The 144,179-nt window shown below is 39.1% G+C and overlaps 2 protein-coding genes and 1 pseudogene across 4 annotated transcripts; all 3 read right to left on the reverse strand.

Annotated features, from left to right (window-relative positions):
- Positions 1 to 1,922: 1,922 nt before the first annotated feature.
- Positions 1,923 to 38,986, reverse strand: PDCL2 (phosducin like 2). The gene is made up of 6 exons (XM_027544534.1): positions 38,848 to 38,986; positions 26,090 to 26,210; positions 25,421 to 25,511; positions 17,875 to 18,018; positions 10,030 to 10,238; positions 1,923 to 2,400 (listed from the first exon to the last, which is right to left on the reverse strand). The coding sequence occupies exons 1-6, from the start codon at positions 38,851 to 38,853 to the stop codon at positions 2,243 to 2,245; spliced, it is 729 nt and encodes a 242-aa protein (XP_027400335.1). The 5' UTR covers positions 38,854 to 38,986; the 3' UTR covers positions 1,923 to 2,242.
- On the reverse strand, positions 19,317 to 20,298 carry LOC113894302 (annotated as a pseudogene). Its single transcript, XR_003511531.1, has one exon. The product of XR_003511531.1 is annotated as a eukaryotic translation initiation factor 4E type 2 pseudogene (transcript).
- Positions 38,987 to 42,744: 3,758 nt separating the features above from the next.
- NMU (neuromedin U) lies at positions 42,745 to 76,243 on the reverse strand. Of its 2 annotated transcripts, XM_027544536.1 has the most exons (10): positions 76,038 to 76,243; positions 67,304 to 67,362; positions 59,479 to 59,526; positions 55,580 to 55,639; positions 54,190 to 54,219; positions 54,049 to 54,099; positions 51,602 to 51,676; positions 48,472 to 48,525; positions 47,684 to 47,723; positions 42,745 to 42,933 (listed from the first exon to the last, which is right to left on the reverse strand). In XM_027544536.1, exons 1-9 carry the CDS (start codon positions 76,144 to 76,146, stop codon positions 47,688 to 47,690), a joined length of 522 nt encoding a protein of 173 aa, XP_027400337.1. In that variant the 5' UTR covers positions 76,147 to 76,243; the 3' UTR covers positions 42,745 to 42,933; positions 47,684 to 47,687. The 2 variants fall into 2 exon arrangements, with proteins under 2 accessions (XP_027400337.1, XP_027400338.1); XM_027544537.1 differs by lacking the exon at positions 51,602 to 51,676.
- Positions 76,244 to 144,179: the final 67,936 nt, after the last annotated feature.

A 144,179-nucleotide genomic window follows, 5' to 3' on the forward strand; every position in this document is an offset into this window, starting at 1 on the left:
ATTCTTTACCACCTGAGCCACCAGGGAAGTCAGGGAAATAATGTCTATACTTATATGCATTAGATGGCATTAAAGTTACATTTTAACTTTATGATTAATATGGTTTTTCCTTTAATTTCCACAGCTGTTTTATTGTCAATAGGAATCTTTCCATCCATTTTGTTAAAGACTCTTAGAAGTTGGACCTTATAGGTAATTATTTCTCTGATATGTGTGCTAACGCTATAATAAAGACCATTGTGTGCAACTCCCAACTTTGCTTCTCAACGTTTCCTCCCTTCATCCAAATGTGTATATTTTCAAAAGCCTTTCTTTGCTATCTCAGAAGAGGGTCTTCCTAATTCTTTACAAAGTTAGATCATTTGATTTTACCTTATCTGATAAAATAAATTATTACCACCTAACTCAGTGTGCTTGCCTTGAGAATCCCAGGGACAGGGGAACCTGGTGGGCTGCTGTCTATGGGGTCGCACAGAGTTGGACACGACTGAAGTGACTTAGCAGCAGCAGCAGCAACTCAGTGTGTGCTGAAAAGCAGAGTAAGCTGACAAGATTCGTATAGTCAAGGCTACGGTCTTCCCAGCAATCACGTTCAGCTGTGAGAGCTGGACCGTGAAGAAGGCAGAACACTAATGAATCGATGCCTTCGAACAGTGGTGCTAGAGAAGACTCCTGAAAGTCCCTTGGACAGCAAGGAGATCAAACCAGTCAATCTTAAGGGAAATCAACCCTGAATACTCATTGGAAGGAGGACTGATGCTGAAGCTGAAGCTCCAGTATTTTGGTCACCTGATGCAAACAGTTGATCTACTGGAAAAGTCCCTGATGCCAGGAAAGACTGAGGGCAGGAGAAGAAGAGGGTGCCAGAGGATGAGATGGCCAGATGGCATCACTGATGCAATGGACATGAACTTGGGCAAACTTTAGGAGATGGTGAGGGACAAGGAGGCCTGGTGTGCTGCAGTCCATGAGATCGTAAACAACTGGGCGACTGAACAACAACAACTCAATCTGTATTTAACTTTCCCTCCACTTCATCATTCTCTGCTGCCTCTATGATCCCTATCTACCCCTAAGAACACCAAATACCCTTTTCTGACTTCATGTTAAATTGCCTCGTGCATGCTAAGTCGCTTCAGTCACGTCCGACTCTGTGCAACCCTATGGGCTGTACCCACCAGGCTCCTCTGTCCATGGAATTCTCCAGGCAAGAATACTGGAGTGGGTTGCCATTCCCTTCTCCAGGGGATTTTCCTAACCCAGGGATTGTCTCTCATGTCTCCTGCACTCTTTACCACTAGCACCACCTGGGAAGTCCTAAATTGCCTCAGTTTTCACCAATTTATTTTTGTAATCTAATCACTTAAACTTAGTCTGGATTCTCTCAAACACATCAGTGAATACCCAAAATCACAATGATGGGTCACCAGTACAAACAAACTAGAAGACTAGAATGTGTTGTTAAACAATTACATGCTGTATTTAACACCATTTTCTCTAAAAGTGGTGTCAGTTATTAATCCAAGATTAAAACATGCTGCAGGTTCTGTAGTGTTATTTTCTCATGATGAATTCTTCTGAGATTACTATCAAAAGATATGTAAGCCTCACAATATACTTTTCTCACTTCTCATGATTTAGAAACTTACATGTTATACAGGTCTAATGATTCAATCACCTGTCTACTTAGTAAGCTAATACTTTCTAAAAATAATAGAACTATTAAAAATTATAACGAGTAGAGATGTTTCCTAGTACTTTTTAGAATCTTTAAATTGCATTTTTCCATTGAGTGCTTAATTTTTTTAATAGGTAAGAGACTTCATAGAAAAAGCATATGGTCATAAATTTAAGTATTTTCACTCAAAGCCTCTAAATAATAGACTTTAATATTTATTAAAGTAAATTAAATTCCATCATTCTTTTTCATCATTTTTATTCACATGCCTTTTTGGAAGTGATTATGTAACACAGAGGACTTGTAATATATTTGTTATTGTCCAAAAAGGAGCAGAAAAAGGATAAAGTACAGAAAAATATTAAGGGTTCATGACAAATTCTAGTTTTGTTGGAGGCAATAAATATTCTGAAATATCTGGAAGTTTTTGTAATTACATATAAGCTATAATTCTAATATGAAAATGAAAATAAATTTATTTATAAATATTCTGATCTCTGATTATAAAGGCAATGACAAAAACACTCCATATATAAACACTTTAAAGCTGTTTATTAAATATTTCTATTTGGTATCTTCACTGTCACTGTTTGAGCTATCAGAGTCACCATAAATAGAAGTGTTTCTAATTGAAGATACCATCACATCTACAATGGCTTTTTTGGGGTTTTCTTCCAAATCAGTCTGTATTGCTCCAACTTCTGCTAGCTTCCATTCAAGTTCTGCAAAAAATAACCCATCAATAAATCAGATAAAATCTTGGAACATCTATATGAAACAGAAGTTGACTCCAATAAAATTAATGTGGAAACAATGATATATTTAGAACTAAATTACAATGAAGTACTATGTCAAAAAACATTGGATATAGCAGAGTTATACGTAAAGAGAGAAATTATGGCTAACATTTATTTTTAAATGACTGAAAATAGTGCTTTGAAAGTACAAATCAAAGAGCTAGAAAAAAAATTAATGTAAATCAAAGGAAAGCAGAAAGAGGGATATAATGAAGAAGAGACTTTAGCAAAGGCTGAAAAGCAAAAGCAAGAGAGGTGACTAACAAAATCACAAGTTGGTTCTTTGAAGAGACTAATAGACACACCTTAGGCAAAAAAGATCACAAGAACAAGAAACAAACTAAACAACATAAAGAATTATATGGGGGCAAAACCAAGATAAAGGTTTTAAAGCCATGAGACTACTATGAGAAAAAAGTATGCCAATACATTTGAAAATTTTAGTGGGAAAACCGCAACAAAAAAGTGTGAATTATGTGAACATATTTAAGAGCAAAACTGAAAAAACTGAACTGATAACAAAAACCTCCCAATCCTGCAAACTGCTTATTTTGTTAAAATTTATTCCTAAGCACTGTGTAAATGAACAGAACATTTGTGAGGAAAATTACAAAATAAACTTAAGAGGAAAATTACAAAATATAATACAATTGGCCCTTGAACAGTTCAAACAGGTTTGAACTGCAGAGGTTTGCAGGTATGTGGATTTTTTCAATAAATTCATATTATAGGTCTACACAATCCATAGTTGTTTGAATCCACAGATGCAGAATTGCAAGTACAGAGAGCCAACTCTAAAATTATGTGTGGATTTTTCACTTCGTGGGGGTCAATACTCATAACTCTTGCGCTGTTCAAGGGCCAATGGTAAATACATTATATTTATGAAGAAAGTTACCAAAAAAAAGAAGATCAAAATTAATGACAAACTATATCTTATTCATGGACAGGAATATTCACTATTATTAGGATATCAAGTCTTCAACAATTAATCTTTAAATGTGATTCTAATAAATAACCAACAGGATTTTTCAGACTAATTCCAACATTTATATTACATTTTGAAAAGACTTGCCCTACTAGAGACAGCTAAATTGTTAGGAAGGTAGAGTCATTAACATAGTACTATACTGATTCAGGGATAGACAGAACAGACCACTGGAACATAGTAGAAACTTCAGAAACAGATTGAAGCATCTTTTTTTTAATCCTGAAAATGACATAGGAGATATCAAAAGTCAGTGGGGGGAAGACACCTCACATACATTAAGATACATTTTTTTCTTAAATAGTAATTACTATTTAAGAAAAAAAGGGAACGAACAGGTGTTGCTAAGGATGTAGAAAAATTAGAACTTCTCTGCATTGTTGGTGGGAGTGCTAGATGTGCAGCCCCTGGGGAAACAGTATGCTGTTGCTCAAAAATTAAAGTAGAACTGTTATCAGATCAGATCAGATCAGTCGCTCAGTCGTGTCCGACTCTTTGCGACCCCATGAATCGCAGCACGCCAGGCCTCCCTCTCCATCACCAACTCCCGGAGTTCACTCAGACTCACGTCCATCGAGTCAGTGATGCCATCCAGCCATCTCATCCTCTGTCATCCCCTTCTCCTGCCCACAATCCCTCCCAGCATCAGAGTCTTTTCCAATGAGTCAACTCTTCGCATGAGGTGGCCAAAGTACTGGAGTTTCAGCTTTAGCATCATTCCTTCCAAAGAAATCCCAGGGCTGATCTCCTTCAGAATGGACTGGTTGGATCTCCTTGCAGTCCAAGGGACTCTCAAGAGGCTTCTCCAACACCACAGTTCAAAAGCATCAATTCTTCGTCGCTCAGCCTTCTTCACAGTCCAACTCTCATATCCATACATGACCACAGGAAAAACCATAGCCTTGACTAGACGGACCTTTGTTGGCAAAGTAATGTCTCTGCTTTTGAATATGCTATCTAGGTTGGTCATAACTTTCCTTCCAAGGAGTAAACGTCTTTGAATTTCATGGCTGCAATCACTGTCTGCAGTGATTTTAGAGCCCAGAAAAATAAAGTCTGACACTGTTTCCACTGTTTCCCCATCTATTTCCCATGAAGTGATGGGACCTGGATGCCATGATCTTCGTTTTCTGAATGTTGAGCTTTAAGCCAACTTTTTCACTCTCCACTTTGACTTTCATCAAGAGGCTTTTGAGTTCCTCTTCACTTTCTGCCATAAGGGTGGTGTCATCTGCATATCTGAGGTTATTCATATTTCTCCCGGCAATCTTGATTCCAGCTTGTGTTTCTTCCAGTCCAGTGTTTCTCATAATGTACTCTGCATATAAGTTAAATAAACAGGGTGACAATATACAGCCTTGACGTACTCCTTTTCCTATTTGGAACCAGTCTGTTGTTCCATGTCCAGTTCTAACTGGTGCTTCCTGACCTGCATACAGGTTTCTCAAGAGGCAGATCAGGTGGTCTGGTATTCCCATCTCTTTCAGAATTGTCCACAGTTTATTGTGATCCACACAGTCAAAGGCTTCGGCATAGTCAATATAGCAGAAATAGATGTTTTCCTGGAACTCTCTTGCTTTTTTGATGATCCAGCGGATGTTGGCAATTTGATCTCTGGTTCCTCTGCCTTTTCTAAAACCAGCTTGAATATCAGGAAGTTCACGGTTCAGGTATTGCTGAAGCCTGGCTTGGAGAATTTTGAGCATTACTTTACTAGCGTGTGAGATGAGTGCAATTGTGCGGTAGTTTGAGCATTCTTTGGCATTGCCTTTCTTTGGGATTGGAATGAAAACTGACCTTTTCCAGTCCTGTGGCCACTGCTGAGTTTTCCAAATTTGCTGGCATATTGAGTGCAGCACTTTCACAGCAACATCTTTCAGGATTTGGAATAACTCAACTGGAATTCTATCACCTCCACTAGCTTTGTTCGTAGTGATGCTTTCTAAGGCCCACTTGACTTCACATTCCAGGATGTCTGGCTCTAGGTCAGTGTTACACCATCATGATTATCTAGGTCGTGAAGATCTTTTTTGTACAGTTCTTCTGTGAACTGTTATATGATCCAGCAATTCTACTTCTGACTATACACTCAAAGGCACTAAAAAGGGGGACCAGAATAGATTATGCATATCCATGTTCTCAGCAGCATTATTGACCATAGCCACAAGGTAGAAGCAACAAATATGTCCATCAACAGATTAATGGGTCTGCCCTGTAGCTCAAAGGGTAAAGAATCTGCCTGCAACGCAGAAGACCCAGGTTCGATCCCTGGGTTGGGAAGATCCTCTGGAGAAGGGAATGGCAACCCACTCCAGTATTCTTGCCTGGAGAATCCCATGGACAGAGGAGCCTAGCAAGTTACAGTTCATGGGATTGCAAAGAGTCAGAATGACTGAGTGACTAGCACTACACTAAATGTACTATAAAAAATACAATGGAATATTATTCAGACTTAAAGTTTTAAAAAGGAAGCAAATGCTGACACGTACTACAATACAGATTAATCTTGAGGATGTTGTGCCAAGTAAAATAAGCCAGTCACAAAAGGACAAAACTGCCTAATTCATTTATATGATGTACTTTGAGAGTAGTCAAATTCAGAATTAGAAAGTAAAATGGTGGTTGCCAGGGGCTAGAGAGAGCAGAGAATAAAGAGTTACTTTTTAAGGATATAGAGTTCCAACTCTTTGCAAAATGCAAAGAGTTCTTGAGATGGATAATGGTGATGATGGCACAACAGTGAAAATATACTTAATATCACTTAACCATATACTTTGGGCTTCCCTGATAGCTCAGTTGATAAAGAATCCACCTGCAATGCAGGAGACCCTGGTTCAATTCCTGGGTCAGGAAGATCCACTGGAGAAGAGATAGGCTACCCACTCCAGTATTCTTGGGCTTCCCTGGTGGCTCAGCTGGTAAGGAATCCGCCTACAATGTGTGAGACCTGGGTTCGATCTCTGGGTAGGGAAGATCCCCTGAAGAAGGGAAAGGCTACCCATTCCAGTATTCTGGCCTGGAGAATTCCATGGACTGTATATGGGGTTGCAAAGAGTTGGACACAACTGAGAGCCTTTCACTAACCATGTACTTTAAAATGATTAAATAATATAACTTATTTATTCATAATTAAGTTCTGGATATATAATTTATTGCAGGGTAACAATAACTAATAATACTGTATTCTAAGTTTTTAATCATTCAAATGATGAATTTCATGTTATGTGTATTTTTAAATAATTTAAATTTTTTTTCAGGTATTACAATTTTAAAAAGTAGAGTCCGGATAACACACTACTCATGATAGTGACTGCTTAGTGAGGCAGGGAGGGGAATAGAACTAGGAATGGAAATATAGGCAACTTCAACATCTGTACTGATTATTTCAATAATAAACAAATAGCTGAAGGAAACATGAACAAATGTTCACATTTGTTATTTTGGGTAATGATTACGTGAATATTTTCTATATTATTGTTTGTATACTTATATATTTTTTAAATTAAGAGGATAAGGCACAACAGATGGCCAACAAATATATGCATAGATGCTCAACAATGCTCATTATAAGAAAAATGCAAATCAAAACCACAATGAGTTATCACCTCACACCAGTCATAATGGCCATCATTAAAAAAATCTACAAACAATAAATGCTGAAGAGGATGTATTGAAAAGGGAACCCTCTTGCACTGTTGGTGGAAATGAAATTGATTCAACCACCATGGAACAACAGACTGGTCCCAAATAGGAAAAGGAGTACGTCAAAGGCTGCATATTGTCACCCTGCTTATTTAACTTATATGCAGAGTACATTATGAGAAACGCTGGGCTGGAAGAAACACAAACTGGAATCAAGATTGCCGGGAGAAATATCAATAACCTCAGATATGCAGATGACACCACCCTTTTGGCAGAAAGTGAAGAGGAACTCAAAAGCCTTTTGATGAAAGTGAAAGTGGAGAGTGAAAAAGTTGGCTTAAAGCTCAACATTCAGAAAACTAAGATCATGGCATCCAGTCCCATCACTTCATGGGAAATAGATGTGGAAACAGTGGAAACAGTGTCAGACTTTATTTTTTGGGGCTCCAATATCACTGCAGATGGTGACTGCAGCCATGAAATTAAAAGACGCTTACTCCTTGGAAGGAAAGTTATGCCAACCTAGATAGTATATTCAAAAGCAGAGACATTACTTTGTCAACAAAGGTCCGTCTAGTCAAAGCTATGGTTTTTCCAGTGGTCATGTATGGACGTGAGAGTTGGACTGTGAAGAAGGCTGAGCACCGAAGAATTGATGCTTTTGAACTGTGGTGTTGGAGAAGACTCTTAAGAGTCCCTTGGACTGCAAGGAGATCAGCTCTGGGATTTCTTTGGAAGAAACGATGCTAAAGCTGAAACTCCAGTACTTTGGCCACCTCATGCGAAGAGCTGACTCATTGGAAAAGACTCTGATGCTAGGAGGGATTGGGGGCAGGAGGAGAAGGGGACGACAGAGGATGAGATGGCTGGATGGCATCACTAACAGATGGTGAGTCTGAGTGAACTCCGGGAGTTGGCGATGGACAGGGTGGCCTGGCGTGCTGCGATTCATGGGATCGCAAAGAGTTGGATACAACTGAGTGACTGAACTGACTGACTGAACTGAACTGATGGAGAACAGTATGGAGAAACCTTAAAAAACTAGGAACAGAAACAGAACTACCATATGACCCGGAAATCCCACTGCTGGGTATATATCTTGTGAAAACCATAACTGAGACAGACACATGTACACCAATGTTTGCTGCAACACTTTTTACAATAGCTAGGACATGGAAGCAGCCTAGATGTCCATTGACAGATGAATGGATACAGAAATTGTGGTACATATATACAATGGAATGTTACTCAGCTTTAAAAAAGAATGCATTTGAGTCAGTCCTAATGAGGTGGATGAACCTAGAGCCTACTGTACAGAGTGAAGCAAGTCAGGAAGAGAGACACAAAGCCTGTATATTCATGCGTGTGTATGGAATGTAGTGAGATGGTACTGATGAACCTGTTTGCAGGGCAGCAGTGGAGACACAGATAGAACAGACATGTGGACACTGTGTGTGTGTGGGAGGTGACTTCAGAGAGAGGCATGGAAACATGCACATTATGATATGACGCAGGGAGCTCAACCCAGTGCTCTGTGAAAGCTGAGAGGGGTGGGATGGGGTGGGAGATGGGAGGAAGGTTCAAGAGGGAGGAGACATATGTGTACCTGTGACTGATTCATGTTGATGAGTGGCAGAAACCAGTACAATATTATAAAGCGAATATCTTGCAATAAAAATTTAGAAAAATATACTAAATAAATTTAAGCCCTTAACAAAAAAAAAGAGGATAAGGCACAGGCTGAAAAGTAAGATGGTAAAATAGAGAGGGAAGGAAAACTCTGAAACAATTATAATTCTGGAAGTCTTACTAAGGCCAAAAACAGTTTTAGGGGAATGATAGAGTGAAAGAAAGACTGTTAAAAATAGCCATTCACAGTGGCTTTAATACAATGGTAGGAGAAAAGATTTTAATCATACAGAATTATATCAACTCCAAGAAATGACTAACTGAAGAGTTGGGTCTTAGAACTAAGTTTGGAAGTAAACATTACTGTGACCCCATGGTTTGTAGCCAACCAGGCTCCTCAGTCCATGGAATTTTCCAGGTAAGAGTGCTGGAGTGGGTTGCCATTTCCTTCTCCAGGGGATCTTCCCAACCCAGGGATCGAACCCAGGTCTCCGTTACTACAGGCAGACGCTTTACCGTCTGAGCCACCAGGGAAGCATCTAAACATGTTGGAGAACGTAAAACTATAAAGCCCTTTGCTATGTACTATGAAAAAGAAAACAGTAGAAGGCATAGTCCTTGCACCTGTTAGGGAGACAAAACTCAAAGGGAATGGGTTAACCAACAAAATCTGAGAATATGTAGATAAATGGAAAATAAGTTGTGTATAGAATATATGCTATAGAAATTCAGTAGAGAACATGAAAACAGATTATTAATTGGTCCAGCATCACATAATGGATCAAATGGAAACCTAAGAAGGAATAGGGTTTGGAACGAAGACTAAAGCAGGGTAGGGTATTTAGGGTACAGAGACAGAGTATGAAACAAGGTATTGGGTTGGCCAAAAAGTTCGTCCAGATTTTTGTAATATTTTATGGAAAAACCCAAACAAATTTTTTGGCCAACCCAATATAAAGGCACAAATGAGTTAAGTGTGTTTGAGATAGTGGTTGAATACCAGCTTGGTTGCAGCAGAAACTGCAGAAAACATTGAGGAATACAACTGGATAGATGGGCTGAAATTTTTAAGCATATGATTCTGAATTTTTAATGTGTTTGAAACAAAGAATCATTAAGGATTTAAGCAAGTGGGTGTTATGATAGTATTATTGTAGGAAAATTAATCTGAAGGCATATAAGAAGAAACTAGAAACAAGGGAAAAGCCTAATGTTTTATGAAAATAAATTTTCATGATATTTGTTAAGTTAGGTAAATTTTCTTAACAGGCAAATTTTAAAAGTAATATCATTACCTTCGAGCTTGAGATTTATCCCTCCACATTCTATAATTCCAATGAACTTGCCTTCTATCTGACCATTTTTATAAACAAAAATGGTTGGTAAACAATTGTCATGGTAGTGTTCAATACAGCTATTCGCGATGGCTTTAACAAATTTAGTTTCAGGAAACTTTCTTGCTAGGAGACTAAGATGCTGGTTAACCAACAAACACAATGGGATGCTAAAAAGAGAAACAATACACACAACATCTTTAAAAAAACAGGCTACTTATTTCAATCGAATAAAATAAGTAAAACATTTCCATGACAAAATATATCTTTAGATTTTCTTTCAATATAAGATTGCATCAATTGTAATCCTCTATTTTTACCTTTAGTAGTGATAAACTATAGAGTCTCTGATTTTCATTACAAAAACTGTTATAGCCTGGGAATGAAGCTTGCTACCATGGGAATTTGCAGCCTAACTAAGGCTAACCACATTTGACTTGGCAGCAGTGTAATCAAGTACAATGTAATTGAGGAACCAGTAAGTTCCTAGTTTATAGGACACTGAGGGGGAGGGGAGGAGAAAGAAAGGAAAAAAAAAAAAAAACAGGACATTTCTAGGGGATCTTTAGCAGTTCTAAATTTAAACAAGGGGACCCAACTCTTGGTCATAGGTTATTTCCACACCAGAAGCTATCTCAAACTTCCTTGAATTCCTTTTACTCAAACTTCATCCACCCTTTTCTTTGACATGCTATATCATATTCCCCAACACCCAGAACTGTTCATTGGAAATTTAAAATTGATCAGAAATGTAACCAAAATCGCAAATTCTTCCAGCTCTATCCCTTAACTCTCATTACACTCATGTTTTAATTAGTCACTTTTCTCTATCACTCAATCACAGCTTTATTAAATTATTTCAAAGCTAATTCTCAGCTTTATCCCACACTCCTTCCATTTCCTATGGGACCATTCTTTATTTGTTATCCTATTTTCTTAAGCTATCCTTCTCTACTCTACATAAACATATTCAAAATACTAAAATTTTTTTAAAAAGTCCTTTCTCATTCTCTCTCCCTCTAATAACTACTCTTTCCTGGTCACAGCCCAGATGAAAAAAGATTTTAAAAATCTCTATGTCGTTCACTTCCCTTCTTAAATGGCTCTCCTTTTTTGATTGCTGTGATAATTTTTTCTATGAATTTCCTTTTTACTCCTTTGACTTACTCCTTATACCAATACCTCAAATGTAGATATTCCTTGTAACTATATCCTAGACCCTTTTCTCATTCTAGACACATTCACTGGGCATTCTTTAAAAAAAAACAAATGCTAAATTTGATACAAGTGTATTTCTCCTTCATCTTTGTATACATTTTCTCATCATTCATATGGAGCATATTTGAAACAATACAGTAGAGGAAAAATATTACTGTGAACCATGTTAATCAGAGAAAAGGTCTTTGTCTAACAGACAAAATTAGTACATTCTTCTCTTGAGATCTTCCCTGGTGGCTTAGATGGTAAAGCATCCGCCCGTAATGCGGGAGACCTGGGTTCGATCTCTGGGTTGGGAAGATCCCCTGGAGAAGGAAATGGCAACCCACTCCAGTATTCTTGCCTGGAGAATCCCATGGACGGAGGACCCTCATAGGCTATAGTCCATGGGGTCACAAAGAGTCAGACACGACTGAGCGACTTCACTTTCACTTCACTTTCTCTTGTATTACACCTTACATGTCCTTTCAATACATACATCCATATATATAGATAGATATACACATGAAATGTTTAGTTCGTCTCTTGTACTATATCATAAAAGCATCTTACTCCCATTCGTATTCTCAACTCCTGCAAACCATCACAGGTATAGTTGAAGTTGAAGCTCTCTTAAGTGAGTGGCTCATACCAGGACATACTGCATGCTGGACTTTATCCACTTTCCTCCTCTATGTTTGTTTATGCACACTGCGTATTTTATTATACTTAACAAATAAATAAAAGTGTGACAGCAAAAGTCACTGCAGTTCTGAAGAATATCAAATGCATGCTTTGGAGAAACATGATGAACGTGAATCACTTAGAAAAAAATTGTTGTGTAGCTCATTGTAAGCCAGAAAAATATAAATGTCAGAGGAATAATAAAGATTTCTGCACTCAAATTGCTTCATATGTACTTGTGAGTTCTTGCTCCATTTTAAACAAACTCTGAAAATGAAACCAATGGCAATATACTAGGTCTTATCAATATTGGGGGAAGACTTTGTATATTTTTTAATTTGTCTTCTCTTTGCCAGTTTCTGGCTTTTATCATCAATTTTTTTTTGCTAACCTTGTTTCACAAATTAGAAAAACTCAACAAAGTGAGTATAGAGGGAACAAATCTCAACATAATAAAGGCCTGATATGACACTGCTACTGCTAAGTCACTTCAGTCGTGTCCAACTCTGTGCGACCCCACAGACGGCAGCCCAACAGGTTCCCCCATCCCTGGGATTCTCCAGGCAAGAACACTGGAGTGGGTTGCCATTTCCTTCTCCAACGCATGAAAGTGAAAAGTGAAAGTGAAGTCGCTCAGTAGTGTCCGACTCTTAGCGACCTCATGGACTGCAGCCCACCAGGCTCCTCCGTCCATGGGATTTTCCAGGCAAGAGTTCTGGAGTGGGGTGCCATTGCCTTAGGACCACAGCTAATTTCATATTCAACAATGAAAAGCTGAAAGTCTTTCCTCAAGATGAGGACCAAGGCAAGGATGCCCACTCTCACCAAACTTTAATTCAACATAATATTGGAAGTCCTAGCCAGAGCAAGAAAAAATAAATAAATAAAAGGCATCTAAATAGGAAAGAAAGAAGTAAAGCATGTCACTATGACATGGTATTATATTTAGAGAACCCTAAAGACTCTATCCAAAAAATGGTTAGAACTAATAAAAGAATTCATTAAAGTTGTAAGCTAAAAAATCAATACACAAAAGTCAGTTATGTTTCTATAACTAAGAATGAACTAAGTTTTGTTTCTATACACTATGAATCAGAAAGAGAAACAAAGAAAACAATCCCATTTGTAATTGCATCAGAAAGAATAAACTACCCAGGGGTAAAAAACATTTGAAAACTATAAGACATTAATGAAAAAAAGTGAAAAAGAAACAAACAAATGGAAAGATACTCTGTGCTCATGGATTGGAAATATTCATATTACCCCCAATCAATCTACAGATTCAATACAATCCTCATCAAAATTCCAATGGAATTTTTCACAGAAATAGAACAAATAATCCTAAAACTTGTAAGGAATCACAAAGAAATCCAAGTAGTCAAAGCAATCTTGAGAAAGAAGAACAAAATTGGAGGCCACATGTTTCCTGATATTAAACTGTATTATAAGGCTATAGTCATTAAAACATTGTGTAACCGATAGGAACACAAACACAAAGGAAAAAAAAACACAGAGATCAATGGAAAGCATGGACAGACCAAAAATAAACCCATACTTACATGGTCACTTAATCTATGACAAAGGAGGCAAAGAACACACAATGGGAATGAACAGTGTTGGGCAAACTGGACAGCAACACACATAAAAATGAGATTTGACCACTATCTTACATCATACACAAAAATAACTCAAAAAAGATTAGAGATATAAATATAAGACCTGAAACCACAGAACTCCTAAAAGAGAACATGGGCAATGACATAGATCTTGGTGATAATTTTTCGATTCTGACACCAAGAGCAAAAGCAATGAAAGCAAAAATAAGTGAAACTACATTATACTAAAAATCTTATGCACAGCAAAAGAAAACCATCAACAAAATGAAAGGCAACCTACTGAATGGGAGAAAATATTTGTAAAACATATACCTGATAAGGAGTTGATATCTAAAACATATAAAAGAACTCATAAAATTCAATAGCAAAACCCAAAATAATCTGATTTAAAAATGGGCATAAGATCTGAATAGACATTTTTCTAAAGAAGATATACAGATGGCCAACAGGTACATAAAAATATACTCAACATCATTAATCACCAGGGAAATGCAAATGAAAACCACAGTGAGATATCACTTCACACCTGTTAGAATGGCTATTATTAAAAAGACAGGAAATAACAATGCAGCAAGGATGTGGAAAAAAGAGAATTCTTGTGCACTATTTGATGGGAATGTAAACTGGTTCAGCCACTATGGAAAACAGTATAGAAGTTCCTCAAAAAATTACAAATAGAAGTACCATATGGTCTAGCAATTCCATCTCTGGCTATTTAGTTGGTGAAAAAACACTAACCTGAGAAGATATATGTACCCCCATATTCATTGTAGCATTATTTACAATAGTCAAAATACATAAACAATCCAAGTGTCTATCAGTGGATGAATGGACAAAGAAATTGCAGTATATATACAACTGAATATTATTCAGCCGTTAAAAAGAATGAAATTTTCTCATTTGGGACAACATGGATATACCTATAGGGTATTATGATAAGTGAAATAACTTAGAGAAAGACAAATGCCATATGATCTCTCTTACATGTGGAATCTAGAAGGCTGCCAGAGGGTGGGAGAAGCGGATAAAGGGGGACCAAAAGTAAAAAAGCCGAAGCAGAGAATCACACAAAAATATCTTTTTTAATTTAAATATTTTCTTTTCATCTGACATATATAAACATACATTAATTTAGTAATCTTTGATATTGGCTCGGGAGCTTCTCATCTACAGCTTTTCTCATCTAAACTATACAATAATGCATTGTCTTCCATATCTTCTTAGTGCATGCAGGTCTCATAGGTATATGCATGGATGATTCATTTTGCCGTGAATAGAAGCTAATACTACATCGTAAAGCAAGTATGTTGTTCAGTTTCTACATCACATCCGACTCTTTGTAACCCAATGGACAGCAGCATATCTGGCTTCCCTGTCCTTCACTATCTCCTGGAGTTTGCCCAGACTCATGTCCATTGAGTTGGTGATGCTATCAAACCATCTCATCCTCTGTCCTATTCTTCTCCTCCTGCCCTGTAATTCTAGTAAAAATTAATTTAGAAAAAGAAATCATCTTAACACTAAGTGATGTTATATATCAATTTATGTAACAAAAAGCTAAGAAAAACAAAGTGCATACAGTTTAATTTATATTTCAGAATATATATATATAGACAGATAAGTACAACTTGTTACAAATCTAGATACTACTTTATTTTACTGGATGGCATACTTAAAGTAATATTAGAAATATGTACTACCTAACTCAAATCAGTTTTCCACATAAAACCATGACATTAATACTTTATAAGCTTTATTTTCCCTCAAATTGGTGAAGCCAATCCACAAATATCTAATTAGAAGAATTTGATGATTACTGTAAGAATAAGAGCTGAGTCAGCGGTATGACTCCACTTATGGGGCAGTGGTCTTAATGCAGGAGGCAGGTGGGAATTGGTGGTAGCAGTGAAAAGTATGAAATTAGGAGACTCTGGCACTATAGATTGTGGTGCAGGGAGAAAATGGTTGTTTGAAAGTTCAAACTTAGTGTTGGGGTTTGAGGGCCAGAATTTAACCGCAGAAGAACTTTTAAAAAATAAGCAAGACCTTTGATATCAGAAAACAACTTATGGGCCTAGCCATGAAATTTGAGGTACAAAATAGGCAATGGGGTATACAAACAAAGCTAGTGAAGGTGATGGAATTCCAGCTGAACTATTTCAAATCCTAAAAGATGATGCTGTTAAGGTGCTGCACTCAGTATGCCAGCAAATCTAGAAAACTCAGCAGTGGCCACTGGACTAGAAAAGGTCAGTTTTCATTCCAATACCAAAGAAAGACAATGCCAAAGAATGTTCAAATTACTGTATGACTGCACTCATTTCACATGTTAGCAAAGTAATGCTCAAATTTCTCCAAGCTAGGCTTCAGCAGTACATGAATCGAGAACTTTCAGATGTACAAGCTGGATTTAGAAAAAGCAAAGGAACCAAAGATCAAATTTCCAACATCTGCTCGATCATAGATGGAGAAGGCAATGGCAACCCTCTCCAGTACTCTTGCCTGGAAAATCCCATGGATGGAGGAGCCTGGTAGACTGCAGTCCGTGGGGTCGCGAAGAGTAGGACACGACTGAGTGACTTCACTTTCACTTTTCATGCACTGGAGAAGGAAACAGCAACCCACTCCAGTGTTCTTGCCTGGAGAATCCCAGGGACAGGGGAGCCTGGTGGGCTACCGTTAATGGGGTCACACAGAGTCGGACACGACTGAAGCGACTTAGCAGCAGCTGGATCATAGAAAGAGCAAGGAAATCCCCAAAAAACATCTACTGGTTTATTGACTACACTAAAGCCTTTTACTGTGTGTATCACAACAAACTGTGGAAAATTCTTAAAGAGATGGGAATACCAGACCACCTTACCCATCTCCTGAGAAACCTGTACGCAGGTCAAGAAGTGACAGTTAGAAGCAGACATGGAACAACGGATTGGTTCCAAATTGGGAAAGGAATACGTCAAGGTTGTATATTGTCACCCTGCTTATTTAACTGATATGCAGAGTACATTATGCTAAATGTCAGGCTGGATGAAGCACAAGCTGGAATCAAGATTGCTGGAAGAAATACCAACAACCTCAGATATGCAGATGATACCACTTTAATGGTAGAAAGAGAAGAGGAACAACAACAACAAAAAGAACCTCTTAGGTGAAAGAGGAGAGTGAAAAAGCTGGCTTAAAACTCAACATTCAAAAACTAACATCACGGCATCTGGTCCCATCACTTCATGGTGACTAGATGGGGAAATAGTGGAAACAATGATAGATTTTATTTTATTCAACTCCAAAATCACTGTGGATTGTGACTGCAACCATGAAACTAAAAGACACTTGCTCCTTGGAAGAAAAGCTATGACAAACCTAGGCAGTGTATTAAAAAGCAGAGACATCACTTTACTGACAAAGGTATGTACAATCAAAGCTATGGTTTTTCCAGTAGTCATGTATGGATGTGAGAGTTGGACCATAAAGAAGGCTTGAGCACTAAATAATTGATGCTTTTGGCATGTGGCAAGTCAAAAAAAAATAAGCATAAGAGACTTGATACATCCAAATGCACTGCATGATCTCTGATTAGGGATCAAAATATATATATATATTATAGAAATATTATTATGATTATTCAAAAATATATGTATTTATGAAAGAGATTCTGAAGTTAGTTGGAGAGATTTGAGTTAAGGACTGGCTGGGTATTAGATGGGGCTTCTCTGATAGCTCAGATGGTAAAGAATCTGCCTGCAATGCTGGAGACACAGGTTCGGTCCCTATTAGGAATTATGGTTAATTTTGTTTGGTGAGAAAATGATATTATGGTTATATAGAAAAAAGCCCTTAGGATTTTGAAGATGCACGCTGAGATACTTAAGAGTAAAGCATCATGTAATTCATTTTGAAATGGTTCTACAAATACACACATATAAATATACAAACAAAACGATACAAATACGGCAACATGTTCATTGCTGAAATCTACCTAGCTGGTATGTAGGGTGCTCATTTTATCATTCTTCCTACTTTTTTCTATGTTTGAAATTTTCTATAAGCTTTTCAAATTAACTGACAAAGTACTTGTTTTTCTATTAAGTATGAGAAGTTCTTTAAGTTACACCTGAAAATATATTAAAATAATTTAGTCCCTGAAGCCAATGACTCTACACATATATTTTTCTTTTTTAATTGAAGTATAGCTGATTTACTTTGTTTTCTTGATTAGTCTTTGTTATATGCTTTATCCAACATTAAAACAAAAAATATGTATCTTAAAACATTAGAATATTAGATTTTTACAAAAAGCTACAGTAATTACCTTGATCTGTATAGATGAATTATAACCCACACATCTTTTTCTGCATTTGTGACTTCATTCACATACTGATTTCCAGAAATTTCTCTTAATTCCCCAAATTTTTGTTTTTTCTTGAGAGCTTTCCATTCCTGTAACCGCTTTTCTCTAGTTAAAAAAAATGAAATTACATAAAAATATTGTTATATTCTTAAGACTATTCCCATATACAGTAATAATCTAGGGATGTGAATGGAATGCTAGTACATATGAACCTCTTTAAAGAATAATAATTATTAATCATTTTACAATGGCAGCTACTCTTTTTACATGGTTATTTGCTTTATCATGGGATTATAAAATATAAGAAATTAGCTATTGATTTAAATTTATTTTTCTCTAAGACTAAGTCAATTATAGTTATTGAGAGCTTATTTAGACATTGGACCAATAAATTCTCGTATACAGATTAGATAAAGGAAGAGCATGCAGAACAATAATAACTAACATTTACTGACAGTTTACTATGTTTCCAGGCACTGTTTTCAGCATGTTTATTAATTTAACCTTGCAAAAGCTTAATAAAGTTAACACTATTATTATTGCCAATTATAAGCTCTTAGCTTTCACGCTAAACTTTCAGTTCAAAGTCTTTAGTGAACATGTATAATTACTTGTTATAGACATATTGCAGGTAGACAGATGATAAAGAACAGTGATTATGAGTATGAACTCTGTTGCTGCTGCTGCTAAGTCACTTCAGTCATGTCTGACTCTGTGTGACCCCATAGACGGGAGCCCACCAGGCTCCCCCAATCCCTGGGATTCTCCAGGCAAGAACACTGGAGTAGGTAGTATGAACTCTAAGGTCAGACTAAACTGGGTTTTAGAGTCAGCCCCCACTTACTAGTAGCATGGACATGGGCAAATTATTTAATCTTTCCAAGTTTCAGTTTAACTCCAATGTGAAAAAAACTAAAATCTGCTTGCCTGGGACTGTTCAAGATTAAATGTAAGCATATAGATTTCTTGGGGTGGTACCTAGCATCATCCCATGAGTGTTCAATAAACGTTGCCTAACTATTCATTTACTGTTGTTTAGTCATTAAGTCATGTCTGACTCTTTGTGACCCTCAAGGACTGTAGCCTGCCAGGCTCCTCTGTCCACAGGATTTCCCAGGCAAGAACGCTAGAGTGGGTTGCCATTTCCTTCTCCAAAGGATCTTCCTGACCCAGGAATCCAACCCACATCTCCTGCATTGGCAGGCAGATTCTTTACCACTAACCTACCAGGGAAGCCCTATTCATCTTATAGAGAACCTTAAAATGTTGTTAAACAACTCTCTCCTAATGTGCACACTTTGATTTAGTTGTTAAATACTTGAATTCATGAAGCGATTCCAAACGGTTCTGACATACCTACAAGTATCTTAAAAATTACTGACTCTTTTTTTTTTTTTTTTTTAGTTTAGCACCATTTATTAAGTGATCTCAGCTGTTGTTGTAGCTGCTGCGTGTCAGCCTGTTCTTAAAACATAAAATGCTCTTCCAATTCCTCTTGTCCGGGACGGAAGGATCTTCCAGGTAGCACACCAACAGAACAAGAGACTCCGATGACGCCGGCTTCAATGACGGTGCCATCCAGAGAGGGAGAGGGTCATGGCACATTCAACCGCGGCTTCCAGAGGTCTTGAAAAAGGAGCCTTTGGGAGCCCAGCCTGCCTGGCATTTTGATGCTGTCGGTGTGGGTTTTGTATTCCATAATGGTGTTGGGAGGTAGGTTAAGCACTCGCCGAAGCGTATCCCGTATGCGGGCCGTGGTGGCTTGATCGCTGGCAGTCTTATTCCATATGGAAATAATGTCCTCCTGAAAGCGGACAGAGACCACAGCCCCGCAGATCTCCTCCCCAACCATGAACTGTTCCCCCAGCATAGCCAAGATGAGATTCTCCCAGCAGCGGGATGCCAAGCCCTTCCGCAGTCGAATTATCCACTTTCCGCCATTTTTATTTGCATCATCCTCCCACATGGGTTTAATTCCTTCTTTGAAGAGATGGAAGTCGCTGTGGCCTGTCAAGTCCCCGGGACGCACCATGTGGCTGTAAAACCTCCAGAACTGCTCCACAGAGGCAAAGGTGCCAATCTGTTTGATATTCTGTTCATAGCTCTGTGAGCTGGTGGGACGGCCGGGGGTTCTCCTGGAGTACCAAAAAGTGTAGTTATACTGCAGGGGGTGCTCGGCCGGCCCAGGGACGACAGCCTTCCTCTTGCTGCTGCTCTGACTCTTGTCTCATTCCGTTTTTTCCTTCTCACCATCTTTCTGTGTGCTGTTTTCTTCATTCTGATCATGGTCCCCACTGTCATCATCTTTCAATGCGTCGAACTTGTTGTTCATCCTCTCGCCGCCACCGTCGCCACTGCCTCACGAAGTGACTTCCGCTCCCCCAGGTCCCTACTGACTCTTATATATAAGAGTCTAAGGTATCTGAGAGTACTTACTCCCTTGCTTTTTCTCTCATTCACTGCTGGTAAGAATGCAAAGTGGTACAGCCACTTTGGAAGACAGTTTGGCAGTTTCTTTACAAAACTATACACATTCTTACCATATGGTCCAGTTATTAAGCACCTTGGTATTCACTTAGAGGAGTTGAATACATGTCCACACAAAAACCTTCACAGAGATGTTTACGGCAGCTTTACTCATAACTGCCAAAAGTTTAAGCAACCAAAATGTCCTTTAGGAGGTGAATGGATAAATAAACTCTGATATATCCAGATAATAGAGTATTATTCAGTGCTAAAAAGAAAGAAGTTAATAAGCCATGGAAAGACATGGAGAAACTTTAAATGCATATTATTAAGTGAAAGATGCCAATCTGAGGAGGTTATACACTGTACAACAGTCTGAAGAAGGCAAAACTGTAGAGACAATAAAAAGATCGGGGGTTGCCAGCAGTTGGCAGGGGAGAGGGATGAACAGGTTGACTACAGAAGATATTTAGGGCAGTGAAAATAATCTGAATGGTACCATGCTGCTGCTGCTGCTGCTAAGTTGCTTCAGTCGTGTCCAACTCTGTGCAACCCCATAGACGGCAGCCCACCAGGCTCCCCCGTCCCTGGGATTCTCCAGGCAAGAACACTGGAGTGGGTTGCCATTTCCTTCTCCAATGCAGGAAAGTGAAAAGTGAAAGGGAAGTCACTCAGTCGTGTCTGACTCTTAGCGACCCCATGGACTGCAGCCCACCAGGCTCCTCCGTCCATGGGATTTTCCAGGCAAGAGTACTGGAGTGGGGTGCCATTGTCTTTTCTGGGAAAGGAGTATATCAAGGCTGTATATTGTCACCCTGCTTATTTAACTTATAGGCAGAGTGCATCATGCGAAATCCTGGGCTAGATGAAGCACAAGCCAGAATCAAGACTGCCAGGAGAAATATCAATAACCTCAGATATGCAGATGACATCACCCTTAAGGCAGAAAGAGAAGAGGAACTGAAGAGCCTCTTGATGAAGGTGAAAGAGAAGAGTGAAAAAGCTAGCTTAAAACTCAAACATTCAAAAAACTAAGATCATAGCAGCCGGTCCCATCACTTCATGGCAAACAGATGGAACAATGCAAACAGTGACAGACTATTTTTGGGGGCTACAAAATCACTACAAATGGTGCCTGCAGACATGAAATAAAAACACACTTGCTCCTTGGAAGAAAAGCTATGACCAACCTAGACAGCATATTAAAGAGCAGAGACATTACTCTGCTGACAAAGGTCTGTCTAGTCAAGGCTTTGGTTTTTCCAGTAGTCATGTACGGATGTGAGAGCTGGACCATAAAGAAGGCTGAGCACTGAAGAATTGATGCTTTTGAACTGTGGTGTTGGAGAAGATTGTTCAGAGTCCCTTGCACTGCAAGAAGACCAAACTAATCAATCCTAAAGGAAATTAGTCCTGAATATTCATTGGAGGGACTAATGCTGAAACTGAAACGCCATTACTTTGGCCACCTTATGCGAAGAACTGACTCACTGGAAAAGACCCTGATGCTGGGAAAGACTGAAGGCAGGAGGAGAAGAGAACGACAGAGGATGAGTTGGTTGGATGGCATCACCAACTTGATGGACATGACTTTGAGCAAGCTCCAGAAGTTGGTGATGGACAGCAAGGCCTGGTGTGCTGCAGTCTATGGGGTTGCAAAGAGTCGGACAAAATTGAGTGACTGAACTGAAATGTTGTTATATACTATATGTTCATTAACATTGATTTATAATTATTGTTTTATAAACCGTATAGAAAAAAAGGAGTTAAAAGCCAAAAGTATAGTAATATTGGCTTTTATATTTACCTATATAACTACCTTTACCTACGTTTGTTTATTCTTCCTATGGTTTTAAGTTACTGTCTGCTGCTGCTGCTGCTAAGTCGCTTCAGTCGTGTCCGACTCTGTGTGACCCCATGGACTGCAGCCTACCAGGCTTCTCTGTCCATGGGGTTCTCCAGGCAAGAACACTGGAGTGGGTTGCCATTTCCTTCTCCAATGCATGAAAGTGGAAAGTGAAGTCGCTCAGTCGTGTCCGACTCTGTGTGACCCCATGGACTGCAGCCTACCAGGCTCCTCCGTCCATTGGGTTTTCCAGGCAACAGTACTGGAGTGGGTGCCATTGCCTTCTCCAAAGTTACTGTCTAGTGCCCTTTAATTTCGTCCCAAAGGACTCCTTTAGCTAATTTTTAGGGCACTTCTACTAGTAACAAGCTCATTTATATTTCACCTAGAAATGTTCTTAATTTCTCCTTCATCCCTGTAGCTTAGTTTAGCCAAATATAGAGTTCTTGGTTGATGAGGTTTTTTTTTTCTTGCTTCCTCTAAGATTTCTGATGAGAAACTGGCTGATTGATAGTCTTTCTAAGAGATGTGTCTTTGTGTGGGCCTTTGAGTTTATCCTAATTGGAGTCTTCTGAGCACCATAAATCTGTAGATTTAAGCCTTTTCTCAAACTTGAGACGTTTCCAGCTAGTATTTCTACAGATATGCCTTCTGCTCCATGTATGACAAATGTATTGCTTGGATTCCCATACTATACATGCTAGTTTACCTAACAGTGTACCACAAACAAAGCCAATTAGGCTCATTTGCTTTTCTATATTCTTTTTTCTTCCTGTTCCTCAAACTTCCAATTGTCCCATTGTCAAATTTTCTCTGTATTATGCTTGTTCAAATATGCTTTTGAAGCACTTTAGTGTATATTTCAATATTGTACTTTTTTTATTGTACTTTTATTTTCAAAATGTCTTTTGGTTTCTTTTTATAATTTCTCCTTATTGCTATTCTCATTTTGTTCATATGATATTTTCCTGTTTGCACCCATGTCTTTCTTTAGCTCTTTGAACATCTTTAACTAAAGTGTCTTAAAAATCTTTGTCTAGTTAAGTCTGACACTTTGGCATCTTCAGATATATTTTGCATTGATTTATTTTGTTCTTTTGAAAGGACCATACTTTCCTGTTTCTTTTTATGCCTTGTGATTGTTTTTTGAAAACTGAATGTTTCGTTTAGTTGATAGCCCTAGAAATCAGATTCTTCTTCTAACTCATGTTTTTTGCTTGTTTTCACATTGGGTGTGTCTATGACAGGATTTAGCCTGAGGTGAAAGCATACTTCTCAGGTCTTTCCTAAGACTTCCACTTTCCCAAGGCTTTCTAAATTCCCCCATATATATGGTTGCTTTTTGATGTTTAAAAAAAAAAACCCTCAAAACCAAAAAAACAGATGTGGCTCCTTAAAATACCATGGAAGCCACTTGAGCCCGGAGGGTTGACACAATGGCTGCCAATCTCTGTGTCTGTACCTCTGCTTTCAGAAGCAGCAATCTGCAATCAGAACACAGAACCCTGATATTTGAGGACAAAGTCCTTAATGCCTACCTTGGCTCCAGCAAGCTGTGCCAGAAGCACAGGTTGCTGTTGAAACAGCTGTCTCCCATGGGGCTGTGGAAATGAGGGATGGATAGCTGTTACTACACTGAGGACTGAAATCAACCAATACTAATGGTAATTTACTAGCCAAGCTTTATGCTGGAAATTTCAAGTATTCAAAATAGACTTCAGAGTTCCAAAGTCTTCACTTCAGTTTCTGCCAATACAATCGTTGCCTGGGTAGAGAGATGGATTTCTGGAGCTTTTTACTCTGCCATCTTTCCTGGCATCAAACTGACCAGTTGTTTTTGAAAAGTCTCTCAAATTTGGGTTTCTCTGACATATTCTTATGATTAGATTGATGCAATGCATTATTGAGAATACCACTGATTTTGTGTCTGTGGTAGAGCTGATGTGTCCTCCTTAGCACATCATATTATTGTGTATTATTGGTGATGTTAATCCTGGTCACGTTGCTAAGATGGGGTCTGCCAATATTCTACACTGTAAACTTAACTATTTCCTCCTTTATAACTATTAAATATTTGGGGCAATACTTTGAGATTATGCAGAAATCCTGTTTGTATTTAAACTTTCACCCACTCATTTTAGCAACTATCAGTAGATTACTATGATGTTCTGATGGTAACTTTTGCATTTTCCTCATTTCATCTACACTTATTCACTGGAATTCTTCAGTGACGAAATATTACTTTGTTGAATTTGTTCATGTATGCACTTACTTATCTGTATTACTATACACTTAAGGATAGTCATTTTATTACTTATTTTATAATTCAATATTATAATAATTTAGTTTTTCAACTTGTTTCAACTCTGGGCATTATAAAATCTTTTAGTTTGGCTCTTGTGCCTTAAAATTTTCAGCGCTTCCTTAACTTTCTGATAATGCCCCAGACTCATGCTATTCTTTCTCAACTCACACTGCTGACTAAAGCAGTTCTCTAAGAAACACTGATTCCTTTTATTGAAGAATAGTATTAGGAATCAAGAGCTCAAGTCTAGGTGTGTTCATTGCTACCACAGTATTGCTGCTTCCAACCCAATGCACTGATTTTTTTGTGTGTATTAAAACAAGCTTGGATTCCTGGGATCAATCCCATTTGATCAGAATGCATTATTCTTCTTTTAAATTATTGGACTTAATTTGCTAATATTTTGATAAAATTTTTCATACCTACATTCATAGAGATGTTTTTCTGTAGCATTCTGTTTTTGCAATTTCTCTGTCTGGTTTTGGTATCAGGATAAGTTAGGAAATCTATGCACTTGTTCTAACTTCTGAAAGAATTTATGACTAGCAATTAGTGATTTATTAAATGATAGAAACCCTTAACAGACATCATACTATAAGGAAAATCATGGTCCTCTTTTTATTAGCCTTCTAGTGACATTTTCCACTTTACTCATATGTAACTTGACGAAGTTCTGTTGGGTATTATTGAACAGTTTTTTATTTAAACAAAGGTAAAAAAGATCAGGGGAAAAATCCATCTTATAGAAAGTGAGTTAGTTTTTAAATTTTACTTAAAAATTAGTTTTGTTCTTTTTAAAATATAGTCTCTACACAAAAATAGGAATTTTTCCTTAGTTTTATCAATACTTCATTCAAAAGCTCATAAATCATCCAAATGAATCACTGTACCTATATATTTCAATAGCTTTCATATCTTCATCATCAAATTCATCTTCTGCTTCCTTCAATTCTGCAAGAGTCATCTTTTCATATGGTTTAACTGAAACACAATAAGAAGTTGTAGATAAATAAGTTATTTAAAAAACAATTTTACTTTATAATTACATGTCTAGAAAAACAATAGATAAATGGAGATCAAGAATATCTTTAATGTTGATATTAAAGTTTATTCATCATACAAAGCTATATTGTGGTTGACTGAAGTTTGTTTGGAATATTATTACTCCCTCAGAGTTCACAGAACTATCAAGTTGTATTTAAAAATAGATGTGAAAATCAACTAGATCTCATAAATGTAGAGTTCCCCAAGTACCTGGAAATACTGGCAAGTAATACATGTATACAGAATGATGAAAATAGAAGGTAATCACAAGGCAAAGAAATGTAATAGAAAAAAATCTCAGGTTAAATACTAGGGCATTTCAGTTCTAATATTAGGATGTAACTTTCAATACATGAATTAGGAATTTTAGGCGTCAGCATCCTAATTTCAAAAGTATGTGTGGGATTTCTATTAAATTATTTCTAACATCCTATCTCCCTCTAACTTCACAAAATACATGATCACTATCATAACTGTATTATTCCTTTTACCGACCACCAAATGCACAACTATACCCATTGCTTCTTTCTGTAAACGTAAAACCATTTCTTCAATTTCATCTTTTGGCTCTTCTTTAGGAGGAAGAATGCCAAAATCTCTTAAAATTTCATTCCATTCTGTATCTTCATTTGGATCCTATATAAAAAAATTTTTTAAACCTATTAGCATAGTCATACATTTCAATATTTGTAAAACTGATATGCAGCATTTCCAACCATGTAATTATTCATGAACTCTACAGATAAACTAGACAATTAGTTTTAAAGAGTAGAACAAAATGGACTACTTTTTCCCCATTTCCCAGTACTACTGCAACTACATACACTGATAAAAAAGAATACATCCTGTACCCTCAATGTTATACTGAGATGTTTAATAAAAAAATAAATCTAATATATATATATGGGCTTCCCTGGTGGCTCAGAGGTTAAAGCATATATATATACACACATATACACACACACACACTATTAATGAAGAAACTTGTAAGTCATGGAAAATAATTTGAAGACTATAATAGGCTAAACCAACTCACATCAGGGTTTCAGTCACCATCTGCAGTGATTTTGGAGCCCAAGAAAATAAAGTCTGTCACTGTTTGCATTTTTTTCCCCATCTATTTGCCATGAAGTGATGGGACCAGATGTCATGATCTTAATTTTTGAATGTTGAGTTTTAAGTGAATTTAATCACTCTCCTCTTTCACCTTCATCAAGAGGCTCTTTAGTTCCACTTTACTTTCTGCCATTAGAGTGGTATCATCTGCATATCTGAGGCTGTTGACACTTCTCCCAGCAATCTTGATTCCAGCTTATGATTCATCCAGACCAGCATGTCTCATAATGTACTTTGCATATAAGTTAAATAAGCAGGGTGACCATATACAGCCTTGACATACTCCTTTCCCAACTTGGAACCAGTCAGTTGTTCCATGTCTAGTTCTAACTGCTACTTCTTGACCCAAATACAGGTTTCTTAGGAGATAGGTATAACCATATTGCTACTACAATCCTTTAAAAGATTTTCCATAGTTTGTTGTGATCCATATATACAAAGGCTTCAGCGTAGTCAATGAAGCAGAAGCAGATGCTTTTCTGAAATTCTTTTGCTTTCTTCAAGATCCAATTAATGCTGACAATTTGATCATTGGTTCCTCTGTCTTTTCTAAATCCAGCTTATACATCTGGAAGCTCCTGGTTCATGTACTACTAAAACCTAGTTCAAAGGATTTTGAGCATAAGCTTACTAGCATGTAAACCAGTGCAATTTTACAGTAGTTGGAACACTCTTTAGCACTGCCCTTCTTTGGGATTGGAATGAAAACCGGTCTTTTCTAATCCCGTAGCCATTGCTGAATTTTCCAAATTTGCTGACATATTGAGTCCAGCACTTTGACAGCATCATCTTTTAGGAGTTTAAATAGCTCAGGTGGAATTCCATCACCTCCACTAGCTTTGTTTGTAGTAATGCCTCCTAAGGCCCACTTGACTTCACCCTCCAGGATGTCCAGCTCTAGGTGAGTGATCAAACCATTGTGGATATCTATGTTATTGAGACCTTTCTTGTATAGTTCTTCTGTATATTCCTGTCACCTCTTTTTAGTCTCTTCTGTTTCTGTTAGGTCCTCACCTTTTCTGTCCTTTATCATGCCCATCCTTGCATGAAATGTTACCTTGATATCTCCAATTTTCTTGAAGAGATATCTAGCCTTTCCCTTTCTACTGTTTTACTCTATTTCTTTGCATTATTTAAGAAGGGCTTCTTATCTCTCCTTATTAGTCTCTGGAACTGTGCATTTAGTTGGTTATATCTTTCCCTTTCTCCCTTGCCTTTCACTTCTCTTTATTCCTCAGCTATTGGTTAGGCCTCCTCAGGCAACAACTTTGCCTTCTTGCATTTCTTTTTCTTTGGGATGGTTTTGGTCACTGTCTTCTGTACAATATTACAAACCTTCATCCATAGTTTTTCAGACACTCTGTCTACCAGGTCAAATCCTTTGAATCTATTTGTAGATTAGATTACACTCCATTGTATGATAATAAGGAATTTGATTTGGGCTCCAAAATGACTGCAGATAGTGACTGCAGCCATGGAATTAAAAGACGCTTACTCCTTGGAAGAAAAGTTATGACCAACCTAGACAGTATATTCAAAAGCAGAGACATTACTTTGCCAACAAAGGTCCATCTAGTCAAGGGTATGGTTTTCCCAGTAGTCATGTACGGATGTGAGAGTTAGACTACAAAGAAAGCTGAGCACCAAAGAATTGATGCTTTTGAACTGTGGTGTTGGAGAATACTGTTCAGAGTCCCTTGAACAGCAGGCAGATACATCCAGTCCATCCTAAATGAAATCAGTCCTGAATATTCATTGGAAGAATGGATGTTGAAGCTGAAACACCAATACTTTGGCCACATGATGCAAAGAGCTGACTCACTTGAAAAGACCCTGATGCTGGGAAAGATTGAAGGCAGGAGGAAAAGTGGGAGACAGAGGATGAGATGGTTGGATGATATCACTGACTCAATGGACATGAGTTTGAGTAAATTCTGGGAGTTGGTGATGGACAGGGAAGCCTGGCGTGCTGCAGTCCATGGGGTCACAAAGAGTTAGACACAACTGAGTGACTGAACTGAACTGAATTGAAATTGCCTAGTGGTTTTCCCTACTTTCTTCAATTTAAGACTGAATTTTGTGATAAAGAGCTCATGACCTGAACCACAGTCAGCTCAAGGTCTTATTTTTGCTGACTGTACAGAGCTTCTCCATCTTTGGCTGCAAAGAACATAATTAGTCTGATTTCAGCAATGACCATCTGGTGATATCCAGATGGCCAATACTGAGTCATTTCTTGGGTTGTTGGAAAATGGTGTTTGCTATGACCAGTGTGTTCTTTTGTTTGCCCTGATTCATTTTGGACTCCAAGTCCAAACTTGCCTGTTAATCTGGGTGTCTCTCGACTTCCTGGTTTTGCATTCCAATCCCCTATGATGAAAAGGACATCTTTTTTGGTGTTAGTTCTACAAGGTCTTATAAGTCTTCATGGAACCGGTCAACTTCAGCTTCTTCAGTATCAGTGGTTGGGACATAGACTTGGATTACTGTAATGCTGTATGGTTTGCCTTGGAAATGAACTGAGATCATTCTGTCATTTTTGAGGTTGCACCCAAGTACTGCATTTCAGACTCTTTTGTTGATTATAAGGGCTACTCCATTTCTTCTAAGGATTCTCACCCACAGTAGTAGATACAGCAGTCATCTGAATTAAATTCATCCATTTCCATCCATTTTAGTTCATCTTGCTACCTCCTGCTTGATCACATTCACTTTACCTTGATTCATGGAACTAACATTCCAGATTCTTATGCAATACTGTTCTTTACAGCATCAGACTTTACCTTCACTACCAGGCACATCCACGACAAATTCTTTATCTACATCCTACAAAATTTTATATGCTGTATTTTTATTGGTATTCAGTTAAAATATTTCCAACCTTATGATTTTTTCCCCTTACATTTTAATTTGGAAGGATGCTACTTAATTTTCAAATACTTTGGACTTTTCTAAGTATTTAATTAATAATTTATAATTTAATTCTGCTTGGTCAGGAAACATTCTTTGTTAAGATTTCAATTTTCTGAAATGCATTTATTTGTTTCATGACTCAGCATATGGTATTAATATATCTTAGTGAATGTTGTACCTAGTGTGAAAGGAATGTATATTCTCCCACAGATCAGGGTTTATTTCTCTACAAATCAACAGGTGGTCAACAGATTTGTTCAGAAATTCTGTTTTGTTAGAGATTTTTTCTTTAGTTGTTCTGTCAATTATTAGGGGGAGGGATGTTAACGGAGAAGGCAATGGCAACCCACTCCAGTACTCTTGCCTGGAAAATCCCATGGACAGAGGAGCCTGGTAGGCTGCAGTCCATGGGGTCGAGAAGTGTCAGACATGACTGAGCGACTTCACTTTCACTTTCTTGCATTGGAGAAGGAAATGGCAACCCACTCCAGTCTTCTTGCCTGGAGAATCCCAGGGATGGCGGAGCCTGGTGGGCTGCCTTCAATGGGGTCGCACAGAGTCAGACACAACTGAAGTGACTTAGCAGGGATGTTAAAAATCTCTGATTATGAATGTGCATTTGTCTTTCTCTCCCTCTATCAGTTTTTGCTTCATATGTTTGATGTTTGATTATTATGCAAATACACAGTTGTATTTAAGACATTTTCCTAGTGAATTTTTCTTATCATTATAAAATTTTCCTTTTTATTTCTAGTAGCAATCCTAAAAGATGATGCTGTTAAAGTGCTGCACTCAATATACCAGCTAAATTGGAAAACTCAGTAATGGCCACATTACTGAAAAAGGTCAGTTTTCATTCCAATCCCAAAGAAGGGCAATGCCAGAGAATGTTCAAACTACATACAATTGAACTCATTTCACATGTTAGCAGGTAATGCTCAAAATCCTTCAAGTTAGGCTTCAACAGTATTTAAACCAAGAATTTCCAGATGTCCAGGCTGGATTTAGAAAAAGCAAAGGAACCAGAGATCAAATTGCCAACATCTACTGGATCACAGAAAAAACAAGAGAATTACAGAAAAACATCTACTTCTGCTTTATTGATTAAGCTACAGCTTTTGACTGAGTGGATCACAACAAAATGGAAAATTCTTCAAGAGATGGGAATACCAGACCACCTTACCTGCCTCCTGTCAACAAGGAACACAATGGGACATGGAACAACGGAATGGTTCTGAAATGGGAAAGGATTACGTCAAGGCTGTATATTGTCACCCTGCTTATTTAACTTCCATGCAGAGTACATCATGCAAAATGTTGGGCTGGATGAAGCAAGAGCTGGAATCAAGATTGCCAGGAGAAATATCAATAACCTCAGATATGCAGATGACACCACCCTTATGGCAGAAAATGAAGAAGAACTAAACAGCCTCTTGATAAAAGTGAAAGAGGAGAGTAAAAAAGTTGGCTTAAAGCTCAACATTCAGAAAAGGAAGATCATGGCATCTGGTCCCATCACTTCATGGGAAAGAGATGGGGAAACACTGGAAACAGTGGCTGATTTTATTTTGGGGGGCTCCAAAATCACTGCAGATGGTGACTGCAGCCATGAAATTAAAAGACGCTTATTCCTTGGAAGAAAAGTTATGACCAACCTAGATAGCATATTCAAAAGCAGAGACATTACTTTGCCAACAAAGGTCCGTCTAGTCAAGGCTATGGTTTTTCCAGTGGTCATGTATGGATGTGAGAGTTGGACAATAAAGAAAGCTGAGTGCCGAAGAACTGATGCTTTTGAACCGTGGTGCTGGAGAAGACTCTTAAGAGTCCTTTGGACTGCAAAGAGATCCAACCAGTCCACTCTAAAGGAAATCAGTCCTGAATATTCATCAGAAGGACTGATGCTTAAGCTGAAACTCCAATATTTTGGCCACATGATGCAAAGAGCTGAATCTGTTGAAAAGACCCTGATGCTGGAAAAGATTGAAGGTGGGAGGAAAAGGGGACGACAGAGGATGAGATGGTTGGATGACATCACCAACTCAATGGACATGAGTTTTGAATAAACTCTGGGAGTTGGTGATGGACAGGAAGACCTGGCATGCTGCATGCAGTCCATGGGGTCACAAAGAGTTGGACATGACTAAGCGACTAAACTGAACTGAATTGTATGGACACGAGAGCTGGACCATAAAGAATGCTGAGTGCCAAAAATCGAAGCTTTCAAACTGTGGCACTGGAGAAGACTTTTGAGAGTCCCTTGAACTGCAAGATCAAATCAGTCAATCCTAAAGGAAATCAACTCTGAATATTCATTAGAAGGGCTGATACTGAAGCTGAAGCTCCAATATTTTGGCCACCTGATGAAAAGAGCTAACTTGGAAAAATACCCTGATGCAAAGATTGAGGGCAGGAGAAGAAGGGGACAGCAGAGAATGAGATGCTTGGATGGCATCATCCATTCAATGGACATGAGTTCTAAGCAAGCTCTGGGGGATAGTGATGGACAGGGAAATGTAACTTGCTGCAGTCCACGGGGTCGCAAAGAGTCAGGAGTGAGCAACTGAACAACAACAATAATCATCTTGATGTCTACTTTGTTTGTTACTAACATAGTTTATATAGCTTAAGACTAAGTACTGTTTAAACATGTTTTTAAAAATTTTTTTATTTCAATCCATCTGTTTCTTTGTATTCAAAGTGTGTCTCTCTTAGCAGTATATCATTATATATTGCTTTTTCAACTATTTTGATAATCTCTACTTTTTAATTGAAATGTTTCCTTCATTTAATATAAGAAATGTTAATGTTAGATGTAGGGCCACTGTTTTCCTGTTTTCAATTAGTATTGTTTGCTTTTTGTTCCTCTGTTCCCTTCCTGCCTTCTTTAGGTTAAATATTTTTTAGAATTTAATTTTTTGCAAGTAGCTTTTTAGGTATACATCTTTTTATTATTGTTTTAATATAATTGTTCTAGACATTGTAATCCTATCTTTAACTTATTAAAGTTAATATTGGACTATTTTATATAAAATATGGGAATCTTGCTTAGTATAGTTCCATTTTCCACTATCCTATCCTTCGCTTTATTACTGTTATATATATTAACATCTACAACATGTTTGAATCACTTTAATATAATGTTACAATTTCTGCCTTAAACAATTATGTCTCTTAAGAAAATTAAGAAAAAATATATTCAGTTTTTAGTATTTATCTAAATATAAAATTATATTCGGTTTTTAGTATTTATCTAAATAAATACTTTATTTATACATCTAGGGTACTTTTCACTCCCTTTTAGATACAGTTTTTCACCTGATGTAATTTCCTTTCAGTCTAAAGAAACTTCCTATAGTATTCATTACAGTGTAGGTCTGCTGGAAATGAATACTCTCAGTTTTCATATTTCTGAAAATGTTTATTTTTTCCCTGTGTTTTGATAGATAGTTTAGCTGGATGTAGAATTTAGCTTGAAAGCTTTCCCTCCAGCATTTAAAGCATCTGAAAGGCTTTCTGGCCTCTGATGTTTCTGATGAGAAGTCAGCTAATAATGATATTACTGCTCTCCTATACATACATAATATACACTGTTGGGGGCCAGAGTGAGGTACTCCGCCCGTGACAAAGGTCATGAGGAAGGAGGCTCGACATACGCAAAGGCGGGATCGAGCCTCAGGAGTCCCCCTGGAACTCCTCGAGCATCTACCCCCATAACCAGAGCCTGCCTACTTTACTACTTTGTGCTCACCTACACCTCTGACTTTACGGGGGGCTGTCCCCCACCACCTCTTTTGGAGAAGGAGTTAACTTAGAGCTCCAGTTTATAATAATTCCTGGGCGTGATAAGAGTGTTTTAACCTACAAACTCCTCTGAAGGTTCTCTAGCCTGCCTGACAGGCTCGTCCGGCCACATGTGATTGCTCACAGCCTCCCAACCGTGAGAGGCACAAGATGCTTTAAACCCTCTAAAAACGGGTTCTTTAGAGAAGTTAGAAAACTATTAGTATAAGTATAACGGGCTGATTAGAAATTGTATTGGTGAAGGGTTTTTCATTTGTTGAGCCAATGTTTGTTGCTAAGTCTCCACATCCCCTGCCCTTACACACATTAATGAATATATAGAAGAAATAAGTATTAACCTTTGATATTAATCACGTTAGACCTTAGGCTAAGTAAATTCTTTCCTTAGCTAAAACCCACTACACCCTCACCCTGTAGGAATGTAACTTTACTTGGGTGGCGTCTGTTTTGAGAATAATCAGCCCTGGAGAAATAAGTGTCCTGATTGACTGACCGCTGTCACAAGGAGAGGGTCGTAAATTGTCAGCAGGCCCCCCTGGCCAGAAGATGATGTAACACCCCTAAGACCTCTGTATACATTTGTATGAAGCACCTGACTTTGATAAAAGTCAGGACTGCTGACCCCACGTGACTTTTGCATAACATCTCAGTGTATAAAAGTAGACCATGGAAAATAAAGAATTGGGATCAGTTTCTCGAAATACTGGTCTCCCCATGTCGCTCTCTCTCTCACTCTGGTTGAGTCTCCATCTGGAGCGCGGAACCCACCATGCTTACTAATTATGCCTGGGCTTCTAAGATCCGACCGGGGAGGCCTCAGTGTCTCCTCTCCTTCGGGAGAACGGAAGGACGCCTGCGGCCTACGTAAGTGGTGCAAACTTCTTGTCTTGAAGTTTTATTGGTCTCCCGCGTAAACCAAGCTACTCAGCCTCTTTTCTCCACTGAATTTTCCTACTGAGCTATCCTTATTCTATTACTCTTTATATCTTTAATTAATACCTAATTGAAGCTATCGTATCCTGATCCTCGCCTATGCCGTCTCTCCTTCAAATACCCTGGATCAGCCGGGGCTGGTCCCCGGCAATACACATTTTAATATTATGTCTTTTCTCTAGATGTTTTCAAGATTTTATCTTTCGATTTCAGAAAGGTGTCTATGTGTGCTTGGTGCAGTTTTATTTTTATTTATCTTGTTTGGAGTTCCCTGAATTCTTAGATTTTTAGTTTATGCCTTCCCTCAAATTTTGGACAGTTTTATCCATTATTTCCTTAATTTTTTCCCTACCCCTCCACCCCATCTTCCTCTGCCTTACGATTCCTTACAGTATGCTACACATATATACATGTTACCTATGTATTCTAGTTCAGTTCAGTTCAGTTCAGTTGCTCAGTCATGTCCAACTCTTTGCGACCCCATGAACTGCAGCACGCCAGGCCTCCCTGACCATCACCAACTCCAGGAGTTCAGTCAGACTCACGTCCATTGAGTCAGTGATACCATCCAGCCATCTCATCCTCTGTCGTCCCCTTCTCCTCCTGCCCCCAATCCCTCCCAGCATCAGAATCTTTTCTAATGAGTCAACTCTTCCCATGAGGTGGCCAAAGTACTGGAGTTTCAGCTTTAGCATCATTCCTTCCAAAGAAATTCCAGGGCTGATCTCCTTCAGAATGGACTGGTTGGATCTCCTTGCAGTCCAAGGGACTCTCAAGAGTCTTCTCCAACACTGTTAATCCATTTAACAATATCCCTTTAGTTCACTGAATCTTTATTCACTTTTATTATTTTTCTGTTCTTAAAACTGGACACTTTATATTGATAAATCCAAGTTCCCTGGGTCTTCTGCCACCTCCAGTTTGCCATTAAGCCCATTCAGTTATTTTTTATTTCAAGTCGTTGATCTTTTCAGTTCAAGAATTTCCATTTGATTGTTTTATTATTGTTTCTATTTCTCTGTTAAGATTCTCCATCTGTTAATTAAATTTCCTTTACATCCTTGAATATATTTATAATAGCTGCTTTAAATTCTTTGTTTGCTAATATTAACCTCTGGATAGTCTAAGGATCTGCTTCCATTGGTTGCTTTAATTTTGAATATGGCTTTTCATTTTTTTCTTTTTTTCTGGTCTAATTTTTATTGTATACTAGATATTGAGGATGATACATCATAGAAATTCATGATTTTTTATGTTCCTCTGAAGTATGTTGATTTTCATACTTGCAGGCAGTTAACTTGGCTGGACTGAAACATCAACCTCTTTCAACTGAAGTGGGCAGCACCCAAAACCTTAGATCAGCTCAGTTCTTTCATCTTCTAATGGCTGCTTTCTGCCAGGCAACTTGTGGTCTCTTACCTATATATGGAGTTTAGCTGACAGTTAAGGATTTGTGTGAATCTTACACATAGAATTTAAAGATTATCCCTCTGTGCTACTTTTCTTTCTGAGACTTCCACATAATTCTCCCACCACTCTACCAACCCAGAACTTTGCTTTCCAAAACCCCTATTAACATGGTTGTTTTCTGTCATCCCATGCCATATGACTATAAAATGCCCTCATCTGTATCTAATCTTTTTAATCTATTGTGGTTTTAAAGTATGTTCACAAATTCTTTCAGACTCCTTTTTTTGAGAAGTGAAACTTAATGCCACTTCCATTGAGTATAGGCTGAACCTGTGGTCTTATTTCTAATAAACTGAAAATATGATGGAAGCAATACTATTTGAATTCTGAGACTAAGTCACAAAAGGCACTGCTGCTACTTTTTCCTTAGTCTCTCTCATCACTTACTCTGGGGGAAATCATGATTTTTCACAAAAGCAGCCTGTGTTGGTCTGTGTGGGAAGCCATAACATATCACAGATCAGGTGATTTAAATAGACATTTATTTTCTCACAGTTCTGGAGGTTGGAAGTCTAAAATCAAGGTGCCAGCAGGGTTGGTACTTCTGAGAACTCTTCTGGCTTGCAGGATGCTGCCTTCTTATTGTGTACTCACACAACCTTCCTGCTGTGTGTTAGAGAGAGAGAACGTGCTCTAGTGTCTCTTCCACGTCTTAGAAGGACACCAATCCTATCAGCAATGTTTTGTAGTTTCCAGTTTATTCTTATTTTATTATTTTTGATGTAATTATACATGGAATTATTTTCTTAATTTCCTTTGATATTACAGCGTTCACTGTAGTGTATAAAAATGTCTTCATCAAATTTGAATGTCACTTTTTACAGTTTCCTGCTCTCTGAAGAAAATTTCAATTTTGTCTTCCGTTTTTTAAACATAATAAGCATAGTTGCTTCATAACCTGTTTCTGGTCATTCAGATACCTGAAGTCTTTGCAACTCTACTTTTGTTGGTTTATGTTCATAGTACCCTGTTCCCTTGTGTGCATGGTTACTTTTGGCTGACTTCTGCTTGATGTCCTTGAGAACTTACAGGCAGGAATTCTAAGATAAAGATGTCTTTATCCACAGGATTTGCTGTTTCTTCCAGGCATGTACACGAAATACAGTATATTGCTAATTTACAATAAATTCACAGTTTGAAGTTTTTTGGATCACCCAGACAATATGCTTTAGGCTGAAATCTATGTGAGAGCTGTCTTGAGCCACAACTTCTTGGGGATAGGTTTTATTGCTTTTCTTTTTATCCCCTGCTCCACTAAGCATCAAGACAACGTTCCTTGAATTCCCCTAGACATGAGTTTATCTCTGGTTCATACTCCTATTAGTTGCCCATGCTTTCACAGGCCAAACTCTTGGGTTCCTTCTCACCCTGTAATTATACCCAGAACCAAACTGCAGATTGTTAAGATGCCCTTGGGGTTAAAAGCTGCTTTAAAGCTCTAGAAATCCATTCACCTGTTTTTCTACTTTCCCTTTGATTTTGGTCTCATCGTTTTCTATCATTTTACCTCTGATGCTTTTAAGGATCAGAGGTAGTTTTACTTATATTCAGCAGAGTTGATCCAAATAACCAAGCTCATTATTATCAGAAAATCCAGCAGTCATCTTTAAAAAAAAAAAACAAAAACAACCCTCCCTGCACTTCACACACGCTACCACCCTATCTCTTTTTTTTCCTCCCTACTCAAACTTCTTAAGATAGTTGTCTATATATTCTATAATCACTTCCATCTCCCATTCACTCTACATGCTAGTGCAAATTTGGCTTCTACCATCAATACTCCTTTCAAAATCATTCTAAGGTCAGCTATGAGCTCCATGCTGTCATTTTCAGTGGATATTCATTATATTTGATCTCTTAAGCAGAATTTGGGAAAGGCTGTCATTCTTTTCTTGTTAAAACACTTTCTTGATATTCATGATATCACAATGTTGTTGTTTAGTTGCTAAGTTGTATCCAACTCTTTTGCCACCCCATGGACTAGCCTGCCAGGCTCCTCTGTTTATGGGGTTGTCCACACAAGAATACTGGAGCAGGTTTCTTCTCCAGGTTATGTTCCAAACCCAAGGATCAAACCTGCATTTCCTACATTGGCAGGTGGTTTCTTTACCAGTGAGCTACCTTGGGAAGCCTCCATACTTTTGGTTTTATTCATATCTCTGACTGTTCTTAACTGATCTGGGAATTAGTTGCAAAGGGATTTAATAGTAAATGCTCTATATTCCGATCTTCCCTTGCCTTTAAGAAATCATCTATGAAATCATAATAAACAAAATAGAAAAAGGCACCACAATCCACATTATAATAGTATTATGGTATTTATCATGACATAGTTATATCTGAAGGAGAAGGCAATGGCACCCCACTCCAGTACTCTTAGCTGGAAAATCCCATGAACAGAGGAGCCTGGTAGGCTGCAGTTCATGGGGTCGCTAGGAGTCGGACACGACTGAGCGACTTCACTTTCACTTTTTGCTTTCATGCATTGGAGAAGGAAATGGCAACCCACTCCAATGTTCTTGCTTGGAGAATCCCAGGGATGGGGGAGCCTGGTGGGCTGCCGTCTATGGAGTCGCACAGAGTAGGACACGACTGAAGCGACTTAGCAGCAGCAGCAGCAGCAACAGAGTTTTCGTGATCATGTAGGAGAAACTCCAGGGACACCTGGGCTTTCTTAAGACAGATGCGACTATTCGTGTCTCCTCTCTGATCTTTTTAAAATGTAGTGGGGCAGAATACTTAAATTGGATTACACTTGGCTTAAAACTGATGGTCTGTTTCTCATAAATAGTGCGGCAGTAAGATTTCCACAATTTAGGTGTGAAAGGTTTCCTTCAGCGACAAACCTTAAGTCTTTCTCAAATTTTGATAAAACGGCGTTCCCCTAGAACTCATTTACATTTCTTTTCAATCCTGACAGAGACGGACGCAAAATTTAGCTCTTACTGAGAACAAATGTTAGAACCTAACTCCCGTAGGAACACCGCTGGGGAAGCCTTTAGGGTGCCCCAAAGTCACCGGAGTCCGATATTCCCACCTGCATGGTGTTCCGCCTCACTTCGGGCCGGGACTTCTGGCTCCGACGTCCCTTCAAAGCGGTAATGGAACCCACTGCGGTCCTGGCGGTTCCCACCGCCCCGCAGGAAGGGAGCGGGGAGAACAAACGCCTAGGACGCACTGCGCCGGGCGCAGCTCTGTTGCCAGGCAACGCTGAGGCGTGGCCTGGCTTTGGGTCCTGACGCACCTGGTCTTGGGCATTTGCCCCGAGGTGCTTCTTCTGTTCGAAATACTGGTGCTGGCATTCCTCCCATCCTTCTCTCCGCCACCACCAAATTAATGCGTTGTGTCCGAGCCTCCGGCATCCTTCAATCCCTGAATCCTGTCTGTCTTCACTGGGAAGTAAGAAAATCTTGGGGAGAAAAACCCTTCAGAGTTCTTAACCCGGGACCCATAGTTTATATTTGGATGGACTTAAGCGCTTGAGGGCTTGAGCCCCAGCCCTCAATACACACATAATTTTGTTGTATATGTGCATTTGGGGGGTATATTTCAGGACGAGAGCTTTCATCAGATTCTCAAATGATTCTCCTCCATCTTAAAAATCCATTGCTTTTAGGCAGGAAGCTCAGTCCTTAGGTAGGAAACCTAGATAGTTTGGTTCCTTGGTGTTTCAATTAAGGAAAGGAACTGCGAGCTGCCAGGAACATGAGAAAAACAGATGCTATTGCCAAACATGGTTATACCCATAATCACAAAGATGTGAAAAGATATGAAAAAGAAGAAAAAGTGGTTTTAGTGACAATTTTAAACTCTGGCTCAGCTTTGGACCACTCCATCTGTAGTGTCCAGTTAATACAAATTCTGCACTCCTAATAAGATATGCAGATGACACCACCCTTATGGCAGAAAGTGAAGAGGAACTAAAAAGCCTCTTGATGAAAGTGAAAGAGGAGAGTGAAAAAGTTGGCTTAAAGCTCAACATTCAGAAAACTAAGATCTTGGCATCTGGTCCCATCACTTCATGGGAAATAGATGGTGAAACAGTGGAAACCGTGTCAGACTTTATTTTGGGGGGCCCCAAAATCACTGCAGATGGTGATTGCAGCCATGAAATTAAAAGACGCTCACTCCTTGGAAGGAAAGTTATGACCAACCTAGATAGTATATTGAAAAGCAGAGATATTACTTTGCCAACAAAGGTTCGTCTAGTTAAGGCTATGGTTTTCCAGTGGTCATGTATGGACGTGAGAGTTGGACTGTGAAGAAGGCTGAGTGCCGAAGAATTGATGCTTTTGAACTGTGGTGTTGGAGAAGACTCTTGAGAGTCCCTTGGACTGCAAGGAGATCCAACCAGTCCATTCTGAAGGAGATCAGCCCTGGGATTTCTTTGGAAGGACTGATGCTGAAGCTGAAACTCCAATACTTTGGCCACCTCATGCGAAGAGTTGACTCATTGGAAAAGACTCTGATGTTGGGAGGGATTGGGGGCAGGAGAAGAAGGGGACGACAGAGGATGAGATGGCTGGATGGCATCACTGACTCGATGGACATGGGTTTGAGTGAACTCTGGGAGCTGGTGATGGACAGGGAGGCCTGGTGTGCTGTGATTCATGGGTTGCAAAGAGTCGGACAAGACTGAGCGACTAAACTGAACTGAACTGAATGGCCCATAAGTGTTTTGTTATATTTTCTTCTTTTTCTTATTCCCTGCCTCCTCCTCCCCTCTCCACATTCTTTTTCCCACCTTCCTCCCTCCTTCTTTCTCTCCTCCTCTTCTTCTTTTTACTATCATGAGAGCACCTCCAAACATTAAGTGGCCTTAAGTTTCACTAGATTTCCAAGAGGCCCTGGGAGCTGCTTGAATTAGCCATCAACTCCCTTTCTTATTCTGACCCTCCCAAATCCAGGCTAGTTGAATTACTGTGCATAACACTAGCTCAGGTTGCCCTGTACATTTGGGGCTTTAGAGCTCGTTCCTTAGCAAGTTAAGTACTATGGACCCTGCTCAGGCCCTAGACAGGCACTGGTTCTCTGTCTTGGTGGGGGATGGTTTCTTTATCCCTTCAAGTTCCATCAGCCCAATAAAGAAGCCAAAGCTGAGATAGAGCATAAGCTTTGTTCAGTGGCCAAAGAATGGAGAAGCGGGGACTAAGTTCACAGATTAAATCCCTCTCCTTATCTTGCTCAGATAAGGAGAGGGGTTTAATTTTAAAGAGTAATGACAAAGGGAGGAGGAGTGAGGCTAATGATGGGAAGGCATATGCATTAGTCTTCTGGGGTACGGAGTGCCACTCTTTTTTATCCTTTTTGGTTCTTAATGTCAGGTCCTGGCCATCAGAAGTTGTGTCATTTAATATGATAATATGGTAAAATCAATGTATAATGAGATGCAGAGTCTCTTGGAGGTCAGATCTGTGAACATCTTGGTCCCAGCTGGTTGCATCTGGTTTTTGTTTGTAGCTTCTTTATTATCTCTGGAGCCTTTAGTTTAAAGATTTATATTAACTCTTGCTAAAGGTGGGGGTTGGCAGGTTTTGAGCAAAGACCTAGAGCAGCTCTGGCAACACTCTGGGTCTCAAGTTCCCGTCTTGTCAAGTCAATTCATTTTTTAAAGAAGATATTTTTTGTTCTCTTCTGCTCCTTCTTTATTATGTTTTTCCCATGGATTGACAAGAAGTGAAATTCAGGGACTCTGTTAGTAAAAGGCATAATTTAAGCTGTAATCAGTGGTCATCATCAGTAAGACAAAAGTTTATTAGATACTCTGAAGAATGCAAGACCTAATCCTACCCACACAGAGAGCCAGGCTTCTCTAATCAGTTAGCAACCTGCCAGTAGAGAAGACAGTTATCCAAGAGGCCAGATCAGAAGGGGAAACCCAGGGAAACTGAAGGGAGATAAACTCAACATCCACGTGACATTAGTTGTGCCCACTAAACACTGATTTGATGTAAAAAGTTCACCCACTGTGTTCATGATTCTCTACTAGTAAGAGTGTATTCTTTCTGGTAATGGACGAGGCTGGTTGCCTTTTAGATGCTGCAGGGTGAAACAACTAGATAACTAATAAGGACCTACTGTATAGCACAGAGAACTCTACAAAATACTCTGTAATAACCTATATGGGAAAAGAATCTTTACAAAAGTGGATATATGTATATGTGCTGCTACTGCTAAGTCACTTCAGTCATGTCTGACTCTGTGCGACCCCATAAGACAGCAGCCCACCAGGCTTCCCCGTCCCTGGGATTCTCCATGAAAGAACACTGGAGTGGGTTGCCATTTCCTTCTCCAATGCATGACAGCGAAAAGTGAAAGTGAAGTCGCTCAGTCGTGTCCGACTCTAGCCACCACATGGACTGCAGCCCACCAGGCTCCCCTGTCCATGGGATTTTCCAGGTAAAAGTACTGGAGTGGGGTGCCATTGCCTTCTCCCATATGTATATGTGTATAACTGGTTTACTTTGCTGTACAGTAGAAACTAACACAACATTGTATATCAACTTTTTTCCAATAAAAAAATTTAAACAAATAAACTTAATACTACTAAGTGGTAGAAAAAGCTGGCTCTTGACATGTTTGCAGCAATCAGACTATTTTATGGTGTATAAATAAAATTTTGCATATTGGGCTATTGGATTAATCATGGCCAAATCCTCCAACTAGTAATAGTTTTAGTTGGCATGCACATTCTAAGATTGCTAGCTTTTTGACATTCTGGTATTTTTTAGCCTCTGGTATTTTGTTGCTGATGAAATCCAAACAGAAAAAATTAAAATAGCTCCTTAAAACTCAACTCTACTAAGTGTCTTACATAAAAATAACTAAAGAGCATTGTATATGAGTAGCATCAACAGCTTCAAGAATCTAGGGAACATAATTATTTACAGCTTTATTATACACGATTTATCATTAAACACTAAGAAAAAATATTTTAAGATGCTTCTTTAATTTTCAATAAATTAAACATTTACAATCTCAGTTAAACTTTTACTAAGAATGTTTACAACACAGGGATTCTCAAACTTGTTAAACTTAGCAAGGATTGTTTTTCAGAAGAAAAGAAAAAATTCAGTACATTTTATATCCCATAGCGTTGATTCTGCAGAATATAGCTGGTGTTCTGTTTAAAAAGAAAAGAAAAGTTTAAGTACAAATGGGTATATGAATGTATACATATACAAGTCTATATATACTTCCTTTAGTATAGAGATCTCTATAAATGGGCTTCCCAGGTGGCTCAGATGGTAAAGTGTCTGCCTGCAATGCGGGAGACCCGAATTTGATCCCTGGATTGGGAAGATCGCCTGGAGAAGGAAATGGCAACCCACTCCAGTACTCTTGCCTGGAAAATTCCATGGATGAAGGAGCCTGGTAGCCTACAGTCCATGGGGTCGCAAAGAGTTGGACACGACTGAGCAACTTCACTCACTTTCACACTGAGTTTGGTGTTAAAATCAGACACTTTTCCCACTTAGTATTAAATTTTTGTGTTCACATTTTATAATGTCTCAACATTTGTAATATTATAAAAGATATTTCTTTTTCATTAACTCTTTGTTCTAGTTCCTTGAAACAAGTAAAAATTAGGAATGTTTGCTCATATTCTTGATGTAACATAAGCCTTTGCTGAAACATGAGTTAATACCAAACATAGTTGATTCAAGTTCATAAGTATGTCCCATGAGCATATGAAATTTTTTCTTCAATTTTCCAATATTTGTATCTTTTATTTTTTTTCTTGTCTAACTGAATTGGCTATGGCATTAAGAACTACATGAAATAAAAGGAGACAGAGCATCCTTGTTTTGTTTCTGATGTTAATAGAAATACTCCAAAATGTTTTACTATCAAGCTTTCTACTGACTTTGTTTGAAACCATTATATAAATATTGTTAATTTCTTTTCTAATTTCTTTCTATAGGATCTTCTTTGAAAACACCAGAAATGTATGTGGCACTTTACCAAAGTATCTATAGGCATACCTCAGAGACACTGCAGGTTCGGTTCCAGTGACTATCTCAGTGAAAAAAGTCACAAATTTTTTGGTCTCCTGGTGCATGTAAAAGTTATGTTTATACTGTACAATAGTTAAGTGTGCAATAGCATCATGTCCAAAAAAACCCAATGCACATACCTCAATTTAAAAATACTTTATTGCTAAAAATTGCTAACACTATCTGAGCCTTCACCAAGTCATAATCTCTTTGCTGGTGGAGGGTCTTGCCTCCATGTTGATAGCTGCTGTAGTCACTGAAGGCTGTGGTGGCTGTGGCATTTTTTAAAAATAGAATAACAATGAAGTTTGCCACATTGATTGACTCTTCCTTTCAGGAACAATTTCTCTGTAGCAAACAATGCTGTTTGACAGCATTTTATTCATAGTAGCACTTCCTTCGAAACTGAATTGTATCTCAGGGAATAGGGAAACCCAACAAGAGGGAGAGTGGCAGTGGAATCGCTGGTCAGTGGAGCAGTCAGAACACACACAACATTTACCAACTAACTTTGCCACCTTACATGGATGTGGATCATGGCACCCCCCGAAACAATTACAATAGTAGGATCAAAAGTTAAAGTGAAAGTGAAGTCGCTTAGTTGTGTCCGACTCTTTGCGACCCCATGGACTGTAAAAAATAGAGTGATGATGAAAAAGGTTTGAAGTATTATAAGAATTGCCAAAATGAGACATAACACATGAATTAAGCAAATGCCATTGGAAAAAAATTCACTGATAAACTTGCTCTACACAGAGTTGCCATAAACCTTCAAATTGTAAAAAATATATCTGTGAGGTGCAGTAAAGCAAAGTGCAATAAAACGGAGGTATACCTGTACTGAATTGATTACATAATTTTTATTTTAAAGGTGAAAATATTTTCATGCACTTCCTAATGTTAAACCATCTTAGTTGATGCAATGAACTTCAGTTCAGTTCAGTTCAGTTCAGTTCAGTCGCTCAGTCGTGTCCAACTCTTTGTGACCCCATGAATCGCAGCATGCCAGGCCTCCCTGTCCATCACCAACCCCCGGGGTTCACTCAAACTCATGTCCATCGAGTCAGTGATGCCATCCAGCCATCTCATCCTCTGTCGTCCCCTTCTCCTCCTGCCCCCAATCCCTTCCAGCATCAGAGTCTTTTCCAATGAGTCAACTCTTTGCATGAGGTGGCCAAAGTACTGGAGTTTCAGCTTTAGCATCATTCCTTCCAAAGAACACCCAGGGCTGATCTCCTTTAGAATGGACTGGTTGGATCTCCTTGCAGTCCAAGGGACTCTCAAGAGTCTTCTCCAACACCACAGTTCAAAAGCATCAATTCTTTGGTGCTCAGCTTTCTTCACAGTCCAACTCTCGCATCCATACATGACCACTGGAAAAACCATAATCTTGACTAAACGGACCTTTGTTGGCAAAGTGATGTCTCTGCTTTTCAATATGCTATCTAGGTTATGGGATTATATAATTCTTTCAATATATTGCTGAATACTATTTTCTGTATTTTTTAATGTTTGCATTGATATTTATAAATAAAATTGGCCTACAGTTTCCTTTCTTATACTAACTTTGTAAGGTTTTGGTATTAGTATTTGCTGACTTCATAAAAGTATTTGAAATTTTTCTTCCTTCTCTGAGCTGGGAAATCCAAAATTTATTGACCTAGTACCTTGAGGGGAGAGTTCCCAGATAATGTTCTCAATTTTTCCCCCACAAAGTCATCAGTCTAGTTAGATTTTTTTTCTTTTTTCTGAGGTCAATTTTGGTAGCAGCTAATTTGTTATACAACCTCCATTTTATCTAGGTTTTCAAACTGATAGCCACAGTGATTTGCAAAGTACTTTTATGATTCCCATTACTTTTATATCTGTTTTAATTTCTCTCTTTTCATTTGTGTTTTTGTATATTTATGGCTTCTTTCTTTTTCACTGATTATCAGGCTAGGAAAATTAGGAGAGTGTATTACATATTTTATTAAAAAATCAGATTTTTGGTCTATTTACAAGTTCTTGTATTTTACCATTTTATAATCAATTAATTTCATCTTCCATTTTATAATTCTTCCTTTGCTTTCCTGAGGTTTACCTCACTGTTGTTTCTGACTTATTGACTTAAATTCCTAATTTGCTCACTCTTTCTTGCTTCAGTTCAGTTCAGTCACTCAGTCGTGTCCGACTCTTTGCAACCCCATGGACTGCAGTACACCAGGCCTCCCTGTTCTTCACCAACTCATGGAGTTTACTCAAACTCATGTCCATTGAGTTGGTGATGCCATCCAACCATTTCATCCTCTGTTTTCCCCTTCTCCTCCCTCTCTCAATCTTTCCCAGCATCAGGGTCTTTTCAAATGAATCAGTTCTTTGCATCAGGTGGCCAAAGTATTAGAGTTTCAGCTTCAGCATCAGTCCTTCCAATGAATATTCAGGACTGATTTCCTTTAGAATGGACTGGTTGGATCTCCTTGCAGTCCAAGAGACTCTCAAGAGTCTTCTCCAATACCACAGTTCAAAAGCATCAGTTCTTTGGTGCTCAGCTTTTTTAACAGTCCAACTCTCACATCCATACATGACTACTGGAAAAACCAAAGCTTTGAGTGGACAGAACTTTGTTGGCAAAGTAATGTCTCTGCTTTTTAATATGCACCCCACTCTAGTACTGTTGCCTGGAAAATCCCATGGATGGAGGAGCCTGGTAGGCTGCAGTCCATGGGGTCGTGAAGAGTTGGACACAACTGAGCGACTTCACTTTCACTTTCCACTTTCATGCATTGGAGAAGGAAATGGCAACCCACTCCGGTGTTCTTGCCTGGAGAATCCCAGGGACGGAGAAGCCTGGTAGGCTGCAGTCCACGGGGTCGCACAGAGTCAGACACAACTGAAGCGACTTAACAGCAGCAGCAGGTTGGTCATAACTTTTCTTCCAAGGAGCAAGCGTCTTTTAATTTCATGGCTTTCTTGCTTGATAGTGCTTAACAACTTGAATTTTCCACAAAATATGGTTCTGTCAGAGTCCATAAGTTTTAACATGTGTGTTTTCATTACCTTCATTTTCTAGAAATTGTACAATTTTGGTGTGTTTTTTTTAGTTAAAATATGTGATTTGATTTTTTGTTTCTATGGAAAATATTAAGACTTTTACATTCTTAGATAAATATGTACTCAAGGGTTGAGATTAAATTATATGAATGAAATATTTGCAAAAGTATGTTCAGCATAGAATCTGCATTTAGCATTACTTAAGTTAGTAGAATATTGTTTTATTTCTCTGGTGTAAATCTATCAGTGTGCATTTAATTTTAAAATGTATAGTATAATATGATTAACATATTTATTAAATATGTGTGGGGCCATTCAATAGCTACTAGGGTCTACTGTATCTCCGACACAGATATGGAAACTCTGGGAGTACCGAAGCAGAAGTCATGTTCTCCTGTCATTCCACATTTTTCTAGTTCTCTAAAGATGGTAAGCACAACTCTTAGAAAGAATCTTTGAATATAGGTTATTTGGAGGACAGAAAGGCATTCAGTCTGTAAGTTCTGGCCAACTATTGTGGATATTGATTACCAAAATAAATACACAACCTCTGACATATTCTACTTGTACAGTAAATGATGATTAGGTCAATGTCTGCAAAACTGATGATGACTATTGTGACATAGTGTGAGGCACATACAACATGGGCAAAGAAAATCTGGTCCTAAAATACTAGCATTTTCCATTATATGAAGTCCTCATAGCCTCTATCTTTGCAGTGTTTATATAGAATATTAATCTATACATTAATCAAATAATAGAAATATAGTGAGCATAGGTTAATTTGTGAAGATGTAAAAATGACAGAAATTTTCAAACTGAGTTGAATTGTGATACACATACCATTTTAAATGTAACCTTCTGATCTTCTTCCATTGCGTGGCTGGAAAATAGTAAGTTAGAAACAAAGCAATGTAACTGAGGAGGGAAGTTAATTTTCATAGAAAGCAGACTAATGATCTCAATGAGTGGTATTATTTCTTCCTTATCTATGTTTTCCTTATCTATTATTTTCCTCCTTCCTTCAGTCCATTCTCCTCCAATTTATTGTTAGAATTAGTTTCCAAAATGCAAATCTTACTATATAGCTCTGCTTAGACTTAATAATAATGTTGACATTCCTTAGCTAAATATTCCATTGGCTAATATTTCTTTAGCTCAATATTTCATTAGAACTTAAGGAGTAATATCGGGACTTCCCTAGTGGTCTAGTGGTTAAGATTCTGTGCTTCCACAGCTGAAGGCATGGGTTCAATCCCTGTTCACAGAACTAAGATCCTGAATGCCACGTGGTGCAGCCAAAAAAAAAAAACTTAAGGAGTAATACACCTTTGAGACACTTATTTCCTGCACATGAAACATTATGGAACTAAACTATGAAACAAGTGAATGCCATTTGGGGTATTTACTAACATGAATACTGGATTAGAGAAGAGATCAGAGATACCATAATATTAGAGCAATAAGGTGGTGACAGAAATGAATCTCAGACTGTAACCTTGATATCAAATATCTTGGGATAAACTTAAAAACAATTAAAACTTACAAGTTAATATAAATAAATGCACAGTGAAAATACTTTTCAATGCTGATATTGACTGAATTTTTAAAGAATTATAGTATATGCATACCCTGAATAAAAAGTATCTTCTACTTTGGCTTGCAATAGGACCTTGGAATTCTTCCTGGAAGAGAAAATGAGGATATTAAAAATCAAAAAGTAAAAGTAAGTGCCAATGCCTGAGGATACAGTTATTTTCAACCACCATAATTAAATAAAGAAGGAATCAAGGATCTGGGTATATAATTCATATCATTAAGTAATTTTTCTATTTACACCTGAAGAACTTTCAGTGATACTAGCAGTAAGATCAGAGTGTTGTATATTAATCTAATTTCCTTAACAGTCAAACAGATTCTATATTCAGGAAATTTGTCAATTGTATGTATATTCATCAATAAGTAGGCAGAAGACATTTCATAGATAAGTAACTATATTTATAATCTCCTTTCAGCATTTTGTTAGAATAAAAAAATTTCTTTATAGTACATGTATGTGCTAACAAATGAACAGGCAAAAAATATAAAATAGAGCTGTGTCATAGCTAAAATACACAAATACAGGAATTTAAATTAAAATTGAGGGATAACTTTGGTAAACTATATTTTTATTCATTGAGACTTCAGAGGAAATTTTCCCCATATACTTATATTCACTGTAATTTAAAAAAATAGGAACAAACTGATTATTGACAGTGGATATATTTTGAACTGTTTCTTTTTTCAAACATTTCATTTCAAACTTAATAGCAAAATATGTAACATTTTATGATTTCTATAGAGTTGGTTCTTGTAGCTTCCTATTTTAAAAAACTACTTATGTAAGTATCAGGACAGCAATCACTATGAAATTTGTCATCAAGACCCTTTTCAAATATTCCATAAACATAATCATATTTTTAGATTTTAAGAAATGTCCCTGACAGCTATTAAAATTTTAAAATCCTTGCTTTATAACAAATGTATCTTAAATTCTGAACATTCTATACCTAATTCTCATCCTGACTATAAATCCCCTGCAAATTAATTTAAAGATGGAAAATTTTAATATTTAAAAATATAAATATAAAAACTATATATTTATTTGGTTATATAAGAACAGATATGTATTTTATATTAAGCAGATATATTATATTAAGCAGAGAAAGTATATTATACTAAGTATGTATATATAAAGTATATTATATTAAGCAGAGAAAAAGAAAGATAGGATAACATGTAAGTTAAAATGTGCCCAAATTTAAAGTTTTCAAACTCAAACACACAGTTCTTTTTAGTCTTATCATTGGCGATAGAACAGTATATAAAAGAATTTGGGAGGTAACGCTAAAATCCATGTTGGGATGGAGGTGAGGATGTCCAGCAAAGAAAATGTAAGGAAAGTGTTTGACTTGACTAAAATCTTAAAATTCATTTTCTTTAAGAACCCAAAATATTTCACTATCAAAAATATGGTTTAAAATTTGGTGATTTAGGCCCAGAAAAGTCAATACTTAACTCTAATTTTTTTTTAATTCGTATTTTACTTTCTTTTCTCATAGATTCCTAGGAAACCTAGCTTGCTGTGAAATACTTTTAGGAGCTATCGTTTATCCAATAAGATATTACTACCAAGTTAGTAATATCTAACTTAGCAGCAGCAGCTTCAGTCGTGTCCAACTGTGTGCGACCCCATGGTTGGCAGCCCAGCAGGTTCCCCTGTCTCTGGGATTCTCCAGGCAAGAACACTGGAGTGGGTTGCTATTTCCTTCTCCAATGCATAAAAGTGAAAATATAGTCTCACTCAAGGTGGAACATTGAGACAAAGTACCAAACTGGCCACACTACTGAGTAGTTTTGATTTTGCAAATAATAACATTGAAATGTTGTAGTAAACTAATAATTTTGCTGGTGTGTTTTAAGAAACTGGATTTTTAAATTGTAATCTTACACTATTCATAAGTCAAGAAGACTCTTTAGAAAGTAAAAGTTAATTTAAAAAGCATATATCACTTCTAGAAAGTTGACAACTGATTTGATTTTTTCATGTTGGAAATTCTAAAATTTTAAGGGGCTACTCCAGTTCCTCTTCCATTTCTCAAAGTTGGCAGCAGTATTGTCTTCCATGATGGAAGCTTAGTTCAACCACGTGAAGAATTTATGGAGGCGATAGTGATCATAAAAATAAATTTTGAGGAATTTATGTGCCTAAATTGTATGCATTTTTTAAAGTATTTGAAAACTTTTGGTAGTAGAAGAATAAAATTAATATGGTACTTAAGAAAAATTTAACAATAAAATAATAAAAATATTCAAGATTAGATTACCAAGGGAACAGCATAGTAGAAAAAAATATTTCCCTAAACTAGAAGGCAAGAAATTGTTGTAATCTCTAATCCCACTCACTACTGTGATCTTGGGAAACTCCTTTAACTATTCTGAGTTGTTTTTCTTTTTGTAAACCAGGCATAACAATACTTATGTAAGTATCAACAGAATTGTCAAAAGAATAAAATGAGATCCCGTAAGACTGTAAACTATAATGTACCCCAACAATGGAAGGCATTACATAAGAACAATGCCTACAACCTTTCATCATTGAGAGAATTAGGATTCTTTTCAAAGGGCAGTAAAAATGTCAGAATTTCCAGTTTAAAAACATGTTAACTCAGTTATATTTACCTTAAACATAAGACACTGAATTTGGGCCATATTTTTGCTAATTGTGGGAAAAAACAAAATACCTACATTTAATTTCTGATATATTTACTTCATAAACCTTATTCTTTCTAATGCTTTACTACCTGGATAGAAAGCTTGTCATTCAACCACATGTACACAGAGGAGTCAGTAAAGGTCCTTGATCTTTTCTCCTATTCCTATCTAATGACTCGATAGGAATGTCCTTTCTCTGCCATGTCCTTTCTCAAACCAAGAATGAATAGGTTTCCTCACTGGGAGGGGCTGGTCCTTGAAAGGAAGTCTAATCCAGGCTTTCTTCACTGCTCACAGCCTGAGTTAGAAGGGACTTATTATGGGGAGGGGGACAGTTCTCCTCTTCCTGAGTGTGAAAATACTCCTGCAAACAAGTGCTCTTCTGTAGGCTAGCTGGCTGTTACGTGAGGCTTATCCAGGAGATCTTATAAACCACCACCCCTAGGAATAAGCAGAAAGCGCTGCCCCACACAGAGTGGCGAAGCAAGCGTGCAGTTAGTTACATACGTCCAATCTGAACCTCTTCATTCTTCTCTCATGCAGTTGTGGGACGAGCTGCAGCAGCGGATGCAGGACAGACGACTGAGAGACACGAACACACACACGTGATGAGCACAGAGGCTTCTCAGCATTGGGCATAAAGAGGCTTCCTATCTATTTTTGTTATTACCCACTATCCTCGCTCCAGCCAAAAAAGAACAAGAAAGGTGTGACTTAAGACAGTCCTCTGTGAGCATTTCAAAGAGCCGTGGATAATAAGCCAAGAGATGGAATAAAAGTTGGCAGTTCTGTGCTGGGAATCTCGATCATTCTGTTGATGAAGCTCTTTCCTGAGGGCCTGAACTCCATCACCAGCCAACAAGAGAAACACCTGCCTGTATCTTTGAAGAACAAAAAGCCGCCTGTCTGCTTCCAGACTCACTAAGAATGGTCTGGGACAAATGAAACCAACTCTGTGAGAATCAGTTTTCCGTCATGAACACGTTCATCTGGAAGATTATACTATACACACATCTAGTAATCTTCTTTATAAAATACATATTTCATTTAAAACTGAACACGTGGAACAAGACAACAAGAGACACAAAAAATGCCAATGTGTCATTGATGGTGAAAAATGTGACTAAGATACATGTTCCCAAGATGTCAAGATGCCAAGCAGAAGAAAATGAAAGCACATTTGAGACATGTGGCTACCTGATACGGTTTCATTTTAAAGGCATTTCTTCAATGGAACCTTCTCACAAACATTAAATTCATTCATCAAACGGATTACTTTAAGCCACCTATAATGGTTACCTGTTAATCAGTTCAATGTGTATTTAGTTTAAAGCTCATATAACCTAACTTTCAACTCCTCACATGTAAGAGAAGTTGTTATTCAATGAGATAAATATTTAAAACTAAGTTTATAGTTACAATCACGTTCCTACAGGTAAACATATGTTTAAAATACACTATGTTCCTCATTCCATAAAATGGTCCATGATAGTGAGTCACAAGCTTAGAAAGAATATTATAGTCAATTAATTTTTAAGTATTCTAGATTGAAACACTGAAATAGGTTGGTTAGCACTTTATAAATCCATGCATACAGAAAGAAAACCACCACTACAGCCACACAGTTTAGAAGTGAAATGAATTAAAGTTATTGTTATCTGGCTAATCTGAGAGAGTAAATTCTCAAATTAAATACCTAGTTATAAATAAGGAGCTCTTAGGAATACAAGTCAATATTTCTGAAAAAGTAAAAGTGTTGGTAACTCAGTCATGTCCAACTCTTTGCGATCCCATGGACTGTAGCCCTCCAAGCTCCTCTGTCCATGGAATTTTCCAGGCAAGAATACTGGAGTGGATAACCATTCCCTTCTCCAGGGGATCTTCCTGACCCAGGGATCGAACACAGGTCTCCCACACTGCGGGCAATAGTTACATTTTTGACAATCATCTTTTAAAATATTTCTTAAAATGACTTTGCATAAGTCTCCAAAAATCACTGCAGATGGTGATTTCAGCCATGAAATTAAAAGACGCTTACTCCTTGGAAGGAAAGTTATGACCAACCTAGACAGCATATTCAAAAGCAGAGACATTTCTTTGCCAACAAAGGTCCGTCTGGTCAAGGCTATGGTTTTTCCAGTAGTCATGTATGGATGTGAGAGTTGGACTGTGAAGAAAGCTGAGCACCAAAGAATTGACGCTTTTGAACTGTGGTGTTGGAGAAGACTCTTGAGAGTCCCTTGGACTGCAAGGAGATCCAACCAGTCCATTCTAAAGGAGATCAGTCCTGGGTGTTCTTTGGAAGGAATGATGCTAAAGCTGAAACTTCAGTACTTTGGCCACCTCATGTGAAGAGTTGACTCATTGGAAAAGACTCTGATGCTGGGAGGGATTGGGGGCAGGAGAAGAAGGGGACAACAGAGGATGAGATGGCTGGATGGCATCACCGACTCGATGCACATGAATTTGAGTGAACTCCAGGAGTTGGTGATGGACAGGGAGGCCTGGCATGCTGCAATTCATGGGGTCTCAAAGAGTCGGACACGACTGAGCAACTGAACTGAACTGAACTGAAGTCTTTTTCCATTGCAGTAATCAACATATAAACCAACATGATTTACTTAATCATATTTGCTTTTTTTGGCCTCTAAAATGTAAGTTGCATGACACTTACTGCCATTTTTTCTAGTACCTAGAATTGTGCTTGGCTTGGTACATAGAAGATATGCAGTAAATAATCGTTGAATGAATAACTGAATGGATTTAATGTACTTGTAGCTGTTGAGATATAAAATAAATGTATAATAAATACTGAATTCCATTTGTTCATCTGTATATAAATGTTTAAAGAAAAAAAAAACCATGAATCTTGATCTAGCTCTATGAGATAAATTGCAAAAACAGTTTTTTAAAAAAAATACAAGTGATCACTAATAAGTAACTCTACAACTTACCACAACATTTGAATTGCCCAACTTTCGAGTCTTCGAATAATGAAATAAGAACTGTTAAAAAAAAAAGTAGTGAGCTTTACTATGAATGATCAGAGGTTTCCTGATTATTTTTAAATGTGAATTCTTGTGAAATCACCTTACCCTTTTGGTGTTATCTTTTTCATCTGTTTCCTGTTGAAAAGAGATTTATAAATATCACTATATTATATTAGAAAATAATGAGAAATATGTAAGATTATAATTCTTAAAACATGTGCTACATATGTTATATATAAAATATAAGACTGAAATTAGTTAAGTACATATTGTTCTAAAAATAAATGGGCAATTAACTAAAAACTGTTTATAAATAAGAGTATGAAAAAAGATCTCTGTTACAGCATTATTCATAAGAGCGAAAAATTGGAAACATCCTGAGTGTTCTGTAGTGGTGGAATGGGAAATTCTGATATGATCACACGATAGACTATTCAGAGAAAAAAACTAGAAGGAATCACATCAAACTATTTGTAATTGTCAGTGCATAGTAAGACTTATCAGTTATTTTTGCTTCCTTCCATAAACTTTTCTAGAGTCCTCTCTCATTCCAAAAATTTGTCTTTAAGAATGAGACATATCATTCCCTTTTTGTTGTTCTTTTTTGTTCTCATTTGCTTTTAATATAAATAGCAACTCATGGGTAAACACCATTGTCATATATTTTCTCTTAATTAGATAAAAAGTCAATTAAGTGGTTTGGAAAATGTCACCATTAAAAACATCAGAAAAAATAGTTGTAAACACTTAGTTTCCAAAAATATTTATTCTTCTAAAATATCAAGTTTTCTTTGAATTACTGCATGTGTGAGGTATGGAAGTCAGAACACACCAGCGATAATAGGTTAAACTCCTAATGAAAAATATTTTCTAAACCTGAGGCTTTTATCCTTAATAAGGTAGTTTTAAAATTAGTTCACCTACCAGATACAGAACATCAACTGAGGTATGGCACATTATGCCATTTTTCAAGTTCCCATTGCCTCACTTCAGGACAAAAAGTTCTCCCAGAAAAATCAAATAATAATTTTAATAAGAAACCAAGACATCACAGTAAGAATATAATTTTAAAACCGACATGGACAATACAGTTTGCTTTTTTCTTCATTATTAATGTCCTCTCTGACAAAGTACAGTGTCCTAACCTCCAAGCTTAGAAAAATGCATCTGCTCTCCAACTGTAGTACGATTCAGGGAGAGAGAAAGAGCCAAAATGACCCCAAATTTCTCTCATCAGAACTAGAACACATCTTATACTTGATGGGGACATATGATTTTCCAATTAGATGACTGCAAACTCCACTAATATGACCCTAAATTCTCAGGCATCAAAGAAACTGAAGTATTTGTTTCTTATCCAAAATCAACTTATGTTCGTTCTTATAGCTCCTCTTAGCATGCTTCCTAAATTGAGCATATTTTCTTCCAGGAGGAATTCCAAGATATTTCTGAGCAATTGTTTTTGCCTACAAATTAAACACCATTTGAACCTTACCTGGGGCTTTGGTAGAGTCCGCATAATTGTGAGGCAAATCTCCTCCAATGCATTGGATGCCTAATATAAATAAGAAGATGCACAGATGATGCTTCTGCTTTAACAATATTTGCACAGAAGAAATAACCATACAATGTCAGGATCATGAGGATATATATTTCATCTAGATAAATTTAGATTAGATCTAAATAGAATTCTTCTTGTGGCCCATTGAAACTGTTGAAATCCTTCAATTTCTCTCATGACAAAAAAATTTGGCTCCTAAAAGTAAAACCGTCTTTCCAACCAGGAAAAAAAAAAAGTTATATATTGCACATATGCACTGATTAAGGCTTCCACTGTGAGTCCAGATACAAAACTTCTCAGTATTTGCTAAAATGCTATGAGAGTAATGAGGGAAGTGCAAAAAGAGGGGTTATTCTTCTTAGCTTGCTGCAAAGTCTGAATCTACATGCCAAAGCTGTGAACCTTGCTGAATTTACTCATTATTGGCTAATTTGAGAATCCTGCAATTGTTTGCAAACAATGGGAGTTTGGATGGGAGGAAGCCCAGGCCATGCACAGAGCACCTAAGCTGAGTTCCCACCCTTCCAGGCTGCTGACTGCACACCCCAGGATCAGGTTTTTCAAAGCATCTGAGCGTAGAAGCCGGGCAGGGCTCCTGTGGCTCACAGCCAGCTGGGTGTGGTTAGGAGGAGCACAGAGGGACAAGCAGGGGCGAAACCTGCTTTGCACAGAATTCAGCATAGTCACATCAGAAACAATTGATTACTTAATAAATACGTATTGGAAATAATAAGGTGAAATGGGATGGGGGGGCGTCTGTGGAGTTGAGCAGCTTGCAACTCAAGAGCAGTGCAAATTCCATTTCCTCTTTATTAGTTGTGTAACCTTAGGCTGGTTGACTAACCTCTCTCAACTTCAGTTCCTGCCATCATAAATCAAGGATGGCAACATCAATTCAGAATTCTTGGAAGGATAACATGTGGTAAAGCTCTTAGCACAGTGCCACAGACAGAGCAATTAGTTTACAGCAGTGGCATTAAAAAAGTGTGTGATCTGTAAAGCTTGCTTTACAGCTGCAGTTACTGCTAATTCAGTAGATGTGCCACGAGGGACCATTCAGGGCCACCAAGACCCTTGCCCTTGGCACACACATGTTTAACAGGGTAGGCTATAGCTTAGGGATACAGGTGGAATCATGAAGCAGCTTCTCTGAACACCCTTCCTAGCACATCAGAGGCCTGCTTTGTTCTGTTTGTTTGCCTGCCCGGTGCAAATTGTTGGGATATTTATTAACTATATTAAATGGTTCATATGTATGTAGTATTTCAGTAAATTATAAAACATTTTCATACACATAATCCACACTTTGTCCTTAAAACACAGCTTGATATATAGGATGGGAATTGTTATTCTCACGTATAAAGCAAGTGAGGTTCTGAGAGACTGTGACTTACTTCCCCAGTACCACACACAGCTAGGTTGTCTGACCTAGTTTTGCACTGGTATTGACTGCTAAGCCTATGATTAGGAGTTAGATGAGAGAAAAAATAGAGTGTGAACACTGATATATCTTTCACTTTTTCCCTTCATGGTTGGGTATGCAGGTCACCCAGAAAAATCTAGAAATAAATTCCTGAAACTTCTTTTTACGGCCCATTTAGAAATGCTGCAAAATATAAAACAATAAAAAAAAAAGTCTAGTGATATCATGTGTCTCAGCTCAAAGAAGAATAAATTCAGATATATGGGTGTTTCCTTAGAAAACAGCTTCTAAGTCAGATGAGGTGTGGCAACAAGACTGAAGTCTGACAGAAAAAAGTTTCCAAACAAATTGTATTTCCTCCAGCAACTTTTTACATGAAGCCAATATTCACTGAGCTGCAACTGTTGTTTAAAGATTTTTCTCATATGGGATTTTTAGTATTTTTTTTTATCATGGACCTTTTAAAAGAGCCTTTATTTTCTATTTGGTAAAAATGTTTTGAAGAACTCTTCAGAGAATCATATACATAATAGCTAATGTGAAAAAAATTTTTTTAATGGTATCAATTAGTGTAAAAGATTTCATAGTAAACTTACCAAGCTCTCCTCAAAAGGCACACAGTCTCCAAAGCCAATAAAAGCCTAATTTACTTTTATGGTTTTTAGATGAGTGCTTTAAAATTCATCCTTTTAATTTTGCAGACATAAAAGTGATTCTGAGGGTGCTTCTGAATTTTATATACAATGCAAAAGTTTGTGTGCTGACTAATATCCATCCCATGTTATATATCCACCAAGGTTCCTCAAGCAACTTGAAATATTCATAAATGTCAACCTATTGTGATTCTGGTTTCTCTTTACCACCTAATACCTGTAACTTGCTGCAAGTGGTCCTCTGCAGGCTGAGGAACCAGTGCAGCAGAAGAAATGCAGCACTTTTTTTTACAAGGCTGCTACTTCACACCGGCCAGGATGACATTCTGGAAGGACTACGTGAAGGACAGGCACTGCACCCTGGCCGGACCATGCAGAGGAGTCACCCCAGGCACACAGCTGACTGCGCTGAGAGAGGCTGAGCAAGAGCCTCTGCTGAGCCCTCTCCTCTGATCAGGAGACTAGTGATGCTGATTCAGAAAGGTAAGACTGTAAGGCTAACTCTGCTACACCGGAACTCAAAGACAGAACTGCAGACAGAAGGAGCAGCATCCAGCAGAGACATTTAAGGACACACTTCCTTCCCACTCCTCCCCATGTTTCTGAGATAGGCGGGGACCCAGGGCCTTTTGCTGTAATGCTTGTACCTGGACAAAGCTCTTCTTGAGCAACCAAATACAAAGAAACTATATGAGACTAAAAATAACTGATGTTTGGGCAGTTGGGGCAAATTATGGACAAAAAGATACCAATAGACCAAAAAACCCAACCGCTATTTCTGAAGAGCCAGGAGCAAAAGCAGGAGTACTGAGTCTGCACTGGACACCACCAGAGAGGTGGGCAAAACACCTAAGCCACCCCTCCAGCCCAACCCCTGGACATACCCCTACCCCCACTCCATATAAGGAACCAGTCCCCACCCCAGCACCCAGGGAGTGCGAGCAAGGGAACCTTTACTTGTTCTTGCTCCCTCTGCTGCAACAGGGGCCCCAAAAAACCTTTGTCTGAATTCCTTGCTTGGCCTCTAGTCAATTTCTACTTATTAGGGGAGGCCAGGAACCCTGGGTGGTATCACTTCCAGGTATAGGAGCTAGACTAATACTCCTCTCTCCCCAGCCCTCTCTTAGGTGTTTCTCGTGGGAAGAGGATGAGTTAACCTGATGATTGGCAGCAAGAAACTGGGCACGCTCTGTTCAGCCCTTTCCTCTTAGGTAGCCAGTTCTCTGGCCAGTTGTTCTTGCCTTGTCACTGCCCTGTGGCACAAAACCTGATTCTGGCAGAAGGCTTGAGTCACTGACTAACCTCAGTTTAATTCTGGGGGTAGTTTTAGCAAGGTCAGCATATCTAAGGCCCCATTCACAAACTGACTTTTCAGTTACAATGATATTTTTATCTCCTAAATCTGACTCTGTAAGTTCATCTCTCCATGGGTTGAAAACTCAATTGAGGGACCAGGATATTAGTCCCTTAATACAGCAATAGACACATTTTAACATAGAATTTGATTTTGAAATTAGCATTTTACTTTCTAAAATATGGGTATTTTATCTGCATATCTATTTTTCTTAGAGATAAAGCCTAGCACCTTACATAAACTGTTGGCACTCATTATTACCTGCCAATGATATAATAATTTTTAATATGTTGACATGTTCTAATAAGTCCATAAAATCATGACAGGTCCAGAGGGAGAAATGCAGTATTTCAGCATGACACAAATGCTTACATCACTCCGCAACAACTCCATTTAGAATTACCTGAGGCTGTGGATGCATGGACAGCAAAGACAAACAAGCATCATTTATCTGTAAAACAGATGAACATTCCAGTTATATCCTGGAAACAGACAGACGATAGCAAAAAACAGAAAGCAGATTTTATAAAGTCAGCTTACTTATAAAACATTAATGAAGGTTCCATGACTGTTCAGGATTCTGGATTTGGGAGGGAAGAGCCTTTTAAACTATCTAAAGAAGTCCTGGAATTGGAATTTCCCCAAGATCTGACCCCAGGCACAGGGGTATACATCCCCATTTCTAGTCATAGGGATCATCAGAGATAGAGATGCTTCAAACATTGAGGGGAAAAACTTTTAGTGTTATTCAGCCTGAGAAATGTGTGTGGTGACTAAAGAATGGCCTCAAAATTCAGGAGCATCCTGTTACGTGGTTCTTTACTACATATAAATCTAATCACATCATCTAAACCAACAGGAAAATAGCATACGTGCTAAAAAATAAAGAGTATACAGTAAAAACTTATTCTTACACAACACGAGCCATCTTCTAGTTCTCTATCAAGAAGCCAGCATTAGAAAATGGTTCGATTTTACAATGAAGGTTTATTGACTATGCTTGGCAACTAGCTGTCCTCAGCTTTTGTCCTTAAAAGAAACTTTGAAAGATTTTAAACTGTAGAATAAGAGATTCATATTAATCATTAAAAACTCTGCTGATAAGTACTAAGTACTTATCAGTACTAAGCTGGGTGTCTAGAGTAATTACTGGCATTTATTACTTTCAGTTTAGTTCAGTCGCTCAGTCGTGTCCGAGGCTTTGCACCCCATGAATCACAGCATGCCAGGACTCCCTGTCCATCACCAACTCCTGGAGGTCAACTCAAACTCATGTGCATCGAGTCGGTGATGCCATCCAGCCATCTCATCCTCTGTCATCCCCTTCTCCTCCTGCCCCCAATCCCTCCCAGCATCAGGGTCTTTTCCAATGAGTCAGCTCTTCGCATGAGGTGGCCAAAGTATTGGAGTTTCAGCTTCAGCATCAGTCCTTCCAATGAGCACCTAGGACTGATCTCCTTAAGGATGGACTGGTTGGATCTTCTTGGAGTCCAAGGGACTCTCAAGAGGCTTCTCCAACACCACAGTTCAAAAGCATCAATTCTTGGGCGCTCAGCCTTCTTCACAGTCCAACTCTCACATCCATACATGACCACTGGAAAAACCATAGCCTTGACTAGATGGACCTTTGTTGGGAAAGTAATGTCTCTGCTTTTTAATATGCTATCTAGGTTGGTCATAACTTTCCTTCCAAGGAGTAAGCGTCTTTTAATTTCATGGCTGCAATCACCATCTGCAGTGATTTTGGAGCTCCAAAAAATAAAGTCAGCCACTGTTTCCACTGTTTCCCCATCTATTTCCCATGAAGTGATAGGACCAGATGCCATGATCTTAGTTTTCTGAATGTTGAGCTTTAAGCCAACTTTTTCACTCTCCTCTTTCACTTTCATCAAGAGGCTTTTTAGTTCCTCTTCACTTTCTACCATAAGAGTGGTTTAGTGGCCTTTTAAAATGGGACTGGAAAAAATAGGACTGATTCTTGTCTGTCTGAGATGATTTAGGTTGGGTCCTATTTATGACATAACATCTCAGGGGTCTCCTTTTAATTCTAGAATTTTTTGTTGAATTTAATTTCTCACACTAAACTAAAGGGAGGATAATTATATCCTTCAATCATAATTTCTCAAGCTCCTTATTGTTTCTAATAAACATGAAGTAAACTAAAACATGAACTAAAATATCCGATTCTCTAACTTAGAGAATAACAAAAGTATATGTGGTAACATATAGTATTACAGAAAAGCATATGTTTGTGTCTCCTTTTTATGTTCACAAAACTTGTATTGGGAAAATTGTTTTATTCTATTTGTCCCTTGTGGCCAGTCACCTGCTCCCTCTTCTGAAGATTTCTTCAGAATCTCTCTCTCTCTCTCTCTCTCTCTCTCTCTCTCTCTCACACACACACACACACACACACACACACACACACACGGTAAACTTCTTGAGGTCAGGGGCTATTTAACATGCTCAAATAAGTGATCAATAAATATTCTTTAATTAAATTGTATTGAAAAAGAAGTCAATTGAGAGAGGAAAACCAAAAGAGTTTTTAAGCTTAAAAGCTTTGAATTGTGACCAATGCTTAGTGTAAGTGAAAGTGAAAGTGAAAGTGAAGTCACTTAATGAAGTCACTCAGTCATGTCCGACTCTTAGCGACCCCATGGACTGCAGCCTACCAGGCTCCTCCGTCCATGGGATATCCAGGCAAGAGTACTGGAGTGGGGTGCCATTGCCTTCTCCAAATGCTTAGTGTATCATCCCCAAATGCGATTAAGTTTGCCTTAGTAGGGTAGGAGGAAGTAGTCCCTCCCCCAAATAGTGATGTTTAGGTATTTGAATATGTTATTTGCTCAAGAGAGAGCTGTCCACCCCTAGCCCAGGCAGCCCATCTGTGTGAAGTAGTCAAATCCAAAGACCCTTGAAACTGAGGGTTCACTAAGGAGGAAGTAGTCCCTCCCCCAAATAGTGATGTTTAGGTATCTGAATATGTTATTTGCTCAAGAGAGAGCTGTCCACCCCCAGCCCAGGCAGCCCATCTGTGTGAAGTAGTCAAGTCCAAAGACCCTTGAAACTCAGGGTTCACTAATCAGTGCATCAATATTGCTTGAATAAAAACATCAGAATAAGAAAAAACTCCAGTTAATCAAATTAGTAGATAATTGCAAAGCTTTTCGGTCTTTGTACTCCTTTCTTTACAAGGCAGAGCTGTACTGCCTGCTGTCTTTCTCTTTGGGTAAACACTTGTTCATTTTACTCAGTTTATGGCCCTGATGGTTTTAAGTACCACTAATTGCTTCTGAGAATTCTGTGGAGTCCATTGATTAATCCCTTTGAAAATGGTTAGGTCTGTGTATTTGGTTTGAAAAGTATGTGTTTCTAGTGTCTGAATAGCTTTGGAATTTTGAAAACCTCTGATAGAAAGCTTAACTATATGTTCTAAACACTTTTTAAAAATATTTTTTATAAAAGAATTTATAGTGGTTTTACAACTCCATTTGATTTTGCCCCCAGCATTATCATCTAAAAGTTTTTTTCAAAGATTTTTCACAGAAATATAATTTCAAGCTAAAATACATGTTTTTATATTCTACATTAATATCTATTATCTAATTTGTCACCTTATTAATATATTTCTAGCATGTATTATTGGGGATTCCCTGGTGGCTCAGTGGTAAAGAATCTGCCTGCCAATGCAGGAGACTTGGATTCCATTCCTGGGTAGGGAAGATCCCCTGGAGAAGGAAATGGCAACCCACTCTAGTATTCCTGCCTAGGAAATCCCAGGGACAGAGGAGCCTGGTGGGCTATAGTCTGTGGGATCACAAAAGAGTCGGACACAACTTAGCAACTAAACAACAACAAGTATACATCATGATATACCAAGGCAGAAACTTTTGAAAGAGATTTTATGAGTTTCTATGCTATTTAAGACTCTTTAGTGCTCGGTCCTTACCATCAATCTTTTCCATCATGTATTTTGTTAGAGGTGGCTTAGGTATAAAAGGTGTTCTCACTTTATAGCTTGCCATCACCACTGGACATGCTTTATTTATTTATTCTTCTATCCCCTGCCTACTCTCATTCCATCCTCCCAAAAGCCACTCTTCTAATGTATTTGATGTGTATCCTTCGTTTGTGCATGTTCTTATAAAATCTGTACTGTTGTTTGGTGTGTGTGTATAATATTCTCTTACTTTTTTTTCCCTAATACTGTAAGATCACTCTCTGTTCCTGGATACCTCTAGTGTGTTGCTCCTAACTACCACAGAGTCCTTTATAATGTTCCTCCAACTCATGTTGCCTACCTACTTCCCCGTGATGGATAGCCTGTCCCCTCCACGCCGCCCCCCCCGCCCATTACCTCCTTGTATCTGTCCCCATATACGGTTCTGTAGGAGAATATATTTGGGCTGCATACCCAGGAGAGGGATATTCTAGAGCATGGGGATATCTGGGTGGCTTTTCAGATGGCTGTTTTCAGTGCTGGAGGCATTTGGTTCCAGGCACTTCTGGTCTGTCCTGAGCACAGGTCAAAGAGGCAGAGTCACAGGTGATCGCAGTTAGAATAGTAAGTCTTGAGTGTGCTTGAATGGTGAATGACAAAGGACAATGACAGCATACTGACAATGTCAGCTAAACTCTCCAAGCTTTAGTCTCAGTTCCACCAGTTCGTTTGTCTGTTCTTACACTCTCATTATGCCTTTTTTATTAGTACAGTTTTACATAATATTTTTTGATATCTGGTAGGGAAAGTTCCTTAGCTACTGGCAGACCTTTATTTTTCTGTATCAATTGTAGGTTAAATTTATAAACTTTCCAAGCAAAAGTTAAGTGGAATTCTGATTGGGGTTACATTGATTTTATGGAATTTACATCAACTATTTGGGGAGAATCAATATTTTTCTTACATTAAATTAATTTTTCCATCCAACAGCAAAGAGTGCCTCTCCAAATATTTGCATTATCTTCTAATTTCTTTATTAAAATTTGATTTTTTCATATAAGCTATTGTGTATTTTTGGTTAATTCCTAAATACTTACAGTTTTTGTTGCCATTGTGAATGATGTAGTATTTTCATATTACTTTTTCTTAGTGAAAAGAAATGTTAGTGATTCTTGTATATTGGTATTATATCCAAAACTCTGCTGAATTCTCATCCTAGCTCTAATAGTTTCAATGAGAAATTCGTTTATGTAATTCATCACAATTATAGATTAAAGGAGAAAAGGCACGTCAACTTAAAAAAAACGCACAAAGTGAAAGCTGCAAGTTTTATTTGGGGCAGTATGAGGACTGTAGCCTGGGAGACAGCACCCCAGTTAGCTCTGAGAAACAGCTCCAAAGAGGTACTGGGAAAGGACAATTTATATGTGATTTTGGTAAAAGGAGAGTACATGCAATCGAGTGCATAGTTTTTTGAGGAGAGTTTCTGCTGGTCTTTTGAAGCTTCTGCTAGTCATGAGAAACAATTGTCATCATGAAGGGTTTTAGTGCTTTTCTAGAGAAGAGGAGATATAAAAATTCAGATCATAAAACCAGTTCCTGAGAATATCTAACTATCTGAAGACTTGTCCTGCGAGTTTCCCGAAGCACAGAGTGCCTCATTTCTGCTCTCCACCCTGAACTTTTTCAGGAAGTGTTTAAGGTCAACAGCTGCAGCTGCACACGATTTAATCCTTGTAGAGGTAGATGGCAAGCACCCACAGCAAGTGCCAATTGGTGGTTGACAGGCATGTTGCTTATCTCAGTGTTGCTGCTGCTGCTGCTAAGTCACTTCAGTCGTGTCCGACTCTGTATGACCCCATAGACAGCAGCCCACCAGGCTCCCCCATCCCTGGGATTCTCCAGGCAAGAACACTGGAGTGGGCTGCCATTTCCTTCAATGCATGAAAGTGAAAAGTGAAAGTGAAGTCACTCAGTCGTGTCCAACCCTCAGCGACCCCATGGACTGCAGCCCACCAGGCTCCTCCGTCCATGGGATTTTCCAGGCAAGAGTCCTGGAGTGGGGTGCCATTGCCTTCTCCGTATCTCAGTGTTGGTTCAGGTAAAATATTTGATTAAGTTGACATTTTATTTAGGATTAACAAAACTCTTAAGAAAGGAGAAGAGAAATTCCTTAAGTAGGTGAACATTATATAATAGAATTCTAGAGGAAACTTATACTTTACGGAGACCCTTTAGCTGCATTTACTGTATGTAAGCATAGTACTGGAGGACTCTGGCCATCGATTGGAAGAGGGCTTTCCTGGTGGTTCAGATGGTAAAGAGTTTGCCTGCAATGCAGGTGACCTGGGTTTGATTGCTGGGTCGGGAAGATCCCCTGGAGAAGGAAATGGCAACCCACTCCAGTATTCTTGCCTGGAGAATTCCATGGACAGAGGAGCTTGGTGGGCTACAGTCCATAGGGTCACAGAGTCAGACACAACTGATCGACTAACACTTTCACTTTACAAGGAAAGAAGAAATTGTTTCTTCAGTACTTAATGTATTAATGTTGCATCTTTTGGGCATAAGGTATTGTTTCTAGGAATTTATCCATTTCATCTATGTTTTCAAAATTATCACCATATAGCTGTCCATAATACTTAGGGGGAGGGGTAAGAGCTTATTGAGACACAATTTACACTTCATACAACTCATCCATTTAAAGTGTACAGTTCAATACACTGTTTTTAGTGTTATTTATAGAGTTGTACAAATTTCACCAGTCAATTGCCTATAATACTTATTTAAAATATTTATAAAATCTCTATTTTTGTTGATGATCTACTCTTTTTCAGTCTTTGTCCTTTTTTATCTTTATCTTTCCCTCTGCCTTTTTAAAATCAGCACTGCAAGTGCTTATTAACATTCTGAAACAATAAATATATGCTTTTGTTAGTATTGTCATTCTCCTTCTCTCTCTCTTAAAAATCTATTTCTGCCCTTATTTTTATTATTTACTTCATTCCTGTTTATTTGAATTTTCCCTGTTGTTCTTTCCCCTCATTTTTTAGCTGAATGCTAAGCATATTTGTTTTTAAATTTTCTTGTCATGAAAAATATATATGAAGTTAAAGTTTCTTTCTAGCTACTGTTTTAGCTGTAGCATACAAACTTTGACCTATAGTGTTTCTATATCATTCTTCTCAACATAGAGCTATTTACCAATGCCATATATTTTCCAAGCAAATGGGATATTTAAGTTATACCTTTGTTAATAGTTCCTAACTTTATTGCATTATAATTGGAAAACATTTTAAATGGATCCTTTCTAACTTATGGAAACTTTCTTGTCTTCTAAGATACAGTCTACATTTTTAAATGCCCCAATTATATTCAAAAAGAATGTGTATACTATTTAGTACATGTTTTTAAAAATATTCCTAATAGCTCAAATTTATGAATTGTATTGTTAGGTCTTTGACATATCTACTTGTGTGCTATTTGCTTTAACTATCAGTTTTGAGAGAGGTATATTAAAATTTCCAACTACAAATGTTCATTTATCTATTTTTCCCTGAATTTCTATCAATTCTTAAATAAGTTTGGAGATTCTTCTGTTAATACGGGCTTCCCTGATAGCTCAGTTGGTAAAGAATCTATCTGCAATGCAGGATACCCTGGTTCGATCCTGGGTTGGGACGATCCCCTGGAGAAGGAAAAGGCTACCCATTCCAGTATTTTGACCTGGAGAATTCCATGAACTGTATGGTCCATGGGATCACTTTCACTTTCACTTCTGTTAATACATATTAATGATGGTTGTATCTTTTCGCTCTGTTGCTCTTTTATCAACATAAATTTATCTGTTAAAATGGTTCATGTACTTGAATTCTATTTCATCAGATGTTAAGACTGCCACTCCAATTTTTGTGCAGTTCATATTTACTTGGTGTGTCATTTTCCATTCTCAACCACTTTTTGTTTTCTACTTCAAGTGTGACTTTTACCTAGGCCATATTGCTTAATCTGTTTTTAACATCTGGTCTGATAATCTCTTTTAAGTGGTGTATTTTAGCACATTCATATTTATTCTCATTATTCTATTATTAGGATTTATTTCTGCCATCTTCACCATTTACAGTATTTTTGGTTTCTTTTCATCTTTATTTCTTTCATTTAATAAAAAAAATTATGAATTCAGAATGTTGCTAAAATCACAAAGCTCAATTACATTATTTCACTTTACGATGATAATTTTTAAAAGGGTAAATTTTCACTAATTTGTGTAATGATAATTCTTTACCTGTTTCCACAACTGTAATTCTTGTTCAGGCTGTAATCCTTGAGGCAATACTGGAGCACCTAAAAATAAAGTTATATTCACAAGTTAATGTTACAATATTTCTCCTAAAACTAAACATTATATATAATTCATTTTGGGATGATATTTCTCATTTTTCACTGTATATCATTTTTCTCCTAGTTCAATTAGGTATCTCCGGATTTGACTTAGTATAAGGATTCCCTGGTGGTTCAGTTGGTAAAGATCCCCCTGCAATACAGGAGACTGGGGTTCAATCCCTGAGTGGGGAAGATCCTCTGGAGAAGGAAATAGTAATCCACTCCAGTATTCTTGCTTGGGAAATCCCATGGACAGAAGAGCCTGGAGGGCTACAGCCCATGGGGTCCCAAAAGAGTTGGACATGACTTAGCAACTAAACCACTAGCAACCAAGGAGACATAATTATTAAACAAACTTTAATAACATTACAAAGATATTACTCTCAAGAGTGAAAGACTTATATGTCCACACAAAAACTTGTACATGAACATGCATAGTAGCATTATTCATAATAGCCCCGAAGTATAAACACTCCAAATATCCATTACCTAATGAATTAACAAAATGTAGTACATCCATACAATGGAAAATTGTGGTCCATAAAAAGGAATGAACTATTGACATATGCTGTAACAGTATTGAATCTCAAACAGATTGTGCTAAATCAAATAAGCAAATGCAAAAGATTATATTCATACATATAAATGTGTGAATCCATTAATATGGAACATCCAGAGAAGGCAAATCTATAGTGCTAGATTACTGGCTGCTTAGGGCTGAGGATAGGAATGGGGACTGACTGCAAATGGACATAACAGATCTTTGGGGGGTGATGGAAAATTGTATTGTTGTGATAGCTGCACACTCTTTCTTTTCTTTCTCTCTCTCTTCTTTTTGGTAGAGATGAATCAATACTTCGTTTGTTAAGGAGAAGTAAAATTACTAAAAGTTTTGTAAAACAGAGCATAAAAAAGTAAGAAATCCATTCTACTTATTCAGAATGCTTGAAGAGTCACTTATGCCACTATGTATGATAATGCAGGAAGAAAAATTTATTACAGACACATACTTTTTTTTAGTTTGGGTTTAGTGTTGGCCCTTGTTTGACCTAAATAGTATAAAGAATGATGTTCAACCAATTGAAATATCATTTTTCAAGTAAGACAATGCCTCCAGGGTATTCCTAATGTGATCATGAAAGAGAACTCAGATGATGAAGTATCACATAAAATCCATGTAAATGCATGAATACAATGTTAAACACAACTTTACGTTTATTTGTATGTAAATCACTAGTACTTGCTATAACTAGTGGGGCTTCCCTGGTAGCTCAGATGTTAAAGAATCTGCCCGCAGTGCAGAAGATCAGGGTTCAATCCCTGGGTTGGGAACATCCCTTGGAAAAGGGAATGGCTACCATCTCCAGTAGTCTTGCCTGGAGAATTCCATGGACAGAGGAGCCTGGTGGGCCATAGTCCATGGGGTCGCAAAGAGTCGGACACAATTGAGTGACTAACACTTTATTATAACTGAAGTTTGTACCTTTTGACCACCTTCATGAAAACTTATTTATTCCATAAATCACAAATTAATTTAAAAGACAAAAACTCTCAAAATGTATGAAACATATTTAATAAAAGGTGATGGCAGATATCCTTATAGGATAGAACTCCTTCAAATCAATAGAAAAAAAGGAAACATGAATAGGCAAATGGCTGCCCAACTATTTAAGTCCACTTAAAAATCACTGAGTTACATAATTAAAACAGATAAATTTTATGGTACATAAACTGTATCTCAGTAAAGATCTTTAAAAAAAAAGAATTACTTGTTAAGGCCTTAATTATTGTTGAAATAAAATGTTAACTAGCTTATAGCCTCTAAAGTAATATTTTCTTCACAGGTTTAATTTTCTAATTCATGCTATATAAATTATAAATTTTAAATGTAATTATTGTTTATTATATATATTTATTCTTACTAAAATTAAGAAAATACCCTTTTGTGAAAATGAAAGTATTAGTCTCTCAGTCATGCCTGACTCTGCAACTCCATGGACTGTAACCCACCAGGCTCCTCTGTCCATGGAATTCTCCAGGCAAGAATTCTGGAGTGCGTTGTCATTCCCTTCTCCAGGGGATCCTCCCGATCCAGGGGCAGAACCTGGGTCTCATGCATTGCAGGTGGATTCTTTACCATTTGAGCCACCAGGGAATCCACAGGCACTATGCTGAGCATTAAAACCTGTCATGTCCTTAAACCTTTAAACCAACCTTTTAAGGTAGCTATTCTCCTTATTCCCATTTTAAGATGAGGAAACTGAAGGAAGGAAAGATTAAATAATTTGTCTCAGGTCACCAAAATACATACGTAGCAGAAGCAGATTTCAAATCAGGTCTCCGTGCAGGCTCAGTCATGTCTGACTTTTCGTGACCTGATGGACTGTAGCCCGCCAAGGTCCTCTGCACATGGGATTTCTCAGGCAAGAATACTGGAGTGAGTTGTCATTTCCTCCTCTAGAGGATCTTTCCAACCCAGGGATCCAACCTGGGTCTCCTCTGGCTCCTGCACTGGCAGGCAGATTCTTTACTACTTGAGCCACCTGGGAAGCCCTCAAACCAGGTATGACTGATTCCAAATCCTAACAGATTTTTCCCCCTAATTCTACCACTTTTCAGTCAAGTCTTGCTTTGAGTTCACTCAAATTTATACTGTTATTGAAGCTAAGTTCTAATAAAAGTAACAGTATTTAACTACATTTTCTGTACCCAGCATTAGAAGTAACTTACATGGATCATGTAGTCCATAGTCAAGAGTTCATTTATTTGAATCCCCTTTCATGGGACAGCTATTCTAGTACACAAACAATCTTACACACTTCTCAATTATATATTTCTTATCCTAGCCCAAAGGTATATCTCAAAGACATTATTGTCTGGTGACTGTTACTCTAAGTTGATTCTGTTTTCAGAAACGGATAAAGCTGTGCTTCTCAAATTTTTATACAAAACATCTGGTGATCTGACTAAATGAGATTCTGATCCAGTGATTTGGGTACAGGTCCAAGAGTCTGCATTTCTAGCAAGCTTCCTGGTGATAAACTGATGCGGCTAGTCCATGGATAACAGTGAACAGCCAGAGGCAGTGAGCACTGCATTGCAGAAAGAAACAGAGGATGCCTCTTATTTGACAGAACTAGGCAGCTCAAAGAAATGTTTCAGGTCTAAGGTTTTTAACAAGTCTGAATAATTCCAAAAGAGGGATATAAATATTCTCATGAAAGAAATCTAACAGGCCATCGGACTATTCCTTACAGCTCGAATGCATTACTCACCTATTGTTACTAGGCGTACACAGCTTTGAAAAACAGGAAGGTAAAAGTAAGGGGGATAAAGGCAGAGAGCAGTATTTGATTGAAGAGAACCAGAGTCAAGTATGATGCAAGGAAATACACAAGGAATTTCACTTGTTGGATGCAATCTTCACCTGCCTGTGCTTTTGATTTCTCCACTCATCATACCAGGGTTAATCTCTTTTTGACAGGGCATTTCTGTTTAAAGAAGACAATTTCATATTCTTTCTTTGCTTGACTATCCTCCACCCTCCAGTAAAAGTGGAAGCACCCCCTCCCTACAGCCTTACCAAGACCTTCGAGACTTTGTCTCCTTCCATGTCCCCAAGCTGGCCCAGGCCACACCAAAACTGCCACCGTCTAACTTAGTCCCAAGTATTTATATAATAAAAAAGGGATACTTTGTGGCTCTTACACAAAACACATAAACACAGTCTCAGGGTAGAAAGGTTAGAGAAACCAGAATTTTTAAATGTTTACCTATAATTTGTAGAAAAGCATTAATATCCTATGACTGAATCCAAACATAAGAGGAAAAAATGTCCCCTTTGTCTATTTGTTAACTAAAGTTGTGCTTTTCCTCTCAACATACCCAGGATGTGGGCTTTACACTAGCAAACTAGTGCTAGAGACCTTCCCAAATACTGTCAGGACAGTGCCACTCTCTTCTATATTCTAAAAACGGCAATGGATTTTTTTTTTCTTTTAATTTTTATTAAAAGTAGGGCTTTTATTAAGAGTAGAGCTTCCCAGGTGGCACAGTGGTAAAGAATCTGCCTGCCAATGTTGAGTTTGATCCCTGGGTCCAAAAGATCCCCTGGAGTAGGAAATGGCAATCCACTCCAGTTTTCCTGCCTGGAAAACTCCATAGACAGGAGCCTGGTGGGCTACAGTCCATGGGGTCCGTGGGGTCCATGGGGTCCATGGGGTCACCAAGAGTTGGACACAACTAAGTGCACAGGCACACACACAGCTGATTTACACTGTTGTGTTAACAACTGCACTATTTTTGATCAGTTTCAAGATATTTATACTTAACACTATCTCATAAAGGGAAATCTTTAGTTTTGTACTGAACAATGTAACTAATGCAAATAATATGGATCAACAGCTTGTGCATCTGTAAATACACCATGTGTAAGAGAAAGAAAAGCAGATCCTGCTATTCTAAAAGTAGTGTGCATTTTCTTTTCTCATTGCTAGTACTTAGCTAGTGTAGGATTTGGAAGTCATAAATCATTACTGCTGACTGAATTTCAAGAACTATTTCATGAGTAGGAAAACACACTTCTTAATTCAGTCTTGGGCACTTCATCACTTCTTGTCAGAGGCCGTGTCAAAAGATAGTTTGTTGCAGAACAAATAATTTCACAATTTGTATGGAAATACAAAAAACCTCGAATAGCCAAAGCTATCTTGAGAAAGAAGAATGGAACTGGAGGAATCAACCTGCCTGACTTCAGGCTCTACTACAAAGCCACAGTCACCAAGACAGTATGGTACTGGCACAAAGACAGAAATATAGGTCAATGGAACAAAATAGAAAGCCCAGAGATAAATCCACGCACATATGGACACCTTATCTTTGACAAAGGAGGCAAGAATATACAATGGATTAAAGACAATCTCTTTAACAAGTGGTGCTGGGAAAACTGGTCAACCACTTGTAAAAGAATGAAACTAGAGCACTTTCTAACACCATACACAAAAATAAACTCAAAATGGATTAAAGATCTCAACGTAAGACCAGAAACTATAAAACTCCTAGAGGAGAACATAGGCAAAACACTCTCCGACATACATCACAGCAGGATCCTCTATGACCCACCTCCCAGAATATTGGAAATAAAAGCAAAAATAAACAAATGGGACCTAATTAAACTTAAAAGCTTCTGTACAACAAAGGAAACTATAAGCAAGGTGAAAAGACAGCCTTCAGAATGGGAGAAAATAATAGCAAATGAAGCAACTGACAAACAACTAATCTCAAAAATATACAAGCAACTCCTACAGCTCAATTCCAGAAAAATAAATGACCCAATCAAAAAATGGGCCAAAGAACTAAATAGACATTTCTCCAAAGAAGACATACAGATGGCTAACAAACACATGAAAAGATGCTCAACATCACTCATTATCAGAGAAATGCAAATCAAAACCACTATGAGGTACCATTTCACGCCAGTCAGAATGGCTGCGATCCAAAAGTCTACAAGCAATAAATGCTGGAGAGGGTGTGGAGAAAAGGGAACCCTCTTACACTATTGGTGGGAATGCAAACTAGTACAGCCACTATGGAGAACAGTGTGGAGATTCCTTAAAAAACTGGAAATAGAACTGCCTTATGATCCAGCAATCCCACTGCTGGGCATACACACTGAGGAAACCAGAAGGGAAAGAGACACATGTACCCCAATGTTCATCGCAGCACTGTTTATAATAGCCAGGACATGGAAGCAACCTAGATGTCCATCAGCAGATGAATGGATAAGAAAGCAGTGGTACATATACACAATGGAGTATTACTCAGCCATTAAAAAGAATACATTTGAATCAGTTCTAATGAGGTGGATGAAACTGGAGCCTATTATACAGAATGAAGTAAGCCAGAAAGAAAAACACCAATACAGTATACTAACGCATATACATGGAATTTAGAAAGATGGTAACAATAACCCTGTATACGAGACAGCAAAAGAGACACTGATGTATAGAACAGTCTTTTGGACTCTGTGGGAGAGGGAGAGGGTGAGATGATTTGGGAGAATGGTATTGAAATATGTATAATATCATATATGAGACGAGTCGCCAGTCCAGGTTCGATGCATGATACTGGATGCTTGGGGCTGGTGCACTGGGATGACCCAGAGGGATGGTATGGGGAGGGAGGAGGGAGGAGGGTTCAGGATGGGGAACACGTGTATGCCTGTGGCGGATTCATTTCTATACATGGCAGAACCAATAAATATTGTAAAGTTTAAAAATAAAATAAAAATTAAAAAAAATGATAGTTTGTTGCAGATATCCAAAGGTACCTCTCTTTTAGGAAATTTCTGTCTTCATTTTAATGTTCTTTGAACGGTAAACTATTTCCAGCCACCAACTCTGTGGCTGGCCCTTTACCTTTTTATTGCCATTTGCATCTCTGCTAACTCATTTTTGCCGAGGATGCTACACTATTGACATGATTCTCCCCCCTCTGGCTTTGTGGCATTTGCTTTGTTGTTTTTTGATACATCCACTTGCACCTTGCATAATGATTAACCTTCGTGGATTATCTCCCAGCTTGGCTTATGTATGTCAAGCTTCCCCTCCAGTGCTATTGTCAGGGCTCAGGAATATAGCAGATCACCATGGCAGATCAGACGAGGGTAAATTCACCCTCTTCCCTTCTCATCACATTTTTAGAGAGATAAAATTAATATTTTAGTATTAACAGCAGGTCTGAAGGGGAAAGAAGACCCAAAAGGGTAGTCTAGGGGGATTTCTGTGTAGGGAAGGAGGTATCTCATCCCTTAACTTAAGAAACAGTGGGGATATTTACGAGATGATTGGTCAACCAGCAGATACCCTCTTGTGGAAATAACACCCAAGACTTGCTGTTTTTAGAAAATGGCTGCTGCTTCCTATAGTTTCTGCCCAATCACCAGGAGCCTGAAAATTCCCCTGTATCCCTGTGCTAAAAGAAGTTCTCTCTCACTGATGCAAAATTCACTGCAAGCATATAGTACTTAACATGCATGGAAAGTATATTTGCTTCACAGAGAAAAAAATTAAACTATGATTATCTGCTTTCTGAATAAGGTAGATAAAAGTGACCATCCTAATTTTACCAATAACAAATTTAAAACGGAAAAAGATTAACATGACTTTGCAAAAGGCATGCTGTATCACTGCTGAATATGCGATGGAGAAGGTTTAGGTCTCCTAGCTTCTACTGCTTACATTTCACAACCAAATTACCCTGCTTTTCAAGCCGACAAGTCCCCACCTCTCTGAATCTCAAATGCCCCAAGGAAAGGGGAAAAACAATGAGAGGACAGCAATAAAAATAGCTCCATTAGGAAAAGAATGATGTGTCAGCTCCCCCATCTCTAATAGGGGGCTGGGCTACAGGTTAGGGAAGGTTCCCACACTACTGGCTTCAAGTCCTAACATTACCGACAATGATGAAACAGCCCTCCCTTACACCACTGAGAGGAGAGTAGAGGGAAACTAAGGGGACCCGCTGCGGATCTAGAAAATTCAAGATCTTAGTAGGGCTATCGCTGGCCCAGGAGGGCCCTGGCTCAAAGCTGGCAGATGAGGGATGGTCCCCTCAGGCTACTTGGAAAGGTAACCTTAAGGGAGCAGGGAAGTGATCTTTTCCACTGGAACTGGTTATATCCACTCTATCCCAAGTCCGAAGCTTTGGACACCCCTTCCAGACCTTGCTTTTGCTTTCCCCCCGTTTTATCTCTAAGCCACGGCTTCGCTGGTGGTTCAGATGGTGAAGAATTCTGCCTGCCAATGCAGGAGACCCAGGTTCAATCCCTGGGTCGGGAAGATCCCCTGGAGGAGAAAGTGGCAACCCACTCCAGTATTCTTGCCTAGAGAATCCCAAGGACAGAGGAGCCTGGCGGGCTACGGTCCGTGGGGTCTCAAAGAGTCGGACACGACCGAGCAACTAACACTTTCACTTCCTCTAAGCGAGGCACAGAAGTCCTTGTTACTATCAAATCGTAGCTGCCTTCAGTGGCTTTAGCTGCAGCAGTGACGGAAAGGCGGGCTTGCACACTTGCTTCTCCAACTCTGTATTCCTGATCCGGTGCGGAATGACCTATGAGGCACAGAGCCCACGCTCTCCCTTTCCATACTGCTAGAAAGGGGCCTGTTACTGCTCGGGGTTACCTGAACAGTAACTCACCACCGGAGCTCACTCACCAAGAAAACAGCACTTTCCAAGTTGACCTCGCATTAGCAGGGGAAGTATCACACCCACTCTAGTTTTGCTTTATTGTCAACCCTCCAGTAATTGTAATCAAAGGAAAAGCATTTTAATTTTCACTATTTTAACTCCCGTTACCCATAAATCCTGCGGGCTGGACATCCCGAGTCTGAGGGGGCTGCCCGGCTTGGGAGTTTCCCCCAGGCTCAGGTCCAGGCTCGAGCCGGGCCACAGACACGTGCGCCCTGGCTGCCCTGGGGTGGCGACACGAGCGCCGCGGCGCGAGGGGGTGGCAAATCCCACCGGCCAAGAGTAAAGACGAGAAAAGGAGATAAGAGATCGAGGAATGGAGCGGGGAGAAGAGGCACTGGACTGGACGCGGCGCGGGTGTCCCAGGGGGCGCGGGGTCCTCTTACCTCCGCAGGCGTCCGCGCAGCAGGACAGCAGTAGCAGCAGCAGGAGCGGGGACCCAGCGGCCACATGTCCCGCGGGCGGCTCGGGGCGACGGCTCGCGGCTCGCAGCATCCCGGGACCCTGCGCTGCACCTGCCGCGCACTCCGAGCAGTGCTCCAGTCGAGCTTCTGCGTCCCCGGCTCGCTGTTCTCCCGGCTCCGCGTCCAGACCGACCGCCCCACGCGCTGCCAACTTTTAAATCTCGCGGACACGTGAGCCGAGGCGGCTAGGTCCCCGCGCGCGCGTCACCTCCCGCCCCCGGCCTTCTCGCGTCACTCCCAACCCGCCCCACCCCGCACCCCATGCACGAGTTTCTGACTCAAGGTACCACGCATCTTTCACCCTCCTCGCCCTAGGGTCTCTGGAATGGAGGATCATGGAATTAAAACGAAGCATGTCCGTTCCTTTCTTTGGAAGCACTGAAGGGGAGCCGGAGGGGAATGCAAACCAGGCGGCCAGAAGAGGCTGGTATCCCGGCTTTTAAACTTGATGGTGGTGATGCTCTGCCAGAGACGACCCCTCTGCACCCTCCCCGGAAAGCCTTCTCTGCCCCACCCGACTGTGCGGCACCTCTTGTCCAGAGCTCCAGAAGCCACCTCGGTGCAAGCACCTCTGTTCTGTTGCCCTGTTCATCCCCAGCTCCTGGTACACGCCCAGGGAATCTTAGAGCAGTACTGGCTCATGGTGGATAGTTAGTCGCCCGACTCTTTGTGACCTCATGGACTGCAGCCCACCAGTCTCCTCTGTCCATGGAATTTTCCAGACAAGAATACTGGAGTGGGCTGCCATTTCCTTCTCCAGGGGATCTTCCCAACTCAGGGATCGAAACTGGGCCTCCTGCACTGCAGACAGATTGTTTACCAACTGAGCCACCAGGGAAGGTGGTGCTGTGCTTAGTCGTTCAATCACGACTCTTTGCCACCCCATGGACTGTAGCTCGCCAGGCTCCTCTGTCCATGGGGATTCTCCAGGCAAGAATACTGGAGTGGGTTGCCATGCCTCCTCCAGGGGATCTTGCCAACCCAAGGATCGAACCCAGGTCTCCCACATTGCCAGCAGATTCTTTACCCTCTAAGGCACCAGGGATGGTGTTCCCCAAATTCCTATCAGGTCTGAGATCTTTTAGGGGATAGCAGTTGTCTGTTAAAGACAGTTAAAAAAAAAAACAAAAGGACTGCTGAGGCTTGACCACATGGACCTTTCTAACAGTTCTGGAAGGTCTCTGACTCTCCCGTGGAATTGCAAGCCTTAAGGTAATACCTCCCTTTCTGTGCATTTCTCCTGCTGTCACTTCCTAGCAGTTGCAGTCTGATTTCCAGAGTGACCTGACTTCTACTATCCCTCTCCACAGTTTCCTTCCTAGGGGGAAATATCCATGAATCAGCCTTCTCCAGCACACTAGCTGATGTGGTTTTAATTTCCTCTTCCAGAAACAAGGAAGAGGGATCTTATTTGACCTCCTTTTGAAAGGAACTCTGAGGGAAGGGTAGAAAAGGAAATACAATAACATTTCTTAAGGAACATCTTTGTATCAGGCACCTTCCCATGCTATGTATTTAATATTCATGGCATCTCGGGGATGTGAAAGTACTTTATTATGATTCTCATTTGATGAACTTAGAGATATTAAACAATCCACCCAAGGATATCAGGCTTCCCTTGTGGCTCAGCTGGTAAAGAATCCGCCTGCAATGTGGGAGAGCTGGGTTCGATCCCTGGGTTGGGAAAATCCCCTGGAGAGGGGAAAGGCCACCCACTCCAGTATTCTGGCCTGGAGAATTCCATGAACTGTATAGTCCATGGGGTCACAAGAGTCGGACATGACCAAGCGACTTAAAAAAATATATAAAGATATCAGCATGTGAGGGAGCCACTGGTCATTGTACTCTGTAAAGATGCTTCTCTCCTAAATCAGGGATTTTAATGTATCAGACATGCACTGTACAGTCCACTACAGGCAAGGCATGTCCTTAAGGATACATTTACTAGTCTTCCTAAAGGAAATTACAGTTTGATAAAGGACCCCAAATCTATATCAAATAGCTGTATTACAAGGCCACTGGGATAGTGCTCTGTCATAAATACAGAGAGGCAAGAGAGTAACCCTGATAGAGTGAAAAAGTAATGCCTACACTTTAAAGTTCTTTATATCCAAGAAACACGTGAGCAAGGCCAGATTATATAGAGTCTGGTCCAGGTTCAAAGATAGATGAGAATAGATTTAAGGTTGCATGTGCTTTTATTTATTCCCAAAGTAGTGAAAAAGCATTAAGAGTACAGAGGATGTAAATGAAGTAAGGATGTGGGTGGGTGGAGGGGGCTCTGGTTTCCCACTGCCTTCCTTGTATCTCCTGGACGCACACTGAAAGATCACTAGTCTTGGCTGCCTTCGGGGGTGAGATGTCAATGAAAACAGAGAAGCCTGAAATAGTGGGCTTGATGTTTTTCAATACTTCTAGAGGTCAGGAAAAGAAATGACTCATGTATGACAAGTTTTTTCTGCATGAATCAGGCTGCTCTGGATGTTCTGGTACATGGCCCTTGGTACATGTATGCAAGAGTTTTCTGAATTATATAGCTAGCAATAATGTTATTAGGTCATAGGTCCAGGTAAACTATGGATTGTTTTCAAATGCATTGTATCAATTTATACATCAACAGAGGACAAGATGGTTGGATGGCATCACTGACCCAATGGACACGAGTTTGAGCAAGCTCCGTGAGATGGTGAAGGACAGGGAAGCCTGGTGTGCTGCAGTCGATGGGGTTGCAAAGAGTCGGACACGACTGAGCAACTGAAAAAGAACAACACCCCACCAGCAGTGCATGAAGCTTCCATTGCTGCACATTCTTGAAAAAACCTTTGCCATACAGGTGGGGGTGGCATCTCATTGTGGATTTAATTTGCAATTCCCACTACTAATGAGGTTGAATATCTTTTCACAAAGGTATTGGCCATCATTGTTTTCTCTTCAGTGAATTGTCCTTTATCTCTTTTCCATTCTTCCCCTTTGGGTTGTTAGGTTTTTCTTACCCATTATAGAAATGCTTTATGCATCTGGAGCATTTGTTGGTTAATTGTGTGGCAATTCTTTCCTCCCTACTTATGACTTTTCCTTTACTCAGTATATATGAGTTGTTATTTTTGAAGAAATGCTTTTTAAAAGTCTTGTAGTCAAATGAACATGCTATTGTGTGACTTGGATGATAAGAGAAAATAGATGGGGGAATGAAGGAAAATAGACACTTTCCTAAGAGCAAAGGTACGGGTCGGGGGCTGGAGGGCATTCCACAATTGACTAAATGGAAGAAAGCCGATTCCCAAGGTCCCCTTTTGTCCAAGTATTCCAAAGAAGCTAGATTCCACATCTCTACAGTAGAGGCTTAACAATTTTCTTAGCATTCTGATCTGTATTTCGATTGAGCTTATACATCAGTATATACCACCAGGTATAGTGCAGCATCTAAAGCATTCCTCCTTACTCCATTCAAGACTGAAAGTTTGATTCTTGGTTCCAGGCTGATTCCTCTCACCTATTTCTCTCTTGCAAATTGGCAACTGGATTTTGCTTTTTGTTTATAATCTATAAGAATGAAGGCTCAATTATATGATGGCCCTACAAACTACTGAGACCTGCTAGCTTGTGACTGGGGTATCTAGAAAAGTCATCATGGAGAGCATTAGGAAGGGGAGGATGGCTGAATGTCAAGAGAATGGGAGAATCAACAACAGATGGAAACTCAGGCAGGCAGGAGTTGGCAAAGTCTAGTAACAGGTAAAGAGATCCAGCTTTAGGAGCTGAGAAAAGGGGCACGATCTGGAAGATTTAGGAGTTCTAGGCAAGATAGCCATGCATTCCTTCAAATATTAATTGAGCACCTTCTAGGCTCCATTTTAGAAGCTTGGGATACAGCGGTAACTAAGTTAAAGTCTTTGCCTTCATGGAGTTATAGGCTTTCAAGGAGAGGCAGATAATAAGCAAGTAAATAAATGAAACAATTTCAGATGGTAGTGAATGCTATAGAGAAATTAAAACAGAGTAATGATATGATAGACGGTGACTGGGAGCTGGGAAAAAGACACTTGACGCAGGATCATCTAGGGTAGACATTTGAAGGGATGATATGGGAAGCCTGAAAGATAAGAAACCAATCATGGAACGATCTATGAAAAAAAGAGTTCCAGGCAAAGGGACTATCACATGCAAAGGCCCTAAGGCAAAAACGGAAAGAAAAGCCAAGCCTGAAATGACCCAGGAGCAGAAGGAAGCCAATGGAACTGGTACAGAACTGTTAGAGTAAGTGCAGTATGTGGGGCTGATATTTGAAGTAGGCAAGGTAGGGTCCTGATCAGTGAAAGGTTTTGGAGACCATGAGAAGTGAGACAGCAAAAGAGACACAGATGTATAGAACAGTCTTTTGGACTCTGTGGGAGAGAGGGCAGGGGATGATTTGGGAGAATGGCATTGAAAGATGTATAATATCATATAAGAAACGAATCACCAGTCCAGGTTCGATGCAGGGTACAGGAAGCTTGGGGCTGGTGCACTGGGATGACCCAGAGGGATGGTATGAGGAGGGAGGTGGGAGGGGGGTTCAGGATTGGGAACACGTGTATACGCGTGGCGGATTCGTGTTGATGTATGGTAAAACCAATACAATATTGTAAAGTAAAAAAAAAAAAATTGTTCTCTAAGTAAAATAGAAAGCCTTTAGAGGATTCTAAGTAGAGGAGTGAGGTGATTTGATTTACATTTGAAGAGCATCATCCTGGCTTTCGTGGAGAACAAGCTGTAGGGGATCCCAGTAGAGGCAGGGAGAACACTGTAGAAATCCACACCAGAGCCAGAAAATTGGATGCAGTACTGAGGTGTTCTACAACATGGAGGAACACTGAAAAGATTATGCTAAGTGGAGAAAGACACAAAAGGCTACATACGGTATGATTCCATTTATACATAATATCCAGAAGAGGCAACTCCATACAGACAGAAAATAGACAAGTTTCCAGGGGCTGGGGAGAGAAAAGAGGGGCTGCTAATAAGTATGGAGGATTCCTTTTGCAAGAGGTTTCCTTTTAAAGGTGATGAAAATGTTCTGGAGTAAGACAGTGGAGATGTGAATATACTAAAAATCATTGAATTTATACTTTAAAAGGGTGCATTTTATGGTATGTTAATTACATCTAAAATTTTTTTCTTTTAAAAAAGGAAGAAGTCCAGGTCAGAAACAATGTTGGTGGCAGTCTTTGCAATTTAGCAAAAGAAATATTTGTCTATTTTTGGCATGAAATATCCAAAATTTGCTATTTAATACCCGGATGTTCTTGATAACTATGACACCCCCTCTCAAACTTTGTGAAGCCATTCACCTAAGACATGTCCATATCAATGACCATGCTATAGTCACTAACTATAACGTCTTTCAGGGAAGAAAATACTTCATAAAACCCAGATGGAGAATGTTGGTCTTTATAGTCACTTTGATATAACTGTTACCTATGAATAGCATCATTATATAAATAATTGCAAGTGGATACTATTTGGGAAATAATGATGATCTGTTCTCAGTGATTAGCAGGATACTCACTCATTCATTCAGCAAGTATTTATTAAGCCAGTATCCACTGTAAGATTTATAGACTAACAAAATATTAAAAATTCTGTTTCCTGTTTTAGCTCTTCTAAGACCACCTGCACCCTGTCATGCATCTTCCCAATTTTGTTATTTATTTCTTATGTGAATGCAGGATGATCTATTTAGAAATACCACCCTGATTCCAAATTTGAAATTTAAAGAAAAGTTTTTGCTTAAGGGTACCTAATCTAAAAAGTAAAGTTCTGCTGAGGTTATAGTAGTTAAAAGCAAACTACTCCAGGGACTTCCCTGGAGGTCCAGTGGTTAGGACGTCACCTTCCAACACAGGTGGTGCTGATTCCATCCCTGGTTGGGGACCTAAGGTCTTGCATGCCTTGAGGCCAAAACACCAAAACATAAATCATAAGCAATATTATAACAAGTTCAATAAAGACTTTTAAAATGATCCATATGAAAAGCAAGCTATTAATACTTCAAGGACTCAGTTCAGCCTGTGGTCTCTTAAGTAGAGTTCTGGGCAGAAGCCAATTGTGGAGCTACAGAGCTTGGGTTCAAAGGGAGAAGTCATTTGTGGCAACTGCAGGAAAATAGACCAAATGATTGCGGGTCTGTTTGCTTCTGAAGATGAGTATCTATTACTTAGTGACAAGGATACTTTTCAGCTTTTTCTACAAACATCTTTGGTATCTGGATGAAACTTTCAGTTTACAACTGTATTTGCCTTCGCTTTGAACAATAATATTTCATAGATTTTATGGTAACTCCAATAATCCCAACTATTCTTTTTCCCATCTATGTCTTCAAGCGAGGTAGCTATCAACCTCTCTGCTTTCAGGAAAATCTCCTGATTCAGAGCAACTTTTCAATGCACAACACTGTACTGAGAAATCAACCCAGAAGAAACACGCTTCTAAAAGATAACAAAAGAATAATGAATACAAGAAATGGAGGACCACAGATCAAATACGTCCATGTTTCTTAGGACTTTCTGTTGTAGGATTATTAACTTTGCCCTGATGAAGATGTAGCAGCTCATAAAATTTAAGAAATACAACATGATCCTTTACAGGGGAGGGAAACGTTTCTTCTTTTCTCAAATTACTTGATAAAATTTATTTTAAACAGTTTACAGAAATAATGGGCAACATTAATAAAAGCCCTTTCACCCAAGGTTGCTTTTCAGGTTCATCCAATGCACAAAGTGACTGTGATGTAGACTGCTGCTGCTGCTGCTGCTAAGTTGCTTCAGTCGTGTCCGACTCTGTGCGACCCCAGAGATGGCAGCCCACCAGGCTCCCCGGTCCCTGGGACTCCCCAGGCAAGAACACTGGAGTGGGTTGCCATTTCCTTCTCCAATGCATGAAAGTGAAAAGTGAAAGTGGAGTCGCTCAGTCGTGTCCGACTCTGTGCGACCCCAGAGATGGCAGCCCACCAGGCTCCCCCGTCCCTGGGATTCTCCAGGCAAGAACACTGGAGTGGGGTGCCATTGCCTTCTCCAATGCGTGAAAATGAAAAGTGAAAGTGAAGTCGCTCAGTCGTGTCCAACCCTCAGCGACTCCATGGACTGCAGCCTTCCAGGCTCCTCCATCCATGGGACTAGTGGTGAATAATAGCTTTGTATGTCCAAGAGACATTCTTGCTAATGTCTTTGCAAAAGAAACTAGATTTCATATCTTCTGTCTCCTACATTTAGGAGGATGTGGGTGGAGACAAAATCAGTGAATTCTCTTAGTACGGGCCAGAGAAGGTTGACATGCAGCCTGAAAGCAGCATAGATTTTTCTTAGAGAGGCTTTAGAGATAAATTCCTTTTGAGAAAAGTTATAAGAGAATTTTTTAAAAAGCAAAAAGTCAATAACTTTTTGCAGTTACATTGACATCTACAAGGCTAGATTTTCACATGATAGATGTTCCGAGGGGAAAGCCATTATAGAAGGCAGCACCATTATTGCTAATTTGAAACATGATGTTAAAAAAAAAATTTCAGTCCGTGGAAGGCAGAATCGTTCTTTGTTCCTTAAATTGCAATTAAAATATTAATACATACTAATGAAAGATCTATTAGATTTTCTTCACGTGTTTATGCATCACATCATGGCAAAGCTGGCAGCAAAACAAATATTTCCTGACATATGAAGCTGTATAAAAATGGAAACTTAAATTAAATGACAGCCATAAAAACACAAGGATAGCTAAAGTAAAATTTATTATTTCTATACAATAAGTTGTACAACCATTTCTTATCATAGACTGGTTTTTCAGTCTATTTTAAAAAGAATCAAAATATTACATTTTCTAAAGACATCTGTATTTATGAAAAATGCATAATTTCTCTACATAGATAAGTTAAAATTTTTTTACTGCACTTCATCAAAGGTAATTGAAAAAAATGAAAAGAAAAATTGATATTATTTGATCTTCTGAAAAATGCTAAAGTAAAATAATCAAGAGAGACCTGGAATGAGTTTCTGAATATAAAAACAAGTGACATTTCAGTTAGTATCATAAAAGGAGTAGTCACTACTCATTTTATCTCTAGTTTCTCAAATAATTTTAGCTCTGATTTTTTAAGCAGACCATAGAGATACGAAATTCTCAAAGGTGTATATGGATGTATGTCATGTTGCTCTAAATTAAATACTAGATGATATTATTTTTAGAAATTTAAGATATTTCTGAGAAGAATAAAATGAGTCAATGTTGAGTAGTCTATTCTCCTTGTTCATCTGTGAGGTGATCGAATACCCTTCTCCTCAAAAATATATCGCAGGTCCTTTTTCCTATCTTTTCACTCATTAGATATGTAAGCTAGTTTCAATCTTGAATCTCAGCCCAAATTTGAGCTTTTAAACAGCTTAAAAGGAAAAAGCAGAAGTAGACAAGATAAGTTTAGAGAAAACTGAAAATTAGGCCAAACAAAATTAGGGCCATCATTGCCTTAACTCAGTGTGTTTTCAAGCAAATCAACCCTGATGTTCTCATCACAACATCTATATGTTTAATGGTTTAACTACCAACACTTGATGTGGTATAAATGGCGATATCCCTTATAACAATATCAGAGTGAGAAAGCGATCTTTCTCTGTACAAGGCATTGCTTAGAACCTTCCTGGGTTGTATTTCCTATTTTGTCCTAATTAGTGTGGGAGACTCAAGAATCTGGAATTTATAAAGAAAAGAGTCAATAGATAATGGTAGAAAATAAACATAGAAATGCTGTTGAAAACTGGTATTATCTAATGAGGAGAGCAAGAGTTCTTAGGGTCAGTAGGACCTCATGATTGAGAGCTTGAGCAGTGGAGCTGGACAGTCTGACTCTGAATCAGGGAGTACCACCTACTAGCTGAAAGACAGGGTGATTATCAACCTTTGAAAGATTCAGTTTTGATTATTTGTAAAATGTGAGGTGAAAGTCACTCAGTTGTGTCTGACTCTTTGCAACCCCATAGACTATACAGTCCATGGAATTGTCCAGGCCACAATCCTGGAGTGGGTAGCCTTTCCCTTCTCCAGGGGATCTTCCCAACCCAGGGATTGAACCCAGATCTCCTGCATTGCAGGCAGATTCTTTACCAGCTGAACCACAAGGGAAGCCTATTTGTAAAATAGGAGTGTGTAATTTTTTTCCTGTATAACGTCCCTTCCTTTGGAAAACCACTCCTTTTGCTGTAAGAATCTCACATGATTCAAGGATTTATCCCTGCCTTTGCCTCAGAGCTATGGCAAAGGCTATGTCTCTCTCTGTGAGTCTGACATATGAGGATTATGTGGGTTACCATATGCAGAGAAGCTATTCAGTTTTCATTCCAAGCCCAAAGAAGGACAATGCCAAAGAATGTTCAAACCACCCCACAACTGTGCTCATTTCACATGCTAGCAAGGTAATGCTCAAAATCCTTCAAGTTAGGCTTCAGCAGTACATGAACTGAGAACTTCCAGATGTACAAGTTGGATTTAGAAAAGGCAGAGGAACCAGAGATCAAATTGAGGAATTTTGCTGTCTCATAGAGAAAGGAAGGAAATTCTAGGAAAACATCTACTCTTGCTTCATTGACTATGCTAAAGCCTTTGACTGGATCACAACAAACTGGAAAATTCTGCAAGAGATGGGAATACCAGAACACCTTACCTGCCTCCTGAGAAACCTGTATTCAGATCAAGAAGCAACAGTTAGAACCAGACATGAAACAATGGACTGGCTCCAAATTGGGAAAGAAGAGCATTGAGGCTGTTGTCACCTTGCCTATTTAACTTATGAGGACATCATGAGAAACGCTGGGCTGGATGAAGCACAAGTTGGAATCAAGATTGTCGGAAGAAATATGAATAACCTCAGATATGTAGATGACACCACCCTAATGGCAGAATGCCTAGAGGAACTAAAGAGACTCTAGATGAAGATGAAAGAGGAGAGTGCTTAAAACTCAACATTCAGAAAACTAAGATCATGGCATCTGGTCCCATCACTTCATGGCAAATAGATGGGGAAACAATGGAAACAGTGAAACAGACTTCATTTTCTTGGGCTCCAAAATCACTGTGGATGGTGATTGCAGCCATGAAATTGCTTGCTCCTTGGAAAAAAAGCTATGACAAATTTAGTGTATTAAAAAGCAGACACATTACTTTGCTGACAAAGGTCCATCTAGTTAAAGCTATGGTTTTTTCAGTAGTCATGTACGGATGTGAGAGTTGGACTATAAAGAAGGCTGAGCACCGAAGAATTGATGCTTTTGAACTGTGATGTTGGAGAAGACTCTTGAGAGTCCCTTGGACAACAAGGAGATCAAACCAGTCAATCCTAAAGGAAATCAACCCTGAATATTCACTGGAAGGACTGGTGCTGAAGCTGTAGCTCCAATATTTTGGCGACCTGATGTGAAGAGTTGACTGACTGGAAACAACTCTGATGCTGGGAAAGATTGAGGGCAACAGGAGGAGAAGGGGATGACAGAGAATGAGATGATTGGATGGCATCACCGACTCAATGGACATGAGTTTGAGCAAACTCTGGGAGATAGTAAAGGACAGGGAAGCCTGGCATGCTGCAGGCTATAGGGTCTCAAAGAGTCAGACATGACTGAGAGACTGAACAACAAAAGCGATGAGAAGTGGAGAGCCAGGGGAAGAGAGAGAGATGAAAATTGTTATACATATTGAGATTTGGCTAGGCCTGAAGCCAGGTCCAGGCTTTGATGGAGTTAAGTAAATCAAAAATTTCCAATTAACCTTAAAAGCTTCTGCACATCAAAGGAAACTATTAGCAAGGTGAAAAGACAGCCTTCAGAATGGGAGAAAATAATAGCAAATGAAGCAACTGACAAACAACTAATCTCAAAAATATACAAGCAACTCCTACAGCTCAACTCCAGAAAAATAAATGACCCAATCAAAAAATGGGCCAAAGAACTAAATAGACATTTCTCCAAAGAAGACATACAGATGGCTAACAAACACATGAAAAGATGCTCAACATCACTCATTATCAGAGAAATGCAAATCAAAACCACTATGAGGTACCATTTCACGCCAATCAGAATGGCTGCGATCCAAAAGTCTACAAGTAATAAATGCTGGAGAGGGTGTGGAGAAAAGGGAACCCTCTTACACTATTGGTGGGAATGCAAACTAGTACAGCCACTATGGAGAACAGTGTGGAGATTCCTTAAAAAACTGGAACTAGAACTGCCTTATGATCCAGCAATCCCACTGCTGGGCATACACACTGAGGAAACCAGAAGGGAAAGAGACACATGTACCCCAATGTTCATCACAGCACTGTTTATAATAGCCAGGACATGGAAGCAACCTAGATGTCCATCAGCAGATGAATGGATAAGAAAGCAGTGGTACATATACACAATGGAGTATTACTCAGCCATTAAAAAGAATACATTTGAAGCAGTTCTAATGAGGTGGATGAAACTGGAGCCTATTATACAGAGTGAAGTAAGCCAGAAAGAAAAACACCAATACAGTATACTAACGCATATATATGGAATTTAGAAAGATGGTAACAATAACCCTGTATACGAGACAGCAAAAGAGACACTGATGTATAGAACAGTCTTATGGACTCTGTGGGAGAGGGAGAGGGTGGGAAGATTTGGGAGAATGGCATTGAAACATGTAAAATATCATGTATGAAAAGAGTTGCCAGTCCAGGTTCAATGCATGATACTGGATGCTTGGGGCTGGTGCACTGGGACGACCCAGAGGGATGGTATGGGGAGGGAGGAGGGAGGAGAGTTCAGGATGGGGAACACATGTATACCTGTGGCGGATTCATTTTGATATTTGGCAAAACTAATACAATTTTGTAAAGTTTAAAAAAAAAAAACTTTCCATTTTTCTTTTAAGTTGGGATTCTTACATTTGCAACAGGAGAGGCACAAAATAAGTGCACAAGAAGTTTTACTATGTTGGCAATGATTAACAAGTGGAGGTGAAAGAAAAACTGTTTAATAGAAGAGACAATTTTGAAAACTTTAAAGTTTTACTGCATTTTTGTGTATTCCATAGTGAATAGTGGCAATGCCTGGAATAGGAAGAACAGACACAAGAGAGATGAGAATTAATTTATGCATGAAACTTCCAAGATCTAGACCTACCAATTTTTCAGGAAGGTGGAAGGAGGAGACAGGACGAATTATTATTATTACAATGGCTTTTGGGTTTTTTTTTTTACCACCCAGACTTTTTATTTAACATACAACTCAAGCTCTCAAACTTTTTTATTTTGAAATAATTACAGATTCACAAGAAGTTGCCAATTTACAGAGAAGTGCTATGGGTTCTTTGCTTATTTTCTCCCAAAAGTAGTACCTTGTAGTGTGAGTGTATGTATATGTGTGTGTGTGTGTGTGCTCAGTTGTATCCAACTCTTTGTGATCCCATGGGCTACAGCCTGCCAGGCTCCTCTGTCCATAGAGTTTTCCAGGCAAGAATACTGGAGTTGCCAGTCCCTTCTCCAGCAGATCTTCCTGACCCAGGGATTGAACCCATGTCTCTTGCATCTCCTGCATTGGCGGGCGGATTCTTTACTGTTGAGCCACCTGGGAAGCCAATAGATCAATATCAAAATCAGGCGAGTGACATTGGTACGATCCATAGAGCTGATTCAGATTCCATCAGTTTTAAGTGCATTTGTGTGTGTGTGTGTGTGTGTGTGTGTGTAGTTCTATGCAATTTTATCAAATGCACAGATTCTTGTAACCACCATCACAGTCAAGACACAGAACAATTCCATCATCACAAAGCTCCCTGTTCTGCCCTTTTTTATCCATAATCACCCCCTCATCTCTAACCCCAGGAGTCATCTGTTTTTCCTATTCTTTGTTATTTTAAGAATGTTACATAAATGGAATCATATACTACACCTTTTGAGAATGACTTTTTTCCCCCACTCAGCATAATTTCCTGAAGATCCATTCAAATTGTTATATGCTTCAGTGGGTTGTTCCCTTTTATTATATTACATCCGCCAGCAGAAGGGCATCCAAGTTTTGTCTATTGTGAAAAAAGCTGTTATGAATATTTGTGTACAGTTTTTGTGTTGACATAAGTTTTCACTTCTGTGGGATACGTGCCTTAGAGTGCAATTGCTGAGTCATATGGTAAGTGTTTATTTAATTTTATAAGAGACTGACAAACTATTTCCCAGCGTGGTGGTACCACATTACTTTCCCTTCAGCAAACAGTGATCCAGTTTCTCTGTATTCTTTTCAGCATCTGATGTGATCATTACTTTTTTTATCTTAGCCCTTCTGATGGGTGTATGATGATATCTTGAGGGTTTAATTTGCACTTCCTTAGTAGCTATTAATATTGTGTATCTTTTCATTTGCTTATTTGCCATCTGTATGTCCTTGGCAATGAAATGTATGTTAATGTCTTATGCCCATTTTCTTTCTTTTTTTTTTAGGGTTTTGAAAATATTTATTTATTTGGCTGTTTCAGGTCTTAGCTGTGGCACAGGAATCTTTGTTGCATCATGAGGGATCTTCTTTTTTTCTCTCTCTTTTTTTAATATAACCATTTTCTAATTAAATTGAGTTTTAAAAGCTCTTTCTGTATTCTAAATACAAGGCCATACATTGAATAAATAATTCACAAACATTTTCTTTGTTTGGAGCTTGGCTTTTCATCCTTCTCATAAAGAGCAAATTAAAAAATTTTTTTTTTGCCTGGAGAATCCCACGGACAGAGGAACCTGGCAGGCTACAGTCCATGGGGTCTCACAGAGTCAGACATGACTAAGTGATTGAGCACGCATGCAGAATATTTTAATTTTTATTAAAAATTTTATCGAGGTATAGTTGATGGACAATATTATATAAGTTTCAGGTATATAACCTATTGGTTCACAATTTTCAAAGGTTATACTTCACTTAGAGTTACAATAAAGTATTGGCTACCTACCCTGTGCTGTACAATATATCTGTGTACTATGTACTTTATACATAGTAGTTCGTACCCCATAATCCCCTACCCCACTTTGCCCCTCACTTCTTCTCTTCACCCTGGTAACCACTAGTTAGTCCTATCTGTGAGTCTAGATTTGTTGTTGTTATTGCTCTATTCACTAGTTTATTATTTAGATACAAGTGATATTTTATAGTGCAAAATTTTTAATTTTCATGAAATCCTATGTATCACAATTTCCCTTTTATGAATCGTGCTTTTGGTGTCAGGTCTGGAAGTTTTTCATCCAGTCATGGGTTCTGAAGTTTTACTCTTAAATATAAAAGTTTGCATTTTTATATTTTATATTTAACCAAGTCCGTGATTATTTTTAAGTTAATTTTTACATAAAGTATAAAGTAACTCAAGGCTCTTTGTTTTGATTTGGTTTTGTTGCCTATGAAAGTCTGATGGCTCCAGGAGCAAGAATACTGTAGTGGGTTTTCATGCCCTCCTCCAAAGGATCTTCCTAATCAAGGGATCAAACCCGGGTCTCTTATGTCTCCTGCATTGGCAGGTGGTTCTTTACCACTCAGCACCTGGGAAGCTCCAGTATTTTTTGAAAAGGCTCTCAAAAATTTTTAAGAGTAGGAAGGCAATGGCACCCCACTCCAGTACTCTTGCCTGGAAAATCCCATGGACGGAGGAGCTTGGTAGGCTGCAGTCCATGGGGTCGCTGAGGGTCAGACATGACTGAGCGACTTCACTTTGACTTTTCACTTTCATGCATTGGAGAAGGAAATGGCAACCCACTCCAGTGTTCTTGCCTGGAGGATCCCAGGGACAGGGGAGCCTGGTGGGCTGCCGTCTATGGGGTCACACAGAGTCAGACACGACTGAAGTGACTTAGCAGCAGCAGCAACATCTTTGATTGTATTTTCATCCTATTGGCATTATTTTAAAAGCCAGTCAGAAAGTGGGATAACCACTTTTTATTTTTAAAAAAAGTTACTTTAGGATAATCTTGTTTGCTTTGACTTGATTTTACTGTATCTGCAGCCTCTGAAAGCCATTTTTGCTAATAGATCCATTGCATTTCATTACAACTCAGGAAAGGGAACAGCACCCTCCCCACCCCCCAAAACAGAAGTGCTGTGACCTTTTCCAGACTGGAGAAAAATGCTGCTTATAAAAATAATATCCAGGCCCCAACATTCCCATCATTAAATATAGTTTCTTCTTCCTCAACAATATTTGGCATTTACATGGGAATTAATGAGATTGCAAGAAAAACCAACACCTCAAGCATTATATAAAAACTGTTTTCAGAAAGCCCATGAAAGGATTGAAAAGTGAAAGTCCCTCATTCGTGTCTGACTCTTTGCAACCCCACGGACTATAGCCCGCCAGGCTCCTCTGTCCATGGAATTCCCCAGGCCAGAATACTGGAGTGGTAGCCTTTCCCTTCTCCAGGGTATCTTCCCAATCCAGGGATCAAACCCAGGTCTCCCACACTGCAGGCAGATTCTTTACCATTTGAGCCACCAGGGAAGTAAGGAGTAAGTCAGCTTATGGTAAGTATAGATCCAAACATATGCTGGGACACGACTTCATTTTCAAGAAAATATACACAGTTTAGAACTTGAAAATGTCAAAGGAAAGTTCTGTGTAACCCTTCTATCAACTGAAAACTATACTGGAAATTGAGTATGGGTCTGTGAATGGATGGAATAATACTGGCTTTTCCCCTGTATCCAACACAAGAACATTTACAATTCTCTGGAAAATTTGTGCAGGTTTGTGCAGAATTCCCTAGGGAAAGAAACCACTCCATCAGAAGACAGGCAAATTACATACTACTACTACACACACATATGTCCTTTACCTAACCAGGCTTAGATATGAACATGGTAGAATAACATGTGATAGTATGCTTAGGGCTTCAAATTCAATATGAGCAATTTACTAAAATTTACAGCTGCAAACTTGACCACTTCCTTAGCAATATTTAACTGTGAATAATAATAATAATACCACTGTACATGTATTATATTTAAATCAGGTTGTTACTACCACTATCTGAATTTTACTCACTTAAGCCTCATGATATCCTTCAGCATTTTTCCTCTATTTCTCTCCTGTTAAACAAGAGACTTGGTAAGATGCATATTTAATGATTTTAGTGAGACTATTTCTAATGTCTGTCTTCCTTTGTTTTTATAATGTTAGTGCCCATAGATTATCAATGCTCAAATCCATGAATTATTCACAGGTTAGAACCAGACATGGAACAACCGGCTGGTTCAAAATTGGGAAAGAAGTACATCAAGGCTGTGTATTGTCACCCTGCTTATTTAACTTATATGCAGAGTACATCATGCAAAATTATGGGCTGGATGAAGCACAAGCCAGAATCAAGATTTCTGGGAGAAATATCAATAACCTTATATATGCAGATGATACCACCCTTATGGCAGAAAGTGAAGAGAAACTAAAGAACCTCTAGATGAAGGTGAAAGAAAAGAGTGAAGAAGCTGGCTTAAAACTCAACCTTCAAAAAAAGAAGACCATGGCATCAGGTCCCATCACTTCATGGCAAATAGATGGGGAAATAGTGGAACCAGTGACAGATTTTATTTTCTTGGGTTCCAAAATCACTGTGGATGGTGACTGCAGCCATGAAATTTAAAGATGCTTGCTCCTTGGAAGGGAGAAGGCAATGGCAACCCACTCCAGTACTCTTGCCTGGAAAATCCCATGGACGGAGGGGCCTGATGGGCTGCAGTCCATGGGGTCGCTAGGAGTCAGACACGACTGAGCGACTTCACTTTATTTTTTCACTTTCATGCATTGGAGAAGGAAATGGCAACCCACTCCAGTGTTCTTGCCTGGAGAATCCCAGGGATGGGGGAGCCTGGTGGGCTGCCGTCTATGGGGTCGCACAGAGTCAGACACGACTAAAGCAACTTAGCAGCAGCAGCAGCAGCTCCTTGGAAGAAAAGCTATGACAAACCTAGACAGCATATTAAAAAACAGAGATATCACTTTACCAACTAAAGTCTGTCTAGTCAAGGCTATGGTTTTTCCAGTAGTCATGTATGGATGTGAAAATTGGACCATAAAGAAGGCAGAGCACCAAAGAATTGATACTTTCTAATTGTGGTGTTGGAGAAGACTCTTGAGAGTCCCTTGGACTGCAAGGAGATCATACTAGTCAATCCTAAAGGAGATCAACCCTGAATATTCATTGAAAGGACTGTTGCTGAAGCTGAAGCTCCAATACTCTGGCCATCTGATGCAAAGAGCTGACTCATTAGAAAAGACCCTGATGCTGGGAAAGATTGAAGGCAGGAGGAGAAGGTGATGACAGAGGATGAGATAATTGGATGGCATCACTGACTCAATGGACATGAGTTTGAGCAAGCTTCGGGAGATGGTGAAGGACAGGAAGCTAGGCCTTCTGCAGTCCATGGGGTCACGAAGAATCGGACATGACTGAGTGACTGAACAACAACAACAATATATAAATTCACAGGTATGTTTCACTGAGGTAGCTGCAAAAAGAGATAAAAAGAAATATACCAAAATTGTGATTGCGATTATTTTCATATTCTCTCATTTTCACATGTTTTACAATGTGGTTAAATTCCCTTTTAAATTAGAAATACATGTTCATGTTCAAAAGGTCATCAAGCTATATACTGAATATATATATTCAATACATCAATATATATACTGAAAGCTATATATACTTTGCATTTTATTATATATATATTCTCAAAAAAGTACTGGAAAATGGTGTGAAGGAAATGCATATGCAAAACACACTATAAATTTTATATTATTTTTGAGGAGAAAAAGAATTTAGAAATATACTAATTAAGGGCAATGTATGGAATTTGTTTAGATACTAATGCAAACAAATCAATTATACACAAATAAACAGAGGATTCAGAACTGGATATTTTATACTATTAAGGGAATTATGTTATGATTCAAATGAATATATAATTTACATACAATAAAATGAATGCTATGAACTATAATTCTTAGCCTCATCTATGATTTTTTACTTTCTTGCAAGATTTTGTTGAACAAATCAGGTAGTTATTACCATTATCTGAATTTTACTCACTTAAGCCTCGTGATAGCCTTTAGCACTTCTCTTCTGTATTTCTCTCTTGTTAAACAAGAAACTTGGTAAGATCATTGTAGTGAGACTATTTCTAATGTCTGTCTGCAGTTCTTCTTGTAATGTTAGTGCCCAAAGATTATCAATGTTCAAATCCATGAATTTTTTATACATTTTTTAAACGTTTTTCCTTTATGATTTATCCCCAGAGATAGGATATCGTTCCCTGAAGAATATTATCTTTGGATATAGATTTCTAATATATTATTTTTGTTCTTATTTGTTAAAAGTTAGTTGTTATATTTATTGGTGATATAAAAACTACCAAACATTAGCATTCTCATTTATAGAGGTTGCCATTTTTTTAAATGCAGTAAGGACATTCCAAAAAAACATACCATCTAGATCTAGTCACACAAAATAACTGATCACTCTATGTCAAAGGACAGCTCAGAGAAAACAGCTCATTCTAAACATTATCCCTAAGCATTAATATTCTCTCAGGACAGAGCAAGAAGGCTCCCATTGCCTGTCAGTAGCTTTGACAGCCAGACTTTCATTTCCAAGCACACATACTACTCATTTAAAACTTATAAAGAGAGCAAGTGGATAATGTCTGCTTTCTTCTCCAAGTTTTGATTGATTTCATTCTGTGACTTTCTACTCTGTGAGGATATGATTTCATGAGAGTCCTTTAATTCACCAAGATAGAACTGAAGTGTTATTTTCTTGTTATTAATTGTGAAATCTTAAAATTCATTTGACTCACTTTTGAATCTTATATACCAAAAAAGGACACACTCCAGGTATCCTGAATTATTTAACTTTATCCCATACAAGTCTAGATTCATGAATCATACTTAAGCTCGACAGGATTGTAAGTGATTATGGTAAATGTAAATGGCTCTAAATCCCGTGTCTCCTCAAGTGAAGGAATCTGTTTTTTAAATATTTTTTTTCATGGGGACTATGTTTTTAAAGTCTTTATTGAATCTGTTACAATATTTCTTCTGCTTCTGTGTTTTGGTCCCTTGGCTGCAAGGCATGTGGGATCCTAGCTCTCTGACCAGGGTTCAGACCCAGACTCTCTGCACTGGAAGGCAAAGTCTCAACCCCTGGACCTCCACGGAAGTCCCAAGTGAAGGATTCTTAAACATCACAAAAGTACCTGAAAATTATATGCCTTTTATGCATTAAAAATAACATCAGCAAATGTCTGTTTCCAAAAGTCTTCTTTTGTATAGACATGCAAGTAACAGAAAAGTGAAAATTTGAAGTTCATAAAAGTTTGTTTTATGAACAAGCTTTCTGCCAATTTAAGTATTTAAAGTGCCCTAGCTTTAGCAGCCATTATCAAAAATATATTTACTATTTTTCCTCAATCTGTTGGAGAAGCTTCCAGTTCAAATGATTGAGTTATCCAATGTAAATGACTACTCTTTTCAACACTTCCCATGCACATGTGTTTCAAGTAGAGACCTTGAAAGAGCATTTTCTTTCATGATTATAAAAGAAAGTCCAGGCTAAGCCTCTTATTTTCTTTTCATATTTGGATGTTTCTCATGGATGCGTCATGCCCAAGGCAAGATTTAGCTGCACATAAAGAACAAAGTGTGTATCCACATAAGTGACGAACAGATGTTGTATTTGAGGCAACTAAACAAACCAACAAGTCACTTTTGTTACAGCTGCTATTTGAAAAATCATTTCTTATGAATTCCACCATGGGCTTTCCCCATGGCTCAGTGGGTAAAGAATCTGCCTGCAATGTAGGAGACACAGGAGACACAGGTTCGATTCCTGGGTCAGGAAGATCCCCTGGAGGAGGCATGGCAACCCATTGTAGTATTCTTGCCTGAAAAATCCCATGGACAGTGGAATCTGGTGGGCTACAGTCCAAATGGTCACAAAGAATCAGACACGACTGAGCAACACAGCATACATAGGAGCTCCACTGTCCAGACCTTCTCACTACTGTGAGTTCCAACAGATTAACTAGAGGATAAGCAACTTGGTTTAGTAAAAATACACTAAACTTTGAGAGAAAATTTATATTATCTAGAGATACTTAAGTTTGTAGTTTCATAAGCTCTCAAGACATATCCTGGGAGAAAGCCAAGAGTTCACAGTTATTGTACATACTTTATAGATGAGAAAAAGAAAGTTCAAGGACAGTAAATAATTTTCTCAAGTTTGATTCAAATCCAGGTCTGTCTAACAAGAAAGCCTATTTCCTTCCACCAAGAATAGCACCTTCTAAGCAGTGACACTGAGCAAACATTCTGGGTACAGATAATATTTGCCCTTTTTCATCCAACTTTGATTTTGTAATGATAATAATAATAGAGTCTACAAACACATAGCTGCAATTTTAAATCACAAAAGCCAAAGCTAGGTTTTATAAGTCATTTGGCAGTGAAGTCTGACATGACCTGAACTAATCTGATGGCAAAACTTGGCCTAAAATGTAGAGACTATTCATAGCCCTTATTTATACCATTTACTTTGAATACTCAACATTTTGAGGCATAAATATTTATCTGTTCATTACAGGATTCTTCCCCAGGCAAAATGGAAGCTGTTCTGTAATACACAGTAAACATATGGTATTATTTTTCAAAAAAAAAAAATCCTGAGTTCTGACACACAGCTCCAAGAGATTTAGGCAAGGAATAAGAAATCTGAATAGCAGCAGCAGCAACAATAACAATGATAGTAAAAGTTGAGTTTTATAGTTTTATCTCATCTTTAATTTTTATAAAATAATTTCATACATATTTATTGCATTTGTCATTATAATGTGAAAATTTCCTAATTACTTTGAATAAATTTTGCCCTGATTATCTCTTTAGAGGGAAGAAAACATGGGACTAAACTTGATGCCATGAAGTCTCTTGGTCAAATGGAGACCTGACATCAAACTGACTTTTGACTTCTTGAAACAGAAATTAATTTGAATCAGAAATAGAGAATGCTGCTGTATATTTCTTTTTTCTAAGGTTTTCTTAAATATAAGCCTCTCTGGTGACTTTACTTGAAGAGGAATGACACTAAATTTTTATTTAATTGTCTGTTTTTTGACCACAGTAATAAATTAAGAGGTTTAGTGACCAGTGTTGTGAATAGGATTTCAGCAGACGCTAAGGAAATGACAGGATATAATTCTCATGTTAGTATAAAAAATGTTTCTTTGTCTCATAAATTATGGGTGATCAGTTGTACATATTCAATCAAGATACTTCTTCACTCTGTAGAAAATTTTAAATTTAAATCAAGTTTTCAAATATTAGCTGTTTTCTAGATCAGTAGTTTTCAATCTCCTTTTCTGCCTCAAAACACAGGAATACAGCATATTCCCTTCCACAACAGCAATCCACAAAGTATCATTTACACAGCCAGCAGTAATTCCCATACCTGGAGTCAGCAGACCCGTATAGTATCAGTTTGAGTTTTATTAAACATTCAACACATTTCATATATTTCCTTTTACATGTTCTAGATGCTAATTTCTTACAGACTGCACTTTGCTGTCCTACGTTGCAGGTCTAGGGTGAGGGGAATCTAGAATGGATGACAAAGGAAGTAGATAATAAATATCAACTGGTAAAGAATCTGCCTGCAGTGAGGAAGATACAGGTTTAATCCATGGGTCAGGATGATCCCCTGGAGAAGGGACAGCAACCCTCTCCAGTATTCTTGCCTGGGAATTCCCATGGACTAAGGAGCCTGGGGGGCTACAGTCCATAGAGGTCACAGAGTCTGACATGACTTAGTGACTTAATAACTACAACATAACCTTGAGATCATTTGCAACAGTAGGGACTGTGGCTTGTTCCATTAGCTGTTCTGATTTGAGTCTTTTGTACGGATTGTGGCCAGCCACCATCCTGAGAGCTATGTTTGGACTCAGTGTAGGACTGGGGCTCAAGCATATAAAAATACTCTTATCAAGCAGGATATTCTAAGGGATCAGAGGTAACTCCTAGGAACTAGCCACGGACCAGTCTTACAGCGAAAGGCCTTCTTTGGAATGCACAAGTTTTAGGAACCCCAGACCTGCTGAGTAAACCTTTTACCACACCCTTGTATTGGTCTTATCTTCCTAACTAGAGTATAAGGTGCTCAAAGAAAAGGATCATATATTTATACAGTTTTACCTGAAGCCAATACCCACTTGACTCTATCTTTGCCAGAGTCAGAGGAAATCAGCATTTCAAAATTCCTGAACTTAGCTTTCCCTTAAGAACATGTTTTAGCATTACCATTTGAAAAATACTCTGGAATTGCTCTATAAAAATGCTTTGACACCCATGTTGGTCACATGTGTGTGTGCTCAGTTGCTTCAGTCGTGTCTGACTCTTTGTGACTCCATGGACTGTAGTACCCCAGGCTCCTCTGTCCATGGGATTCTCCAGGCAAGAATACTGGAGTGGGTTGCCATGTCCTTCTCCAGGGGATCTTCCTGACCCAGGGATCAAACTCATGTTCTCTTATGTCTCCTACATTGGCAGGCAGGTTCTTTACCACTAGCACCACCTGGAAAGCCCCCACATTGATTACTTGCAGTTATAATTTACCATCATGGGTACTACCCTGGCAGTGCAGTGGTTAAGGATCCACCTGCCAATGCAAGGGACACAGGTTCAATCCCTGGCCTGGGAACTAGGATCCCACATGCCAAGGTCAACTAAGCCCATGTGCCACAACTACTGAAGCCTGCACACCCATGCTCCACAACTAGAGAAGCTATTAGGACGAGAAGCCTGTGCGTCGCAACTAGAGAATAGCTCCCACTCACAAAAACTAGAGAAAGCTTGCTCACAGCAACGAAGAGCCTGTGCACCATATCAAAGACCCAGCGCAGTTATAAATAAGTAATTTTTTTTTTAATTTGCCACCATGAAAAGCTCAAGGATCCCCATTCTTTTTGACTTTCTATTCCAAATCTGGATCAGGATCAAGGGCAAGTTTGTTTTGTTGGATCACAGTGCCAAGAAGGAATTTCATTGCTAATGCGGAGGAGTGAAACATTCAAGAGTTCCCAGAATCATTTCTTTCTGATCCTTTCTTTTGGCTCTCTTCCATAAACTCCAAACCAATGATATCAGAATATCTGGAGTTTGGGACCAGGAGCTCCAGGCAATTGTAACGTGAAGCTAGGGCCGAAAACCAGTTGCATAGAGTGCCAAGATCCAGGTGATGGCTCAGGCAGGCAGGTGCAGAAGAATCCTTTCTGACCTACTCAGGCTGGTTCCAGCCTAGGCCTCACTAAAATTGTGGTTCATGGATCAGCAACATTGATACTACCTGGGAGCTTGTTAGAAATGCAGAATTTCAGGTCCTACTCAGCTCGATCAACTCAGAATCTGCATTTTAATAAAATAGGTAACATTCATATATTAGAATTTCAGAAGCACTGACCTAGGCAACAGCACTCCTTCTTGTTTCCCAGGGCCCCACACTGGAACCAGAGATGAAGCCTCGAGCTGGGAAGTGTTCCTCTGTCTGGCACATGTCTTCCTGTGGTTGAAGAAGGATGGTTGGTGAAGGATGGAAACAGGTTCCTTCCATTTCAGTATCACTCAATCTATCATCTTAACTTTACTTACAGTTATCTGCAGGGGGTAAAGAGAAGAAGGAGAAGATGGCAAAATCTAGTCCGTCAATGATATCAGCTTATGTAATGAGATATATTAAGAGTGGGTTTCCACTATACTCAAGAGGCTTATTTCACAAAGTAAAGATAATAAGGTTCAGGGAATTGGCTAAAAATCTGCCATGACTTTTAATGAGTGGAATTTGGGGAAAGAGAAATCAGCGATTAACATCCCATGGTCATTACACTTGGGCAGTAAGCTACTACATGGCAGTCCTATGCCAGGGCTTGCTGTTGTTGCTCAGTCGCCCAGTCATGTCCGACTCTTTGTGACCTCATGGACTGCCACACGTCAGGCCCAGACCTGCCTTAAAGGAATTTTAGCCAAATCCATCCAGCCCAGGTGCTCTGAGTTGACCAGCCTTGTCTCTGCACCATTCTGCCAGCAGCAGCCTTAGAGGAAGATTTGAGGTTTTAAGATAATGGCTTATAAAACAGACCTTGATAATGATGGTAATGAATCATTTTTGAACACATGCTATGTGTTAAGCACTAAGAGCCTGAAAAGTATTAATTCATTTAAGCCTCACAACTATTTGATACACTATTATTTTTTCCTTTTGTACAGGTGGGAAAACCAAGATAAAGAGAAGTTATGCAAATGGTAAAGCAGGATTCAAACCAAGACAGCCTCCAACATAAGGCAGACCTCACTATATGGAGAATCAATACAGTAAAAGGGAAGGAGACCCTTTGATTCTTTTGCTCATTTGGGGAGTATTTCTGAGTTCTACAAATGATTACATAGATACAGACTTCAAAATCTTCCTTCAGCAATATTTTCTGTCTCCAAAGCAACATGAGTCGAGGATATTTTTTAATGCAGATTCTGATTCAGAATATCTAGGGTAGGGCCCAAGATTTTGCATTTCTAACAAGCTCCAAGATGTCAGTGTTGCTAGTCCAGGGTCCACACTTTGAGTAGCAAAAAAAAAAAAGTGCTGCTACGTCACTTCAGTAGTGTCCAGCTCTGTGCTCTGTGCAACGCGATGGACTGTGCAGCCCACCAGGCTCTTCTGTCCATGGAATTCTCCAGGCGAGAATCCTGGAGTGGATTGTGATGCCCTCCTCCAGGGGATCTTTCCAACCCAGGGATCAAACCCACTTCTCTTATGTCCCCTGGACTGGCAGGTGGATTCTTTACCACTAGTGCCACCTGGGAAGCCCATACATATATGTATTATATATGTAATTATATATGTAATAATTATATATATATATATATGTAAATGCATAATGGAGAAGGCAATGCCACCCCATACTCCAGTACTCTTGCCTGGAAAATCCCATGGGCGGAGGAGCCTGGTAGGCTGCAGTCCATGGGGTTGCTTAGGGTCGGACACGACTGAGCAACTTCATTCTTACTTTTCACTTTCATGCATTGGAGAAGGAAATGGCAACCCACTCCAGTGTTTTTGCCTAGAGAATCCCAGGAACGGGGGAGCCTGGTGGGCTGCCATCTATGGGATCGCACAGAGTCAGACACGACTGAAGTGACTTAGCAGCAGCAGTAAATGCGTAAAATCACAGTCTCATCTCTTGCTAAATAGATTATTTAGCAAGCATTTCACTCTAAAAGTCTGTTTGTAGGACTTAGACATGCTCCCAGAGGGGCAAAGAGAGAGTCAATGCTTTCCAATGCTCCCCGCTGGGAATCTGAAACTTTCTTTTACTCTTGCAATTTGGTATCACTGATAAGTTTAGCATGAAGGTATTCTAAAGTATGTTTTTTACCTCACTGATAATAACAGTTACTAATGTTATTTCCTTGGTTGATGCTTAACCTGCTTGATGTTTCAGATTTTACCTAAAATAATTAACACATTAACCAAATGGATAATAAAAAATAGTAATTTCCAGACTGTAGACACAAGTGAATTCTCTTTTATTGCACTCTGCCATAGTGAAACAACCAATAAAAATGTTATATATATATATATATATAATTATTTTGAAAAGATGCTGAACCTTGGGCTTGACAAGTTGGCTACAGAATGTAAATCAAAAATATCATTTAGTGCCTACATTACACAAGGGAGCACAAATTGAAAAATGGTATCTCCACCTATCTTTTTACATTTTAAAGTGAGGTAAATGTCTAAGGTATTTTTGTAAGATGATGTATCATTTGAAAAGGAAATTAGTTTTCAGGCCAGCATATATAATTTGATGTCAACAGTACAGATAGACATATAAACAGACACTCACAAGGAGGGGACAAGAATGTGTACTGAGTATCGATAGTCACACATGGACACAACAAATGGTAGGGAGTCTTCCCCCACTACTGTTTTAAAGTAACTGGAAAAGAGCCCAGCACTTCCTTGTAAAAATGAAACTTCCTAAGACTCAAGTTCATCATGTTTTATTGAGAAAGTTGAGTTCCACCTTTTCTGCTTGCCTCGGAGTAGAAGACTTACTGAAAAGGACAAAAATCTGGGAGGATACACAAAATAAAACAGTACAGTCATGCAATGCTTTTCTGAAGAAAAGTTATAATTATTTTAATTTTTGAATGTAAAATTTAAATCACAATATCAGTGCACTGCTCTCTTTCCAGACCTCATTTGTTTCCAGAAATATGAAAGTTGAATTCTAATGCAAAATTGTCATGGATGCCTATAGCCCACATTCTCAATTCTGAACCTGCAATTTCATCATATACCTGGATAAGAAGCTTAGCAGCTTTTTGCTCCACAGTCCCCACTGTCCCTCAAGATGTCATAGCTTCACTTGCAACATTCAGAACTAGAACTCACAGCTTCAGGAGTAAGGGCTCTCAAGAAGGAAACTCAGAAGCCCTTTTCACAGGCAATCGAAGCTGTGTGAACCTTCTCCCTGTGCTGTGCTCACTGGAAGCTCCACAGACAGTCCTACAGATAGGAGAGTGGAACTTCCTGGGAGCCAGGTACATCAGACAGAAGCTGCTCCAAACCCTGATCCTAAAACTCACTGCTGGCTTTATGCTCGTTGTTTTGTTTTGTTCTCCTATATTCTAAGAACACTGCTCAGGTGCCTTGACAGCTGAACAACTTATTCTAACTCCTTCAGCACCTCCACCAAAGGACAGCTCTCTACAGGCTCTGGTCTCGGGTGAGCAGCTTTCTTGGTGGATGAAAATTCTTAGAGCTGTAAAAGGAAAGGAAGGTTATGGAGTATTGTACCATATCAGCTCCTATCTGTCCTTCAACAAGGGCAAATGCCTTCCGGAGATGCTTTTCAGTATGTCTGAATTCAGATGTATGGAAATTAGGCAAAACCATAGATTCTACTTCATATGAGCTCTTCTGGAAAGCAGAGGGACAGGATAATGATAACAATAGCATTTATTGCACCTCCTACCTCCTGTGTATAAGACACCATTATGAAAAGTTTACACAAACTATCCTTCAGGGCAGCTACATAAAATATTGTCACAAAGTACTATCTTCTGGATGTAAAATGACAGGGCAAGTGACTTAATAATTGAGAACATGTAAAAAGCACTTAAAACTATGCCAGTCACATAGTAGACTCAAAAAATATTAGCTATTTTTCACTAAAGAAAATCACCAAAGCACAGTAGAAGGGAGAAAGGAAGAATAAAGGAAGAGAGAAGAATTATAAAAACATTCAGAAAACAATTAATAAAATGGCAATAAGTTCATACCTATCAATAATTACTTTAAATGTAAATAGATAAAATCCTCCAATAAAATTCATTGAGTGGCTGAATGAATAAAAACAAACAAGCAAAACATCTATATGCTGCCTACAAGAGATTTACTTCAGAAGTAAAGACATACACACAGCCTGAAAGTGAAGGGCTGGAGAAAGATGTTGCATGCAAATAAAAAGAAAGCTGGTGTAGGTATATTCATATCAGACAAAATAGACTTTAAAACAAAGACTGTAATAAAAGACAAAGGGCATTATATAATGACAGAGGGGTTAATCCAGCAAGAAGATATAACACTTATAGATGTACGTGCACCCAACATGAGAGAACCAGAATATGTAAACCAAATATTATCAGATTTAAAGGAATACATTGACAGGAATAATAGTAGGGAATTTAATACCTCACTTACATCAATGGATAGATCATCCAGACAGAAAATCAATAAGGAAACATTGGCCTTAAACAATACATTATGTCAAATGAACTTAATCGATATATGTAGAATATTCCATCCAAAAGTAGCAGAATACACATTCTTTTCAAGTGCACATGGAATGTTCTTCAGGATAGATATTATCAAAAAGACAAAAAATAACAAATGTTGGTAGGATGTGGAGCAAGGGGAATCTTCACACACTATTGGTGGGAATGTAAACTGCTGCAACCACTATGAAAAAGAGCATGAAGTTTCCTCAAAAAATTAAAAGCATAACTACTGTACAATACAGCAATTCCATTTCTTGGTATCTATTTGGAGAAAACAAAAACATTAGTTCAAAAAGACATATGCAATCCTATGTTTAGTACAGCACTATAGTCAAGATATGAAAACAACTTAAGTATCTATTGATAGGTAAATGGATAAAGAAAATATGTAGGGCGGGGAGAGAGAGAAATACTACTCAGTCAAAAAGAAAGAAAGAAATCTTGCCACTTAACAATGTGAACAAATCTTGAGGCTACCATGCTAAGTGAATAGGTCAGACAGAGAAAGAAAAATACCACATGATTTCAATTATATGTGGAATCTAAAAAGAAAAACAAAACATAATGCAGACTCATACAGAACACAGACTGGTGAATTGCTAGAGCAGAGGGGAGGGGAGGGGGACAAATCGGTGAAAGGGATCAAGAGGTACAAACTTCCGGTTGTAAAATAAATAAGTCATGGGGATGTAATGTACAACATGGGTAATACGGTCAATAATATTGTATGAACTTTGTATGGTGACAGATGGTAACTAGACTTACTGTGATGATCATTTGCAATGTACACAAATGTTGAATCATTATGTTGTACAGCTGAAACTAATACAATCAGATCCATCTTCCATTATATATATCAGATCAGATCAGATCAGTCGCTCAGTCGTGTCCGACTCTTTGCCACCCCATGAATTGCAGCACGCCAGGCCTCCCTGTCCATCACTAACTCCCGGAGTTCACTCAGACTCACGTCCATAATACTGTATGCCAAATATGGGTTTCCCTGGTTGCTTTGTTGGTAAAGAATCTCCCTGCAATGTAGGAGGCAGGTTCAATCCTTGGGTTAGGAAGATCCCCTAGAGAAGGAAATGGCAACCCACTCCAGTATTCTTGCCTGGAGAATCCCATGGACAGAGGAGCCTGGGGTACTACAGTCCATGGAGTCACAAAGAGTCAGTGGTTAGCAACTAAATTACCACCACCATGCCAAATATATTTCAATAATTTAAAAAATGCTAGTTATTTTAATAACACAATTAGTCAGTGGCAGGGTTTGCATTCAAATAAAGGCACCCCACACATTTAACCATTCACATTCTATAGCCCCATCTCTGTAAACTGAGCTCGGAGAAAGCCTCAGGTAGCCCATAGTTACTCCATACATTTCTGGAAATAAGATTTTCTAATACATAAATATGATCATGATACTCGTCACTTGTAGAATGAGGCCAACTCTCTACTTAGACTGGATTTGAAGCTTCTCACCATCTCATCCCAGTCATTTCTCTCCAACACCCCATGTTCCAGCCCATTGTTCCCTCACCATGGCAGTATTTATGCCTTCTTCAAAATATCTCTGTGTTCATGCTTCTCCCTCTGAAGTGCTCCTATCAGCCTTCCCTACCTCATATCACCCCATCAATAAAGCTTCTCCTGAACCCTCTCCTTCACTCCTAACCCCATCCTGCTGAACCATTTACATCTTCTCACATAGAAGTTTCTCACATCTCCCTGTACCACTGACTACATAATACTAGAGTCTCATGCTTTATATGTCAGCCTCTCCCGTTGGATTGGGCACTCCTTGAGAGGAGGACCACAAGCAATGATTATTTGCAAAGCATTCATAGAACAACTATTAAGTATCAGGCCCTATGTCCATTATAGTTCATCAGCTGTAACTTCTACATCTTGATTTGATTGATCTTTGGCTAGGAGGTTTCCTCTTTGCCATTATATCTCATACCTCAATGTGGGCGCAGGAACAAATGAGTTAAGGATTGCAATGAAGGAGTTTATTTGTGAGGTATTGGAAGCACTGGCAGGGGATGAAAAAGTGGCAGGGAAAGAAAGAAAGCCATAAAGGGTGAGTTATCAAGCCAGTCATCATCATGGGCAAATGGAGCTTCAGTTCAGTTCAGTCACTCAGTCATGTCCGACTCTTTGCGGCCCCATGAATTGCAGCAGGCTAGGCTCCCTGTCTATCACCAACTCCTAGAGTTCACCCAAACCCATGTCCATTGAATTGGTGATGCCATCCAACCATCTCATCCTCTGTCATCTCCTTCTCCAGCTCTGCTCACCAGGTGGCCAAAGTATTGGAGTTTCAGCTTCAGCATCAGTCCCTCCAATGAACACCCAGGACTGATCTCCTTTAGGATGGACTGGTTGGTTCTCCATGCAGTCCAAGGGCCTCTCAAGAGTCTTCTCCAACACCACAGTTTAAAAGCATCAATTTTTTGGTGCTCAGCCTTCTTTATAGTCCAACTCTCACATCCATACATGACCACTGGAAAAACCATAGCCTTGACTAGATGGACCTTTGTTGGCAAAGGAATGTCTCTGCTTTTTAATATGCTGTCTAGTTTGGTCATAACTTTCCTTCCAAGAAGCAAGCCTCTTTTAATTTCATGGGTGCAATCACCATCTGCAGTGATTTTGGAGCCCAGAAAAATAAAGTCAGCCACTATGTCCACTGTTTCCCCATCTATTTGCCATAAAGTGATGGGACTGGATACCATGATCTTAGTTTTCTGAATGTTGAGCTTTAAGCCAACTTTTTCACTCTCCTCTTTCACTTTCATCAATAGGCTCTTTAGTTCTTCTTCACTTTCTGCCATAAGGGTGGTGTCATCTGCATATCTGACATTATTGATGTTTCTCCCGGCAATCTTGATTCCAGCTTGTGCTTCATCCAGCCCAGCGTTTCTCATCATGTACTCTGCATAGAAGTTAAATAAGCAGGGTGACAATATACAGCCTTGACGTACTCCTTTTCCTATTTGGAACCAGTCTGTTGTTCCATGTCTAGTTCTAACTGTTGCTTCCTGACCTGCATACAGGTTTCTCAAGAGGCAGATCAGGTGGTCTGGTATTCCCATCTCTTTCAGAATTGTCCACAGTTTATTGTGATCCACACAGTCAGAGGCTTTGGCATAGTTAATAAAGCAGAAATAGATGTTTTTCTGGAACTCTCTTGCATTTTCGATGATCCAGCAGATGTTGGCAATTTGATCTCTGGTTCCTCTGCCTTTTGTAAAACCAGCTTGAATATCTGGAAGTTCATGGTTCACGTATTGCTGAAGCCTGGCTTGGAGAATTTAGAGCGTTACTTTACTAGCATGTGAGATGAGTGCAATTGTGCGGTAGTTTGAGCATTCTTTGGCATTGCCTTTCTTTGGGATTGGCATGAAAACTGACCTTTTCCAGTCCTGTGGCCACTTCTGAGTTTTCCAAATTTGCTGGCATATTGGCAAATGGAGCTTAGTGTGCTAGAAATGTGGGGAAATGGTGTAAAACATATCCCAAATTAGAGGAAGTGTTGCTGGATATTTGTATTCCATGTCAGGCTTCCCTGGTGGCTCAGATAGTAAAGTATCTACCACAATGCAGGAGACCTGGGTTCGATCCCTGGGATGGGAAAATCCCCTGGAGGAAGTCATGGCAACCCACTCCAGTATTCTGGCCTGGAGAATCCCCATGGACAGAGCAGCCTGGTGGGCTACAGTTTATGGGGTCACAAAGAGTCGGACACAATTGAGTGACTAAGCACACAGTCCCATCAGTTCTTGGTTGACGGTGCTCAGGGATATGAATTCCCCACTCCTTCCTTCTAGCCCACCCTTTATATCTAAGGAAAGCCCAGGGCTCTAGAAAAGCCCTCAGGCAAACAGGTGCAGATCCTGGCAGTTGGAAGTGGGCTGGAGCGTGCTGGGGTGGCAGGAAAGAATGTGGGTGAGGCACTGACAGCGTGTGCTAGGAAGCCACTCTGAAATATCCTGGGGTTGAGATGTAGAGAAAAGGGAATTTTTGTACACTGTTGGTAGGAATGTAAATCGGTACAGCTACTGTGCAAAACAGTATGGAGGTTTCTCAAAAAACTAAAAAGAGAACTACCATATGACCCAGCAATTCTACTCCTAGGTATATCCAAAACAAAAACAAATTCAAAAAGATAAATGCATCCCAGGGTTCCTAGCAGCATTATTTACAATTGACAAGATATGTAAGTAACCTAAGTGTCCATCAATAGATGAATGGGTGAAGATCCATTTTCCATTATATATATCAGATCAGATCAGATCAGTCGCTCAGTCGTGTCCAACTCTTTGTGACCCCATGAATCGCAGCACGCCAGGCCTCCCTGTCCATCACCAACTCCCAGAGTTCACTGAGACCTATGTCCATTGAGTCAGTGATGCCATCCAGCCATCTCATCCTCTGTTGTCCCCTTCTTCTCCTGCCCCCAATCCCTCCCAGCATCAGGGTCTTTTCCAATGAATCAACTCTTCGCATGAGGTGGCCAAAGTACTGGACTTTCAGCTTCAGCATCATTCCTTCTAAAGAAATCCCAGGGCTGATCTCCTTCAGAATGGACTGGTTGGATCTCCTTGCAGTCCAAGGGACTCTCAAGAGGCTTCTCCAACACCACAGTTCAAAAGCATCAATTCTTCGGCCCTCAGCCTTCTTCACAGTCCAACACTCATATCCATACATGACCACAGGAAAAACCATAGCCTTGACGAGACGGACCTTTGTTGGCAAAGTAATGTCTCTGCTTTTGAATATGCTATCTAGGTTGGTCATAACTTTCCTTCCAAGGAGTAAGCGCCTTTTAATTTCACGGCTGCAGTCACCATCTGTAGTGATTTTGGAGCCCAGAAAAATAAAGTCTGACACTGTTTCCACCGTTTCCCCATCTATTTCCCATGAAGTGGTGGGATCAGATGCCATGATCTTCGTTTTCTGAATGTTGAGCTTTAAGCCAACTTTTTCACTCTCCACTTTCACTTTCATCAAGAGGCTTTTGAGTTCCTCTTCACTTTCTGCCATAAGGGTGGTGTCATCTGCATATCTGAGGTTATTGATATTTCTCCCGGCAATCTTGATTCCAGCTTGTGTTTCTTCCAGTTAATGGTACTGAAAATGAAAGTGTTAGTGGCTCAGTCGGGTCCTACTCTTCTTGACCCCATGGACTGTAGCCTGCCAGGATCCTCTGTTCATGGAATTCTCTAGGCAAGAATACTGGAGGGGGTAGCTATTCTCTTCTCCAGGTGCTCTTCCTGACCCAGGGATCGAACCCAGGGCTCCTGAATTGCAGGCAGATTCTTTATTATCTGAGCCACCAGGGAACTCAATGGAATACTACTTGGCCATTAAAATAAAAAACAAATTTTCTATTTGCTGCAACATGATGGACTTGGAGGGCATTATGCTAAGTGAAATAAGTTAGACAGAAAGACTATATATCACTTATATGTGGAATCTAAAAAAAAAAACAATTTAGTGTATATAACAAAAAAGAAGCAGACTCACATATATAGAAAGCAGACTAGTGGTTACTAGACTAGGGGGAAGTGAGAGGTGCAAATTATTGGATATAAGATAGGCTACAAGGATATATTATATAACATGGGGAATATAGCCAATATTTTATGATAACTATAAATGGAGTATAACTTAAAAAAAATAGTATTAAAATTAAAAAAGAAAACAAAAAAAAGAATCCCCCAGGCTTGTAGAGGAAGAATATGAGTTAGAATTTTGGAAGATTTCCAGTCATTCTCACTTGGTAGTAGGATTTCATAACTCCTAAAACACAACCCAAATTCCCTGTCTTTAGAATTAAAGAACATAGGTGATTGGAAGCCTAAAAGTAATACGAGACTGAACTCATGGATAAAATCTAGTATAAATTGGTACCAGGACTTTGCACTATAGATGAGGCTATAACTTCAAGGAATAGGTGAATAGTCACTATACATCAAGAAATTTTTAAAATGTTCTAGTCAAAACAGGATGAGCACAAATGTCACGTGAAGAGCATGGCCATCAGTCATGGAGAAGCCAAATAAATACAAAGACATTTAAAAATCAAGTTAATAAAGAAGTCAGCAGATAGGATTTAGGAGAGTATACCTCAAAGGAAAAAAAAATGTATTAAGAACCTGAATAGCCACATGATGCCGTTAGGCTTGTGGTCCAAAGATCTCTGGGTTTTCATAAGGGAATTTTATGGAGAGCAAACCAATATAAGAGCAAAGTACAAATGGCTAGACTCTCTGATAATAGCTTATGGGGACTAGCGCTATGTTATTTCTTTAATTTCCCCAAGCAGTGTTTTAACAGCTATCTTAGTAAGCGAAACACAAGTTTTAAAAGTAACTTCCTGCAAGGAGCTGTGTGAGTTACCTTTTCAGGTTTGTGTGAGCTGTAGTGCAGTGTAGGTAGGGAAAGAAGATTAAGAACTGACTTGACTGAGAAAATCCACACACATGTCAAAGGTAGCCAACATTTTTTGAAAAAGGATCCTGGTTCAAAAACAGAAAGAGAATTTATCTGTGTGATATTAACATCTCTTAATGAAGAATGTTACAATAGGAGAGGGTGGTCTACATGGAAATACAGAAATGGGGACCAGAACAATTAAAATTGGCAGAGTGGACCTCATGTGTTATTTTTGTTCTTTGTGATGATGGCCATTCTGATAGGTGTGAGGTGGTACGTCATTCAGGTTTAAATTTGGATTTCTCTGATAATTAACGAACAGAGTTTTCTCTTGAATCAACCTCTGTAGGCCTAATTTCTCTTCTGGATTTGATAGTCATGGGCTTGCTGGACATCTACATGCAGCTGTCCTTAGATACTTCAAATACCCTGTGTCAAAATCTAAATCTATTCTCTCATCTCTCTACCCAGACCTAATCCTCCTTGCACTCAATTATAGGACAGTGGTTTTGTTTTGTTTTCCATTCAATTATAAGACTGTTTATCAGCCAGTGTCTCAATCGGAAACCACCTATTGTTCAATTGATAAGTTGTGTTCGACTTTTTGCGACTCTATGAATTACAGCACTCCAGGCTTCCCTGTCCTTCACTATCTCTTGGAGTTTGCTCAAACGCATGTCCATTGAATTGGTGATGCCATCAAACCATCCCATCCTCTTTTGCCCCCTTCTCCTTCTGCCCTCAATCTTTCCCAACATCAGGGTCTTTTCCAGTGAGTCAGTTGCACCTGCAACCTACTGTTTTGTAGGTAGTATTAATGGTACTTGCTTGGTTGGTATAAAAGTGAGATTATACAAGACTATGTGCTTTCTCTGAGGAACTATGTGGTTTCTCTACATAGTCATATTTAATCTCACTTTTACACTCACCAAGCAAACACCATTAATTCTACCTACAAAATATCTTGAAAATGCATCATTACTTGTTCTAGTTATTGGTTGCTGCATCACCCCAAAACTTAGTCTTTTAAACAACAATCATTTTATTTTCTCTCAAATTTCCCATGACTCAGGAATTTGGTAAAGGCTCAGTGGTGACTGCTTATTTATCTCTGGTCCATGACGTCTGGAGTTTTGTCTGGGAAGACTTCAAGGGTGGGAGTGACCTGATGGCAGAGTCTGGAATCTACATAAGGCTTGAGCATTTACATGGCTGGTGAACAATGATGGCTGAGGTTCAGCGGATCCTTTATCCTTTCATTCATTTTGTCTCTTTTTGAAAGAAACATCAAAATGATCTACAGGAGTATCAGTAGATCACATGTCTGGTGAATGACACTGGCTGTCAGTAGGAATCTCAGCCTGGGCTGTCAGCTGGAGTACCTATATGTCTCTTTCCATGTAGCGAGTCTTCTTCCTCACAGCTTCGTAACTTAGTTCCAAGAATGATTATCCCAAGAGGACCAGGCAGAAGCTATATACCTTTTATGACCTGGCTTGGGAAGTCACATAATGTCACCTCTGGTATTCATAGAGCCCCCCACCTCCAGAATGTAGGAGAAGGAACACAGACCCCACCTTTGGATGGAGCCGCATCACCTTCACATTCTAAGAGAAGCATGGGAGATCTTGTTGCACTTGTGTCAGAAAATGCAATCTGCCGATGCATTTCTGCTGTCCCAAAGGGCTGAACTCTCAGGGACACCATTTACCTGGTAGGGTGTTTTGGCGGGGGGAGGCGGAAACCACTCACATAAAATACATTTGTGTGACTCAGGCCCTTCTCATATCTCATCCAGATATCACCAATATTCTCCTCATTGCTCTCTATGCTGTCATTCTTTTGATATTCCAACCCACCCTTCTCACACTTCTCTACTCAGAATTCTTTCAAAAATACTATCATCATCATTATCATCATCACTAACTTTTATTGAACACTTACTGAATATCAGGCACTATGTTAATTTTTACTTACACAACCCTTAAAAAGGTCCTCATATCTCTCTGGCTTATAGATGGGGAGAGTGAGAACTTGAAAGTTAAAGTAACTTGCCTAAATTCATACTCATAAGGAGTGATAGAGCAAGGACTGATACCTGAAAATCTAACTTCAGTGTACAAAATTTTAGTATCTATTACAGTTCCTTCATTTCTAGTTATGTACTTTATATTAATAAACAACTTCTCTGGTTCCACAGAGCCTTCATTAACCTACCTTTTGATGCTGGTGCCTCCCTTGCCAGCCTGGTTATTCACCTTAGCTCTTTTGGTTGCTTTAGCTTATGATCTGGTCATGTTGGACTTTTTCCTTTTCCTCAGACATTCAGCTTAATGCCCTTTGATTTTGCTCATGCTTGTGACTCTTCCTAAAAAGCCATAATGCCATTTTTCTGGCTTTCCAAGGCCAGCATAAACCTCACCCTAAAGACATGACTATTCCCACAAAGTGTGTTAGTGCCTTCCTGCAGCAATTACATCTGGCAGCCCTGCTAATTATCGTCTCCTGGAGAGCAGGAACTGGGTCCACCCTCCCTAGAGTTCCCAACACTCTCCCTTGTGCGAGGAGGTGCTCAGTGGAGGTTTGCTAGGCTAAAGATACGGGATGCATGCTTCTACACGGGAAACTTTTCACAAACAGACTAAAGCTTATTTCTTGGACTTTTACTGTCAGGAACTAGAAAACAGTATCTACTTGGCACCAGAGTTGGGATCTGACCTGATATTTCTGTAGATCATTTCAATGTTTCTTTCAAAAAGAGACAAAATGAAAGAATGAAGACCTGGGACAGGACAAGGGGTCTTTTTACTAGCAGCAATATTTTGGGGTACACAGCAGTTCCAATACTGGGGATATTGTCCACATCAGAGCCTGCTTAAGTCTCTTAAGGGCAAAGGCAGGTTATAAATTTCTTTTTGCATGGCAACGCCAACCCAGGTTTTCTCAACAATAGGTTGCATATGTCAATGCTATGTCATGTAAGAAGTGTCACGGTGAACAAGTATTATGCAAATCATACTTATGTCATTTTCATTGCTGTAAAATACTATAAAAAGTTATTTTGGGGGCTTGCCTGGTGGTTCAGTGGTTGAGAATCCACCTGCCAGTACAGGAGACATGGGTTCGATCCAAGGGCCAAAAAGATCCCACGTGCTGCGGGGCAACTAAGCCCATGCACCACAACTACCGAAGGCCTCACTCCTAGAGCCTGGGCTCCACAATAAGAGAAGTCACCAGAATGAGAAGCCCATGCATTGCAATGAAGAGTAACCCCCTCTCGCCACAACTAGAGAGCCCACATGCAGCTATGAAGATTCAGTGCAGCAAAAAATAACTAAATAAAAATAAATGAATAAGTAAATCTTTTTAAAATGTTATTTTATGTCATGGGATTTTTCTTTGAGAGTGGACACATTCTCCGATTTCATGAATTTCTAGTTGTTCTCTTTGATTATTTTTACTCAAGACTTAAAATTTTTCCTTTAAGCTTGTTCTTTGTCAAAATGCAAGTTGAGAGTGACATAAACCAGAAACTTCAAAATTGGCAGCCCCAAGACAAGATGTTGTTTTTAATTAATAAGAAGACATGGGATTGGGTAAAGAAGTTTTATGTGTGTGTTGTAAGTAGTTTAATTCATTAAGATTTTAGTAAGATATTTCTGGATGGCTACTTCTGCCTGTTCTGCTTCATTTATACTGATTCAACTCCTTTCATCATTTCTTGGTATTTGATCTGGACATTTGTGCAAATGCTCCAGAAACAATGAAGTCCCTGTCTTGATAGAAATCACTTCTTATATTGGAGTACAGAAAAGCAAACAAAATAACTACAATAGATGTTACAATAAATTGCAATGTAAAGTATAAGAGAATGGAGGGAATGATTATTTCTGCCTTTGAGAAGGCAGTTTAGACAAGCAAAGTAAAAGAGGAAGTCCGGGCAGAGGGAAAAGCAGGAGAAAAGTCTCAGAGGTAGGAATGTACACAGCATGGTCAGATAAAAGACAGTGAGAAATCTCACTGTGGCAGAGAGTGGATGGAGGCACTGAGTCCCTGGAGAGATGGGCTTAATGAGGTGGGAAAGGGGCTTTGTTTACCATGCTAAGATGTACCGGCTTTATTCAGGAGCAGTGAGGATACATCACGAGTTTCAAATGGTAGATGCCACAGTCAGATCTGTGTTTTAGATAGACCATGCTAATGCAGTGTGGGAGGCTGGATGCGAGAGGAGTGGGCCAGGAGATCAGGGCTACTGTGCACATTCAGGACTGACTCAAGTAGTGGGTGTGGAGAGGCGGAGATGGATGCAACTATTCAACAGAACCTATTTTCCTTGATATTCAGAATGATGAGGGCGAAGTAACACGAGAACAACAGAGCGACACAGAGGAGTGTGTGTGTATCTGCTCATCCGTGTGGCCAAACTCATTTTTTTCATTTATTCCTTAAGCACCTAAGAAACTGCTGCTTATTCATTTTGTTCTACTTGCCCATGTTTTGTGATTGCTCATTATTTCAGACTAGTTTGGAATTTGTGATGAAGATACTTGCTGGGTACAAGTTTACTCAGCCCTATCTACTAAAAAAGGAACAAAGGGAGGGAAGGAGGAGGGAGGCAAGACTTACTAAGCAAATTAATATTAAAAAAACATGATCGTAAAAAAATTTTCTCCTGAAGAAAGCAGTTCCGAGCCTTTAAAAAGCACGGAAGTCCACAGAAATGTGGCACCTCTGACTCCCAGTGCTCATGAGAAGTCACATCGCTATGTCCACCCTCTGCTCCTCACCCAAACGTCTCTTCTGTGTCAGTGGGGATGATCTTAGTGATATCAAAGTACGCAGTTAAGAGGAAGGAAAGAAGGAGCAATGATAAACCATGACAGGGTGAGGAACAGCCAACAAGGCAGTCTGCCAAACCTCCAACTCTTTCTCCCTCACTGCCTGGATCTTTACATTTTTATCTGATCATCTAGTCGGAAATCCTACCAGTCAGCAGTCCCTTTGGGTTCACAAATGTTCTGTTAAACATTCAAGTCCTGTCGTGACTGTTAATGTCAGATTAATCATCCTAATGTTACTGAGAAGGGCGGGGACTGAGGCTCAGACCCTTTTAATGTGGCAGAAGCAGAACATTACAGGACCAGGAGGAGACAGCTTAGGAAACAGGGAGAGGCCAGAGCTTTGTACTTTATAACTCAGATAAGAGAAAGAAAACACCTTTCCTCTCCTTCACTTCAGCACCTGCTAAGTGCTCCCAGTGCAACCTTGAGCAGGACCTACAGGACCTCCCCGGGACAGAGACCCCTTCTCCACCCCCCGCCCCATGTCCTCGGTTGTAGCTCCCCTCTGAAGCACCTATGTCACAGTATCTGATGCACATTTTCTGAGTTGTTTTACAGATGCTAAAACTCCCACCAATTGGAAGATGACATTAAAACTACTTGATGACCATGAGCATGCAGCCCCAAATTCCAAATGTAGGTCCTGTGTTCAAGTAAGGCAGTTGTTTATTGTTTTTTAGTGCCTACTTGATCAACTTGAAGAAAGTTAGGCTTGTCCCAAATATGTCCTCTTTTAAGAAAGGTTGGGAAATGTAGGAAATATCTCCAAAGGACAGAAATGTTTAGGGATGTGGGCTTCCCTGGTGGCTCAGATGGTAAAGAATCTGCCTGCAATGCAAGAGACCCCCACTTTGATTCCTGGATCAGGAAGATCCCCTGGAGAAGGGATAGGCTACCCACTCCAGTATTCTTGGGCTTCCCTGGTAGCTCAGATGGTAAAGAATCTGCCTGCAATGCAGGAGGCCTGGGTTCAATCCCTGGCTGAGAAGATCCCCTGGAGAAGGGAATGGTTATCCACTCCTGTACTCTTGCCTGGTGAATTCCATGGACTGAAGCTGGCTACAGTCCACAGGGTTGCAAAGAGTCAGAAATGACTGAGCAACTAACACTTCACTTCATAATCTTATAACCACTTCTATTCATGGCTCTTCATTGAGGAATAACCCAAAATCATGAATCCTGGTCCCAGCTTTCATCCGTTAACTTTTAAATCACTTGCTAAGGAAAAAGGCAGCTCAGCTTGTAAAGAATCCACCTGCAATGCAGGAGACCCCAGTTCAATTCCTGGGTCTATCTGCTATAGATGGGATAGACTACCCACTCCAGTATTCTTGGGCTTCCTTGGTAATTCAGCTGGTAAAATAATTCACCTGCATTGTGGAATACCTGGGTTCGATCCCTGGGTTGGGAAGATCCCCTGGAGAAGGGAATGGCTACCCACTCCAGTACTCTGGCCTGGAGAATTCCATGGACTGTATAGTCCATGGGGTCGCAAAGAGTTGGACAAGACTGAGAGACTTTCACTTTCAAGGAAAAACTTGACTCCAAAATTTCACTATAAATGTCATATTTTACATGGAAATCATCCTATGTGAAAGTCATAGTTACAATGGCCACTCCTGTTTAAAACTGAGTTTGAAAGGCATTTCTGTGGTTCAATGAACTTCAGCCTAATATGAATAATTCCCAGTTGCTTTTGCTACACTAAGAAAATGTGCAAGGAATCACAGCCACAGAATCCCCTGCCAATTTTAATTCTGTTTGTGGGGACCCTCTGGTACAATGGGAAAGGGGATGAATTCCCTATAAGAAAGTGAAAGACAAGAGTATTAACATTTTTGAGTTTTTATTTTGTTTGAATGAGGGAAATGAAGCCAAGTAATGGATCCAAGGGTCACAGAGCTAGTAAATAACAGTAGAAGTGGGGCTTGAACTGGTCATGCTATTGCCTAAAGAACTGAAGATCTTTAAGGAAGAAGGTATTTATATGATATTTAAGAGAACAAGAATAACAGTATCAGATCTTATATCAAGAAAATGCCAAACTGAAAACTAACATAACTGGGGGCCCAAATGTAAAACCTATGAAACATGAAGACCATATATGGCTTAAATCTTTTATGAATTATTAAAATTAGGCACAAACCTATGTGTGCATGGACATGGCATACACCTCAATCCTTCTGTACTCTTATAAATTTATTGTTTTTAATTATATGGTAACATACACATAGGAAATCAATCAGATGAGATCAAATCAGTCGCTCAGTCCTGTCCGACTCTTTGTGATCCCATGAATCGCAGCATGCCAGGCCTCCCTGTCCATCACCAACTCCCAGAGTTCACTCAAACTCACGTCCATTGAGTCAGTGATGCCATCCAGCCATCTCATCCTCTGTCGTCCCCTTTTCCTCTTGCCCCCAATCCCTCCCAGCATCAGAGTCTTTTCCAATGAGTCAACTCTTCGCATGAGGTGGCCAAAGTATTGGACTTTCAGCTTTAGCATCATTCCTTCCAAAGAAATCCCAGGGCTGATCTCCTTCAGAATGGACTGGTTGGATCTCCTTGCAGTCCAAGGGACTCTCAAGAGGCTTCTCCAACACCACAGTTCAAAAGCATCAATTCTTCGGCCCTCAGCCTTCTTCACAGTCTGACTCTCACATCCATACATGACCACAAGAAAAACCATAGCCTTGACTAGACGAACCTTTGTTGGCAAAGTAATGTCTCTGCTTTTGAATATGCTATCTAGGTTGGTCATAACTTTCCTTCCAAGGAGTAAGCGCCTTTTAATTTCACGGCTGCAGTCACCATCTGAGTGATTTTGGAGCCCAGAAAAATAAAGTCTGACACTGTTTCCCCATCTATTTCCCATGAAGTGATGGGACCGGATGCCATGATCTTCGTTTTCTGAATGTTGAGCTTGAAGCCAACTTTTTCACTCTCCACTTTCACTTTCATCAAGAGGCTTTTTAGTTCCTCTTCACTTTCTGCCAAAAGGGTGGTGTCATCTGCATATCTGAGGTTATTGATATTTCTCCCAGCAATCTTGATTCCAGCTTGTGCTTCTTCCAGCCCAGTGTTTCTCATGATGTACTCTGCATATAAGTTAAATAAGCAGGGTAACAATATACAGCCTTGATGTACTCCTTTTCCTATTTGGAACCAGTCTGTTGTTCCATGTCCAGTTCTAACTGTTGCTTCCTGACCTGCATACAGATTTCTCAAGAGGCAGGTCACGTGGTCTGGTATTCCCATGTCTTTCAGAATTTTCCACAGTTGATTGTGATCCAGACAGTCAAAGGCTTTGTCATAGTCAATAAAGCAGAAATAGATAGCTATTTTTAATTTTTAGTAATTATTAAACTTAAAAGAAGAGCATATTTTAAATGCAGGAATGTAGCACATGGCCAATTCTAGATAAATAGTTCCAGATGAGTTAGAATCTGACCAATAATATAAACACAGAGAAATGGCAAAAATATGACCTGCCTGTTGACATTAATTTCAGTTGGAATTACTACGGATTTAATATAAGATAAATAACATCATCATCACTAATATTTATCATCTATCAAGTATGTCAGAAACTGTACACTCTCTGGTTTTAACCATCATTATTACTCTGTGAAGAGGTATATTGCAACTGCAATAACCAAAGCTTAAGGACTGTAGCAGATGTTTGTGGAGAGTCATTCTACATGCCTAGTACACTTGATATCAGCATGTCTTAGATGTGCATGTCTATGCATGTGGCCCATGGCCCACAACAATTCTGGGCCTCAGTATCTCCCTGCTTTGCTGCCAGAAGCTTCTTTGAAGCCTTGGGAAATTGTTCAGCCATGCAGAAATCTGCAAGGAGTGGGAGGTGAGGAGAGGCAAATGACTGAGAGTCATCTCAACCAATGGGGGCAAGAACCAGCAGGTAAATGCACCAGGATCCCCACCAGGTGATAGGACAATTCTACGAAAGTCCTTAGAAGGTCCCCAGCACAGCTAAGTCCAGTTCCCCCAACAACAACTAAATCATTAATATACCCTTTGTTGGCTTTTCTTCCTTCCAAGCCCCACTTTCTCCACTTCTGCTTCCTGGGATCATCTCTGAAGTAAATTATCTTCACCTAAGTTCTTGTGTCAGGAGAACCCAAAATAAGGCAAGTAGATTAAGCAACTTGCCCTAAGCCAAACATCAGTTGGCAGAGCCAGGACTGCAATCTAAACCATTATTTCCAACCCCTGTGGTCTTGGAGACATTCCCTACTATGAATTAGTATTAACACATCTGTAAAACTAAGTCGAAAGAGGAAAAAAGCTAAGGCAGATATAAAACACATTTCCCAGCTCTTTAAAAAATCAAGAATGCTTTTGCCATTCTACATTAAGTGTGGTGCTGAAAGAACAGCAAGCACATGGGCCCCTCTTGAAGACCCTGGGGTCTCATGCAGACAGGCATCTATGCCATGGACACCAGGGACCCACATGAGGACACAGCTTCTAGGAGCACTGCATCTAGTGATGAATATGTGCCTATCGCATCATGAATAAGAACCCACTAAGGATGGAAGATAATATACTATTGAAGTGGCTATCAGGTTCAGCAGCAATTTTTTGTTATGGTTGCATTCATTATGTTCTGGTCAAACACTTTTATTTCCTGTAACTTTTTGAAAAATCCATTGCACTTTCATTGCAAAACTCTCACCTTGTTAAAACTCAACAGTTCATCTACACTAAGTTCATCTACCAACAAGCATAGAACATTATGAGTAAAACATATTATGCTGACTGGCTGCATTTTAAATTTATAAGAATAAGGGCTTGCTTAGTAGAACATGGCAAGAGAGTTTTTAGAGTTCTGTGGGAAGAAGTGAATATCTGTGAGACTTTTAGAGAATGGAAAGAAAATGTTGTTCAGTTGCTCAGTCATGTCTGACTCTTGGCAACCCCATGGACAGAAGAGAATAGAGCAAAGATGTGTGGTAGGATTGCCATGCTATACACTAGCAGCAAGTTTTAGACAATATTTGCAGGCTTGGGTTCTGAGTCTGACTCTACTACTAAATACACCATGTGATTTGCGACATTTTATTGAACTCCTCTACTTACTCATTTGTAAAATAAGGACAATGCTTCTTGCCCTGTGTGCTGCACAAGGGCACCTGAGAAGCTCAAGTTAGATATTGTACCTGAAAATTCTTTGAATCACACAAAAACTTAGCAAATATAAACTACTGACACTTTGAACCATCACCATCGTCGATGTGTATGATTACTTCTGTTTGTTACACAACAGACACCATGAACAAACTTTTCAAAAATATGTCAGGTGGCATGTGACCTCACTATGACAAGGTCACAATTAGTTATAATTGAGTGGAATTGAATACAGAGCACATCTGATTTTGAAATGACATTTTACTAATGGGGGCTCCCACAAAATTGTAATATGGCATTGAGAATAAAGCTATGGAATATTCCAGCACACTGCACTCTCTCTCTAGAATGAATTCCAGAGCCAATTCCACTTCCTTGGAGTTAACTAATTGGTTAAGGAAATGAGTTTATTCCCCTAGACCACTGGGTACCAATTAGTGCTAATTTTGGCTATGATGAAAAATGGGCTGAAACCAACCTAAAGACATTTAGTGGGATAAAAGTCATACTCCTAGGGACAAGGAATTTTGGAAAACGATCATTGGTTATCCTCTCATTGTTTCAGAGAGCCTGATAATTACCATTGAGTGCCGAACCAATTGAGAAACAAGACAATGACATAAGGCCATTCAGGCAGGACTATTACCTTATTACTGATAAAGTAGATAATGAAGAAACTGATGTAATTCTGTAGACAAGTGGGTCTCCCAATACAGAGCTCCACTGGATGACTGCCAGCTCCCTGGGGCAAAAACCCTTTGCAAAACTTACAGCTTGGGGAGGGCAGCCCAGAGCACATGCTTTCTGTGGGCCAGCTTGCTCCCAAAGAAAGAGGAGTGAGAAAGGCATTGAGCTAAGGATGTCCATTTCCTCCATGACGTGAAGTCGCTTCTCCTCTGGGAAGACTACATAGAGCCCAGGCCTGGTTCAGAAATAGGGTTCCCACCACACAGAAGGAAACGTCAAGAGTGGAAAAAGAATTCTACCCCCTCTGTAAAGCATGGAGGCCCAGAGGGAACATGTGACCTTTCAGGATTATATAGCAAGTTGGTAGCAGTGTTAGGGCTAAAAGCCAGAGCTGTTTTATTTATTTGTGTTTTAAAAAACAATAGAGCAAAAACAGAAAAAGAGATACCTTTGATTTATTTGCATTACACTTGAAAAAGTTGAGGGTTGGGCTTGTTTCATAGACTACAAATTTAGCATAAAACTATTGGTCACTTGTGTGGCTTAAGTATAGGGTCCAGATCACAGAAAATAATATATCTGTTCTCCAAGACTTTCTGGAGGTTCATATTCAATTCTATGAACCCCATTTAGGAAGATTGATGATATAGGAAGAACAGAGAGAGATAATCAGGACAATAAGAAGCTGAAACAGAACTGGAATTTGAAGAGTTCTCATTAGAAGAGGGAGAGGACTTGCTTCCATAGAGCTCCAGAAGAAAGAGCTGAGAGAAGTCAGATGGAGGCAGTTCTAAGTTAACAGAAGGAAGAACCTTCTAACATATGCAGACACAGACACACACACTCTCTCCTAGCAGTGAGTCAGATGCAAATTTGATCATGTCACCCCCTTGAAAAAACCACTGATGGTTTCCTAGTGCTCCTAGATAATGTCCAAATTCCTTAGTAGAGTTCACGAGCCCTTCGTGGACAGCCCTTTGGTTGATGTCCAGCTCCAGCTTGAATGCTCTCCCTGTCATGACACTCGGGACCAGGTGTCCACCCCAAACTACAGTCATATCTAACCTCATTAAATACATATTATGGACTTTGCATATTGGAATTACTCTTTTACGATGTGCCACAGCTATAATTAACAGAGAATGAGAAAAGGAAATTGGGTTAATATCTTGTGGGAAGCAACTGCGAGAACTAAAATAAGGAACCACCCCAGTGATTCAGACTACCCTTCTCAGGTGTACACAAAAGCCCAACTAAATCTGCTTACACTAAGTCCTTTCAAAGAATTCAAATGCATGAGGACAGAGATGAGAAAAATTCAAGTTCCCCTTTGCCAGGATGTTGCCAATAGTGAGAGCCCCCATTTAGAATTCATTGCTTTTAAAAATGTAACTTTTGCATTTTATTTTATTTTTTTGAAAGTAGAGAACTATTTTATTTGGTGGAAATGTTAAGGACGTCAATTCTGGGAGGCAGTATCTCAGTAGCCCAGATAAAACTGCTCTGAGGAGGCAGGAGAGGGAGTCAGACTATATACAAGTCTGCAACAAAGCGGGCAGGCAATCTGAAGATCAAAGATTATGATTTAGTAAGGAAAACCAGATACCAAGTTAAGGAATTCAGTGTTCTTCCATGTATAGGAAGATGCAAGCCTCTGAGCTCACTAAATTCATTCCTTTCATATGAAACCCAGTTTTGGGGGCCAAATCCTGTGTACCTCTGACAGAAGATTGAACCCAGACTTTCAGCCCACTTCAGCTAGGAGAAGTGGGGAGGGGTAATCATAAATTTGAATAGAAGGAATAGCTCAGAACTGATTTTGGCCTTGAAGAGAACAAGATAAGCCCTTTGCCCGTTTAATTTCTCTGTGCAACTTGTTTTTTTCATTCTTTATTTGCTGGCCTAGTAGTAGGAGACATATTCATTGTTATTAAACATATATCTGCTCTCATTTATCCCAGAACATGCTGCCAGAAATGACATGTGAGAAGCAGCTTGGAGGCAAATTAGTGCACACTTCAAGGCCTCTGCCTTGGGACATTCAGCAGTCTCAGCTTTCTCTGTCCAGGTGTCTCAACACCTAGAGCATGTACTCTTGTTCCCTTACAGCATCTATAAGAGTTTTGCACCTGGGAATAGTTTTGTTGTATTTTAACATAACATACCACATCAGACTTGTCCACAATACTGGAAAAAGTGAGAACATGAAGGAAGACTGAATACACAATTGAAGAAAGAGATGATTAATGGAGCAAGATTTTGGAAGAGGTGGGAGGGGTTTAACAAATGTCCATTCATCTAAAAAGTCATTTTAAGACTGAATGCTAGAGGTCGGCTACAAAAGCTCAGAGGTCTCTAAACTTGGAAACTACTCAGCTTGACAACTCCTCTACTGCTTATTTTTGTTTCTTCTTATCAAAGTATTAGAGTAAAATAATAATAATTCCAAAAACTTGCCATTTAGCTCAGAATACATCTATTCATAATACAAATTTAAACTATATAGACTTCATGGCGCTTAAGCTGTTTGAGTTCCTATTAACTAAGGCTTGAAGTGACTCATAGATTAAGAATCACATTTATAAATGTAGTTTTCTGAAAGCTCACTTATGTAACATCACAAGCAAGATATAAATAAACAATGTACTATTCAGTCATAGCCAATAGGTAATTACCTGGACACAATTAGTGTCAAGGCTCAATGCCATAAAGAAAAAAAATGTGGAGAAGTGGCTATCAAATTAATGGTGAAAGTACAGGAAGCTGAGCTCTGTGACCATCAGAATCTTAAGATTCATTGTCTCATTTTAATATTTTCCAAACCAATTAAATGACCCACCTCTGGGAAAATGTGACATTTACCAGACATTTGAAAATGGTTAATTTGGTATATGTGTCTTTGTACTTTTTTTTAAACTTTGTATTATGGAACGTTTTAAATATATGCAAAAAAGAAGATAATATAATGAAACTTCATGTATCCATCACCTATTCTCCCTGAAAATAATTTTGAAGCAAAGCTCAGATGCCATTTTATTTCCTGTGTGTGTGTGTGTATTACAATTTGAACTATTATTATCAGTGTTCATCTCCTGGGATTGAATTATTTATCAGTCACCAAAGATATAACAACCACAAGTTTCTCGATAAATATTTGTGGATACAATGAATAAAAGGCTAATATTTATTGAGTACTTACTGCATGCCAGGCCCTGTTCTAAATGTTTTGCATGCACTCTCTCATCTAATTTTTATAACAACTCTAAGCCATAAACATCTTCACATTTCAGATGAGAAAACAAGTGTAAAGAGATTGAGGGACTTCCCCAAAGATAAATACAAATTCAATGAAAAAGAAATCAAACAAAATCATATTGTGAATATAGAATAAAAGTAAAGCAAGAATGACACTTGATATTTTAATAAGGTTCAGAATCCAGGCCTTTGAGAATGAAAGTAAATATGGCAAAATATTAAAAACTGGTGAATCTGGGTAGAGGTATAGAGGTATTTGGGAACTCTTTATAGCATTTTTGCAATTTTATGTTGTAAGTTATTTCAAAATACAAAGTTAAAAATGCAGACTTCCCTGGTGGTCCAATGGTCAAGACTCCATGCTTCCAATACAGGGGGCCTGGTTTTGATCTCTGGCCAGGGAACCAGATCCCACATGCTGCTAAGACTGGGTGCAGCCAAATAAAAAGGTTTTTTCTTTTTTAAGTTAAAAATTTGAAGTAGGCCCATTTTTTCTCAACTAGCAAAGTTCAAGGAAGAAGCTGACTGACAATTTTGCATAATGGGCCAGGATTTCTCTTATGTTGGGTCTCTGAAATTAGAACCCAAGTCAGGCTTAGGTTTAGGTCAGCTTTGTGGACGGTTGGGAGGAGGGTCATCTCAGGAAGCAGAAGCGAGGGGATGGGAAGAAAAAGACAACACAAGAACACATTATCAGTCGATCTCTCCCTGTGGCACCTGAGACTCAATCCTCCGGGGGACCGGTGGTGGCCAGTCTCCAAGGTGGCCCCCAGGGATCCTTGCCTCCTTAGAATCACACCTTTGTGCAGTGTCCTTCCACATTGCACCAGGGTTGGTCTGTGTGACCAACAGCATACAGCAGAAGAGATATTATGTCATTTTTGAGATTAGATCATAAAAAAGACTGGCTCTCATTTTGGGCACTGGCCCACTCTCTTTTAGACCACTCACTCTGGGGGAAGCCATATGGTGAGAAGCCCTGGGCAGGGGTCCACATGGTGAGGGGAATCCTCCTGCCAACAGCCATGTGAGTTAGAAGTGAGTCCTTCAGACCCAGTCATGCCTCAGAAGACTACAGTTTTGGTTGATACATGGTTCCTCTGGTGAGAAACTCCAAGTCAGAACCATCTAGCTAAACTGCTTCCTGATTCCTGACTCGTAGAAACAGAAACAAGAAATTTTTGTTATTCTAAGCCCCTGAGTTGGAAGTAATCTGTTACACAGGTAACTAATACAGGACCCTTTGAGGAACTGTGTTAACACACCTCAGAAACCTTCCATCAAAGACTGGGAAACTGAGGCAATTATCCACAAAACACCAATTCCAGAGTGGGCACTGCAGGTGGGATGCTGTCAACATGCCAAAGCAAACAGAAGAAATCATAGGTGGGCTGAAAGTATGTGAGGTTGGTGTACCGGTAAGTGAAGTGAAGTCGCTCAGTCATGTCCAACTCTTTGCAACCCCATGGACTGTAGCCTACCAGGCTCCATCTATGGGATTTTCCAGGCAAGAGTACTGGGGTGGGTTGTCATTGCCTTCTCCAGGGGATCTTCCTGACCCAGGGATCGAACCCAGGTCTCCCGCATTATAGGCAGAAGCTTTACTATCTGAGCCACCAGGGAAGGTAAGCACCTGTTAAGGACTTCAGGAGGACACCACCTTGAACTTTTCTAGGACAAGAAACAGGTTTGATGCGACATGAAGCTCTCCTCAGGAGACTTCTCTTTATTCCCTGTGTTAGTCTTTCAAAATTTGCAGCTTATCTCACAGAAACATTAACCTAGCCAGAACTGGAATTTTTAAGACTTCATTTTTCTGATTAAAAAAGTAATCTCTGTGATTAAAATATATTTGAAGATACAAAAATACCCAAAGAAGAAAATTTTAAAACATCAAAACAAATGCACCATTCACAGACTACCATTGTTAAATTTTAAAGCTATTTAGTATGCTGTAAAAATTCATATACATTTTATTGAAATTATTTTAGTTATAGTTTATAGATGCTTTAACCACTAAAAAATATACTAAGAGCAATTTTTAACATGAAGCAATAACTAAATCATAAACACATCATTGGGCTTCCCTGGTGGCTCAGACAGTAAAGAATCTACCTGCAATGTGGGAGACCTGGGTTCGATCACTGGGTATGGAAGATCCCCTGGAGGAGGGCATGGCAACCCACTCCAGTATTCTTGCCTGGAGAATGCCCATGGACAGAGGAACCTGGCGGGCTACAGTCCATGCGGGTTGCAAAGAGTCGGACATGACTGAGCGACTAAGCACACACAAACACATCATTCATGAAAAATAATAAATGTTAATCAGGTTTCCAAATCTGATTTCAATTTCAATTTCAGTTACGTTTTCCGAAATGAGGAAGTTCTGAGCCAGTTAGGGTGTAGCATCACTTATTTAAGCAACACTAATAAATCCCATGCCCTGACCATGACGGAGGCACTGCTGAGTGCAGGCTTAAATAACCTTCTAGCTGTGTTTTTCAATCTCTATTAGGATTTTCTTTTATTAAAAATAAGAATGAGCTGAGCCAGTGGGTTAGCATTGCCTCTTCAGCTGCTGAGCCATGAGTCTGGTATTGTACTCATTCCACACTCACTGTTTGATCAGATGCTCCCTAATAGCCTCTTCTGCGGGGGTAGGCACATGCCAGCCCCAAAGCAGTTTTCCTGAATTCAGTGCTGGCTTCTTCTAGAAACAGGTTTTTGGGAATAAAAATGCATTCTTCTCCTTCACTAATCTAGAAGAGAGAATGAATACAGAAAGGTTTAGTTGTTTAATATACAAAAGAAATACGGTTTAGGATCTAATATAGATTAAAAAAGAGTTCATGTGCCCCTCTCAACCCTTAAGGACCTAATCAATCAACACCAATGAGCTGCGTGTATGAGGAGCTACTGACTTGTCTACCTAATCTGGGAAACAGGATGGCAACTGTAAAGGTCATTTGGACCCATCTAGTCCTGACATGTGTCTTATCAATACCTTAAGCAATTATGCATAAGGAATATAAAAGGGTTAGTTAAGAAAATATACACTCCTATGGGACAATCCATACACAGTTTGTATATAAGACAGGTAGTTGTATCACAATTTGTAGGTGGCATGGAGTGTGGGTCTGACATTAACAATTATTCTTCCCTCAGTAGGACATAGTGTTCTGTGCCTCTGTTCTGGTCCTAGTCCAGATCTTTTTCTTCTACTATTGAGTCAGATTCTACTCCTCTGCCCTTGATTACACTTCTATGTTCTATGTATACTTCTACATTCTAGATGGGTCCCTATGTGCCAGAGATAGAGTTTTGAATTAGAGACTGACCACTTTCTCATATTGGGCTTCAAGCTCTCTGCAATTATTCAAAAATTTTGTCACTAAGTTCAGCACGGTTATTTCTTTCAGTTTTGCAGCTTTTGCTCTTTTTAAAATTGCTATTGCCGAATGCCAATGTATTAGAAATTAGGGCCACTTAAATACTTTCTGTAGCAGGGTGGGAGTGAAACTGGACTTCCCTGGTGGCTCAGATGGTAAAGTGTCTGCCTGCAATGTGGGAGACCCAGGTTCAATCCCTGAGTTGGGAAGATCCCCTGGAGAAGGAAATGGCAACCCACTCCAGTACTGTTGCCTGGAAAATCCCATGGACAGAGGAGCCTGGTAGGCTACAGTCCATGGGGTCACAAAGAGTTGGACATGACTGAGAGACTTCACTTTCACTTTCAAATACTTTCTGTAGCAGGGTGGGAATGAAACTGGAATCCCCTAAGATTTTAAAAGAGGACAAGAGATTTCCTAGGTTGGATAATGCCTGGAATGTAATCTTATTACTTAAGTGCCTTTTCTTCTAGAGTCATGCTTCTGTTCCATACAAATGCTTCCATGCAACTGCCTGTTCTGGACAACAGAGACTGGTCTCATAGTGAACAGCTCTTCAGGCTAACTCTGCCTGGATTCTACGGGCAAAGCACTGGTTATGAGTCGCAAAACTTCCTTGAATACTCGTATTTTATACTGTTTGAAACTTTCTGTGAATCTCAAAAAATTAGAAAAAAGTTCAAGAGTCTAACTACTCTTAGGAGAATCTATAAGGTTTTCATTAATACAAGATAAATCCTAAATGTATATAACATGGAAAATAGCAGATCAAAGAAAGGTTCAGTTCAATTCAGTCGCTCAGTCATGTCCGACTCCTTGTGACCCCATGGACTACAGCATGCCAGGCCTCCCTGTCCATCACCAACTCCTGGAGTCCACCCTAACCCATGTTCATTGAGTCGGTGATGCCATCCAACTACCTCATCCTCTGTCGTCCCCTTCTCCTCCTGCCCTCAATCTTTCCCAGCATCAGCATCTTCTCAAATGAGTCAGCTCTTCGCATGAGGTGGCCCAAGTGTTGGAGTTTCAGCTTCAACATCAGTCCTTCCACTGAACACCCAGGACTGATCTCCTTTAGGATGGACTGGTTGGATCTCCTTGCAGTCCAAGGGACTCTCAAGAGTCTTCTCCAACACCACAGTTCAAAAGCATCAATTCTTTGGTGCTCAGCTTTCTTTATAGTCCAACTCTCACATCCATACATGACCACTGGAAAAACCATAGCCTTGACTAGATGGATCTTTGTTGACAAAGTAATGTCTCTGCTTTTTAATATGCTGTCTAGGTTGGTCATAACTTTCCTTCCAAGGAGTACGTGTCTTTTAATTTCATGGGTGCAGTCATCATCTGCAGTGATTTTGGAGCCCCCAAAATAAAGTCTGACACTGTTTCTACTGTTTCCCCATCTGTTTGCCATGAAGTGATGGGACTGGATGCCATGATCTTAGTTTTCTGAATGTTGAGCTTTAAGCCAACTTTTTCACTCTCCTCTTTCACTTTCAAGAGGGTCTTTAGTTCTTCTTCACTTTCTGCCATAAGGGTGGTGTCATCTGCATATCTGACATTATTGATGTTTCTCAAGGCAATCTTGATTCCAGCTTGTGCTTCATCCAGCCCAGCGTTTCTCATGTGTACTCTGCATGTAAGTTAAATAAGTAGGGTGACAATATACAGCCTTGATGTACTCCTTTTCCTATTTGGAACCAGTCTGTTGTTCCATGTCCAGTTCTAACTGTTGCTTCCTGACCTGCATACAGGTTTCTCAACAGGAAGGTCAGGTCATCTGGTATTCCCATCTATTTCAGAATTTTCCACAGTTGATTGTGATCCACACAGTCAAAGGCTTTGGCATAGTCAATAAAGCAGAAATAGATGTTTTTCTGGGATTCTCTTGCTTCCTCCATGATCCAGTGGATGTTGGCAATTTGATCTCTGGTTCCCCTGCCTTTTCTAAAACCAGCATGAAAAAATAAAATAAAACCAGCATGAACATATGGAAGTTCAAGGTTCATGTATCGCTGAAGCCTGGCTTAGAGAATTTTAAGCATCACTTTACTAGCATGACAAACCAGACAAAGACAACACACAAAAAAACTACAGGCCAATATCACTGATGAACATAGATGCAAAAATCCTCAACAAAATTTTAGCAAACAGAATTCAGCAACACATCAAAAAGCTCATACACCTTGATCAAGTTGGGTTTATTCCAGGAATGCAAGTATTCTTCAATACACGCTAACCAATCAATGTGATATACTATATTAACAAACTGAAAGATAAAAACCATATGATAATCTCAATAGGTGCATAAAAAGCCTTTGACAAAATTCAGCACCCATTTATGATTAAAACTCTTCAAAAAAATGGGCATAGAAGGAACCTACCTCAACATAGTAAAGGCCATATATGACAAGCCTACAGCAAACATGATTCTCAAGGGTGAAAACCAAAGCATTCCCCATAAGATCAGGAACAAGACAAGGGTGTCCACTTTCACCACTATTATTCAACATAGTTCTGGAAGTCCTAGCTATAGGAATCAGAGAAGAAAAAGAAATAAAAGGAATCCAGATCGGAAAAGAAGTAAAGCTCTCACTGTTTGCAGATGACATGATACAGTGCATAGAAAACCCTAAAGATAGTATCAGAAAATTACTAGAGCTAATCAGTGAATTTATCAAGGTTTCAGGATACAAAATCAATTCACAGAAATCACTTGCATTTCAATATACTAACAATGAAATATCAGAAAGAAAAATTAAGGAATCAATCCCATTCACTATTGCAACAAAAAGAATTAAATATCTAGGAATAAATTTACCTCAAGAGTCAAAAGAATGGTAAACAGAAAATTATAAGACACTAATGAAAGAAATCAAAGATGACATAAACAGATGGAGAGATATTCCATGTTCTGGGTAGGAAGAATCAATATTGTGAAAATGACTATACTACCAAATGAAATTTACCAGATTCAATACAACCCCTATCAAATTACCAATGGCATTTTTCACAGGACTACAACAAAAAATTTCACAATTCATATGGAAACACAAAACACCCAGAATAGCCACAGCAGTCTTGAGAAAGAAGAATGGAGCTGGAGGAATCAACCTTCCTGACTTCAGATTATACTACAAAGTTACAGTCAAGACGGTATGGTACTAACACAAAAACAGAAATATAGACCAACAGAACAAGACAGAAAGCCCAGAAATAAACCCATGCACCTATGGGTACCTTATTTTTGACAAAAGAGGAAAGAATATGCAATGGGGCAAAGACACCCTCTTCAATAAATGGTGCTGGGAAAACTGGACAACAACATGTAAAAGAATTAAATTAGAATACTTCCTAACACCATACACAAAGATAAACTCAAAATGGATGAAAGACCTAAATGTAAGACCAGAAACTATAAAATTCTTAGAGGAAAACATAGGCAGAACACTCGATGACATAAATCAAAGAAAGATCCTCTATGACCCACCTCCCAGAGTAATGGAAATAAAAACAAAAGTAAACAAGTAGGGCAATGGCACCCCACTCCAGTGCTCTTGCCTGGAAAATCCCATGGATGGAGGAGCCTGGTAGGCTGCCGTCCATGGGGTCACACAGAGTTGGACACTGAAGTGACTTAGCAGTAGCAGTAGCAAATAAGTAGGACCTAATTAAACTTAAAAGCTTTTGCATGGCAAAAGAAACTATATGCAAGGTGGAAAGACAACCCTCAGAGTGGGAGAAAATAATAGCGAATGAAACAACTGACAAAGGATTAATTTCCAAAATATACAAGTAGCTTATACAACTCCACGCCAGAAAAACAAACAACCCAATCAAAAAGTGGGGAAAAGACCTAAACAGACATTTCTCCAAAGAAGATATACAGATGGCTAACAAACACATGAAAAGATGCTCAACATTGCTCATTATTAGAGAAATGCAAATCAAAACCACAATGAGATATCACCTCACACCGATCAGAATGAGTATCATCAAAAAGTCCACAAACAATAAATGCTGGAGAGGGTGTGGAGAAAAGGGAACGCTCTTGCACTGTTGGTGGGAATGTAAATTGATACAGCCACTATGGAAGATGGTATGGAGATTCCTTAAAAAACTAGGAATAAAACCACCATATGACCCAGCAATCCCACTCCTAGGCATATACCCTGAGGAAACCAAAATTGAAAAAGACACATGTATCCGTTGTTCATTGCAGCACAATTTAAATAACTAGAATATAGAAGCAACTTAGATGTCCATCGACAGATGAATGGATAAAGAAGTTGTGGTACATATACATAATAGAATATTACACAGCCATAAAAAGGAATACATTTGAGTCAGTTCTGATGAAGTGGATGAACCTAGAATCTATTATACAGAGTGAGGTGAGTCAGAAAGAGAAAGATAAATATTGTATTCTAATGCATATATATGGAATCTAGAAAAATAGTACTAAAATTTATTTATAGGGCAGCAATGGAGAAACAGACATAGCGAATAGACTTATGGACATGGGGAGAGGGGAGTGAGGGTGCCATGTATGGAAAGAGTAACATGGAAACTTACATTACTATATGTAAAATAGATAGCCAACGGGAATTTGCTGTAGGGCTCAGGAAACTCAAACAGGGGCCCTGTATCAATCTAGAGGGGTGGGATGGGGAGGGAGATAGGAGGGAGGTTCAAAATGAAGGGATATATGTATACCTATGGCTGATTGATGTTGAAGTTTGACAGAAAACAACAAAATTCTGTAAAGCAATTATCCTTCAATTAAAAAATAAACTTAAAGAGAAGGGAATCAAATGAGTTTATTACTTTAAATCAAATAGTAGTTTAAAATAAGCAGAAATACAACAAATTCTTTATGCTTTTACAATCACTCAAAAATAAAATCAAGAACAGAAATTAGGAGGACAATATTCAAGAAAGTTGCTGTACAGATTACATATATTATAAGGCAAACCAACCTGTTATATAGGTCAAGCTTATTTTCTTTGATGAGCTATCACGATGCGGGATTTGCCTAGTAAGTCTGTGTAGGTCTGCCTAGCTGCTATGCTTTTAGCAGGATAGTCAGGGTAGAATTACTTCCAACTCATTAACATGATGGTATTCAGACCTGACTGTGAATAAGAATCACTGGAGAATTTGTGAAACCTGCAGATCCCTGAGCACTACCTGCTTTCACCAGATTCTGATTGAGCAGGTCTGGGGTGAGGCCAAGGAATGTGTATTTTAGCCACACATTGGAAGGCGTGGGGGTGGGAGAGAATCTGATGCTTGAGGTTCACAGAACATACTTTGAGATAAACTACACTGCAAATGATTAAGTAAAAACAACCTCATGAAGCTTGAATGTCCAGATACAGCTAATAAACAGTTGATTCTAATTGGGAGATTCTTTTTAACAACAGTTACTCAGTGGTGTTGTTTAGTCACTCAGTCGTCTTTTTTTAAACAACAAAAGGAAACTTTGTACATTGTAATGTTTGTTCTTTGAACATGATCTCCCCCAGGCTGACCACGAGCCACAGGTCAGACTGGAGGTCCAAGAAGGCTGTGACTATGACATGAACTTGAAGAGATGCCCAGCAGCAGACGTATTCCCCATCAACTCTTCAAGTGGAAATTTTTTCTCTGTTCACCCCAAATGCACAACAGGTCATTTTAGAAAATTTAAATTAGCTTGGGGATGCCTACTGGTGCCCTCTGAAGGGTAACCAAAGGAGACTGAGGAAAGAAGACAGACCTGTTAATGAATTTGAGGTAGAAGTGGATGCTTAGGGGGTCTCAGTTCAGTTCAGTTCAGTTCAGTCGCTCAGTCGTGTCCGACTCTTTGCGACCCCATGAACTGCAGCACACCAGGCCTCCCTGTCCATCACCAACTCCCAGAGTTCACTCAGACTCATGTCCATCGAGTCAGTGATGCCATCCAGCTATCTCATCCCGTCGTCCCCTTTTCCTCCTGCCCCCAATCCCTTCCAGCATCAGAGTCTTTTCCAATGAGTCAACTCATCACACGAGGTGGCCAAAGTATTGGAGTTTCAGCTTTAGCATCATTCCTTCCAAAGAACACCCAGGGCTGATGTCCTTTAGAATAGACTGGTTGGATGTCCTTGCCGTCCAAGGTTAGGGGGTCTAACCTTCCAAATTTACAGATGAAGAAACTGGTAGGAATAATAAATAAAAATATAAGCAACTTCTGAAAACCACTTTAGTGGGGTTTTCCTGGACTCTACTTCAAATGATAGTCTTACTCCTTTTAATTCCTACTATAATGATGGATTGCTATCCTTCCATACTACAATTATATATAAGGAACAAACCAATTAGATGCATTTTTCTATTGCTTGAATGGCAAAATAAATTCTGACAAGGAGACAGCAAGCCATTTGGGATCGGGCAGTCTGCCTTATAATTTTGTCATTTAAATTTTTTAATCTGACCTCTCTTTTTACATGTCTCCACTGGTCATGAATTGATAGGGAAGTGAGAGAGAAAAGTATATGTATGTGTATGGATGTGTGTGTGAGGGCATGCATTTGTTTATGCTTTGGTTTATTTCACAAAAGGGTATGAGGTGGCTTACAAGAAACACCTGACCTTGAGACTAGGAATGAATTTCTCACTTTACTGCTACTAATGCCATTTTCATTGTGATCTTATTTATTCAGTTGCAGTAAAGGGCATCGATTTTACTTTCTTGTCCTCTCTGACACTGACTATATAAAATGACTGCTTCTCTTCTTCCCATGTCACACTCTTATTAATTTATCACTAATATTGCTAGTTATTTATCAAATCACCACTAACTGTTTCAGTTTTTTTTTTGTTTTGCTCTGATAGATACACTATAAAAATCTAGAACTAAAACAAGTTTTATATTTTATTGGCAAAATGATCAGTGAGTTTTCTTTAAATGTGACAGTACTTGTCAGTGTTTTGTTTATTTACCAGGGTTATTTCCATAAGATGTAAAATTTTAGTAAATTTGCATGTCTGTAAGAGCTCTGAAAAGTTTGATAAAGACATGAGAGAGAGAAGGTTGGGAAGAGGTCATGTAGGGATGGGAAAGCCTCCCTAAAATAGTGCTTCATAAACCTGAGCAATGAGAGCAAAGTGCCTGGGAAGTTCATCTGGGCAAACAGTGTGGTGGTTAGTTGGGAGGTAGGAACAAGTTGCCACTGAGCACAGTGAATGAGCCAAGAGACTGGGGGATGATAAGAGCAAAGGTCAGCATGGGAGACAGCTGTCAGATCACGCTGAGCTTTAGGGATTATTCTGATACTGCATATGCAATAAGAACCAGAGCTTGGGTCTTCCAATTTATAGCTCAAGGTCCCTTTGTTCTCCCTCTAACACTGCTTCAGTGAAGAGGGAACGTGGGAGGTAATAGCCACTCACCCAAACAGAACACAGGTCAGCCCAGCTCTTGAAGGCTTGGGAGAGGTGACCATGCCCCATCTCTCATTCTGATTTCCTGAATGTGGTTCCCTCCTGGGACTTTCTTGCTATGACTTCTATCACTTTCCTCTTGTCCAAGTCCCTGAAGTATGGTATTTCTCAGAACACTCCTGTCCTTGTCTGAGATGAACAAACATTTTTAAAGGAAAAATTTACTAAATGTGGAAGTGGAAAATGATTTTCAAAGGAAAAGTTTCTAAACACAAGATTCATTAATTCACATACTATCCAGCTTCAGTGGACTGACTGGTGTGCATGCATGCTCAGTCATGCAGTTATGTCTGACTCCTTGCCACTCTATAGACTGTAGCCCATCAGACTCCTCTGTCCATGGGATTTTCCAGGCAAGAATACTGGAGCAGGTTGCTATTTCCTACTCCAGGAGATCTTTCCACCCAGGGATCAAACCCACGTCTCCTCTGTCTCCTACATTGGCAGGTAGATTCTTTACCACTGAGCCACTGGGAAGCCCGTTATCCTCAAATATCTTGCTCTGTATTTTTCTGACCCTAGTCCCACCTGTCATCCAGCATCAAGTCTTGAGGGGTCCTTCCTATTTCCAGATCCTGGGAGATGGTCTACCTACTCAGTGTGTGTCATTCTGAGACAAGTTCTCAAAAGAATTTAAATTACACTCAGTTTAACAAGGAAGACTTTCTGGTATATAAGAGAAGATATGCACCTGCCCTTCAGAGTTTACTGTGGCAATAATAAACTAGATTGACTCCATAGGCCTCTCAGGAAGATTGTTCTCACTGCCTTATACTCAACTTTCATATTTAAATAACTAAAAGACAATTCAAGGTCTTCTGAGTCAGGTACAGAGTATGAGATTTAAGATTAAAATTATAAAAGTTCAGAGGTGAAAAAAAGCATACTGTAGAGTGGATCAACACAAATATCTTATAAAAAAAAGTAGATTTTGAGTTGGAAACTTGTACTTCACTAGTAAATATTAATGACTAAGAGAATTGCAAAGAAATATTAAAACTGCATTCAAGAATCTTATTGTAAGTGAGAGTTGTATCATTATTTTGAAAGTATTCCATATACATTGCAGCATAAAGCAAATAAGTGTCTTACTGTTATTAAGAACCAAGATTTTAACTGTGACATAAAATAATACAAGTATAAAATCAAACACATTAAATAATCTTAGATTTGAACTAGAATTATCAGTATAAACTATGCTATTTTTCCCTCTTAAAGAAAAGCACACATTTCCTAGTTCTATAAACTGTACAAGGTATAGAAGCAAAGATAACTTGCTGTCAAAAACATCCACAGTCCCCAGATCACAATTTCTAAATATTATTTCCCACTAAAGAACTAGATCTTCTTGAAGAAATGTCTAATTCCAGGTATAGATCAGGAAATACACAAGATGAGACTGGGCTATCTTGTTAAGTCAGAAAGAAAGGAAACACTCAAAGATCACTGGGTCCCTTGCATTGGAAAAGTGATGTCTTAACCAATGGACCACCAGGGAAGTCCTAAGATAGAGACTTTATTTATGATTAATATGTTAAAATATCTAGTAGAAACAGCAGATAGCTTGAATAACAGATGGAAAATTTTAGCAAAGAGATGTAACATATAAAAAACAGTCAAAAATTCTAGAAATAAAAAAAATAGTGTGGTATTGGAGTTGAAGAATTCTTTCCAAGAGCTTACTGGACAGCTGGTCATAGTGGAGGAAACAATCAATGAACTTGAAGATAAATCAACAAAAATCATCCAAAGTGAAACACCAAGTAAAACTAGAGTGAGGAAAAAAATAAGCAAATAGTAACATTAAAACCAGAATATCTAAGAGTCTTGGTGACAATATCAAATGATCTAATACACATGTAGTTGAGGGATTCCCAGGTGGCTCAGTGGTAAAGAATTTACCTGCCAATGCAGGAGATGCAAGAGATGTGGACTGATCCCTGGGTCGGGAAGATCCCCTGGAGGTGGAAATAACAACCCACTCCAGTGTTCTTGCCTAGAAAATTCCATGGACAGAGGAGCCTGGTGGGGGACAGTCAATTAGGTCACAAAGAGTTGGACGTAATTGAGAACACACACACACAGATGTAGTTTAAGTACCACAAGAAGGAAGAAAGAAACAGATGAACAAAGACACCTAAAGAGATAAACTGAGAACTTTTCCAAAATTAGTAACAGATAACAAACACAAATCCAAAAGGCTCAAAGAACCCCAAGCGGGAAAAACAGAAAAAAAAATTTTAATACCTGACCACATTACAGTCAAGTCGCTGAAAACCAAAGATAAAGAAAAAACCTTGCAGAGAACAAAGATAATGAATGATAGCAGACTATTAGAAACTATGCAAGTCAAAATACAACAGAACTACCTCTTCAAAATACTTTAGAAACAAAGTCAACGCAGATTCCAAGAATGCTATAACTAGTGAAAACATATTTCAAAATGAAGGTGAGAAGGAGGACTTCTAGAATGGAGTAAGGAGCTCAACTAACTCTCCCGCAAAATAATTTAACTGGTAAAAAAATAATTTTTATTTATCTAAACTCTGGAAATTGCCCATAGAGAAATATTCATTCAAGAAAATCTACTAAATATCAATGAAAATAGTAGTAGTTGAACCACAACCCACTCGAATCTCTCTCCAACTCCTCATTATAGAAGCTCTATTCATGCATTTAACAAAATGGGAGCTCCATCTCCCCTCAGCTACAGGCTGGGGCTGCAGCTTCATCCCAGGAGGGAGAGGCTGCTCACATTTGTCATCTATTCTAGGAAGCTAGGTCTTTCATCCTCTACTCAACTTCCCACTCATAGGGCAGCAGCTCTATCCCAGATGCAGAAGGCCAAATATCCTGGGGCTCCAGGGACTTTCACCCCAGCTCACTCATGGGGTAAAAGTTTCCCACTTGGAGCGGCAAGCTGAGGAGACCAGGGACTGCCAAGTCCTCCCCACATCCACGGCAGTGCAAACTCATAGAGCAGGGGTGTCGCTCCAGGAAAAGTGGGTCCTTGTATCCTAAGGTGGTAGAGTGGTAAGGAGGTTCTTCCCAAGAGGACAGGCAGGCTAGGTGATGAAGGCTTTGCAGCACTGACTTTATTTGGAATTGAGAACGAAGAACTCCATGCCTAAGGGCATTGTTGAAAAACAATACCAATCTGGATGGAGAGCCATTAAGAGGTGGCTAGTAGCTCCTTGAATTAGCCAAACAGCAGAGGAGCTAGAAGTTTAAACAGAGAGAAATAGGAAAAGAGATAGCCAAGAAGAGGTGTCCCAGGATCAGAGTCAGCTCCAGGGGTCACAAAGGTTGGGCAGCCCCCACTCAGAAGCAATCATTGGGCAAAGTGGGAAGCATTCTCCAAGCTGCACAAGGATCCATCAACTCAGGGCAGAAGCCTCACAGGCAACAAGTGGCATAAATACAACTTCCAAGCAAATGCTGACTGGACAATAAGCTGCTCTGACTGAGGGCAACTCCTAGGAAGCCAAGATTAAAAATAAAACTGTGTGCCTGCCCTTCCTTTTTCTCAGGTCATTTGCTTTAGAAAACATAATGTAAGTACTTTCTCTTCTCTCTGAAATGCATATAAGTCCTTTCAAAGACTAGATCAGTATTTTTCAGCTGTAAGACCCAGAACTGTCTTTTTCAAGGACCTGGCAGTCATCTCTGTAAAATGTAACCATCCATGGAGACAGTACTTCTATCTTCCAGTATTTATGGGAAGGTAAGAGCCTGACTTCAGAGGGAACTTGTTCCAAGCTGTGAAACTACCCCCTGTCATAAAGACAGGAGAAATTAGTTTGTTTTTTTTCTGGATAAACCCAATTAGTCAACACAGGAGGGTAAAGTTAACATAAACTAGGCTTCCATGCTGGCTCAGAGGGTAAAGAATCTGCCCGAAATGCAGAAACCTGGGTTCAATCCCTGGCTCAGAAGTTCCCCTGGAGAAGGGAACGGCAACCTACTCCAGTATTCTTGCCTGAAGAATTCCATGGACCGAGGAGCCTGGCAGACTACAGTCCATGGGGTCATTAAGAGTTGGACACGACTGAGTGACTAACAGTTGAACCCTTGTGTGATAAAAGGTGCCATCAAGACCTCGTACTTGACAAGTCATTTTTTATCTTGAAAACATGCATGCGGTGGGTTGTATCTGCTTGCTACAGAAGAGTGAGGATTTCTTTCTGTCTTTACAATCTTTTCGTTATTCTCAGGAATGCACATCACATTCTGGTTTAATTCTTAATCATTTAAAAACCGTTTTCTTTCTCTATGACCTCTGTGGAAAAGTTCTCCAGGTTGAGAGATTTTGTTGTTGATTACATTTTCTCAGCATCCCTCAGGGGCAATCGGAGAAGGAACCTCCGAACTCCTGCTCCTGGATGAAAAGATCCAACAACAATCACAACAAAAGCAAAACTCTGAATTATGTAGCAACCTCTGAGCTGCACACACATTCAGTGGCTAGTCTGAGTCCTGTGAATTTCTCTAGGAAATTTTGAACATAATCTAAGCAGAGTACCCATTAGGGATGGTCCTATAACCTCAAACCTAACAGGGCATCACGAAGGGCCACAAGCTGTATAGTAAATTACAAAACAGTTTTTTAAAAATACCTGCTCTACTTATGAATGAGAAAACATTTTACTCTCCCAAAAGCTGTTTCTATTCATTAAGATTCATTTTACACTCTATCTGACCACTCCAGGACATGTTACTGCCCTTCTTTAAATGGCTACCTACCAAACATTTAGAGAAGACAATTGAGCACCTATTTGCATATGGTTTTATCCTCAAACTATGGCACCAAAGCTATAAACTCCTCAAGGGCAGAGACAATGTCATCATCTTTTTAAAAAAAAATTCCTACCTATTATAGCTTGAAACTTAAATCAATATTTATTGCATTGAATGCTACTCTTTACAACTTTTTTTTCAAATTCTGAATTACATTTATATCTTAAATAAATTAAACAAAAAGTTATATTTTCTTAATTAGACAATCTACCATAGCTGGCCACAACAGTATACAACTGATGTCTCTGTTTAATTTAATTATGAGATAAGGGGTTATAACTAATATACTTAACAATTTTCTTTGTGCCAGGCAATGATCTTGGTATTTTGCATAAATAATTTTATTTAATTAAATGGAATAAAATGTGATTCACACATAAACATTATGCATTTAGGATGGACAAACAAGAGATATTATTTTTTATCAACTTAAAAATGTTGGTTAAACTAATTTAGCTACTCAGGACAGCATTCCTCAGAAACCTAAATGTCTGCCTTGACCCACTTCATCATCATAAAAATGTCAGATTTAAAATATTCAATATACTTCATAACATTTTTAAGCATCTTTTCCAATAGCAATAAGCATGCTTTTAAAAATATGCTTATAAAAATTATAATTTTTCTAAAAATATTTTCATTTTATGCATTTGAATTATGCCATAGAATATATAAAATTTCCTCAAAAACAGTTATTTTCTTTCCATGGTATCTTCTTTTAATATCTAAGAGTTTGCTTTGTTCATATTAGACTCATGTGACTGTCAAAATATGTAATTGTGAATGCCAAAAATATTTTTCAGATCAGAGCAAACAGTTAGTGGGAAATTTTTACTGTTTTTCTACTAAAATACTTACTGGAAAATATTTTCTAAAAATATTCATTGTGAAATGTGGTAGAATTATTTAATGTTGGAACCACACTCTAACTCAAATACTCAAAATACTATTGACATCAGTGAGTACATGAGTCATTCAGTTGAATAAAAAGGCATAGCCCTTATCATTATTGAAATATTAAAAAGATTTCAGGAAGATACTAATTTAAACAAAGTAACATAGCACATTTATGAAAGAAAATAAAAGTGCTAGTCACTCTCATGTCTGACTGGGACTCCACAGATTGTAGCCTGCCAGGCTCTTCTGTCCATAGGATTCTCCAGGCAAGAATACTAACTATAGGGGGTTGCCGTCTCCGGGGGATCTTCCCAACACAGGGATCAAACCCAGGTATCCCGTGTTGCAGATGGATTCTTTACTGTCTGAGCCACCAAAGAAGTATACTTATATGTCTCAAGATATCTGGTATAGAATTCAGTTCAGTTCAGTTGCTCAATCATGTCTGACTCTTCACGACCCCATGAACCACAGCATGCCAGGCCTCCCTGTCCATCACCAACTTCCAGAGCTTACTCAAACTCATGTCCATTGAGTCAGTGATGCCATCCAACCATCTCATCCTCTGTCGTCCCCTTCAGTCCTTCCAGTGAACACTCAGGACTGATCTCCTCTAGGATGGTCTGGTTGGATCTCCTTGCAGTCCAAGGGACTCTCAAGAGTCTTCTCCAACACCACAGATCAAAAGCATCAATTCTTCAGCACTCAGCTTTCTTTACAGTCCAACTCTCACATCCACACATGACTACTGGTAAAACCATAGCCTTGATGAGATGGACCTTTGTTGGCAAAATAATGTCTCTGCTTTTTAATATGCTATCTACGTTGGTTATAACTTTCTTTCCAAAGAGTAAACGTCTTTTAATTTCATGACTGCAATCACCATCTGCAGTGATTTTGGAGCCCCCAAAAATAAAGTCAGCCACTGTTTCCCCATCTATTTGCCATGAAGTGATGGGACAGGATGCCATGATCTTAGTTTTAGGGATGTTGAGCTTTAAACCAACTTTCTCACTCTCCTCTTTCATCAAGAGGCTCTTTAGTTCTTCTTTGCTTTCTGCCATAAGGGTGGTGTCATCTGCATTTCTGAGGTTATTGATATTTCTCCTGGCAATCTTGATTCCAGCTTGTGCTTCATCCAGCCCAGCGTTTCTCATGATGTACTCTGCATACAGAGTAACACTCAGTAAATAGAACTTTTTTTTATTACATGATTACAAGACTGTCAACATTTCCAATAATATGATTTAATGACCCCTGGGGATAAGTTACTTTCATATTAGTCTTTATAATGGTCCTCACTATCACATATTTTAAATATATTTTTCTTGCATACACTCATTCCTAAAACAGGCTTGACTACCTGATATGGAGCAGGTGCTGAGTGATTAACTGTTTTCTACAACACATAGTGGATGTGTGTGTTTGTACCAGCATCTAATGTACTGTAATCTAAAATTTCAATATTATCTAATATTTATAGCAGGGGGTAATTAGCATATAACAGGCTTCTTTCATATTTCTAATTTTAAGTAATAAGCAGAGGTAAATTTACCATGAAGTAATGAATCTTAAGCTTTAGAGTCACTCCCCTTCCAGGATCCAGGAGAGGTTCAAACAACATATTCACACGAACTGAATATTTTTGTAAATTTTGAAAAAGTAAGTTATTTGAATTATAACTGTTTAAGGTTGCTTTCTCTTTGTACCCCTAATATTTTTTACCATGTTCAGTCATATTGGAGTGACCAGAGGTATTCTGAAGATCCAGTGAAGTGGAAGTTGAATTGGAGACACAGTTAACTTGGATTTAGAGGTATGAATTGATGCAGTTAACAGTCACTCCTCTGTATAATTAGGTACTGCTACCCTCCCAGCATATGATTTCTTTCAGGAATAATTCAAGTGCCTGCTCTGTGACTCATCTGGCATCATGATATGAAGATGAAGGGCACTAACAATACTGCATTCTGAAAGTGGAAAGAAACAGAGCCAGAAGCTAGTACTGTGGCAAACTCTTCCAGTTATCAGCTGTGTAAAACTGTAAGTTAAAGATTTGACCTTGTCTCCTAGTTGAAGTGGAATTTCTATTTTTTCATAAATATGCTCTATCTGCAATATATCTGCTATCTTGCTATTGTTGTTCAGTCGCCAAGTTGTGTCTGACCCTCTGTGACCCTGTGAACTGCAGCATGCCGGGGCCTCCCTGTCACTCACCATCAACCGGAGTTCTCTCAAGTTCATGTCCATTGAGTTGGTGATGTCATCCAACCATCTCATCTTCCAACCGTCTGAAATCTTACAAAACAAACATTTTTATAATTCCTATGAATGTATGGTACAAATTTACAACGACACTACAAGCCATGGTGTTATTTTTTTGGGCTCCAAAATCACTGCAGATGGTGATTGCAGCCATGAAATTAAAAGATGCTTGCTCCTTGGAAGAAAAACTATGACAAACCTAGACACCATGTTAAAAACCATAGACAGTACTTTGCCAACAAAGGTCTGTCTAGTCAAACCTATGGTTTTCCAGTAGTCATGTGTAGACGTTAGAGTTGGACCAAAAACGAAAGCTGAGCACCAAAGAATTGATGCTTTTGAACTGTAGTGTTGGAAAAGACTCTTGAGAGTTCCTTGAACCACAAGATCAAACCAGTCTCAATCCTAAAGGAAATCAGTCCTGAATATTCACTGGAGGGACTGACACCGAAGCTTCAATACCTTGGCCCCCTGATGCGAAGTTAACTCATTAGAAAAGACCCTGATGCTGGGAAACACTGAAGGCAGGAGAAGGGGACGACAGAGGATGAGATGGTGGGATGGCATCACTGACTCAAAGGACGTGAGTTTGAGTAATTCCATGAGTTGGTGAAGAACAGGGAAGCCTGGCATGCTGCAGTCCTTGGGGTTGCAAAGAGTCGGACATGAATGAGCAACTAAACAACAACAACCACACAGCACATGAGGGCTGCCATGAGCAGACTCATGTCTACGCATCTCAGTACATCAGATGACATGCCGACATATCTGACACGTCTCAAAATGCGGCAACCCCAAGAGAAATGGCATGTGAAATACTTTTTCTTAGAAAAGTGAAGTTGCTCATCGTGTCCGACTCTTTGTGACCCTATGGACTGTAGCCTACCAGGCTCCTCCTTCCATGGAATTTTCCAGGCAAGAGTACTGGAGTGGGTTGCCATTTCCTTCTCCAGGACATCTTTCTGACC

The sequence above is a fragment of the Bos indicus x Bos taurus genome, chromosome 6 (genome assembly GCF_003369695.1).
Source record: "Bos indicus x Bos taurus breed Angus x Brahman F1 hybrid chromosome 6, Bos_hybrid_MaternalHap_v2.0, whole genome shotgun sequence".
Classification (NCBI taxonomy): Eukaryota; Metazoa; Chordata; class Mammalia; order Artiodactyla; family Bovidae; genus Bos; species Bos indicus x Bos taurus.

What these genes read in the sequence shown, in the direction of transcription:
- PDCL2 (XM_027544534.1), bottom strand. An exon ending in TTTACAGAAAGAAGCAATGG is followed by an intron (nt 25,512 to 26,089) that starts GTATAGTTGTGC and finishes ATTGTGTTTCAG; the next exon opens with TTAAACCATATGAAAAGATG. An exon ending in AAAGCTATTGAAATATATAG is followed by an intron (nt 18,019 to 25,420) that starts GTACAGTGATTC and finishes TTTTTTAACTAG; the next exon opens with AGAAAAGCGGTTACAGGAAT.
- NMU (XM_027544536.1), bottom strand. Translation starts at nt 76,146, where the DNA reads ATGCTGCGAGCCGCGAGCCGTCGCCCCGAGCCGCCCGCGGGACATGTG. An exon ending in CTGCGCGGACGCCTGCGGAG is followed by an intron (nt 67,363 to 76,037) that starts GTAAGAGGACCC and finishes CTTTATTTTTAG; the next exon opens with GTGCTCCAGTATTGCCTCAA. An exon ending in AATTACAGTTGTGGAAACAG is followed by an intron (nt 59,527 to 67,303) that starts GTAAAGAATTAT and finishes TCTGTTTTACAG; the next exon opens with ATAAATGATGCTTGTTTGTC.